The sequence below is a fragment of the Salvelinus fontinalis genome, chromosome 2 (genome assembly GCF_029448725.1).
Source record: "Salvelinus fontinalis isolate EN_2023a chromosome 2, ASM2944872v1, whole genome shotgun sequence".
In the NCBI taxonomy this organism is placed as follows: domain Eukaryota; kingdom Metazoa; phylum Chordata; class Actinopteri; order Salmoniformes; family Salmonidae; genus Salvelinus; species Salvelinus fontinalis.
The window spans coordinates 32758683-32899899 of NC_074666.1; the positions used below are offsets into that span (position 1 = coordinate 32758683).

The 141217-nt window shown below is 43.1% G+C and overlaps 8 protein-coding genes, 1 long non-coding RNA gene and 3 pseudogenes across 21 annotated transcripts; 4 read left to right on the top strand and 8 right to left on the bottom strand.

Moving 5' to 3' along the window:
- The first annotated feature begins 1095 nt into the window (after window positions 1–1095).
- LOC129817109 (arrestin red cell) lies at window positions 1096–14837 on the top strand. 4 transcript variants are annotated; one of them, XM_055872056.1, is made up of 15 exons: window positions 1096–1341; window positions 6619–6649; window positions 6756–6816; window positions 7015–7059; window positions 7156–7352; window positions 8109–8168; window positions 8355–8422; window positions 8583–8803; window positions 8935–9007; window positions 9237–9374; window positions 9715–9798; window positions 10236–10259; window positions 12633–12709; window positions 13195–13249; window positions 13373–14837. In XM_055872056.1, the coding sequence occupies exons 1-15, from the start codon at window positions 1319–1321 to the stop codon at window positions 13461–13463; spliced, it is 1248 nt and encodes a 415-aa protein (XP_055728031.1). In that variant the 5' UTR covers window positions 1096–1318; the 3' UTR covers window positions 13464–14837. The 4 variants fall into 4 exon arrangements, with proteins under 4 accessions (XP_055728031.1, XP_055728034.1, XP_055728036.1 ...); XM_055872059.1 differs by having other exon boundaries at window positions 13376–14837; XM_055872061.1 differs by lacking the exon at window positions 10236–10259 and having other exon boundaries at window positions 1097–1341.
- A 300-nt stretch (window positions 14838–15137) lies between these two features.
- si:ch1073-143l10.2 (uncharacterized protein LOC565165 homolog) lies at window positions 15138–18735 on the bottom strand. 3 transcript variants are annotated; one of them, XM_055872092.1, is made up of 8 exons: window positions 18575–18735; window positions 18099–18199; window positions 17953–18016; window positions 17768–17849; window positions 17414–17487; window positions 16972–17223; window positions 16666–16787; window positions 15138–15429 (listed from the first exon to the last, which is right to left on the bottom strand). In XM_055872092.1, the coding sequence occupies exons 2-7, from the start codon at window positions 18184–18186 to the stop codon at window positions 16685–16687; spliced, it is 663 nt and encodes a 220-aa protein (XP_055728067.1). In that variant the 5' UTR covers window positions 18187–18199; window positions 18575–18735; the 3' UTR covers window positions 15138–15429; window positions 16666–16684. The 3 variants fall into 3 exon arrangements, with proteins under 3 accessions (XP_055728067.1, XP_055728059.1, XP_055728051.1); XM_055872084.1 differs by having other exon boundaries at window positions 15138–15483; XM_055872076.1 differs by having other exon boundaries at window positions 15138–16787.
- Window positions 18736–33843: 15108 nt separating this feature from the next.
- On the bottom strand, window positions 33844–40919 carry rnasekb (ribonuclease, RNase K b). Its single transcript, XM_055872121.1, has 3 exons — window positions 40696–40919; window positions 36003–36085; window positions 33844–35847 (listed from the first exon to the last, which is right to left on the bottom strand). Exons 1-3 carry the CDS (start codon window positions 40771–40773, stop codon window positions 35703–35705), a joined length of 306 nt encoding a protein of 101 aa, XP_055728096.1. The 5' UTR covers window positions 40774–40919; the 3' UTR covers window positions 33844–35702.
- A 593-nt stretch (window positions 40920–41512) lies between these two features.
- On the top strand, window positions 41513–44499 carry LOC129817159 (chromatin complexes subunit BAP18-like; annotated as a pseudogene).
- A 682-nt stretch (window positions 44500–45181) lies between these two features.
- LOC129817153 (P2R1A-PPP2R2A-interacting phosphatase regulator 1-like) lies at window positions 45182–48982 on the bottom strand. The gene is made up of 9 exons (XM_055872106.1): window positions 48210–48982; window positions 47987–48071; window positions 47846–47902; window positions 47571–47617; window positions 47442–47493; window positions 47230–47297; window positions 47054–47109; window positions 46878–46962; window positions 45182–46772 (listed from the first exon to the last, which is right to left on the bottom strand). Exons 1-9 carry the CDS (start codon window positions 48308–48310, stop codon window positions 46649–46651), a joined length of 675 nt encoding a protein of 224 aa, XP_055728081.1. The 5' UTR covers window positions 48311–48982; the 3' UTR covers window positions 45182–46648.
- Window positions 48983–49990: 1008 nt separating this feature from the next.
- LOC129868782 (P2Y purinoceptor 3) lies at window positions 49991–52982 on the bottom strand. Its single transcript, XM_055943016.1, has 3 exons — window positions 52736–52982; window positions 52266–52355; window positions 49991–51695 (listed from the first exon to the last, which is right to left on the bottom strand). Exon 3 carries the CDS (start codon window positions 51567–51569, stop codon window positions 50157–50159), a length of 1413 nt encoding a protein of 470 aa, XP_055798991.1. The 5' UTR covers window positions 51570–51695; window positions 52266–52355; window positions 52736–52982; the 3' UTR covers window positions 49991–50156.
- Window positions 52983–55168: 2186 nt separating this feature from the next.
- On the bottom strand, window positions 55169–61004 carry LOC129817167 (schwannomin-interacting protein 1-like). Its single transcript, XM_055872144.1, has 7 exons — window positions 60309–61004; window positions 59544–59746; window positions 58689–58822; window positions 58490–58568; window positions 58240–58350; window positions 57992–58109; window positions 55169–57596 (listed from the first exon to the last, which is right to left on the bottom strand). Exons 2-7 carry the CDS (start codon window positions 59736–59738, stop codon window positions 57502–57504), a joined length of 732 nt encoding a protein of 243 aa, XP_055728119.1. The 5' UTR covers window positions 59739–59746; window positions 60309–61004; the 3' UTR covers window positions 55169–57501.
- A 2326-nt stretch (window positions 61005–63330) lies between these two features.
- On the bottom strand, window positions 63331–65558 carry LOC129866985 (uncharacterized; annotated as a pseudogene).
- Window positions 65559–65577: 19 nt separating this feature from the next.
- LOC129817172 (uncharacterized) lies at window positions 65578–69121 on the bottom strand. Its single transcript, XR_008753667.1, has 4 exons — window positions 68765–69121; window positions 66167–66314; window positions 65861–65998; window positions 65578–65697 (listed from the first exon to the last, which is right to left on the bottom strand). It is a non-coding gene; the product is annotated as an uncharacterized LOC129817172 (long non-coding RNA).
- Window positions 69122–79741: 10620 nt separating this feature from the next.
- Window positions 79742–108146, bottom strand: LOC129817176 (Na(+)/citrate cotransporter-like). 2 transcript variants are annotated; one of them, XM_055872168.1, is made up of 12 exons: window positions 107701–108145; window positions 105963–106091; window positions 104500–104636; window positions 104022–104347; window positions 103607–103760; window positions 103286–103408; window positions 102813–103025; window positions 85238–85347; window positions 85040–85155; window positions 84778–84939; window positions 83584–83721; window positions 79742–83368 (listed from the first exon to the last, which is right to left on the bottom strand). In XM_055872168.1, the coding sequence occupies exons 1-12, from the start codon at window positions 107827–107829 to the stop codon at window positions 83228–83230; spliced, it is 1878 nt and encodes a 625-aa protein (XP_055728143.1). In that variant the 5' UTR covers window positions 107830–108145; the 3' UTR covers window positions 79742–83227. The 2 variants fall into 2 exon arrangements, with proteins under 2 accessions (XP_055728143.1, XP_055728151.1); XM_055872176.1 differs by having other exon boundaries at window positions 83303–83392; window positions 107701–108146.
- A 3154-nt stretch (window positions 108147–111300) lies between these two features.
- Window positions 111301–117671, top strand: LOC129817188 (alpha-2-antiplasmin-like). Of its 7 annotated transcripts, XM_055872228.1 has the most exons (9): window positions 111544–111585; window positions 111858–111918; window positions 114556–114627; window positions 114761–114959; window positions 115076–115219; window positions 115379–115567; window positions 115673–115815; window positions 116011–116215; window positions 116796–117671. In XM_055872228.1, the coding sequence occupies exons 3-9, from the start codon at window positions 114571–114573 to the stop codon at window positions 117170–117172; spliced, it is 1314 nt and encodes a 437-aa protein (XP_055728203.1). In that variant the 5' UTR covers window positions 111544–111585; window positions 111858–111918; window positions 114556–114570; the 3' UTR covers window positions 117173–117671. The 7 variants fall into 7 exon arrangements, with proteins under 7 accessions (XP_055728166.1, XP_055728184.1, XP_055728212.1 ...); XM_055872191.1 differs by lacking the exon at window positions 111858–111918 and having other exon boundaries at window positions 111301–111585; window positions 114538–114627; XM_055872209.1 differs by lacking the exon at window positions 111858–111918 and having other exon boundaries at window positions 111301–111585.
- Window positions 117672–129092: 11421 nt separating this feature from the next.
- On the top strand, window positions 129093–132545 carry LOC129817217 (pigment epithelium-derived factor-like; annotated as a pseudogene).
- The last annotated feature ends 8672 nt before the right edge of the window (window positions 132546–141217 follow it).

The following is a 141217-nucleotide window of genomic DNA, read 5'->3' on the forward strand; positions in this document are numbered from 1 at the left end:
AGAGAGGGTCCAGATTGTCTAGCCTGGCTGATTTGTAGGGATCCAGATTTTGCAGCTCTTTCAGAACATCAACTATCTGGATTTGGGTGAAGGAAAAATGGGGAGGTTTGGGCAAGTTGCTGTGGGGGGTGCAGGGCTGTTGACCGGGATACGGGTAGCCAGGTGGAAAACATGGCCAGCGGTAGAAAAATTCTTATTGAAATTCTCAATTATTGTGGGTTTATCGGTGGTGACAGTGTTTCCTAGCCTGAGTGCAGTGGGCAGCTGGGAGTAGGTGCTCTTATTCTCCATGGACTTTACTGTGTCCCAGAACCTTTTGGAGTGTGTGCTATAGGATGCAAATTTCTGTTTGAAAAAGCTAGCCTTTGCTTTCCTAACTGCCTGTGTATATTAGTTCCTAACTTAACTGAAAAGTTGCATATCGCGGGGGCTATTCGATGCTAATGCAGTACACCACAGGATGTTTTTGTACTGGTCAAAGGCAGTCAGGTCTGGAGTGAACCAAGGGCTATATCTATTCCTAGTTCTACATTTTTTGAATGGGGCATGCTTATTTAAGATGGTGAGGAAAGGACTTTTAAAGAATAACCAGGCATCCTCTACTGATGGAATGAGGTCAATATCCTTCCAGGATACCCGGGCCAGGTCGATTAGAAAGGCCTGCTCGCTGAAGTGTTTTAGGGAGCGTTTGACAGTGATGAGGGGTGGTCGTTTGACCGCAGACCTATTACGACGCAGGCAATGAGGCAATGATCACTGAGATCCTGGTTGAAGACAGCAGAGGTGTGTTTGGAGGGCAGCTTGGTTAGGATGATATCTATGAGGGTGCCCGTGTTTACGGATTTGGGGTTGTACCTGGTAGGTTCATTGATAATTTGTGTGAGATTGAGGGCATCAAGCTTAGATTGTAGGATGGCCGTAATAGTTGTTATCTACATTTCACTTATTTCCAGAATGTTCATATATAACAGTAGTGTAGAACAGACATGTTTCACTATATTGTAATAAAAAATAAAAAAACGTAGTTCTGTTCTACACATTGTAATTCTGTCTGCAATGCTCTGAACGTTGCATCCCAAAAAGAAATACCATTTGGGCGTAGCGCCTTCTGATAGTGCGTAGGTATTGCGCAATGCTACAGTACTCTTCCCCAAAAGCGCATCTTTATTGCTGCACGGATCGGATGAGTTCCTGCTTTTGCGGAAGCGAAATTGCTAGCGCTAGAGAGCAAATCAGCTTGCAAGGTTTGAGGAAAAGACACCATAAAATTAAAGGGAAAAAATAAGAAAAATACATCTACCGATAGCCCGTCGAGGAGATGGGGGATAAGGCCGGCACCAGGTACGGATTAATTCCCCCGCAATCTCGTATTTGCTGTTGCCTTGTGTGGAGGCGAGGGCACAGCGAGCTAGTTACACTAGCATTTGAGCTAACTAGCGAGATATGAGACTACTCAGCCTTTTCCACATGCATCAACATCAGATTGGTATTTACTAAAGCAAGAAGAGGACCTAGCTATTTAATGAAACATTGGGGAGTAGCTACATTATTAAGACAAAACTCCTATACTCGTAACATTTCGTTGACCGTGTTTTTATTACACTATACAAAACAGAAACAGGTAGACCCGTGTGTTCCCTAGCTAGTTAGCAGCGGTAATTAGCTAGAATTGTTCGCGCGGGAGACTTCGCTTTCCTCTTGAATGTCTTATATACAGCTTAATGGCGATATCATCTCTGTATTTTTAACAAACATGTTCTAACAGCTAACTGCAGGGTGGGGTTAGCCTTGATGGCCAGCGAGGTGTGTGGATTAGGTTCTCTCACACCAACAACAAGCTAGCTCAAAATGAACAAATGAGCTGACCGCATGATTGATAGTTATGCTGTTTTGAGTAAACGAGCGTATAATTAGCCATCGTTTCTCTTGACACAAGTGTTGAATGTTGATGATTATTTGGCCCTCATCAGTGACGTATATTTGACGTAGGTTTTACGCATAATCGCCCACATTGTTATTTTATAAATATCCTGCATGGAAATGTAAACAAACAAGCACACACGTCTGTCCAGCTATTGATATCATGTGCCATACACGTGATGGTTACTGTATATAGCATGATGTTGTAAAGCCACTGCTGTGCACTGTCCATGTCAGGCCAGGGAAATTGACCATGCAACTATTCATACACTTGCCTGCCTGACACATTTGATCACTTCCAAGTATTTTGCTCTTGGTAATCAGCTGCTCGCATCTGCCTCAGTATGTACAGTCTGACCCTGAGCAGCTGTACTTCCCCACTAGGTTATTTTGGATCAGTGTCTTCTGCAAGTGACTAAATAATGTGGAATAGAGTTGGTGGTTGTGCAGCATGATTCACTACTGACATTAATTGATTTGATGTTGAAATTCCTTGATTATTCTGCTGTGGGCAGTCCCTTTATTCACAATAGTTTGAAATAAATGGTCAGGTTGTGTTCAGGGTCAAGGTCCTGTGGTTGAGTAAGTCCAGGTTAATAGATGATTTTTGTCTTGTGGTCTCTGAAGCGTCCGCAGCACTGGCATAAGGTAGTGGGCCTGTGGCGTGTTTGAGGGATCGGGTTTGGCTGATATCTGGTGGTGAGGTATGAAATATAGCACTGGCTCGTAAATGAAGAGACGGCAGAGCGCTAGGCCAAGGAGATCCAAACTGAGTGTTTGCAGAGAAGACACATTCACCCTGGACCTGTGCTAAGGGGATATGCACCATGTAGTCTCGGAAACCCAGACCCTAGCTTGCTAGCTACTATTTGTATCCGGGGGATGTGGGCAATGAGCGGATAAGGCAGTGACGTACACTGAATGAACCTATAAACGCAACATTTAAAGTCTTTGTCCCATGTTTCATGAGCTGAAATTAGAGGTCGACCGATTATGATTTTTCAACGCCGATACCGATTACTGGAGGACCAAAAAAAGCCGATACCGATTAATTGGCGATTTAAAAAAATAAAAAAAAAGAAGAAAAAAGAAATAATAATAATAATAAAATAAAAAATGTGTTTGTGATAATGACAATTACAACAATACTGAATGAACACTTATTTTAACTTAAGATAATACATCAATAAAATCAATTTAGCCTCAAATAAATAATGAAACGTGTTCAATTTGGTTTAAATAATGCAAAAACAAAGTGTTGGAGAAGAAAGTAAAAGTGCAATATGTGCCATGTAAGAAAGCTAAAGTTTAAGTTCCTTGTTCAGAACATGAGAACATATGAAAGCTGGTGGTTCCTTTTAACATGAGTCTTCAATATTCTCAGTTAAGAAGTTTTAGGTTGTAGTTATTATAGGAATTATAGGACTATTTCTCTCTATACGATTTGTATTTCATATACCTTTGACTATTGGATGTTCTTATAGGCACTTTAGTATTGCCGGTGTAACAGAATAGCTTCCATCCCTCTCCTCGCCGCTACCTGGGCTCGAACCAGGAACACATCGACAACAGCCACCCTCGAAGCAGCGTTACCCATGCAGAGCAAGGGGAACAACTACTTTAAGTCTCAGAGCGAGTGATGTTTGAAACACTATTAGCGCGCACCCCGCTAACTAGCTAGCCATTTCACATCGGTTACACCAGCCTAATCTCGGGAGTTGATAGGCTTGAATTCATAAACAGCAGAGCTGCTGGCAAAACGCACGAAAGTGCTGTTTGGTTGAATGCTTACGAGCCTGCTGGTGCCCACCATCGCTCAGTCAGACTGCTCTATCAAATCAGACTTAATTATAACATAATAACACACAGAAATACGATCCTTAGGTCATTAATATGGTCGAATCCGGAAACTATCATCTCGAAAACAAAACATTTATTCTTTCAGTGAAATACGGAAACGTTCCGTATTTTATCTAACGGGTGGCATCCATCAGTCTAAATATTCCAGTTACATTGCACATCCTTCAATGTTATGTCATAATTACGTAACATTCTGGCAAATTAGTTCGCAATGAGCCAGGCGGCCCAAACTGTTGCATATACCCTGACTCTGCGTGCAATGAACGCAAGAGAAGTGACACAATTTCACCTGGTTAATATTGCCTGCTAACTTGGATTTATTTTAGCTAAATATGCAGGTTTAAAAAATATAAACTTCTGTGTATTGATTTTAAGAACGGCATTGATGTTTATGGTTAGGTACACGTTGGAGCAACGAGTCCTTTTTCGCGAATGCGCACTGCATCGATTATATGCAACGCAGGACACGCTAGATAAACTAGTTTTTTAAAAGATAAGTTTTATGCTAGCTAGCAACTTACCTTGGCTTCTTACTGCATTCGCGTAAGAGACGGGCTCCTCGTGAGGCAGGTGGTTAGAGCGTTGGACTAGTTAACTGTAAGGTTGCAAGATTGAATCCCTCAGCTGATAAGGTAAAAATCTGTCGTTCTGCCCCTGAACAAGGCAGTTAACCCACCGTTCCTAGGCCGTCATTGAAAATAAGAATGTGTTCTTAACTGACTTGCCTAGTTAAATAAAGGTGTAAAAAAAAAATCGGCAAAATCGGCATCCAAAATTACCGATTTCCGATTGTTATGAAAACTTGAAATCGGCCCTAATTAATTGACCATTCCGATTTAATCGGTAGACCTCTAGCTGAAATAAAAGATCCCTGAAATGTTCCAAATGCACAAAATACTTATTTCTTTCAAATTCTGTGTCCAAATTTGTTAACATAGTGAGCATTTCCCCTTTGCCAACATAATCCGTCCACTTGACAGGTGTGGCAAATCAAGGAGCTGATTAAATCGCATGATCATTAAACAGGTGTACCTTGTGCTGGGGACAATAAAAGGCCACTCTAAAATGTGCAGTTTTGTCACAGAGATGTCTCAAGTTTTGAGGGAGTGTGCAATTGGCATGCTGACTACAGGAATGTCCACCAGAGCTGTTGCCACATAATTGAATGTTTATTTCTCTACTATAAGCCGCCTCCAACGTCATTTTAGAGAATTTGGCAGTGCAGACCACGTGTATGGCGTCGTGTGGGCGAGTGATTTGCTGATGTCAACCAGTGCTTCATTTGTAAATCGGGAGGTGCCGGAAACAAAAAGTGAGCGCGAGATGGGGGTGACCTGGGGAGCTCTGAGGTACCGGAACGCATGAGGGGAGGCGGGGTTGAGGAATTAACGAAGAGGCAACTCGAATGAATTTAGATTGCGTTTATTTGAATTTTTACATTGCACAAAATGACAATTATTTTTAATTCCACGAGAAGTACCGGATCCGGCCAAATGTGTTCCGGAACGAAACAGTCCAAAACAGAGAGGTGCCGGATCCTGTTCCAGCAGGATATGGCTCAAATGAATCACTGATGTCAAAATTATGAACAGAGTGCCTCATGTTGGGATTATGGTGTGGGCAGGCATAAGCTACCGACAACAAACACAATTGCATTTTATCGTTTGCAATTTTATCGTTGGCAACAGTTAATATCCTCTTTCCTCTTACACACACACTATGTTACACCTCGCCACATTCCCAATGGTTAGAACATGATGCCTGGGACTCCTGAGTGGTGCAGCGATCTAAGTCACTGCATCGCAGTGCTTGAGGCGTCACTACAGACCTGGGTTCAATCCCAGGCTATGTCGGAACCGGCCGCTACCGGGAGACCCATGAGGCGGCACACAATTGACCCAGCGTCATCCGGGTTAGGAGAGGGTTTGGCCGGCCGGGATGTCCTTGTCCCACCGCGCAATAGTGACTCCTTGTGGCGGGCCGGGCGCATGCACGCTGACTTAGGTCGCAAGATATAAGGCGTTTCCTCTGCCACATTGGTGTGGCTGGCTTCTGGGTTAAGCGAGCAGTGTGTCAAGAGTCAGTGTGGCTTGGCAGGGTCGTGTTTCGGAGGACGTATGGCTCTCGCCCTTCACCTCTCCCGAGTCCATAAGGCAGTTACAGCGATGGGACAAGACTGTAACTACCAATTGGGGAGAAAAAGGGATAAAAAGTAAAAACTGTCTTACATCTGAAAACCAAAGGTTAATTTTGTTAAATTGGCCGCAGTGTAGGTTTGTGGTCAGTTGTTTTATTGAAGTGTCAAATGCATTTACTTACTTTTATGCAGGCTCCATTTTAATCAAGGTACCTTTATTCATGTAGTTTACTCATCTCTGTTTCCTTATGACAGAGTGAAGTAGTACCACAACCTGTCCAGTAGATGGCAAGGTGTAGGATTGTTCAAAGCATTGAAAATCAAATCTGGATTCTGTTATCTTGATGTTGTGGTATATGGATCAGAATGAAAAACCTTCTCATAAACAACCAGATCGCTCCAGATAAAGAGTTTGGAAAAATTGGGCCCAGAGGTGTAAAAATCACACCCTGTACTTTATAGGGGCCTCAAACTCAACTCTGGACCTCAAAGCCAGTTCCACTGCTTTGTTTCATTGTTCCCCTCTAATCAGGGACTGATTTAGACCTGGGACACCAGGTGGGTGCAATTAATTATCAGGTAGAACAGACCCAGCAGGGTCCGGACCTCTTAGGTTAAGAGTTGAATACCCCCTGTTATAAACTAGATCTTCCTGCTTGATAATCTCTTTCTCGCTTTCTATCTTCCTTATCCTTTCTCAGAGTCTTCAAGAAGTCAAGCCCCAACTGCAAGGTAAAGGACATGAGTATTGCATTTTTAGTTGTATCCTTTGATGCTTTACTTTGTTATTCATTGTGACATATTTGTCTAAGTACCTCTACTTCCCTCCTGTCTGCAGGTCACAGTATACCTGGGAAAGAGAGACTTTGTGGATCACCTTGACCAGGTGGACCCAGTCGGTAGGTGCAAGATGATCAATGAATTTACCGGTTAGAGCAGTGGTTCCCAAACTGTGGGGCGCGCCCCGGTCGGCAATGGGGGAACGAGGAATCAGATCTCTCCTAAAACTGCCACATTTTTGTGTTTGTAAATAGTGTTTCAAACAATTAATTTTGTCTCATCAAAACCTCATCTCTATACATTTTCTTTTCTTACAGATGGTGTGATCCTAGTGGACCCTGAGTATCTGAAAGACAGGAAAGGTATGGCATCTTCCTCGTTCTCTACACTGTTTTGCCTCCTCGGTTTTTTGGCATTTGATATCACCCTCTTCTGATGTTCAAATCCCTCCTCCCCAGTGTTTGTGACCCTGACATGTGCGTTCCGCTACGGCCGTGAGGACCTGGACGTGCTGGGCCTGTCTTTCCGGAAAGATCTGTACATCTCCACCTTCCAGGCGTTCCCCCCCATCGCAGAGGAACGCAAAGCCAACAGCCGCCTGCAGGAGAGACTACTGAAGAAACTGGGCCAGCAGGCACACCCCTTCTACTTCACTGTGAGTCAAGAAGACACCCACACGCACCAGACCTGGGTTAAAATACTTTTTAGGGCAGGGATGGGCAATGTTGATAGGGGTGGGGCCACATACACTTTGCCATAGGGTGGAGGCAAATGTTTGCCGTTTTTAAATTATAACTGATGATCAATGAGCCTCACGCTGGTCAGTAATTCGATCATGCTAACTACAAGTTTAGATAGCTGGCCGCTAGACTAACTTTCAAATCCCCCAAAAATGAGTGACTGATGATGCACAACCAAATTTCGAAAATTGCACATTGTGTATTCCATTATTCTAACTATCAATGTTTAAATTTATTTTATTTTTTAAAGTATTTTATTTTGAATTGGTCTGTGGGCCTACGAAAGGGGCATGCGGCCTGCGTGCAGCCAGTTGCCCATCCATGAGTTAGGGTATTTAAATAGTGTTGAATATTGGAATGTATTTGGAAATACACTTGGAAAGAATTTTAAAATTCACTCCCATGCATTTAATCTAGGTATTTGAAAATAGTATTTGAAAATACTTTCAAGTAGTAGGCCGTTTATAGCAAAGTATTTGAAAATACTTCGAATAGAAGTAGTTGTTTCTAGCCACATTATTTGAAAATACTCAAATACACAGAAAAAAGGTATTTAAATAATAAATGATCAAATACACGTGTATATGAACCCAGGTCTGACTGACACACACACGTATACTTTGAGCCTGTAAAATAATACCAACAATATGGCAACTGTGTGTCTGTCTCAGATTCCCCAGAACCTGCCGTGCTCAGTCACCTTACAGCCAGGACCAGAGGACACAGGGAAGGTACAGAAGCTTCAGCATCACTTTATGCAAACGTACACATTATAATATATGACTCCTATCTAAACGTAGCAATTTCCATACCTATAGAGTCAACTATTCAGACCCACATGACACTAATAATGCCTATTCTATAATTGATGTCCCTGTCTCCTCCTCTTTTCCTTTCCTCCACCTTTCCCTCTTTAGGCATGTGGGGTTGACTTTGAGATCAGAGCATTCTGTGCCAAATCGATAGAGGAGAAGATTCACAAACGGTACGAAAACCATTTTACTTTGTTGTGTGTGTGTCTTCTGCAGGAGCTGTTTAGGGTCTGCGGTCCTTGAAAGCGTGTGATATGCATGTCTATTCTCTGTGTGTTTTTAGTTAGTCAGCAAAGGTGGTGATCTGTAAAGAATAACGTGTGTGTTGTGTAGGAACTCTGTGCGGCTGGTGATCCGTAAGGTGCAGTATGCCCCAGAGAAGCCTGGGCCTCAGCCCATGGTGGAGACCACACGGAGCTTCCTCATGTCGGACCGCTCACTACACCTGGAGGCCTCTCTGGATAAAGAGCTCTACTACCATGGAGAACCCATCAGCGTGAACGTTCATGTCACCAACAACTCCACCAAGACTGTCAAAAGACTCAAAATCTCAGGTACCTGTCTACCTGTCTTTAATCAAAGTTTCATCAATTTTGTTTCTTATGACTCTAGGCTCTATCCACTCTTCTCTGTTGAGTTTTTTGTATGTGTGTGTGGTTAACTCTTTCTATCACTCGCTCTCTAGTGCGACAGTATGCTGATATCTGTCTGTTCAGTACGGCTCAGTACAAGTGTCCAGTGGCTCAGGTGGAGGCAGAGTGAGTGTTTTCCCTGACTATTATGCCAACATCTCTTCAGTTACTTTATTTCTCCTTTGCCTTTCCTTTAATACATGATTCCATTTATCCTTTTTCAGGCTTCCAAGACATCTCTCTTCATAACGTCTAGCTTGTGATCTTATGTTTTCCCATACCTTATTGTCCAGATCTATGGAAATTACAGTTATGGCCCAGGTGTGCTGATAAGTGTGTGTGTTCCTCTCCTCAGTGACCAGGTGTCGTCTAGCTCTACGTTCTGTAAGGTGTACACCCTCACACCCACGCTAGACAAGAACCGAGAGAAGAGAGGCCTTGCCCTGGATGGAAAGCTCAAACACGAGGACACCAACCTGGCCTCCAGCACCATGTATGTTGACTCGCACGTACACATGTACACACACACCTGCCCTCCAGCACCGTGTTGACGATGACCGACGCACACTCACACAAACGCTGTAATCTGGCATCCAGGACCGTGTTAGATAACAAGAACACTCACTAGCCCTCACTATGCGAGATATCACACACCACACACACACTTTAACTTGGCCACCCTGCGAGTTTACATACACATGCTAGGGAAGAAGTTGAGCTCGTAAATGCATTGTGATTTATGTTTGAGCACAGCACCCTAGAAGATGCAAGAACCCATCCCTTACTGAGAACCCTTTTCATCATTCTTTCTTTCGCTCGTGTGTGTGTTTCAGTGTTAAGGATGTGACTAACAAGGAGGTTCTTGGAATCCTGGTGTCCTACAGGGTCAAAGTAAAACTGGTAATATCTCGTGGAGGGTGAGTTCTACAGGAGTCAGTGGTCAATATTAATATGCATGGTGTATGGGGGGGGGGGGGAGATTATGTGCATGTCCTCACACACCCACACTCACAAAACTTTTACTGACCAAAGACATGCTGTATTCTACAAACACACAGACAAGCACATACTCAAAAACACATTTACACTCCCTCCTGTGTCTCATACACACGAACACTCCTGATACTCTGCCACTCCAACTCATGTATTAACTCTGTAATGACATCACGTCTGCCAGACCCTCACTAGTCGCCATGCTTTGTCGTCTCCCCTCGGTTGCGGTTGCCTTGGTTTTGAGTTCTCGCCTCATTTCATCTCTCCCCTCCTGTGGCTTGTCTCTCCACTCCTGTGTTTGTCCGTCCGTCTGTGCATCTCTCTCCATCCGTGCGTCTGCTCCTGCGTTGGGTCGTGTCAGGCTGCTGAGTGGCGTGTTAGAAAGGTAATATGATATCCCAGCCGCCACCTGCATGTATGCAGTGATCTTACGCCCTATCGCCATCTGTGTGTGGTGATCTTACGCCCCACCGCCATCTGTGTGTGGTGATCTTACGCCCCACCGCCATCTGTGTGTGTGGTGATCTTACGCCCTATCGCCATCTGTGTGTGTGGTGATTTTACGCCCCACCGCCATCTGTGTGTGTGGTGATCTTACGCCCCACCTCCATCTGTGTGTGTGGTGATCTTACGCCCCACCGCCATCTGTGTGTGTGGTGATCTTATGCCCTACCGCCATCTGTGCCTCTTAAGTGTGTGTGGGTGTGTGATGATTTTACATACCAGCTATTGTGTGTGTCAAATCTCACCTGCAGCTGCTAAGATCCTTTATAACTGTAGCCGTCCCAGTCTTCTACCTTTCTGAGTCACAAGGTCCTAACCCTAAGGATGGTGTGAGGTTTCATAAGGCTGTTGCACAAAGCCACACTCATAATTCCATTTTGATTTATCAATGCAGTGTTGAGGGTAATGAAGCTTGAATATAATAACACTGCACATCTTGGTGTTTAGGCTTTGATTTACTAAAAAATAACTGTTCTGTAAAATAAAGTGCAACCCAGCGCGGAAGAGTTCCAATTGGGTGAAATCAACAATTGACAGCAAAGTAGGGTTGATGTGCTTTATTCCCCCTTCACTGATCAAACATGTCACGAATCACTATTTCCTAGGTTGTTTCCTGTCAGATATTGGATTATTCATGGTGCAATAGTATATCATCATATGTACAGTACAAGTCAAAAGTTTGTACACACCTACTCATTCCAGGGTTTTTCTTTATTTTTGCGATTTTCTACATTGTAGAATAATAGTGAAGACATCAAAACTATGAAATAACACATATGGAATCATGTAGTAACCAAAAAAGTGTTAAACAAATCAAAATATATTTGAGATTCTTCAAAGTAGCCACACTTTGCCTTGATGACAGCTTTGCACACTCTTGGCATTCTCTCAAAGAGCTTCATGGGGTAGTCACCTGGAATGCATTTCAATTAACAGGTGTGCCTTGTTAATTTGTGGAATTTCTTTCCTTAATGCATTTGAGCCAATCAGTTGTGCTGTGACAATGTAGGGGTGGTATACAGAAGATGGCCTTATTTGATAAAAGACCAAATCCATATTATGGCAAGAACAGCTCAAATAAGCAAAGCGAAACAACAGTCAACAACAGAAACAACAATTATTTTAAGACATGAAGGTCAGTCATTCTAGAAAATTAAGAACTTTGAACGTTTCTTCAAGTGCAAACCATCAAGCGCTAGGATAAAACTGGCTCTCATGAGGACCGCCACAGGAAAGAAAGGATAAGTTCATTAGTTACCAGCCTCAGAAATTGCAGCCCAAATAAATGCTTCACAGAGTTCAAGTAACAGACATCTCAACATCAATTCAGAGGAGTCTGCTTAATTGAGGCTTTCATGGTCGAATTGCTGCAAAGAAACCACTACTAAAGGACACCAATAAGAAGAAGAGATGTGCTTGGGCCAAGAAACATGAGCAATGGACATTAGACTGGTGGAAATCTATTCTTTGGTCTGATGAGTCCAAATGTGAGATTTTTGGTTCCATGTGTGGTTCCCACCGTGAAGCATGGAGGAAGAGGTGTGATGTGTGGGGGTGCTTTGCTGGTGACACTGTCAGTGATTTATTTAGAATTCAAGGCACACTTAACCAGCAAGGCTACCACAGCATTCTGCAGCGATACGCCATCCCATCTGGTTTGCACTTAGTGGGACTATCATTTGTTTTTCAACAGGACAATGACCCAACACACCTCCAGGCTGTGTAAGGGTTATTTGACCAAGGAGAGTGATAGAGTGTTGCATCAGATGACCTTGCCTCCACAATCACCTGACCTCAACCCAATATAGATGGTTTGGGATGAGTCGGACCTCAGAAAGGAAAAGCAGCCAACAATTGCTCAGCATATGTGGGAACTCCTTCAAGACTGTTGGAAAAGCATTCCAGGTGAAGCTGGTTGAGAGAATGCCAATAGTGTGCAAAGCTGTCAAAGGAAAAGGGTGGCCACTTTGAAGAATCTCATATCAAATATATTTTGATTTAACACTTTTTTTTGGTTACTACATGATTCCATATGGGTAATTTAATCGTTTCGATGTCTTCACTATTATTCTACAATCTAGAAAACTATAAAAATATTGAAAAGCTCTTGAATGAGTAGGTGTGTCCAAACTTTTGACTGGTACTGTACATATGGATTTTTACATAGAATAACAATCAAATTGTTGTTGATTGACATGCATATTATTGATCCTATGTAATCAATGGATCTTGTTTATATTCTGTGCGTTTCCAGAGATGTGTCGGTGGAGCTGCCGTTCGTCTTAATGCACCCCAAACCCACAGAACTGCCCATATCCCGCCCACAGTCAGGTACCTACAGACTCCTACCACCTCTCCAGAAGCCCACTATCAAGGCTTTATCTTATTACTTTGGATGCATCTCAGTTCCTCTCTTCTCCTTCCCTTGCACTGAATTGAGTTGAACAAATCCTCTGACAAGCTTCCGCCATATCCTTCCACCATATTACATTCACATAGCCAAACATTTAGATCAGTTCAAATTAAGAGCGGAAGACGAGGACTTTCGAAGCTTGCTGTTTTAGACTGATTGGGAAGCAGTGAATTGTGTAGTGGAAACTTCTACTAGGCCTATACAGTGTCTGAAAAGGGTTTGAAAATGTACACAGTCTTGTGAAATATTTGTCAGTAGTTTAGTTCAGCCTCAGCCCTGAACAACAGCCCCTCAAATACATCATCTCACTCTGGTATTTCCTGCCTGTAAGTTGCCATGGAGACACAAAGCCGTTCCCATGGTGACGTCGCACTGACATTTCATTATCTGTGTGTTCTAACAGCTGTGCCGGATTCGGACCCTCCCATCGACACCAACCTGATAGAATTTGAAACAAAGTGAGTATTCATCTGGTCTGTCTGGCCATTGTAAGCACTGCTGCTTTACTATGATCAAAGAGACCCTAACACTATTCCCTCAGATCTAAAACACTCCATGTTTTCTTGTTGCTTCTCGTCCAGTAGTTTCTCCCAAGACGACGACTTTGTGTTCGAGGACTTCGCCCGCCTGCGGCTCAAAGGAATGGCTGACGACAAGGACGACGACTGCTAGAGCTCACATGTGTATATACACACGGTGGAATGAAGGCATGTGGACGGAGAGATGTGGTGGCCTCGTGGTCTGCTGAAAAGATCCTGATGTCACTCAGTGTTCATTTTGGGGGTGGCAAACACAGCACCATGTAAATGGTGACTTAATGTTGTGCATTTGCGATGCTGACAATGATTGAAATGTCTTGGCTGTTCACACCGAGGAAGAAAGTGCCATTTAAAAGGGGGCTTTATATCATTATTTTTCCACCAATAATGATTTCAATAAATATTTGTACAAATATTGATATAAAACAAAGTTGAGTACCTGCTTAAGAGGGGAGAGAAGGGAAAACAGACTGACACCTTTCATCATCTGCCCCATTTTTTCATTCCTCTGAAATTCTACCATGTCATCCATTCTGTAAAAAAAAACATGTTTTAGGGGAAGGATAGAGGAAGTTTGATTCACCCTCTTCTGCAATACGAGGACAGACTATACACTACCACTTAAGTAAACGTGCACATTCTGGACCCTCACTGTAAAGCCTAGGGCACTGGTATTCAACTCTTACCCTACGAGGTCTGTAGGCTGCTGGTTTTCTGATCTACCTGATAATTAATTGCACCCGCCAGGTGTGCCAGGTCTAAATCAGTCCCTGATTAAAAGGGAACAATGAAAACAAGCAGTGGCACAGGCTTCGGGGTCCATAGTTGAGTTTGAAGGGCCTAGAGATACTCCTTATAGTCCGCCTCAATGCAGCACTATGACATTCACTTCCCCATTTCGCTCAGACAGACACTTGCACATGGTCTAAGAGCATGAGTATTTTAGAATCATTTCTCGATCAGATTTCACTCCTGTGCTAAATCCCAAATCATCAACCCCTATCATCTCCTCCATTGGCACTCCAGTAGAACTGAAAGGACTGGATAGGTATATGTAATGTAGGAAAATTCAAACTAACCAATCAGAAGGCAGGATGAAGCAATTACCATAATAGCCATACCTATCCGATCCGAGAAGTGCCTAGTGACAGGGCAAGCTATGGGTCAGTTTGAGATTCAGCTTCGGTGTCAGAGCAACAGTACCAATGGAGCATATTTTTCAGCAGTGCTGTGAACTATGGTCTGTTATTGTTGTTTTGCTTCTATGGGTACCTGTTCACAGCTCTAAGTGTGAATATTTGAAAGTGCTACCACTGAGCTGAGTTCCATAATATCTACAGGAAGGATGCAGATATGATTTTGGTGGAACATGACAGGAAACAATGAATATTATTACTACTGTGTCATTACCATGATTATTCTCAATCATTTAAGGAAAAAATTGTTTGCCATTTGTTTATTTCAGAATTTTAATTTTTTTATTAAAGGCAAAATGAATTCTGTTGTAGATTGTGTACATTCTACTAAGTCTCACATCCACAAGTGAAGTTATTCTAGCAATTGACAAGATACAGTATCCAAAAATGGTCTGATGACTTCCTTGTCAGAAGCTCAAAGTGCAATTTCTTTATCAACAATGTTAAATTAAATTTGATTTGCACAGTAGGCAGTCAGATGTTTTAATCAAGATCACATGATTCACCATTTGGGTCTTAGTGCCACTGACACATATACCTACTTTGCTCCTCTGAGACAGTGAGTGACGTTTGAAAAAGACAGTCACACACAAACCAAGGAAGCATTGCAGTCACAGGACAGAGGTGTTTTAGTGACAAATATGACTGAACAGTTACTTTATTCTCATGGTATTTGAAAACATTGTCTTGGGTACTAATTTACCAGCCTATACATACAGTATCTGAAATTCACAACAGTATTGATTAAAAGCCCACATTCAAATATCCTTCAATGTATACAAAAAAAAGTCACATTCAAGGTCTAGTTTTTTCAGTGTGTCTAACAGGAAGGAGTGTTTCAGTACAGGAGGCTTTTGGGGAAAAAGGTCAAGGTCCATCCTGGGCAGTGTGCACCACCCTCCTCTGATCAAAGCAGACATTGACATTAGTTGGGACACAAGAGTGTGCCTGCCACTGCTGTGTGTGTTTCAGGAGAATAGACAGTGGGACAGTTAAGCACACGTCACAACATATAATGCCTTCGGGAAAGTATTCAGAGCCCTTCGACTTTTTAAAAATGTTGTTCCATTTTAGCCTTATTCTAAAATGGATCAAATAAATAAATCTCAGCCATCTACACACAATACCCTATTTTTTATTTAACTAGGCAAGTCAGTTAAGAACAAATTCTTATTTTACAATGACGGCCTAGGAACAGTTGGTTAACTGCCTTGTTCAGGGGCAGGACGACAGATTTATACCTTGTCAGTTCGGGGATTAAATCTAGCAACCTTTCAGTTACTGGCACACCGCTCTCACCACCTGCCGCCCATAAAGACAAAGCGAAAACAGGTTTAGAAATTTTACCAAATGTATAAAATACCTTCAGAAAGGAGGACCAAGGCACTCTTCATATAATTAATTAAAATGCCTTTATTAGTATGGCATGTTCAATAGAAACAAAGTTTTTTTTTAAACCGACGCGTTTTGGCTGCATGGCCTTCGTCAGGGAGGCCATGCGGCACTCTGGAGCAGGTTCTCAGACTAGGATGAAGGTTCACCTTCCAACAGGACAATGACCCTAAACACACAGCCAAGACAACGCAGGAGTGACTTCGGGACAAGTCTCTAATGTCCTTGAGTGGCCCAACCAGAGCCTGTACTTGAACCTGATCTACCATTTCTGGAGAGACCTGAAAATAGCTGTGCAGCAACACTTCCCATCCAACCTGACAAATCTTGAGAGGATCTGTAGAGAAGAATGGGAGAAACTCCCCAAATACAGGTGTGCCAAGCTTGTAGCGTCATACTGAAGAAGACTCGAGGCTGTAGAAGCTGCTAAAGGTGCTTCAACAAAGTACTGATTAAAGGGTATGAATACTTAAGTAAATGTGAGATTTCAGGGTTTTTTATTATTATAAATGAGCAAAAATGCATAAAAACCTGTTTTTGAATTGTCATTATGGGGTATTATGTGTAGATTGAAAAAATCAATTTAAATCAATTGTAAAATAAGGCTAACTTAACAAAAACATTTAAAAAGTCAAGGGGTCTGAATACTTTCAGAAGGCACTGTATATCACTGTGATTAGAGTATGCATAAAGAGCTACAATAGCTACCACCCAATGAGGATCATTTCAGGCTATTGGAAGTCTTACTCTGTATGGTGGTTGCTGGTTAAGTTGTAGGCCTACCAGTCGTCCAGGAGTTGGTCTGCTCACCTGGTCGCAGCATCTCTCTACGGTGATGCTTGTTGAGTCGCCGGGCGAAACGATGCCACCTGGTGGGAAAAGGTATTCAAATACTGTACCTCTGTCTAAGTCCAGTATTGAACACCACCACTTTTCTCTTAGCCCCAACCCTTTATACATATTAGTTTACCCCGAGGGGAAGGGGATAGGGGTTGAATTTAGATAGGAAAATACATTTTCAAAATAAAATATCCAGAACCCTTGGTCTATCACCTTTCCTGTGTGTCATTGTGCCTGTTCACCCTCTCCGCCTCCTCCTTCTTCTCATCCATCCATCGCTCCAGAAGCTCTTCTTTCTCTCTCCAGGCTGCTGCAAGCCCCTCCTTCAGCTCCCGCTGCTCCAACCGCAGGGCTGCCAACTCCTTTGATTGGCTCGCCAATGCAAACTCAAACTCTGATAGGCTGGCCTGCAGAAGGTTGGCCTCCCTGGCTTGAGTGACAGCTTCCTTCCGATAGCGGGAGACTCTAATAGAAGATGGTGACAGGAGTCTATGTAAGCTTATATCAGACAAGACATTAGACAACCTCACAACTTATGATGCCTCAGTTTCATGCCTCATCTTTGTAGAACATTTCATGGATGCATTATTAAACCATATAGACTACTGTACCATAACATTAATGTATAAACAGATCTCATTGGTTGATCACTTACTGTGAGTGGCAGTATTGAAGCTCAGCATCTTTCAGGTACATGACGGTGGTCAGGTCAGAGACTGTCTGAGAGAGCTGGGGAGGAATAAGAGGAGAAGAAGATTGGACTCGTAAGAGCAGGTCAAAAATTTGATAAACAATCACTCACCTGTGTACAAGGCTATTATGTGAGTAATCTATGTGAGGGCTGGGGTTGCCAGAAGCAGCACAAGACATCAGTGAATTCAACTGATAGGATGACGTAGAACCTTAATGTAGCAGTATCACACACACAACTCCATTTCCACAACCTGTGAAAAAGTGCACAATAATCTTGAAAATTGTGACTGGATCCAGTAAGATAATTGAAAGTCACCTTTTCTGTTATATGTTCACTCTCTCTGAGCTGGAGGTATAGTTCTCTGTGGTCAACCGTCAGCCCAACATCTCCTTCAGAACTGTGGAAAATATTGACATATCATTAGAGAATAGTCTTCAAATCATTGTTTGCAACCCCTTTGCAAAACTCAGCATTTTCCATAGGTGTTGCCATTGTCCTACCTGGGTCTCTGTACCTCATCCCAAAGTGTATCCCGTAAGTCAAGCTGATGCGCTAGTTTGGACACTGAAAAGAGACAATCACAATATGTTGTCAAAGAACTAATGATTCAAATGTCATCAATAAACAGATAACTCCGACAACTTACAGGTGTTGAAGATACCACTGAAGGGGTCCTTTTGCGTACAATCTCTCTGGAACAGTCTAGCGCGCACGTGACTCATCCACCCTTCCATTGCGGTCTTTTCTCTGAAAATGTAAACGCCTTGTTCAAGGTTGCGAAAATTGAAATTGGCAAGAAACCTTGAATGAACACTGCGTCTGCCACGACATAAAACTTTATACTGTGAGCAGTCCTGTCTATCACTTAACTTTGTGATATTTTCGTCCATGCACACTTCACATTCAATTCAGTGGCAGTCAGACCCAAGAGTGCATGTGGCAAAACATATAGCACTGACAAAACAAACAAGCTATTTGCCTGAGCGTCAGTTTATACAACAGTACAATTGATCCAGTGGATAAATTAATTAGCTAATGTTGCTGTTGTACCAGGTCATTCTGTCTTTGTCTTACCAGCAATATACTTTTATCTGAAATTCACACACGAATGTATGCGCTAACCTTAGCTGCGCTGATGAATGATTGCTTGCAGTTGCAGGGCTGTGCACAAACTTCAACAGGACTGAGGATGCGGAGAAAAAGACTGCACCATACACAGGTCGACGCAAAAGGACTGCTACTCATGGCTGGCTGGGCTCAGCTGCAACAGGATGTCTTCTTCGCACAGTATTATGGCGGTCCGCAAACAATCGTAGAGGTGCATGCCGCCACCTACTGTAGGGGTGGTAAACTATAGAAAAATATCCAGTAGGAAAGGGTAAAAAACGACATCGAAATCATACAAAATACAAAAATAGACACATAAAATTACATACAAAATGGTCACTTCCTTCAGTCACATCCCTACACAGGCACCTGTGAGGGCGGAATATAATTTGTCAGGATTTCTTCCAATGTCTCGGATGTTAACCCATTGAGATCCAAAAAGTGTTCTGCTGCACTCACAAGGACTTCAATTTTCTCCGATTTCATCTTCGTTTGTGCTGTGCAGTTTATCAGCATTGCAAAAATATACTACAAAGTCCACCCTTTTCACATGTAATATATCAGGATTCCTTGATAGCCGAGAAACATTCACTTGTGTAGGCCCAGTTATCACTGTCTTCTCATGCTCCTTCCAATCTTCTCAACGCCTCCAGATAGGAGACACGCTGGAAAGCCCTTACTCCTTCACCCTAAAAGGGCAATCCGGGAAATCAGGCATATGTTTGCCACCAATGTTGCAGTATATAATCTCAGCTGGCACAGAATATTCTTCCCGTCTGCATACACTTGATACATGACCAAATATTTTGCATTTACTGTCGTAGCCACAAATATTGGCACCCTTGCACTTTTTTCAAATAATGCAAATTTTTTCCCAGAAAGTTTTTGAAATTAAAACATATTTTGGTATCTGCATATTTATGTGATTGGTTTGCAGTTGGAAAAAAAAATCTGAATAATTTACTAAATGTTAGCTTATTCCACAAAGAAATCCTAAAATGACCTGGACAATAATCTAAATAATTAGATTTCAAGCAGGTGATTCTCCTTTGCTTTGGAATTGAACTTACCTGTGGTGAGTTGCAGGTGCCTGCAATATAAAAATCCCTCATTCAACCTGTTTTAATAAAGGAAAGGACTCATTCTCCTGTTTTGTGCCACAATGAGGATGGAGAAAAGAAAGAAAACCAGAGAATTATCTGAGGAGGTCAGACACAAGATTGTAGCCCAGCATGGAAAATCTCAAGTCTACAAGTCCATCTCCAGGGACCTTGATGTTCCTGTTTCCACCGTACGTAATGTTATCAAGAAGTTTAAAGCCCAGGCCACTGTAGCCAATCTCCCTGGACGTGGCCGCAAGAGAAAGCTTGATGGAAATTTGCAGCGAAGGATTGTTGGAATGGTGGAGAAAGCACCTTGATCAATTGCCACACAGATTCAAGCTGACCTTCAGACACAAGGTATGACAGTTTCAACTCGCACCATACGTCGCCAACTCAATGAAAGGGGGATATGGTAGGAGACCCAGGAGGACCACACTGCCGAGAGAGACATAAGAAAGCACGACTGCTATTTGCCAAAACACACCTGAACATGCCAAAATCCTTCTGGGAGAATGTCCTGTGGTCAGATGAGACCAAATTAGAGCTTTTTGGTGAAGCACACCATCTATGTTTACAGAAAACACAATGAAGCCTTCAAAGAAAATAACAGAGATTCAGTGAGGTTATGGGGTTGCAATGTCAGACCCAGTGTCAGAAAGCTGGGTCTCCGTCGAAGGTCATGGGTCTTCAAGCAGGACAATGACCCCAAACACTTCAAAAAGCACCCAGGAATGGTTCAAGACAAACCACTGGACTGTTCTGAAGTGGCCAGCAATGAGTCCAGATCTAAATCCCATTCAAAACTTGTGGAGAAATCTGAAAACAACAGTTGGGAGAAGGCACCCTTCAAATCTGGGAGAACTGGAGAAGTTTGCACAAGAGAAATGGGCCAAACTGCCAGTACAGAGGTGCAGGAAGCTCATCGATGGCTATAGGAAGTGCTGGATTGCAGTTATTTTGACCAAAGGCTGTGCTACCAAATTTTAAGTCTAGGGTGTCATTGATTTTGTCAATGTCATTTCTGTTATTACATTTTTTGTTTGTTGATATATTAAGCTCGGAATCAAAAACAGGTTCTGTAATATTAACAGTAAAATAAAGAATTGTGGAGAACAAATACTTCAATTCAATACGTCAATTTCAATGTATTTTTAGGTAAAAATTGTGAGTTACTTGAAAAAAGTGCAAGGGTGCCAAAATGTTGCCCACTGTTGTATAACACTGAAGAGGCTTGTGCACAAACTCTAAAAGGGTATCTCATAAAGAAGGGAGAGACTCATCAAAAAACAATAATATGCAAGAAGTTGGTTTCCTTACTCCATACAGGACAGTCGATGCCCATCAATCACTTCACCTACTTCCTCAGGTACACTATATATACACAAAAGTATGTGGACACCCCTTAACATTAGTGGACTCGGCTATTTCAACCAGACCAGTTGCTGACAGGTGTATAAAATTCAAGCACACAGCCATCCATTCTCCACAGACAAACATTGGTAGTAGAATGGCCTTACTGAAGAGCTCAGTGACTTTCAACGTGGCACCGTCACAGGATGCCACCTTTCCAACAAGTCAGTTCGTCAAATTTCTGCCCTGCCAATTGTAAATGCTGTTATTGTGAAATGGAAACGTCTAGGAGCAACAATGGCTCAGCCGTGAAGTGGTAGACCACACAGTCCTCGGTTGCAACACTCACTACCTAGTTCCAAACTGCCCCTGGAAGCAACATCTGCACAAGAAATGTCCGTCTGTTTGAGCAGGGCTTTGAGTAGGCAAGACTAGCTATCTACAGTGAGTGAAACTGAAAGTGAAACAAATTATCTCTCTCTCTCTCTTGCTTCATTTTGGAAGAAATTAATTTGTTCAAAACTGTTCAACTATTGTCTTTCTCTTTGAGTCAACTACTCACCACATTTTATGCACTGCAGTGCTAGCTAGCTGTAGCTTATGCTTTCAGTACTAGATTAATTGTCTGATCTTTGATTGGATGGACAATATGTCAGTTCATGCTGCAAGAGCTCTAATAGGTTGGAGGACGCCCTCCAGAAGTTGTCATAATTACTATGGAAGGGGGTGAGAACCATGAGTCTCCTAGGTATTGTATTGAAGTCAATGTACCCAAAGGAGAACGGAAGCTAGCTGTCGTCCGGCTACACCATGGTAATGTCCTACAGATTGCTGTTGAGGATACTGTAGCTCTTCATTACAAAACAGTGTGTTTTAATCAATTATTTGGTGACACACAGTACCAGTCAAAAATTTGGACACACCTACTCATTCAATGATTTTTCTTTACTTTGACTATTTTCTACATTGTAGAATAATAGTGAAGACATCAAAACTATGAAATAACACTTATGTGAATATGTAGTAACATAGTACATTTGTGGAATTTCTTTCCGTCTTAATGCATTTGAGCCAATCAGTTGTCTTGTGACAAGTGTAACAGTATAACTTTAAACCGTCCCCTCGCCCCGACACGGGCGCGAACCAGGGACCCTCTGCACACATCAACAACAGTAACCCACGAAGCGTCGTTACCCATCGCTCCACAAAATCCGCAGCCCTTGCAGAGCAAGGGGAAACCCTACTTCTAGGTTTCAGAGCAAGTGACGTAACTGATTGAAACGCTAGTAGCGCGTACCCGCTAACTAGCTAGCCATTTCACATCCGTTACACAAGGTAGGGGTGGTATACAGAAGATAGCCCTATTTGGTAAAAGACCAAATCCATATTATGGCAAGAACAGCTTAAATAAGCGAAGAGAAATTACAGTCCATCATTACTTTAAGACATGAAGGTCAGTCAATGCGGAAAATTTCTAAAACTTTGATAGTTTCTTCAAGTGCAGTCGCAAAACCAATCAAGCGCTACGATGAAACTGGCTCTCATGAGGACCGCCACAGGAAAGAAAGACCCAGAGTTACCTCTGCTGCAGAAGATACGTTCATTAGAGTTACCAACCTCAGAAATTGCAGCCCAAATAAATGCTTCACAGAGTTCAAGTAAAACATCTCAACATAAACTGTTCAGAGGAGACTGCGTGAATCAGACCTTCATGGTTGAATTTCTGCAAAGAAACCACTACTAAACCACCACCAATAATAAGAAGAGACTTGCTGGTGCCAAGAAACACGAGCAATGGACATTAGACCAGCGGAAATCTGTCCTTGGTCTGATGAGTCCAAATGTTAGATTTTTGGTTCTTTGTGAGATGCAGAGTAGGTGAACTGGGGATCTCCGCAAATGTGGTTCTCACTCACCAATAAGAAGAAGAGATGTGCTTGAGCCAAGAAACATGAGCAATGGACATCAGACTGGTGGAAATCTATTCTTTGGTCTGATGAGTTCAACTGTGAGATTTTTGGTTCAATGTATGGTTCCCACCGTGAAGCATGGAGAAGGAGTGATGGTGAGGGGGTGCTTTGCCAGTGACACTGTCTGTGATTTATTTAGAATTCAAGGCACACTTAACCAGCATGGCTACGACAGCATTTTGCAGCGATACGCCATCACATCTGGTTTGCGGTTAGAGGGACCATCATTTGTTTTCCAACAGGACAATGACCCAACACACCTCCAGGCTGTGTAAGGGCTATTTGACCAAGGAGAGTGATGGAGTGCTACATCAGATGACCTGGCCTCCACAATCACCTGACCTCAACCCAATTGAGATGTTTTGGGATGAATTGGATGGCAGAGTGAAGGGAAAGCAGCCAACAATTGCTCAGCATATGTGGGACCTCCTTCCAGACTGTTGGAAAATCATTCCAGGTGAAGCTGGTTGAGAGAATGTCAGGAGTGTGCAAGCTGTCATCAAGGAAAAGGGTGTATACTTTGAAGAATATAAAATATATTTTGATTTGTTTAACACTTTTTGGGTTACTACATGATTCCATGTGTTATTTCAAAGTTCTGATGTCTTCACTATTATTCTACAATGTAGAAAATAATACAAATGAAGAAAAACCCTTAAATGAGTAGGTGTGTCCAAACTTTTGACTGGTACTGCATATATTTTGTATAGTTTTATCAAAAAAGTATAACTTCTATTTTTATGAAATTCAATGAGAAGGATGGATCTCCCCTTCCTCTGAGGAGGAGCCTCCACTGGTGGAAAGCCTTCCCATAAGAGTGGAGGCTGTTATAGCAGCACAGGGGGGACCAACTCCATATTAATGCCCATGATTTTGGAATGTTCGACAAGTTTACGTAGAATTGCAGGAAATTAGCTTTAAAACAGTATAATTTTCCTGGGGGAGGTCCCCCATTCCCCCGTCTAGGGGTTGTGGCAGGGGGCAATGAAATTCACATCGCAAATCTCACTCCAAGCTTTCTTGAAAAGTTGTTAGCCGTGGATAACACCCTTGACAGGCACCCTGCTTCGGAAATCCATACACAAAACATCCCATTCAAAAATATTTTTGAGGTGCACGGACAAACAAAAATCAGAATAAGACCAGCTCTTGTGATTCTCACCGACGGCAAACTCACCCAATGCATACATTACACTCCTCGTGACTTCAAACGGATCCCCCAGGTAACACTGATTCAGAAGCATCAGTCCTACTATCAACACATCTAGTCATTTCTTAGTTTCCATCAAAACTTTACTTATTTTGCTTCCTTTCTTTTTCACGACTGTAGCCCACTCCCTGTACTCTCATTTTCACCCGAGCTACCATCAGTTTCGAACACACCATCTATTTCCGCCATCTTCTGTCGATCTTCATCATGTGTCCTCTTTCTAGAGGACGTATAGGTCAGATATCATGTGCACTGCTGCATAACAAATATACATATAGTGGGGCAAAAAAGTATTTAGTCAGCCACCAATTGTGCAAGTTCTCCCACTTAAAAAGATGAGAGAGGCCTGTAATTTTCATCATAGGTACACTTCAACTATGACAGACAAAATGAGAAAAAAAAATCCAGAAAATCACATTGTAGGATTTTTAATTAATTAATTTGCAAATTATGGTGGAAAATAAGTATTTGGTCAATAACAAAAGTTTATCTCAATACTTTGTTATATACCCTTTGTTGGCAATGACAGAGGTCAAACGTTTTCTGTAAGTCTTCACAAGGTTTTCACACACTGTTGCTGGTATTTTGGCCCATTCCTCCATGCAGATCTCCTCTAGAGCAGTGATGTTTTGGGGCTGTTGCTGGGCAACACGGACTTTCAACTCCCTCCAAAGATTTTCTATGGGGTTGAGTTTCATGCTCCAGTTTCCACTGTTCTGCCTGGGGCTATGGAACCTTGACCTGTTCACTGGACGTGCTACCCTTGTCCTGGACCTGCTGTTTTGGACTCTCTCTCTACCGCACCTGCTGTCTCTAATTCTGAATGATCGGCTATGAAAAGCCAACTGACATTTACTCCTGAGGTGCTGACCTGTTGCACCCTCTACAACCACTGTGATTATTATTATTTGACCCTGGTGGTCATCTATGAACGTTTGAACATCTTGGCCATGTTCTGTTATAATCTCCACTCGGCACAGCCAGAAGAGGACTGGCCACCCCTCAGTGACTGGTTCCTCTCTAGGTTTCTTTCTAGGTTCTGGCCTTTCTACAGAGTTTTTCCTAGCCACCGTGCTTCTACCTCTGCATTGCTTGCTGTCTGGGGTTTTAGGCTGGGTTTCTGTACAGCACTTTGTGACATCGGCTGATGTGAAAAGGGCTTTATAAATACATTTGATTGATTGATCTTGGCTTTAAATCTTCAGGTTGCAACAGGATAGTTGCACATGGTCCTAAATCGGGAAGAATACACCCGGGTCAAACTGGGACGAAGCTCTGAGGTCATGCTGGATCTTCATTAGCTAAATGTTCTTATTCAGCAGATTCTTCATCTCCTCCCAGCAGGGTTACTATGTCTTTAGTAACATACAGTTAGGGCAATTGCCATTTTGCTATGTAGAAATATGTCTGTCATTAGCCTACAGTAATCTACCTATTATGCAACTACCCCGTTTTTGTTACAGGAAATGCTAACGGCAATGGTGGCTTGGTTTGTTTCCTGTCACAGAATAACGCATTTTGATTTCTTTGCATTGTTTTTGACTGTCAATATCAACAAATGTTTTAAATACAAATACATGCATTTCTTTATGTAAAATGGATATTGTAATATATTGCACACTGAAGCAGGGATTGCGTCATTTCCGGCTACATGCAAGAAAGTGGCACATTTCATTTTCGCATTTGTCTGATACCACTGCCGATTATATAAAGGTTGAATTTCTGGATCTACACTCCAATTTTCGGGTTTTGGTGGTCTCTTTTGTTCCATGTTTCGTAATGTTGAGCTTTCCTTTATATTACTTTTTGACTTCTGACACCATGGAATATATTGCACACTTGAAGCGTCAGATAAACAAGCTTCATGTGTCAAGTACAAGCAGATGATCACATGTAGTAATCAGTAACAATGCCACCCTCAGACACTACAGGTAAGTACATGTACATACATGACATACAGTGCATTCGGAAAGTATTCAGATCTTTTTGTTATGTTACTTACAGCTTTATTCAAAAATTGATTCAATTGTTTTTTCCCTCAGCAATCTACACACAATATCCCATAATGACAAAGTAAAAACAGATTATTTTTTCTTCTCACATTTACACAAGTATTCAGACCCTTTACTCAATACTGTGTTGAAACACCTTTGGCAGCGATTACAGCGTCGAGTCTTCTTGGGTATGACGCTACAAGCTTGGCACACCTGTATTTGGGGAGTTTCTCCCATTATTCTCTGCATTTCCTCTCAGGCTCTGTCAGGCTGGACGGGGAGCATTGCTGCACAGCTATTTTCAGGTCTCTAGAGATGTTAGATCTGGTTTAAGTCCGAGCTCTGGCTGAGCCACTCAAGGACATTCAGAGACTTGTCCCAAAGGATCTCATCAAGGATCTCTCTGTACTTTGCTCTGTTCATCTTTGCCTCGGTCCTGACTAGTCTCCCAGTCCCTGCCGCTGAAAAAGATCCCCACAGCATGATGCTGCCACAACCATGCTTCACTGTAGGAAAGGTGCCAGGTTTCCTCCAGACGTGACGCCTGGCATTCAGGCCAAAGAGTTCAATCTTGGTTTCATCAGACCAGAGAATCTTGTTTCTCATGGTCTGAGAGTCTTTAGGTGCCTTTTCGCAAACTCCAAGCTGGCTTTCATGCAGTGGTGTAAAGTACTTAAGTAAAAATACTTTAAAGTACTACTTAAGTAGTTTTTTGGGGTATCTTTACTCTACTTTACTATTTACATTTTTGCCAACTTCTACTTTTACTTCACTACATTCCTAAACAAAATAATATACTTTTTCTCCATACATTTTCCTTGACACCCAAAAGTACTCATTACATTTTTACAGGAAAATGGTCCAATTCACACACTTATCAAGAGAACATCCCTGGTCATCCCTACTGCCTGAAATACTTACTAAACACAAATGATTTGCTTGTAAATTATGTCTGAGTGTTGGAGTCTGCCCCTGGCTATCTGTCAATAAAAATAAATAAAACAATTGTGCCGTCTGGTTTGCTTAATATAAGGAATTTTAAATGGTTTATAATTTTACTTTTACTTTTGATACTTAAGTACATTTTAGCAATTCCATTTACTTTTTATAGTACTTTTTATAGTATATTTAAAACCAAATACTTTTAGACTTCCACAAGTATTATTTTACTGGGTGACTTTCACTTTTGCTTGAGACATTTTCTATAAAGAGATCTTTACTTTTACTCAAGTATGACAATTGAGTACTTTTCCCACCACTGCTTTCATGTGCCTTTTACTGAGGAGCGGCTTTCGTCTGGCCACTGTACCATAAAGGCCTGATTGGTGGATTGCTACAGAGATGGTTGTCCTTCTGGAAGGTTCTCCCATCTCCACAGAGGAACCCTGGAGCTCTGTCAGATTGACCATCAGGTTCTTGGTCACCTCCCTGATAAGGCCCTTCTCCCCTGTTTGCTCAGTTTGGCTGAGCGGCCAGCTCTAGGAAGAGTCTTGGTGGTTCCAAACGTCATCCATTTAAGAATGATGGAGGCAATAGTGTTCTTGGGGACCTTCAATGCTGCAGAAATATTTTGGTACTCTTCCCCAGATCTGTGCCTCGACACAATCCTGTCTCGGAGTTCTACGGACAATTACTTTGACATCATGGCTTGGTTTTTGCTCTGACATGCACTGTCAACTGTGGGACCTTATAGACAGGTGTGTGCCTTTCCAAATCATGTCCAAGCAATTGAATTTACCACAGGTGGACTCAAATCAAGTTGTAGAAACATCTCAAGGATAATCAATGGAAACAGGATGTACCTGAGCTCAATTTCGAGTCTCACAGCAAAGGGTCTGAATACTTAATACTTAAGTAAATAAGGTATTTATTTCATTATTATTTTCGAAAAACCTGTTTTCACTTAGTCATTATGGGGTATTGTTTGTAGATTGATGAGGATTTTATTTTTATTTTATCCATTTTAGAATAAGGCTGTGACTTAACAAAATGTGGAAAAAGTCAAGGGGTCTGAATACTTTCCGAATGCACTGTATATTATACTATACTGTATTTCCCAGTATTACTATCCATAGAATGTAATCATAACAGAAAGGATTCCATTTTAGATTTGTTTGGTCTCAGAATTTCAATCATCCAAGCCTCATCGAATATTTGGTCAAACCAGTCTTTCAAACTTTGTGTTTGTGTCAATTATTCTACAGGACTACAGGACTTCATGAATGAAAAACTAAACTAGATTAAACATGTTTTCGCGGGTATTATTTTGAAACGCCTGTACGCTGTACACAAGGGAGGAGAGTGAATTAATCTTTTTTCTTTTTTAGCTATGTCATGAATTATTGGTCAATTTTGTTGTATATGTTTGAATTTAGTTGACCCTGTGATTATTTTAAATGTTGATTCAATAAATGAGATTTATTGTAGGCCTATAGTATGAGCGTGAAAAATGTATTGCCTATATGGGTAACGTTAGATAAAAAAGAAGAAAAAATATATATACACTGCTCAAAAAAATAAAGGGAACACTTAAATAACACAATGTAACTCCAAGTCAATCACACTTCTGTGAAATCAAACTGTCCACTTAGGAAGCAACAATGATTGACAATAACACAATTATAGGCAATTATAGGCAATTAGCAAGACACCCCCAATAAAGGAGTGGTTCTGCAGGTGGTGACCACAGACCACTTCTCAGTTCCTGTGCTTCCTGGCTGATGTTTTGGTCACTTTTGAATGCTGGCGGTGCTTTCACTCTAGTGGTAGCATGAGACGGAGTCTACAACCCACGCAAGTGGCTCAGGTAGTGCAGCTCATCCAGGATGGCACATCAATGCGAGCTGTGGCAAGAAGGTTTGCTGTGTCTGTCAGCGTAGTGTCCAGAGCATAGAGGCGCTACCAGGAGACAGGCCAGTACATCAGGAGACGTGGAGGAGGCCGTAGGAGGGCAACAACCCAGCAGCAGGACCGCTACCTCCGCCTTTGTGCAAGGAGGAGCACTGCCAGAGCCCTGCAAAATGACCTCCAGCAGGCCACAAATGTGCATGTGTCTGCTCAAACGGTCAGAAACAGACTCCATGAGGGTGGTATGAGGGCCCGACGTCCACAGGTGGGGGTTGTGCTTACAGCCCAACACCGTGCAGGACGTTTGGCATTTGCCAGAGAACACCAAGATTAGCAAATTCGCCACTGGCGTCCTGTGCTCTTCACAGATGAAAGCAGGTTCACACTGAGCACATGTGACAGATGTGACAGAGTCTGGAGACGCAGTGGAGAACGTTCTGCTGCCTGCAACATCCTCCAGCATGACCGGTTTGGCGGTGGGTCAGTCATGGTGTGGGGTGGCATTTCTTTGGGGGGCCGCACAGCCCTCCATGTGCTCGCCAGAGGTAGCCTGACTGCCATTAGGTACCGAGATGAGATCCCCAGACCCCTTGTGAGACCATATGCTGGTGCAGTTGGCCCTGGGTTCCTCCTAATGCAAGACAATGCTAGACCTCATGTGGCTGGAGTGTGTCAGCAGTTCCTGCAAGAGGAAGGCATTGATGCTATGGACTGGCCCGCCCGTTCCCCAGACCTGAATCCAATTGAGCACATCTGGGACATCATGTCTCGCTCCATCCACCAACGCCACGTTGCACCACAGATTGTCCAGGAGTTGGCGGATGCTTCCGCCACCTCATCAGGAGCATGCCCAGGCGTTGTAGGGAGGTCATACAGGCACGTGGAGGCCACACAGACTACTGAGCATCATTTTGACTTGTTTTAAGGACATTACATCAAAGTTGGATCAGCCTGTAGTGTGGTTTTCCACTTTAATTTTGAGTGTGACTCCAAATCCAGACCTCCATGGGTTGATAAATTTGATTTCCATTGATAATTTTTGTGTGATTTTGTTGTCAGCACATTCAACTACGTAAAGAAAAAAGTATTTAATAGGAATATTTCATTCATTCAGATCTAGGATGTGTTATTTTAGTGTTCCCTTTATTTTTTTGAGCAGTGTATATGCACAACATTGCAAATATAATAGAGGACTTTTATATATGGGGGATCGTCTCGTCTGACTACCCGATTGATATAATCTAGTTTATTGTAGCCTACATCTTTTCAAATGAAATAGCAAGTTAGCCAAGGGTGCCACAGTAGCTTGATCAATCTGCTTAAAATGTGCATTTGTAAGTTGTATTTTTAAGATGAATTTTCCTTTTCCCAGAGATGACTTCAAGCGATGGAAATAAGTGACATGCAGCGCTTAATAGCATTATAGAGCACCTGAATGATAGTGATTACAAAAAGATGCTCAACTGTTTAAAACAAATTCCGGAAAGTGTAGAGAAGGGCACCGCAAGAGAAGACATGGCTAGAATCATTATCAAACACTATGGATTGGTTGAGTCTATCCTTGAAGTGAAGAGAGTGATGGAGGAGATCCTAAGAAAGGACCCTACTGTTCAGAACCTACTGCTCCCCATTGTTAAGGACCAGAATAGGAAAATGCAGAAAGAAAATAAAGATATTACAATTTCACAGAAAGTGTAGCATTAATGACTTTACATTCCCATTCCCATCTCACTTTCTATCTCTGGTCAGCAGAAATTGTTGAGTGCAACAAAGTTTGTTGATAATGTAGTTGTTGATTATTTTTCACAAGAATCGCACAACATAATTGATTCGGAGTCAGAGACATCTAGCCACTGTTATACATTTTAAATATGTATAACAAGTTTTGATAGCATTGCAGACATCTTTTTCTGTATTGTTTTCCTTACAAAGGTGTCCCTTTAAATTAGTAACATTTCCTCAGGGTGTGTGATTGTTCAGTGAATGGTACATTTTTATGGAAATGATGGCATCATATGCAGTTGTACTGTTACTAGGCAAATCAGGTGCGTTTTCACTGCTCTAGTGTAATGGTAAATTGCTGCTGTGCCTCACTCAGTAGGATTTAAACATTAAGATGAATAAAATGTATTATTTTATTAGAATACAGAAGAGAAAACATGTGAGAGAATCGAAGGACGAGGAGTCAGAACCAGGTTATAAAGAATATACGTTTTCAAGCGTAAAATTAAATTGCATTTGTTTCAATCATTCAATTGAATTCATACAGTAGGTGTACAGAATGGCCATACATCTTCTGAATGGATGTTCACTTGACAAGTTCTATGAACAATGGTGATTGATTTTATTTACTCCTCATGCCTATTTTTGATTAATTCATATATTTTGTTTTAAAGGGCAAAAGAAGAAGGGGCAAGGGAAAAGCAACAAGGTAGGCCCAGAGTTAGGGATCTTTTCACAAGCTGAATAAAAGTTAGCGTGTTAGCCTGGTCTGAAATGAAGAAAAAAACAGATCAGACAGGTGGCCTCTGGTAGACAAATTGTTTGATGGAAATACACCATAGAATTATAATAAAATGTCAGCTCTACCCATGTTATATGAAAGAACCACTTATAGTTTCATTTTCTACTTGACATCAGGGTCATCCTCCTCCCTCTTCCAAGCGCACTCTCAAATCCTGGGTAAGTGTTTGTCTCCTTTATTTATTTAAAATGTGGAGGACCAACATGACCACCATTACATGATGAGTAACATTGTCTGAGCCCTGAAAACTCACGTTAGCACCCAAAGCTTGAGTCAAACAGATGTCTTGGGTTTAATACCTGGTTGGTCACATAGGCTGCATTTACACAGGCAGCCCAATTCTGATAATTTTCTTGTGTGAAAAGATCTGACGTGATAGGTCAAAAGACCAATTAGTGCAAAAAAGATCAGAATTGGTCTGCTTGTGTAAACGCAGCCATTGACTTATCCTCTTTCCCCCTCTTTTGGTCAGATGATAACTATCGCAAAGCTGAAAACCTTGGAATAACTCAGTGATAAAGTGATACTTGGGAAGATGATCACAAAGTCTGATTTGATAGCTAACAAAAAGAAAAAAGGGTTTTATTTCAAGATGAGTCTGGTTGATGACACAGATTGTATCGAAGTCATTGTATTTGGAAAGGAGAGATATGACTTCTTCCAAAAGGGAATCTACTACCTGTTAAGGAATCTAATCATGAGCGACGACACAGTGAAGGTCACAAGCAGAAGCAATGTTTCCAAAACAAGCCCTTTTGAAGTTCCTAACTGGCTAGTTGAGGAGGCCTGGATGCTCATTCATCAGACAGTCCTCTCCATAGCTGATGCCAACAAATCTGATTCCAGCACCAAGATGAGCATTCAGGGAACTGTAATTAAAGATGTGTCCTCATAACTTTTTACATGACATATGACCCTAACCCTTTTCTTGGTGATTTTTTGTGAATTGCCCCCTCTTTTCTAACTAAGGGGACTGGGAAAGTGAAAAAGCAGCGAAAGCTGACTGCACAGCGATTCCTGACCTTGCAGGACGAGACCAAACAAAACTCCATTGACCATTGAGATCTGTTTCTGGGGGGGACCAAGTGAGCTGCGCTGCAATGGTTGGCATTGGGGACACTATCAGGGTAATAACCAATGTGTACTCCAGTGAGTATGAAGACAGTATTTCTCTCAACTCAACAAAAGAAACCAGGGTTGATATGGTTATCTAAACCATTTTCAACACACTTTTATTACCCGCTGTTGTATGCAGATCCAGGCTGCTAAATCGGAGACTGTAATGTTGTCCATTCAATCAATTGCGTGCAATGACGAGGTGATCCTGGAGGCAGAGATGATGAAACACTAAACACATTAATTGTGGTATTAGAGCTCCTGGCAAAGACCTTTGGGATTAAACATGATGAAAGTGTTGAGAAGATACTTGTTGATATGTTACCACTCTCTGTGGAGGCAGAAATACAAGGGAATAAGATTACAGCTCTAAAAAAAGATGAAAGTCCAACCTGAATGATAAAATGTTTCCAGGTTGGAAAGTTTGATCATAGGCTGTGCAGATTCGGCAACCTAACCATTAACCAATGGCTTGAAAAGTCATGCTTGTGATAGAATTATATACTAACATGTATTTCGACATTAACTTCTTCATTGTGTAATGACTTGTGTAAAAAATGTATCTGGGAAAAGGTTATTACCTTTCTGGGATGTGGCGAACAGAAGTGATACACCACATTTTCTCATGAATACTTTCCATTTCTGTCTGATTTCTAGTGTATAATTTTGGATGTAAACTATTTGTATTTCACCCGTGGCAAGGGTAGAGTCACGGGGTGGGGTGTAAGGGGTTTCTATCTGTCTTTTAAGTAATAATAACACTGTGTAATTATGGAGCGTTTAGTAGATGCTGAAAGAGACATGACTGATAATTACTGTTTATAATCAATACATATTACTAAGAACTGATTTACTGTAATCTTAAAAATCATTCTTAGAATTGTCAAATTGATAAATAGAATGGACAAACACTTAAGAGACAGCATGATTGTGCTTACTTACATATACGTAAAGCTTGTTAAAGAGCAGTGATACTATCAAGAGCAGTGTACGGGTTTCTTATTTTATTCAACTGTTACCATGCACCTGCAAAAGACATAGCTCAGGTGTGCTAGTGCCTTTTGATGTTTGTTTTGAAATTAAACTGCCTTGGCAATATGTCTTGTTTTGTTTCATGTTGCCTTGGAATTTTATTTTTACATTTTTTTATTATCATATTCAATGAAGCGATTTAATTTAATTTATACTTCCAGTTTATTGCAGGGAACATCTACAAGAGACTGAAGTCCTTCACATAAAGTACCATGTATAGATCCTTTCACATCATTACACTCCGGAGAATAGCAAGGCCGGGGAAAATACAATAAACACATTAAATAAATGCATATTTAATTTGAACATTTTACACACCATCCTTTTCTGAGGAATTACTATAGCAGATTTAACTAATACAAGAACTATTACAGTTATGGCTGGAGTCAATTTGTATTGCGGAAGTTCCACGTTATAGCTCGATTGAAATCCTTGGGACGTCCCTACCCTAAACCCTAACCATTTAAAATGTTAACTTCAATGGGGTGACGTCCCAAGGATCCCAGCTAGCAAGGACTGTTTGCGGAGACTATTCACAGCTGCCTGAGATATTAGAGAAAGGAGGAGATAGGAATCCCATTGGGTAATGAATTGAGAAACGCTGCAGCCAGCGGTTGCTAAACTAATCGTCACGCAATCCCTTCTCAAAGTCAGGGTATGTTGGTGCTTTCAAGACAACTGGGAACTCGGTCAAATCAAGACATCAGTGATTTTCAGGTCGGAAATTCGGTGATCAAGAAAGATGCCTGTGTTTCCGACTTGGAATTCCAGTTGGATGACCATTCAAAACCATTTTTCCCTGTCGGAGCTTATTTTTTCCCCCTAGTTCCCAGTTGTCTTGAAGTCTGAGATTTCTGAGTTCCCAGTTGTTTTGAATGCGGCATGAGTTGAGAAACCGGCCTTTTTTCCTAGAAAGTATGTAATGGCACGATTCCAAAGCTATAAGATATTACAGAGAATGTATTTTTATTTTATTTAACTAGGCAAGTCAGTTAAGAACAAATTCTTATTTACGATGACGGCCTACCCCGGCCAAACCTGGACGACGCTGGGCCAATTGTGCAAGGCTATGGGACTACCAATCATCGCCGGATGTGATACAGCCTGGATTCGAACCAGAGACTGTTGTGACGCCTCTTGCACTGAGATACAGTGCCTTAGACCGCTGTGCCACTCGGGAGCCTAGAACAAGTTGATTATCTCACATCTCTGAAAAGATGTGTAATGTTGTACTTCTTGTTCACAACATTTATGCTAATATTGGGATGCGCTAGCACCCAATTGACTCCCATTCACATCCTGGAGAATAGGGCCTATTGTGCCAAAATTGCCCAGAATGCACTGCACGGCCCATTGACGACGCATGGGCAACGTATACAATGGCCGTTAATACGATTCAAATGGAGCTTCCCCATCTCCTCAAAAGTATCTCTGACGCTGCATGTCGGCTCAATCGGAAATTACCTTTACATTTTAACATGAATCTTCCGCGATATGGACTGAATCCAGGCCCTATATTTTTACAGCATACAATTCACAACAGCACATAAATAAACACAAACACAAAATATATTTAGCCATTTTTGACATATCTCTTGATTTGCCTGACAGACACTGACCATCTATCAATTTGCTGTCAATTCAGGCTGAAAGAGGAGATAATTACATATTTCCGTAACTGTAGTGGTCTGTTGAGTTGCATCTAGGAATCTGTGGTCAGTTATCTAGCATGAATGTAATGTTTGGTCCATGAGCGGAACAAGACTTACATTTTTATTGATCATTATCAATATTGTCAGTTAGCATTGATGGGTTACAGTTTAGGTCAATTCAATAAATAGTTGTATGCAAATACAAAGAATGATAGCATTTCAATCAATAGCATAACAGAAAGGACTTATGTTCAATGTTTTACTATACAAATAGCTTTTTATAAGGTTGCTTCCCTTGAGAACTTAAATTAGTGTGTGTATAATCTTCTGATGCTTCAGGGGAATTTATGTCACCATGTACTCCTGCCTCTTGTTGAGTCTGACCTGGCAGAGTGACACCGCCCCCACTGCAACATAGATGGCTGCTGCAATGAAGCAGTTGATGCCCACCTGGTTGTAGAGTCCATAGATGGTTCCCGGAGGGTTCTTACTGTGGGGCAGAGAGAGATGAGCCAAACAGATGATTTTGGGGAAAACAACCCAAGCGAGGCAACATGGGATGGTTTACAAAGAGTGAATTCAAAGGGCATCTACACTAGTAGTCAAACTAAGCACCTAATGGTCCCTTTTTTTCACACCACTTACTCATTGCGGATGTCCTCCTCAGTGAAGGGCACATCCTCAATCAGCACAGCAGACTTTGCACTGAAGAAGATCCCCAACATCACCTGCAATACAAAAAGATGATAGATATGTAGTGATGCACGATATATCGGTGAACATGGCGGAATCGGACAATATTAGCTAAAAATGCCAACATCAGTATTGGCCGATGTCTAGTTTTACGCCCAATGTGCAAAACCGATGTCAAAGCTGACGTGCATAGCTATATAACGAAGGTACATGACGTAATGACACCACGTAAAATTTTGCTCTGTACGTGCAACACAGCATTCCTAAACTAGCCCACAATGTCTGCTGTGTGGATCGAGCAGTCAACAAGTCAAGTAGTCATTTGAAAGAGTACCAACATTTCAGTGAGACAACTCAAAGGCAAAATCCATTAAAGCCAAAAGAATGGAATTCATTGCCCTTGACAATCAACCTTTCTCTGTCATAGGTGATGTTGGCTTTCGCCGACTGGTCGAGCACTGGTTAACACTACCAAGTGCGCTATTTTTCCGATGTTGCCCTACCGGAGTTACATAGTGATAGCGTCACTGCTATTAGCTTCATGACATACATACTATGGAACGTCGTTTGGGTCTTTGCATGTCAAAAAAGATACAGTGGCACTGTCAAAGCTGTACAAAAAAGTCAGCAAACACCGGCCAGGAACGATGTGTTTACAATACCGGGTTGATAATAAAGCATCATTTGTTCGACCGCAACTTCTGGGGTAGCTAGCTTTAGCTTGGTACCTTGCTAGCACCAATACAACCAGCCTGAAAACAATGACCAGTAGAAACTGCAGTTATTTTCATTACTCTTAGCAATGATTTAGGAATCCTTGTGAGTAAGTATTAGCTAAGTTGCCACTTGTTGTTCACCAATTGAAATTGAACTTTAGTTCATGAAAATAAATAGCTAGCCAGCTACTTAACCCTGTTGCCCAAAGCTAACGTTATAAGCAACCAGCTAGCTTCATCTGGCTTGACCGGACAGGGTTATGTGTTGTGAAGCTAGCCACAATAAGGATAAGGCACAATAGTGGAATTTTTAGTTTGCCTTCAAAATAATAATATGTCATTGACTGATGGAAATTAATACAAATAGTAGAATTATCCCATACTTTTATTTTGAAGGCTAACCGCAAAGTCCACTATTGTGGCTAATTCTTATTGTGGTTAGCTTTACATAGATGGGTCCGACCACCATTAATCAAATAAGAACTCAAATCAAATCAAATCTGTCACATACACATGGTTAGCAGATGTTAATGCGAGTGTAGCGAAATGCTTGTGGTTCTAGTTCCGACAATGCAGTAATAACCAACGAGCAATCTAACCTAACAATTTCACAACAGCTACCTTATATACACAAGTGTAAAGGGATGAAGAATATGTACATAAAGATATATGAATGAGTGATGGTACAGAACGGCATAGGCAAGATGCTGTAAATGGTATCGAGTACAGTATATACATATGAGATGAGTAATGTAGGGTATGTAAACATTACATTAAGTGGCATTGTTTAAAGTGGCTAGTGATACATGTATTACATAAAGATGGCAAGATGCAGTAGGTGGTATTGAGTACAGTATATACATATGAGATGCGTAATGTAGGGTATGTAAACATTATATTAAGTGGCATTGTTTAAAGTGGCTAGTGATACATTTTTTACATGTATGGCAGCAGCCACTCAATGTTAGTGGTGGCTGTTTCACAGTCTGATGGCCTTGAGATAGAAGCTGTTTTTCAGTCTCTCGGTCCCTGCTTTGATGCACCTGTACTGACCTCGCCTTCTGGATGATAGAGGGGTGAACAGGCAGTGGCTCGGGTGGTTGTTGTCCTTGATGATCTTTATGGCCTTCCTGTGACATCGGGTGGTGTAGGTGTCCTGGAGGGCAGGTAGTTTGCCCCCGGTGATGCGTTGTGCTCTGGAGAGCCTTACGGTTGTGGGCGGAGCAGTTGCCGTACCAGGCGGTGATACAGCCCGACAGGATGCTCTCGATTGTGCATCTGTAAAAGTTTGTCAGTGCTTTTGGTGACAAGCCGAATTTCTTCAGCCTCCTGAGGTTGAAGAGGCGCTGCTGCGCCTTCTTCACCATGCTGTCTGTGTGGGTGGACCAATTCAGTTTGTCCGTGATGTGCACGCCGAGGAACTTTCTACCCTCTCCACTACTGTCCCGTCGATGTGGATAGGGGGGTGCTCCCTCTGCTGTTTCCTGAAGTCCACGATCATCTCCTTTGTTTTGTTGACGTTGAGTGTGAGGTTATTTTCCTGACAACACACTCCGAGGGCCCTCACCTCCTCCCTGTAGGCCGGCTCATCGTTGTTGGTAATCAAGCCTATCACTGTAGTGTTGTCTGCAAACTTGATGATTGAGTTGGAGGCGTGCACGGCCACGCAGTCGTGGGTGAACAGGGAGTACAGGAGAGGGCTCAGAACGCACCCTTGTGGGGCCCCAGTGTTGAGGATCAGCGGGGTGGAGATGTTGTTACCTACCCTCACTACCTGGGGGCGGCCCGTCAGGAAGTCCAGTACCCAGATGCACAGGGCGGGGTCGAGACCCAGGGTCTCGAGCTTGATGACGAGTTTGGAGGGTACTATGGTGTTAAATGCTGAGCTGTAGTCGATGAACAGCATTCTCACATAGGTATTCCTCTTGTCCTGATGGGTTAGGGCAGTGTGGTTGCGATTGCGTCGTCTGTGGACCTATTGGGGCGGTAAGCAAATTGGAGTGGGTCTAGGGTGTCAGGTAGGGTGGAGGTGATATGGTCCTTGACTAGTCTCTCAAAGCACTTCATGATGACGGAAGTGAGTGCTACGGGGCGGTAGTCGTTTAGCTCAGTTACCTTAGCTTTCTTGGGAACAGGAACAATGGTGGCCCTCTTGAAGCATGTGGGAACAGCAGACTGGGATAAGGATTGATTGAATATGTCCGTAAATACACCAGCCAGCTGGTCTGCGCATGCTCTGAGGACGCGACTGGGGATGCCGTCTGGGCATGCAGCCTTGCGAGGGTTAACACGTTTAAACGGTTTACTCACTTCGGCTGCAGTGAAGGAGAGCCTGCAGGTTTTGGTAGCGGGCCGTGTCCGTGGCACTGTATTGTCCTCAAAGCGAGCAAAGAAGTTGTTTAGTCTGTCTGGGAGCAAGACATCCTGGTCCGCGACGGGTCTGGTTTTCTTTTTGTAATCTGTGATTGACTGTAGACCCTGCCACATACCTCTTGTGTCTGAGCCGTTGAATTGCGACTCTACTTTGTCTCTAACTGTCTTAGAAATTAGGGTTATTTTAGATGATGACACCTAGCTATATAGTTAGCTAGCTAACTATTGCTACTGAAACAGATTATGTTGTTTTGCTATGTTTTTGGGGAAGAACATTGTTTGCATCCATGAGCTAGCTAGCTTTCTTTATGACCAGCACTGTAGGTGCGCGAGACAACTTTACCAGCATCATAGCATACTATCGATGAATCGTTGTGACATATGAAATACGAGTGATAGTGTAATCAATGTGTAATAACTACATAAAACATTTATGAACGCTTTAAATTATTATGTGATGTGCTGTCAAATTCAGGTCCTGATTGGTCAAATAGTATTATTTGACACGTAAAATAGTGTTATTTGACACGTCAAATAGTGTTATGTCACATCAAATAGTGTTAAATAGTATATTTTTTAAATTCAAATACCCAAACGGCGTTCCATATAAATCGTATGTGAGAATGAAGCGACTGAACTAATGAACAACGAAACAGCACAGCTAGTAAGTGAAAGAAATAGGTTTTGATTATGATTTACTGGTAATGGGGCATATGTAAATGCCAACAAAACAACTTTTTGGTCAGTGTGGTGTGTGTAACATTTATTTAACTAGGCAAGTCAGTTAAGAACAAATTCTTATTTACAATGACGGCCTACACCGGCCAAACCTGGACGACGCTGGGCAAATTGTGCGCCGCCCTATGGGACTCCAAATCACGGCCGGATGTGATACAGCTTGGATTCGAAACAAGGACTGTAGTGACGCCTCTTGCACTGAGATGCACTGCCTTAGACCGCTGCGTCCATGTGTGTGTGTTAGCTATTTAACTGTACTAAAATGCTTAAAAGGCCGCTAAAATTTTAAATATCGGCATCGTTTTTTTTTTTGGGGGGGGGGGAATAAAGGATATCGGTATTGGACAAAAATGTCATATCGGTGCATCACTATACATATGTATTGCATTATCCACATTCAGTCTAGTCAAGAGTATTTACAGGGTCAATTAGGGCCGAGTCAGTAGAGACATCCTGTGCATACAGGGTCGATTGACAAACTCAGTCACACAATCTGTCATCAAACATCAGCCAATTCATTTCACTGCTATATCTAGCATACCCGTACAGTTAGTCAAGAAGAGAGGTTCTAGCAACACCAGACTGTTATTTTATTTGGCTAGCTATAATGACCAAATTCTGGAAAAGGCAAGTTACTTAAGCCCACAATCAGCTATAGGTGTCTTATCAAATATGCTGATTGTTGACTGATATTGAAACGTGGAACATCTTGACACCTAGCTAGCGTTAGCAGATACTTTACTTGCAAGCGTGGGGGTGGGAAATACTGACTACAGTACTACTGTCTGTAACGCTAACATTAGCCAGCTAGCTCTTACCAACATGATGACTCCCCATATGCTGATCACTATTCCACAGGCGGCCATTTTCGGACCGCAGAATAAAAGAGATGGCATTCTTCTAGTTGATATATTCTACCAAAATATATCATTTAGATACACTAATCTAAAACAGTCGTTTTCTTTTCTCAATGGACGAGCGTCAACCTAACCTCCATCAGCTGACACTCGATTCATTCCGTAGTAGCCCTCAGTTACGCCCCGCCTTCTCCTTTCTCGACTCTCGCGCGACGACATTCAGCAACTATAACTAGCAAATATTTTTGAAATAGCTAAACGTAGTTTGCGAACGAAAAAGTTACACTTTGTTAAGTCATTAGTCTATGTGACTTGTTCTGTCGTGTTAATTGTTGAAACGCTAAATGTACCGCCTTCTATGGTAGATAGCTACCTCCTTACTAACGTTAGCTTCTTAAGATATTGTTGTTGAGTAGGATAGGAAGCTAGCTAAGTTAGCTGGCTATCCAAGTGGAGCCAACTGACATTTACTCCTGAGGTGCTGACTTGCTACACCCTCGATAACTTCTGTGATTATTATTATTTGGCCATGCTGGTCATTTATGAACATCTTGGCCATGTTCTGTTATAATCTCCACCCGGCACAGCCAGAAGAGGACTGGCCACCCCTCATAGCCTGGTTCCTCTCTAGGTTTCTTCCTAGGTTTTGGCCTTTCTAGGGAGTTTTTCCTCGCCACCGTGCTTCTACACCTGCATTTCTTGCTGTTTTAGGCTGGGTTTCTGTACAGCACTCCGAGATATTAGCTGATGTACGAAGGGCTATATAAAATACATTTGATTTGATTTGAGTCAGCAGCAGCCCCAAATTACTTCCGCCTCTACTAAGGTAAGAACTGTCTAAGAGATCTTAAACAGTGCTGCTCAAATTGACTACAAATAATAATAATAATACTTTGGTGAGTGCTTATATTTGTCCTATTTCACACATGTATAAATGTGTATTTTACACATGTGTGAAATTTAAATGTTATTTTTTTCGCATATCCCAACTCTACCCGAGACACCCTCGGAGAGTGGGGTCACGGTGGCTAGGTTTAGTCACAATGGCGACCCTGGAACAATTAGGGTTAAGTGCCTTGCTCATGGGCACATCGACAGATTTACTAGTTAATAACCATGGGCACCATGATGGTGTGCATTAGTCATACGACCCTAAGCTAATGCAGTACTATTGATATAAAGTTAAAATTGTCCATGCCTCTTTCTGTGACAGGTGGGAGAGATCTTCTCAGCCGCAGGAGCTGCCTTCACCACGCTGGGTGAGCTTACCATGCAGCTGCATCCAGTAGCTGACACTAGCCCTGCAGGGTGAGTGTGTATACTCAGACACACACACATGACAATATGGGGATTAAGGTGTATCCTCTTTACTTCTCTCCCCAGAGCCAAATGAACAGAGACGGAGATCGAGATGTTGTGTTCAGCAGTGCAGCGTTTCGGTGATGATCTGAACAGCATCAGCTCTGTGATTAAGAAGTGCACTGTGTGAGGACCCTTCTGTACCCTTTCTCTTGCCATCCATTTTTTTTTTTTTCTGCCACACTTTCTCATTCTCGCTCTATCTTTTATCATACTGCACCCACTCTTACCTGTCTTTTTCCACGCTTTCATCCATTGATCTTTCATCTTTACTACCTTCTTTCTAAAGAAGATGTCTGGTGGGGTTAATAAATCTGTTGGCAAATTATCTAGTCTGTCAACCTGTATGAAAATCACATTACCAATCTATTGCCTGTTTTAATGCAGAGCCCAGATAAAGACAACAGTGAAGAGGAAACTGTATGAGAACAGCAGGATGCCCCTCTCCTCCGACTCTCCCAAAAAGACCACGGTCACCATGGCAGCTGAACCAGCACCCGTGGCCCCCACAGTCATTGCTGTGCCCACCTCACAGGTTGTCCTGACAACAGGGCTTCAGAGCACCTCCCCTATGCCCCCTGCCATCAAGAAACAGAAAACAGTAGGTGAGTGGAATGATACAGGCCTTTACCTCAAAGGGCAGGGATTGTGTGATGAGTATGGCTTGTATACGGAATTTAGTAGACTAGATTTTCATCCATAGTCAAAAGACCAAGACATTTTTTGTAGAAATTACTTGAACCCTTTATCGAATCGATACTTCTGATGCATTGGCTACTTTGAATGTGCACGTTTATTAACACATTACACGTTTTCCCTGTCTGTCTGTGTGTAGATGTGACGCTCAGTGCTCTGAATGACTTGGATGTGAACAGCGACCTGGTGGACATTGAGGGACTGGGAGATGGATCCAACACCAAGCTCAATTTCGATCAAGGTGAATAATATCAGCTCCATCACTGGCTCTCAATCAATATGGTTCACATTGTGTCATTATGCTCAAGTCAAAGGTATTTAGCTGAAAATGTAGTTGTCCTCATCTGTTCTGTTTTTAAATCTGTTTGTCTCATCTTGTTTTCTCAGAGAGCCTCAACCTGGACTCCAGCCTCATCATGAACTCCAGTGACATGCCCCTCCTGTCTCACTGACCTCTAACCCCGCTGTACCCGTTGGTTGAAAAACCTGGGTCCCTCTATCACCAGAAAGCATGTTAGTTGGTATCCTTGTTACAGAGCTATTTTGGACAGGTTTTAGCAGATGCCTTTTTGTATTTTTATGAACAGAACCCCCCCCCCCTCCCAATCAAGTGCTTCTCTATTCAGTCTGTGCCATTTCTACAGAGAAACCCTTCCATTTCACTCTGAGAAAAAAAAATTGTTTTTGTGTTTTGTATTGTAAAATATTATAATTTATTTGCACTGCTTATTTTACAAGTACTGTATTGTGGCTGAACATGAATGTCCATGATCTCCAGAGAGGTGTTGCAGTGCAGGTGTGCGTTCAGTTTGATTATACATTTGTTACGTTGCAGAATGGTTTGTACTGAACGACATGTTTCCCCAACACGTTCTTGAACAGACTTTGAGGTACGTTTTCTCTGTTTAGTGGGTGTGGCTTGAAGCAATGAGTGACTATTTAAAGGGCAGCAGAGTGTTCCTCCACCCAGTTCCCTCCCTGTTTTTTCAACTGGTTGTTCAGAACACCACCGTTTCTGTTGTATTAAGTATTTTCTTGTTCTGAATGCAGCCGTCGGGCATATTCATTCTGCAAATTCTGTTGCAAAAAAATCTTGAAAGCAAACAAACTGAAACTGGGAGGGACGTACCAGAATCAGTCCAATAGAAACTCTTATTTTGCTCTGTTTACTTCCGCTGGGTTATTAAACCGTTTCCGTAATGAATACGCTCCATGTCCATCACGTAACATAGTGAGTGTACATGTTGTGTACCACGGGTTGATATATTTATAAAGACAAGATATAGGCTAGCCAAGTATTATTTAATTTTGTTCAAGCAATGGTTGTGCATGACATGATTCCTTTTTATGTTGTTTAGTAAAATGTTAATATCTTTTTTTTTGTCTTTCACTGTGCTTGTAGAATTATGTGACACAGGGTAGCAGTTCGGACTGCCATCTAAGGTGGTTATAAAGAAAGCTTGCAGAAATGGACAGGTAACCATATCAAATGATCTATGGAGAGAAAGGAGAGTCCACAGGTTTTCTGATATAATATAGTGACTTTTATTATCATTTTATTTATATATTTAAAATGTGTACATTATACCCCCCTAAAACTAGACACATTTTGTGTCAACTTTACAGGCATGAGAAAGGCTACTCAGAGGGAATTAATAGTTTCTCTCACTCTATTAAAAGTTCCATTAAAAAATACAATCTTTTTATGTAGACTTTTCTCAAAGCTATTTACAGTTTGAAAATACTTGAATGGTCTGGCAGATGTGCTTTAGTTCCCTTTTTTCACCTCTTCTCTATCTCTTTCATCCTATCCCTCTCTAGGCCTCATTCTAATGTCAGTTTGAAAACCAGAAAAAAAGGAGCCCTCTAACACTGACATGTCGTTTTTCGAAAACAATTTTTAAGATTGTGGCTGATAAGGCATGCCAATCCTGTGGGTCAACTGCAAAGAACATCAACAGGAGATTAAAATATTTTATATTTGACTTCAGATCATCTCCAACTCATTGTATTTCCCTCCCTATATAGTTCATCCTCTGCAGTGGTGATTGCAAGCTAACTGCAGATAAAATTGAGTTAGTTATGAGATAAGAGATCTTCTATTGATGTTCATGTCATTTAACCTAGTATGCATTTACAGGATCTTCCCATACTCAGGAAATAGTATAAAATACATGTCGAAAGCCACAATATATTTCTGGACATGGTGTAAGAAAGATAAATTTGGGTTTGGCAATGTGAGTTGATTGATGATCTACATTAGTGTCTCAATCATACAGCTTTTGAGAGAAATGAAACTGACGCTGGATGTCATTTTAAACAATGTATGCCAGCGTCATATTTTGTGCCAAAGGAACAAACTACATTATTGAGAACAACAAGTTAACATGAATAGAACTTAAAACTGGAGTTTTTATTTCCCTCCAAATTCACTGATTGTCACTGAGGAAAAACAAACGTTTCTAAATCTGGGGTTAAGATCAGAAGATGACCCTCAACTCTTGCTGACCTAAGCACTTCTTTGAGACAGGACAGAGACCCGATGAGAAATGAGCAAATTAAGCAACAAATATACAACGCAACAGCATGTCTTAATCAGGATACCATTTGTGTAACAGTAATATTGATTAATAATGTGAAACTAATACTGTGCAAAATCTTAATTGGAAGTAGAATGTTCCATCCACAAAAAGGAGACCAGATTTAGAGAAACTAATCTGTCTGTTGCTGTAAAACTCAGCTCTGGAAAGGGCATTTGAAGAGTATTACACATAGTTACTATCAATAACATTATTTGTTTTTGTATAAGACACTTCTCTAAGCAGCTTGTACTCTATTTCACAAGTCAAAAGGTCTGGAGGTCACAGACTCATGCATGGGATTAAAAAACAGAACTTTCCCATAGATTACATCAACCCAAACAACATGATATACCCATGATGTCACTTATGATATTACACAATATCTACGAGGGTCCTGAGCATGTACAACCATACCACATTACAGAAGTCAAATAATAACATTCATGTAATCAATGGGAAAATGTGATAACACTCCACAGGCTACCCTTTTTAAAGTAGTATGCATGTAGAGAAAGGGTAATATCATGCACTACCCAGAGGACTGAGATCACCAGTCGAGGTCCCTTCTATCAAACTAAAGTTCACACACACCTGTCAAGAGGTGAGTATCCATGCCGATCTCTCATTAGGTTTAGGCCATAAAGGACCAGGACTGGGTGGGTCCTCTGGGCAGAGCTTTGCCTAGGAATTCTATATCTACAGAACAAACCCCCTCAGCCAGAGAACCCACTCCCAGTCCTGCCTTAAAGGCAGCCCTGCTTATATCAGTATTCACATATTAATACACTATTCACATAGACAAACTGAGCCACCGCTGGCTCGACAGTCTGCTGTGACACCTTGTCTTCATGTCTCATTTTTGAGCTCTTACTTCTGGACTATCAAAGAATACTGGGCTATTGGGTCACGTTCAGTTGGATTACAACGTGCCCTCACCATTACCCCTGAACACAATTTCAGACAAGGCCTTTTAACACCTCTAACTTTGATATAAACAAAAGCCCAACAAGGAAAAATATAGTCTCTTCACCCCTGACTTCCTTTGGCAGGGCATTTCATGCAACCTTCTGATTAACAAAGCACAGGTGCCAGTCTTTGTGTAACATCTATATATTATCTTGATTTCAACTCAAGACATTACTTCAGGAGCCAAGGAATATGATGAGTTTCCCCAAGGCTCTGATGGTTTGAGGGAGAGGAGCGCTCTGATAGGCTGTGAGTAGAATCTAGGACTGACTGTAGTCCTGGTCTGTGATAGGCTGCTGGTGTTGTGGTTTCTAGATATTGGGCTGGTGAGAGGTGAATGAGGGGGGAGGAGACAGGTACAGGGCACTACCCTGGGGACTAGCACCACACACAGACACACCACCTGTAGGAGAGTCTGCAGATGCCTGAGACACACTGGGGGAGAGGGAGAGGGAGAGGGAAAAAAACAGGAAGTTAAAAGAGATGCAGCTAGCACCATATTCACAAGTGTGCAAGAGTTTGAATGTCTCTAGTTCTCACCTGACTGTGTAACTAGTTCGGTGAGCAGGATCTGTTACCCCTGCAACAAACAGCTTCTTCGGCGGACCATCAGACTCCACTCCTCCTACATGACAGAACGACAGGATGAAAGAGAAGACAGACACACACACCAAGGCTGAGTAAAGTAAGCACCATTCTTGAAGCACTGTTCTTACCTTTCCTTTTCAGTGGAGTCAGGGCAGGCCATCTCACAGTAGAGCTGACTGTTGGCCTGGCGGTGAAGGGACACTTTGTGTTAAATTGTTGTGGACACAGTGTAAGTCCACAATCATAGGATAGCTATAAATCTACACTCAAGTTAGTTTGTCAAGCAACGTGAAACTCAACTCACCCCCTAAACCTTCGAGTTGGACTAGGGGACGAATTGGGTGTGACACCACTGTCCGGTAAATGGAATCCCTGTGAAAGACAGGACGAATATAAGTAAATATGAGATGACTCTTTATCCATCCATTTATTCATCATCTATCCATCAATCCTTTCTCCGTGCTTTGGTATGACAAAGCACTACAGTCATGTGCAGAACACAGAGGGAGTACTCACCACTGATGAATGGTCATGCCAGTGACTGACAGGAGGGACCAGGCTGGAAGCACTACAACAAGAGAGAGAAAACACTGTTAGAGAGAGTGTGAGTGTGTGTGTGTGTGTGTGTGTGTGTCACTACCTTACCTCAGTCTCTGAAGACTCCCCCTGAGTGTCATTTCCATATTCTCTTCCTTGAATGAAAATACACACTTTCAGTCAGTGCTCATACACACATACTACAGTGTGCCACACACACTAAAACACCAATGTGAGCATTTACATAAGGTAACCTCACACTGAACTGTACTAACACACTGGCTAATGTATAAGCAAACACTCAAACCAGCATCATTACTCAAAGGCAGGCATTTGCACAAATAGAGGGAAGAGGCCCACAATATCCCTAACATTATCCTCACCTGCCTTTTGTGGTCTGGTCTCTCACCACCCAAAGAGAAAGGGGACAGGGGGATGGCCTATGGAATCAAGACTGGATATATTATTGTTGGTCTGTTGATGAACTAACTAACAGAATACTGAATGATCACACACACACTCACCAGAGAAGGACAGCTGGGGTTGACAGAGACACTGCTCCGTCGATACCGGGCTGAAATAGTTGGACTGAACACTGTCATACCATCGCTGTTACGTGGAGGGAAACAAACAAAAAAACTCAGAATCATTCCAAGGCAGACATATTACAAACATGACTGCAAAAATCTAATTTCATAAATGACAGACAATTCTATTTCAATCAAGTAGAATATCAATTTCACTAACCTGACACTCGTGATCATGGGGGCGCTGTTCGATCTACGAAGAGCCCCGCCTCCGCTCCCGGCAGCTGCGCATGCGCACTGATCCACTTCCATTCGTTCCATTTCTTGAAATCACCGGCCTCCAGCCTGGCAGCGCGAGCTGCTGGTCTAGGAGTGCTCAGAGGCGGCGTAGAGCCCTACTCTATCCGGGTGAAAGCCCGACCTGCAGGCCTTACACACAAACCTTTCGGTCCAATTCAGAGAAGCTAAATCAGCGGGAAATGTCCTTGGTGTCTTCCCTCTATCTCATTTTTGTTAGATGAAGTCAGACTTGTCTCAAGTTACAGCAAGCGACTATTCGTAACTAGCTAACCGTATAAAGTACTCAAACGCAATTCCTGTTGTCGCACAAAGGCTAAACAAACACATACTTGACCAATACTGTCAACTAGAGAGATATATCCCTTACAATAACTTTTAAGGGAAATTCGGTTAGGCGGCCAGCTGGAGACGTGACTTTTTAGGGTTAGCTAGCTACAGTAGCTAACCATTAACACTCAACTTGGCTAGCTAGCTAGTAGCTAACCAGTCAGAGAATAAAACAGTCCTGAACAGTCCTCAACAAAACATTTGCGTCGTTGAAAAGTTCCATCCTCCAGTTAAGTTGTTCATTGCGTCCTCAAAAAAATCTACAAAATAACCCAAAAATTAAACTATTTATCAAAATATAACTAATTGAAAGATTTCACAACATAGTCCTCCACCAAATAGAGGTACTTCGTAATCTGTCATAACAGCGCCTCTCCCTGGTTAGATATTATATTGCATGAAGAAGATTCATTCCAACACGGCTGGAGAGACGAATGAGCACCTTGCTTGCTGACTGCATCACTTTTTCCAAACAGATTTTAATAGCAAATATTCAAGATAAGGTTTGGATAGGGGTTGGGAATAAGTCCAGGTTTAAGGGTGAATATGAGTCTGGTTGGGCCCCTAGGGGTGGTATGCCTATTAGGTTGAAATACAATGGTTTGTTATGGGGTGCCCAGTCCCCTTGCCCAGCTGTAATTCGAACCCTGTACTGGATTACAAAAGTAGATCAAAGTTGACTTTATAACAGCTTAAATCAGTGACTCTGCGCAGTTGTCCTTCTATAACAATTACTCTGTTGAATTGGACTATTGAGACCTCCTCCATGGTTTCCTCTAGGATTGTCCTCAACATGTTTTGAGTGTTCTGACTGTGCTATTTGTGCTGGCTGCTGCTACTGGTCCTATGCCTACAGCTTTTTCACACACACGCTTTTCCATTAACAGAGGCAGGGGAGGGAACAGCAGTCAGCAATAATATTTGTGGTCCAGGCTTCGTGGGTCACTGGCTGCTGATAAGCAGGGGCAGAGCTGCTTACTGTCCCAGCCTGCGTTGTTGCAACATCACATTTTATACACCAGCTGTCCTCTGGCCTGGAGAGAGGGGTGGAGGGACGGTTATGACTGGGAAATGTATGAATGGAGGTTGTGTGTGTGTGCGCCTTCCCAATAATGTATGAGTGATTGAGAGGGACAGACATGTTTTGTAAATTAATACGGAGTTTAAAGATGTGTGAGGGTGTCAGATTATGTGCAGTGTTAGAGGACCAGATAAAAGGGAGGATCATTAACCTTCTACCCCTCTTATAGATTGGCTAATTATCATAGGACACTCTCCATAATAACCAGTCTTTGTTGGCAGGTGATCACACAAATAAAGTTAAACACGAACAAGAAATAGACCACACTGTTCACGATGATAACTTGACCTGCATTTAATGTCAACATGCCGACTGAGAAAGTAACAAATGTAACAAGTCCAAATTAAATAAAGTGCAAAATTACTAGGTGTCCCAAATAGAAAGGTCCCAAAAAATACACACACACACACACAAATGTACACTTAAACGATTCCGTATATGTTCTGAACGTAAAATCTCCTAAAAGACAATCCCAGAAGACTTTGACTCATTGTCCCGACGAATCTCCTTCTCCTTTTCCGTCTTCTTTTCTCTCTTCACCTCCTCGTTCTCTCCCATTCTGTCTTTCCTCAGGATCCTCAGTGGCCAGAGAGAGGGGTTGCGGTGGTGGTCATGCCGACTGGCCGTGTCGCAGCAGGGAACACTCTTGTCTCCAGTGAGGAAGTACAGGAGAGCGTTCAGCCAGGCATTACAGGAGGCCAGTGGCCTAGTGACCTTGTAGCAGATAGAGATTGTCTTCATGGCATTGCATCCTCCCATCTGACCCCTCCTGAGGAGCAGGAATAGTGTCCGGGTAACGTGGAAGGGGAGGAAGCAGAGTGCGAACAGGAGAGTGATTGTGATGATGGTTTTGATGGACTTGCGGCGCCTGCAGATGTAATGGGAGTGCTGTGAGCTGGAGATGGAGATGGACGTCCTCTCCCTGCGCCCTTCTGACCCCCCACCACCTCCCTCCTCGTCTCCCCCCACCTGGGAGCTGGATGGGGAATGCAGGGTCCTAAAGATGGTCCTGACTACCTGGGAGTAGCACCATGCGATGATGGTGAATGGGATGAAGAACCCCAGTAGGTGCAGGACGAGGCCGTACGGGACGTATTCTGCAAACTCATTATCAATAGCATCATCCCAACAGTTCACAAACACCTTCGGCCCACCACCGACTACATCTCCACCCCACTCCTCCTCAGATCCATTCCCCTGCTCTCCTGCCCTCCCTCCACCACCTCCTCCTCTCACCACATACCCCGTCTGGGCAAACCTAAAGATGGGACAAGTAAGCACGAACACCACCACCCACACCATGGCGCAGATCCCCCTCACAGCCCCCTTGCTCTCCAGGGTGATGGTCCTCATGGGGTGGCAAATGCCTAGGTAGCGGTGGACGGAGATACAGGTGAGGAAGAAGATGGAGCAGTAGAGATTGAAGTAGAACAGGAAACGCACCAGGCGACACATGAAGTCCCCAAACACCCAGCGGTCTCGCAGCATATAGCTGGCCACCAGGAAGGGCAGGGACAGGCCGTACATCAAGTCCGTGGTTGCCAGGTTCACCATGTAGATCAGAGACGTGGTCCAGCGGCGGGGGGCATTGCCGTGGCGACAGCCACCATAGCGACGGCAGGAGCGCACCAGGACAATGGAGTTAAGCGTCAGGCTGAAGAAGAAGGTGAGGGAGTAGCAGAGAGGGAGGAAGATATACTTGTAGGACTCGTCAATACTGCAGGGGGAGGGGGAGAGAGGGGGGGGTGGGGTGAAGGAAGAGAGGGTCTCTGTCATAGGTGTGCTCTCTGTGGTGTTGGAGGCTTGGCTTATACTCATGGTTGACTGTGGTTGTTTTTCTCTCTTCTGCAGCGTCTCATGTTCCTTTTTCATCAAGCCTTCCTTGGGGCAAATTCTTCTGCTTGTCTAGTGTTCCTGTCATTTGCTCTCTTTCAGGTGTGGTTGTCTTCTAAACTGTACTCTCCAGGTTTGCAGATAGTTTGAGGGAAGGAATGTTCTCTGCATAAGGGAGAAAACAAGTGCTTTAGTTTGGAAATACTCACTAGGAATGTTTTTAGCTGATTATGGACAATTCTCGGTCTATTGGCTCTTCAATCAGTAACACACTCTTCCGGAAACTCTCCATTCATCCATACTGCATTTCTGATCCGCTTTGACCATGAGTACACTCAAGCCCATGTTTTGGAGTAGATTGATACACTGTCCAAGAATGTGACATATTTTGAAAGTTTATGCTTAGTATCAAGAATGGAAATGGGACCAATGACAGTGGGTTCTTCTTGTGTGTTGTTGTGCACAGTGTGTGTGTGTTTGTGTATTTGTATGTTTGTTTTCTTTAGAGGATGCACGTAAATGAATGCTAAATTAGTTGGAAAATGTTGTTTATGTGCTCAATGTTTACCTTCCTCATGTTTATCTTCCATGTTGGGAGTGTTTATCACACAGAACTCTCTCATGGCCTTCCAGTGGAAGATAATTGGTTGAAACTTGGTTTAGTTATTCCAGAAGCCTTCACATGTATCTCTTTCTAATAACAAGTGGATTGGAACATTTAAAGGAGCACATTACCTCTTGGTGCAGGGGGGGGTGTGTATTTCATGGGAAGGTGCAGCTAAAACTGTCTTGGTCCCGATGGACCTCCTATGACCTTCGCTGGTGCTGTAAATAATTAATATCCATTCATTCAGACAGATATGCAGAACGGAAACCCAATACAAGCAACTGCAGGCGCTACTACTGCAATTCTTTTGCAACATTTTATTATCATCGCTTCAAATTATGTGTATTGAACATATTAACCCTTTTGTTAAATCAAGAATGTGTGGGAATTGGGTATTTACCATTTTAAACGTTTTATTACAGCAGTAAGGAAAATATTTATTCATCATCCTCTGAATGTTTGTGGGGATGGTGTTGAGATTTTCACTTTGTTTTAATAATTCACGTTATGTATATATAATGTGTGAACAAAGCAATGTCTACAGCAGAGTATGTACAGTATTATGTGTTAGGTTTAAAGTATAAATATAATATCTTACCTGGTTTTCTGGTGATATAGATGTATTGTCCTTTGTTTGTCACTTTAAAATATACCAGCCTGTTTCTTCTCCTACTTTTGTCCCCGTACCCATTGAGCTCTTCAGTAAAACACTGCTAATATGTAACATTAACTTCCGCTTACCTTTAACACACTCATATAGCTCTATTATTTTATTCCTCTCCCCCTCCTGCTCTCTCTATCTCTCCTCTGGTGCGGGTTAGTCATCCCTGACTCTGTTGCTCAATTATCCCTCCTCCCTCTGTTTTACTTTATCCTCGTCAATACCCTCCCTCTCCTTCTATTTTTGTCCTCTAAATCATTAGTGCTGAGCTAGTCAACTGAAGGTACGCAATGGTACACACACACACACACACACACACACACACACACACACACACACACACACACACACACACACACACACACACACACACACACACACACACACACACACACACACACACACACACACACACACACACATACACACAAACACACACACACACACACACATACACACAAACACACACACACACACACACACACACACACACACACACACACACACACACACACACACACACTCATTTGCTTGCTCGTACGCATGTACACACACTATAGATTCGAACAAATAAATTAAAATCTTGTAATGACCAACTGGCAGGTGCCTTCACTGACATTTTCAACATGTCCCTGATTGAGTCTGTAATACTAACATGTTTCAAGCAGACCACCATAGTCCCTGTGCCCAAGAACACAATGGCAACCTGCCTAAATGACTACAGACCCGTAGCACTCACGTCCGTAGCCATGAAGTGCTTTGACAGGTTGGTAATGGCTCACATCAACACCATTATCCCAGAAACCCTAGACCCACTCCAATTAGCATACCACCCAAACAGATCCACAGATGATGCAATCTCTACTGCACTCCACACACTCCACACTGCCCTTTCCTACCTGGACAAAAGGAATACTTATGTGAGAATGCTGTTCATTGACTACAGCTCAGCGTTCTACACCATAGTACCCTCAAAGCTCATCACTAAGCTAAGGTTCCTGGGACCAAACACCTCCCTCTGCAACTGGATCCTGGACTTCCTGATGGGCTGTCCCCAGGTGGTGAGGGTAGGTAGCAACACATCTGCCACGCTGATCCTCAACACTGGAGCCCCAGAGGGGTGCGTGCTCAGTCCCCTCCTGTACTCCCTGTTCATCCACGGCTGCATGGCCAGGCACAACTCCAACAGCATCATTAAGTTTGCAGACGACACAACAGTGGTAGGCCTGATCACCGACAACGACGAGACAGCCTATAGGGAGGAGGTCAGAGACCTGGCCGGGTGGTGCCAGAATAACAACCTATCCCTCAACGTAACCAAGACTAAGGAGATGATTGTGGACTACAGGAAAAGGAGGACCGAGCACGCCCCCATTCTCATCGACGGTGCTGTAGTGGAGCAGGTTGAGAGCTTCAACTTCCTTGGTGTCCACATCAACAACAAACTAGAATGGTCCAAACACACCAAGACAGTTGTGAAGATGGCACAACAAAGCCTATTCCCCCTCAGAAAACTAAAAAGATTTGGCATAGGTCCTGAGATCCTCAAAAGGTTCTACAGCTGCAACATCGAGAGCATCCTGACTGGTTGCATCACTGCCTGGTACGGCAATTGCTCGGCCTCTGACCGCAAGGCACTACAGAGGGTAGTGCGTACTGCCCAGTACATCACTGGGGCTAAGCTGCCTGCCATCCAGGACCTCTACAGAAGGCAGTGTCAGAGGAAGGCCCAGCCACCCATCATAGACTGTTTTCTCTACTACCGCATGGCAAGCGGTACCGGAGTGCCAAGTCTAGGACAAAAAGGCTTCTCAACAGTTTTTACCCCCAAGCCATAAGACTCCTGAACAGGTAATCAAATGGCTACCTGGACTATTTGCATTGTGTTCCCCCCCCAACCCCTCTTTTTACGCTGCTGCTACTCTGTTTATCATATATGCATAGTCACTTTAACTATACATTCATGTACATACTAACTCAATTGGGCCGACCAACCAGTGCTCCCGCACATTGGCTAACCGGGCTATCTGCATTGTGTCCCGCCACCCACCACCCCCTCTTTTACGCTACTGCTACTCTCTGTTCATCATATATGCATAGTCACTTTAACCATATCTACATGTACATACTACCTCAATCAGCCTGACTAACCGATGTCTGTATGTAGCCTCGCTACTGTATATAGCCTGTCTTTTTACTGTTGTTTTATTTCTTTACTTACCTATTGTTCACTTAACACATTTTTTGCACTATTGGTTAGAGCCTGTAAGCATTTCACTGTAAGGTCTACACCTGTTGAATTCGGCTCATGTGACAAATAAACTTTGATTTGAGCTAGCAGCATCACAGACACAGCGACAGCACACAACCTGAAATAACTAAGGTTTATTGAATGTAAAAAAATTATTTTTAAAGTACATACTGAAAAATACTTCAGAGACAAAAAAGTTAAATGTTACTTCAGAGCATTCATCCCTTTCCCATAGCTATGAATCTGCTATCACAGTTAATTCTTCCATCAACCTACAAATACACACAATTGTGAAAGTATGACATATAATAATTGCATGACAAGGCACAATAGGTCATATGGCCAGGAGTTTTTCCTGACATGAACAGGAAAGAGGGGTTCAGTAACTAGAGCCTGGTGTTTGCTACTGGTGAGGTCACATGGTCAGGAAAATCTCTTTTACCTAGACATAATGAATGGAATAAGGCAATTCCACACCAGCATGGCCCAATTTTTTTTAGGGTATCTCAGATTGTTCTGGCAATTCTCACATAAAAACTTAATTGAGAAGAAGGATGTTTAACATGCTTTATACATTTGTATCACAAACCATTTAAAAAAATAATAATGATGAATGTGGCCATTTTAGGCTCTTTTAGACCCTATAATCCGTGAACCATACACAGTACAGACATCTTGGTGTCATTATACTCCTTATAGTGTGCTTTAAAATATGGAGTACGGCTGTATTCTGAAAAAAAAAAATCACATTAATTTATTCAACATTAAAAATATTATGAACATCTCAAAAGTACCCTTTTTGATTTTGCTTATTTTTTTAGACATCTTGTTTAGAACAATATACTCTTCAAGCACATATTTCGAAGGTGGACTCTGCTAATTTGAAGAAATTATCAATTTAATACATAGAAATTGACATGGGTTAAGGAAGGACCTATCACAGTTCCTTTTGAATCCATTCACTGTGTTGATGGTGCTCATAAAATTGTTTATAACTTTAAAAGTAGCAGAGAGCCCACTCTGGAACGTTGATGTACTTGTAGAGTATATTGTTTAAAACAATATTTCTAAAAAAGGGCCTAAAATGGCCACTTTAATAATTTTGTTACAAATGTAAAAGCCTATCAAACATCCATCTTCCCAATGACGTTTCTATGTGATAATTGCCAGAACAATCTGAGATACAAAATTATTTTCGGGCTTTGCTCACATGGAATCACCCAATAGCAGCTTTGTGGTTTCCTATGCTGGTGGTAGTTATAGTTATGGCCGCAAACCACCTAGGTATATCACAAGAGTCAACATACATGTCAATACCCACAGGCGTATAGGCAATATAAGTGGACAATTCCCTTACATCAGCAACTATACAAGAGGATAATTATCCTAAATTAGAAACAAAGAAGCTTCTCCACCAAATTGTTACAGGACAGTTCCCTTTAGCCTGAATATGTAACCCCTTAGCTTGTTTTACACAGGCTGTAAGTGTACAATTCCATTACATTAATAAGTCAAGGATATTGCAATGTTTACACAATAAAACTTGTGGAAAAGCTGGTATCCCTCAGATATGTAAATGGCTTAAACTATGACTGTGAAGATTCTCCGTCTGAAGGTTCTCCCAAGATAAATACGATTTTCTTACCACCGGCAATGGACTAGGAGTCAGATATTAGAGATGTTTCAAACATCACAAATGGCTTAAACTCCTCTTTCTGATATTAACTCTTTTTTGTTAATTAAGTACATGCGTACATCAAAATAGGTCCTAATACAGTACTCTCTCCACTAATGATGATAATGAAGATTATGCTGTTCAAGATCAGGTGGGGATGATGAGGAGAAAGTTATCCATCAAATGTATTTATAAAGCCCATTTTACATCAGTAGATGTCATAAAGTGCTATACAGAAACCCAGCCTAAAACCCCAAACAGCAAGCAATGCAGATGTATAAGCACTGTGGCCAGGAAAAACTCCATAGAAAAGGCAGAAACCTAGGAAGAAACATACAGAGGAACCAGGCTCTGAGGGGTGGCCAGTCCTCTTCTGGCTGTGCCGGGAGGAGATTAGAAGAGTACATGGCCATTTAAGGCCACATTGATCTTCAAGATGTTCAAACATTCATTGATGACCAGCAGGGTAAAATAATAATCACAGTGGTTGTAGAGGGTGCAACAGGTCAGCACCTCAGGAGTAAATGTCAGTTGGCTTTTCATAGCTGAGCATCCGTACCCTGCCTGTGTAATGTGGATTGCATTATGACGCCGGTCCAAGATGGCGCTCATTAGTGTTCATCATCAACATTTCTCCTTTTTAATCGATGAATCATATGTTAAGTAGGGTATTATGGCAACACTTCTGACAGTCTCATAGTGGCATATCTTGGACAGCATCACTTTATCCACTGTTGAGCACAACAACTTCCTGTCCTGTGCACCTGTGGGTGAGGGTTATGTCAGATCCTGTACGTCCAGGAGCATGGCGTCCTGTTTGGTTCTCAGCTGGTCCCTTATCAACAGGTGACCCACCAACTCTGAGCTCAGGTCTGCAAGAATAGAATAGAATATTACTTTGCACAAAAACATATAGATCCTAAAACACAAAAACCATACAGCAAGCACTCACCTGCAAGTTAATTTATTGACACATTATTACCATGTAATAACCACCTTTTTTCCATGTTATGACCATGATTTTCATGTTTTTATCTAACCTTTATTTAACTAGGCAAGTCAGTTAAGAAGAAATTCTTATTTACAATGACGGCGTAGGAACAGTTGGTTCACTGCCTTGTTCAGGGGCAGAATGACAGATTTGTTCCTTTTCAGCTCGGGGATTCGATCTAGCAACCTTTCGGTTACTGGCCCAACGCTCTAACCACTAGGCTACCTGCCGCCCCATGTAAAGACCATGATTACCATGCAATGACTGCCTACTGACCGTGTATATCGTGGTTGAGTGAGGTCCTGAGGGAGTTGAGCTGCTGTATTGAGCAGGTCTGCAGGTCACAGCGTTCCAGATGCTTCCTCTTAGTGATCACACTACTGCAAGCAAGGTGCTGTGACACACAGGAATTATTTACACATACTAATCCTTACCTCTCTCCCACCACATGCCCACTGTTTCCCTCTATTTCTTCCAACCCTATTTCTTTCGCTCCACAGTCCACACTTCTCCATTCTTCTCACCTCCTCTTTCTGTTCAGCTAACAGCTTGTTTTTGAGCGCACACAGTGCGGCCCTCACTTCCAACTTCAGGCCAGAGGGGTGGTAACCATAGCTACCTGATCCTATAGAACCCTGACAAACAGGAAACACAACAAAAGCATGGCATGGGTACATATGCATATCTTAATAAACTGGCCCTAGAGTGCCGCAATGTGTGTAGGTTTTTGTCCCAGTTTTGCGCTATACTATAAAACAGGAGGGACTCGCTCACCTCTTTGACAGCCCCCTCCTCATCCTCACTCTCACTGTTGTTGATGTAGCATAACTGTAGATTTTTTTGGTTGTGGAATCTAAAATAAGAAAATAAAAGGCAAAAACAGCATGAACACTTAAGAGAACATAAATTATATGGTTTCAAAGAATACAGAATGAAGTTGAGAATGAGATTGACTGTTTTTGACTTTTGTTACCTAGACGAGACGACCGTGACTCGACACCTTCCGTAGTCCTCCTCATCCTCCCATTCATCTTTCCTCCACAGCCCACCCTGCCTCTCTTCCGACCAGCCCCCTGACACACTCCCCTGTTCTGACCCACTCGTACTCTGAAAGAGAGGAACAGAGGGAGGGATCAGGGATGAAGGGATGACATGGGAGGAGGGAAGAGGTGAGATGTGTGGTAGCGGGGGAGTTGAGAGTGTAAGCAATGGGTGTCATTAAACCCATCATTGCAGTCTTTTTCAATGCCGGTGGATATTATTAACATGTATAAAGCAAAGAGAGTAGGATTACGTTGCCCCTAAATGCCGATGGGCACTGACTATTTGCATTGACCCCACTTTTTAATTTTCCAATTACATTCTTGCACTGGCTCTATGCACTCACTAGACTCTCACACATACTACACTGACACTCCAACACACACACTGCTGCTACTCTGTTTGTTATCCATCCTGATTTCCTAGTCCCTTTTACCCCTACCTACATGTAATATTACCTCACATCCCTGCACATTGACTCGATACCGGTACTCCTTGCATACAGTATAGCCTCTTTATTGTGTTACTATTTCCTTTTTTTGTTTCTTATTTGACCATTGTACTTACTTTTTAACTCTGCATTGTTGGAGAATGGCTCATAAATAAGCATTTCACGGTAAAGTCTCACCTGTTGTATTCGGCCGCATGTGACAAATACAATTTTATTTTATTTGATCTATGGTCAGTGTTGTGTTGTTCCTAATAATTATTAACGTCAGGGTTTGGGGTGGGTAAGCTGATCTCAGGACTGTCACAACATCTTCACCCTCCCTTCATGCCCTCTGACCTTTGCCCTTTCTCTCCTCTCCTCCTCCTGTTTCTCCAGTTCAGCGATCCTCAGGCTCAGGTCTTCCCAGTGCATGATGGGTAGGTCCTGGTCGTCCTCGGAGGACTCTCCATTCTGATGAAGTTGCCCCGCCCCTTCCCCAGCAAACGGCTGTGTCTCATCACTCTCCTTCTCCTCCGCTGTCTCTCTCTCCATCCTTCACCCTGTTGTAGTGGGCAGATGGCAGAGAAAGGGAGGCCAAGGAAGAGGATTTGATTCATTTTAATTTGGTATAAAGTGATTCATGGTGGGTTGTCTCTGGTAAATAAATACAGTTTGTTTATCAATTAGCAGCTGCCAACATCATTATACACTGTGCACAATCTTACAATAGGATACTCAGGTGAAAAAAACAAGTATTGCTTAGAGAAGTTGGGAAACACTTGGCCTGAACTGTAGGAGAGACTATTCTATTTCCTAATAGTGAATTGTCTACCTTTCCCATCAACTGAACTAGGATTACATGCACTAGACTACACCCAAAATTCCCACTCTGTTTTAAAAGCTGGAAGTAAATACTTTTCAGACTCGCTATGTCTGACTGTAGAACGATTGCGCTCAGATTTCTTGCCGCGAATGTGCTGGAAGGCGTGCACGACACGAATACAAAGTAACTCTTCTCCATTGATATTTAACTCACACACATGCCACACACATCGTTGAAGACTTGTTGTTTACAAGTTGAACATTGAAAGGGGCGGGTGGCAAGCGGATACTTTGACTTACCTATTCCAGACCGTGGTGCAGTTTTCCTATTCCCAACATCGCGGTCTCCTTCTCTTGTTTGTGTCTTTTAAAATTTGATAACGTACGGTTTCCCAGTGGTGTATCGTTTTAATAGCCCACAATAAGCTATTAACTTGTTTAAACTCTTCCTTGAAGTTAAGGAAACACCCTGCCTGCCTGCCTTTCTCCCGTACCCCTTCCCTTTCCTCCGCCCCCTCTTTCCTCTGACACGTTCCCACAGATTTGTAACCTCTACCTTCTGCAGCAGGGGGGGGAATACGACCGCTTCCTACATCCAATGCGCCACCAGTTGAGCCCTCCGTGCATATCCCGTTTAATTAGCGTTGTTTCGGGTTCCTGTAAAGTTTGACATTACATGCAATATCCATTTAAGATTAAAACGAGCGGGTGTGATCTGACTCTGGTCCTACATTTCGATCGGGAAACAATGTAAAGGGGAGTTCTAAGAAAGGGTTAGAATGTACTCTTTGGTGTCCAATTTCTTTCAAGCAGGGGCGCAACTTTGGTTTTAGAAGTGGGAGGGATATTACTATTATTATATATTTTTAAATCTAGTCAAATGAACACTCCAAACGGCCAACCCGACCGCTTGGAGGTGTCCGCATGGACCTAGTTCGAAGAAAGGGTTAGAACGTACTCTTTGGTGTCCAATTTCACAATTTTTGGAGATGACGATTCAAACCAGATGGGAAAACCCGGTGGGAAACAGAAAGTCACGAGGATTGCTTTTAGTGACGGTCAAAGGCATTACAGCATTTGGCGAAAAAACGTAAACATCTCAATTGTTTTTCAAATAATATCATTCTTATGAGGGAAATTCAAAAAATATTAAAATAGTAATTTAATAAAAAGTGGACAATTTGGTTCTATTATTTCCTTGTCATTTATTTTGAATTTAAAAAAATTATATTTTATTTTTGCATTTTCCAATTAAGAACATTCAAAACAAAAGTGAGAAGATATTTTTATATCCGTGAAGCTGGGCACTTTTGACATTGGAAACACATTTTGTAAAGTTAATTAAGGATTCTATTGAAATACAATATTTAAAAAATATTTAATATTGATTAATGTGACAATAAGATATTACATGTTTTCTATTTACAATAAGTGAAAGAAACAAAGTCGGTGCATTTGTTATAGTCTACTAACATGATTTTATCTAGGATTGTGGATGAAAATGTATATATTACTTACATTTACAATACAATAAATAAAATAATGTCAAAGTAACATTTCAGGAGAGAAGACCTGTCATTCTGTCCGTTTATCCAAAGCTTTCAAGCAGGGGCGCAACTTTGGTTTTAGAAGTGGGAGCGATATTACTATTACTATATATTTTTTAATCTATTCAGATAAACACTCCAAACGGCCAACACGACCGCTTGGAGGCGTCCGCATGGACCTAGGTGTCCGCATGGACCTAATCCAATTATAAAACTGGGGGGTGTAAAAAATGCAATTTCAGTAATTTCCTCTTCTCTGCTCCCCTCTCCCAACCTGGTCTACGAGCATTTCATATTATTCTGTATTCTGTACGTAAATCCGTCCCACTCCATTTCTATGATATGTTGCGTTTCGTATGGTATGTATTAATTTGTGAATGTCCATCACCCATTTCGTATGATATGTTACAAATTACAATGTTATATATTACGAATTTGCTTAAAGTACAATATATTACAAATTTACAAAACGTACAATGTTACGAATTTGCTAAACTATAAATGTGTTACGAATTTGCAAACTGAACAATATTTTACGAATTCTAGCTAGGTGGCTAACGTTTAGGTGTTAGTTTAAAGGGGAAGGCTTAGCTAAAAGGGTTAAGGTTATGGTTAACTAACATGCTAAGTAGTTGTAAAGTAGTTAAAAAGTAGTAAGTATACTGTACAAAAATATAACCACAACATGTAAATTGTTGGTCCATGCTTCATGAGCTGAATAAAATATCCCATACATTTTTCATATGCACAAAAAGAGTATTTCACTCAAATTTTTGTGAACAAATTAGTTTACAATTCAGAAGGGAAGGGAATCAGTCAATTTAAATAAATTCATTAGGCCCTAATCTATGGATTTCACATGACTGGGAATACAGATATGCATCTGTTGGTAACCGATAGATAACTTATAAAACAGGTAGGGCCGTGGATCAGAAAACCAGTCAGTATCTGGTGTGACCACCATTTGCTTCATGCAGCATGACACATCTCCTTCGCATAGAGTTGACCATGCTGTAGATTGTGGCCTGTGGAATGTTGTCCCACTCCTCTTCAATGGCTGTGTGAAGTTGCTGGACATTGGCGGGAACTGGAACATACTGTCGTACATGTTGATCCAGAGCATTCCAAACATGCTCAATGGGTGACATTTCTCATTTGCCAAGATATTCCATCTACCTGGCAGGTGTGGCATATTAAGCAAGCGAGCATATTAAGTGAGCATGATCATTACACATGTGCACCTTGTGTTAGGGACAATAAAAGGCCACTCTAAAATCTGCAGTTTTGTTGTTACACAACACAATGTCACAGATGTCTAAAGTTGTTACACAAGGCCATTTTAGAGAATTTGGCAGTACGTCCAATTGGCCTCACAACTGCAGACCGCGTTACTACACCAGCTCAGGACCTCCGCATTTCGGATTCTTCACCTGCATGATCATCTGAGACCAGCCACCTGGACAGCTGATGAAACTGGGTTTGCTCAACCAAAGAATTTCTGCACAATCTGTCAGGAACCGTCTCAGGGATGCTCATCTGCGTGTTCGTCGTACTCACCAGGGTCTTAACCTGACTGCAGTTCGGCATGGTAACCAACTTCAGTGGGCAAATGCTAATCTTCGATAACCACTGGCACGCCGGAGAAGTGTAATCGTCACGGATGAATCCCGATTTCAACTGTACAGGCCAGATACCATGTATGGCGTCCGTCGTGTGGGCGAGCAGTTTGCTGATGTCATATGGTGGTCACACCAGATACTGACTGGTTTTCTAATCCACGCCCCTACCTTTTTTTTAAGGCTTCTGTGACCAACAGATGCATATCTGTATTCCTTAAGTAACCATCTGTCTTACGTAACCATACCAAACGTTACATAGCATACTAATGTCACTGTTCTGAATTTACCCATTTACTATGCTACATTAGTCTATGAGACCAGGCCGCCTCTCCTCCTCATTCACCAGCATGCAGTTCATGTTGCTCCCACTGGGTGTCGCTGATGAGTCGATAGTTTAGCTGCCTGTAGTTCTGTGGGTGAACATGTCTCTGCCTCCATACCTCATACAGGCTCTGTGTGACTGGGGGCAGAGGGGAGAACCAGGCCCAGCTGGGCTGGCTCCAGGAAGGGGTAGCTGAAGTTGTAGCCAGAGCAGCAGGACCTGGGCCTGGGTAATGGACCCATCCTGGAACTGCAGAGACCCACCCTCCTGGACCTCCACCACAGGGGTAGCCTGGCAGACCCAATAGGGCAGAGGGAAGGGCAGGGGCTCAGTGTCACCTGGGCATTGGATCAACCCAGTTCTAGTGAGATGTCCAGTCCTGAGGTGCCAGCACCCAGCACCACCACCGACTGACCTGAGATAGGCTCTGGGTGGCGGTATAAGTGACTGTAGATCACTTTGCCTAGAAATAGAGACAGAGGGATGAGAGAGAGGGAGATAAAGAGAGATGGCATGAGGCAAAGGCCATGAGTTTTTCCTGACCACCTAACCTGGCCCAGACGTTTTCCAGATCAGGTCACATAGTCAGGAAAACCCAGGCATGAGATATACACTACATTACCAAAACTATGTGGACACCTGCTTGTCGAACATCTCATTCCAAAATCATGGGCATTAATATGGAGTTGGTCCCCCCTTTGCTGCTATAACAGCCGCCAATCTTCTGTGAAGGCTTTCCACTAGATGTTGGGACTTGCTGCAGGGACTTGCATCCATTCAGCCACAAGCGCATTAGTGAGGACGGGGACTGATGTTGGGCAATTAGGCCTTGCTCACAGTCTGGGTTCCAATTTATCCCAAAGGCGTTCGATGGGGTTGAGGTCAGGGCTCTGTGCATGCCAGTCAAGTTCTTCCACACCGATCTTAACAAACCATTTCTGGATGGACCTTACTTTGTGCACGGGGGTATTGTCATGCTGAAACAGGAAAGGGCCTTCCCCAAACTGTTGCCACAAAGTTGAAAGCACAGAATCGTCTACAATTTCATTGTATGCTGTAGCGTTAGGATTTCCCTTCACTGGAACTAAGGGGTCTAGTCTGAACCATGAAAAACAGCCTCATACCGTTATTCATTCTCCACCAAACTTTACAGTTGGCACTATGCATTCGGGCATGTATCCTTCTCCTGGCATCCGCCAAACCCAGATTTGTCCGTCGGACTGCCAGATGGTGAAGTGCGTGATTCATCACTCCAGAAAACACGTTAACATTGCTCCAGAGTCCAGTGGCGGCAAGCTTTACACCACTCCAGCCGGAGCTTGGCATTGCGCATGGTGATCTTAGGCTGTGTGTGGCTGCTCGGCCATGGAAAACAATTTCATGAAGCTCCTGACGTTGCTTCCAAAGGCAGTTTGGAACGTGGTAGTGAGTTTCTTTATAGCACTTTGTGACATCTGCTTATGTAAAAAGGGCTTTACAAATACATTTGATTGATTGTTGCAACCGAGGACAGACGATGTTTACGCGCTACATGCTTCAGTGGTCCCGTTCTGTGAGCTCGTGTGGCCTACCACTTTGCGCTGAGCCGTTGTTGCTCCTAAACATTTCCACTTCACAATAACAGCACTTACAGTTGACCGGGGCAGCTCTAGCAGGGCAGAAATTTGACCAACTGTCTTGTTGGAAAGTTGGCATCCTATGATGGTGCCATGTTGAAAGTCACTGAGCTCTTCAGTAAGTCCATTCTACTGCCAATGTTTGTCTATGGAGATTGCACGGATATGTGCTTGATTTCATACGCCTGTCAGCAACAGGTGTAGCTGAAATAGCCGAATCCACTAATTTGAAGGGGTGTGGCCACTCCTTTGTATATATAGTGTAGGAAGAGAGAGAGAGGGCTAGATGGTGATGCTGGTATGCACCTTTAAATCGCTCAAGCCCAGGGATGGATAGGATGTGGGGGTCAGAGTAGTGCCTACGGGGAGAAAGGGAGAAAGGGGTCAAGGGTTAGGGTGGAAACGACGGGTCTGTTGTCAAGTGAATATCTAAAGCACATCCACATCTCTTACCCGCTGCAGAGAATCAAACGTTTCAGTGTTACGTGATCCCGACTTGTCACGTGAAGTCACCTCCCATGTCGACATTAGTCCCTTCTCTGTTGCCATGGTGACAGGGATCACCTCCTCCACCACGGTGCTGAACTAACAAATAGTGGGGGAGAGATGGGTTGAGAGGCTTTAGTCTTGTCCTATGAAAACTAATACACGTTTTCCTTTTTTCACCTGAAATCGATGCGTGTGAACATTCCTTCTCTACCCCTGACAAAGGACCATGAGGCATTGTGTGTGAGTGGACGGTACCTACCCTGATGTTTGGTGTGATGCGGTGGCTCTGGCAGTATCTCTCCAGATATCTCTGCACTTCCTGGTGTGTTTGGAAGGAGGAAGCTGGGGGTCAAAGGGGAAGTCAGGGAACATCATCACCTCCTTTGGCAAGTTGGTCCTGCATAGAGGGAGGGACAGTAAAACATGAGACGCACAATAAGACCTGGGTCATGTCAGAGAGAGAGAGAGAGTGAAAAACAGAGAAAGAGGGGTGAGATTAGAGTGTTACAGTACATGAGGTCTCTCTACATGTTGCTGTGAATGGGCAGCCCGTTGTCATAGCTACCGGTAAGTTCCTTGTAGAACCAGGTGCCACCCACGTGTTCCGTGAGCTCGTAGGCGACGGGTGGTGCAAAGGTGTCTGGGCGGGACAGGATGTGACGTGCAGCACACAGACCTGCATCTCCCTCACCCACCACTGCAACGTCACGGTCCTGTCAGAGGACACAGACAGACAGGGGGACATGCCAATCACAAAGCCTTGAATACAATTACATCAGGGACCTATTCAGGAGGGTGTTTATAGCATTAGAGCTAGAGAACTGAGTAATAACATAAGAAAACTGACAGGAGCACTGTGAAACAACACTGACACCCAATAGACAATTTGAACTGCCAGCTGCCTGAATTCGTTTTTTTGTTGACAGATTCCGTATGAAAAGCGACACACACACACACACACACACACACACACACACACACACACACACAAAGACTTTCCAAATGTGGGTCTGTCAAAATAAAAGTCCTGCACGTGCGCCATATGTGGACAAAAAAAAGGAATAACTTGTGGGGAACTTTTATTTTGACATGAGAAAGGAGAATGGTTAGAGGAAGTGGGTCTACAACAGACGCACATTTGAAAAGTCTGTTTAATAATACGATCCTTTCTATATTTTGTTCCAAATTCCCCCGTCATAATGACCAACCGTCCTGCCCACTGGCACAGTAGTTTGAAATGGAATTGTATTTAACTTCTGGCTTCCCATGGACTGTTTCTGTGCAACCCAGTACAATTGAAAGCAACACTAGAGCATTTAAATACACTTGCGTTGCTAAAAGCACCTACTCAGGCAGCACACCATACAATCAATTGCCCTTTGGGCCACCATAATCATTGCTCTTGAAAACCCTACACTCTCGAAAACCGTTCTCCGTAGGTAGGGTTTTAAGCCGATAAATTCACCCACTTTTTCGTCCATGTGAACTACAATTATGACACTGTGTTTTAACATTTAGAAAGTCAATATTCATCTCTTCCAAACCGGTTTCCGAAAACATATGCTGATATACCCCTTATCTTTCACATCATAGAGAAATAATATTTAAAATAAAAATATATACTTACTGTAGCATTTTTACACATTCAATAGCTGTGTGTGCCTCCAGTTAACAAACTACACTTCCTCCCCAGTTAAGATCACACATATTTATTTGGAGAACGCTAGATGGCTAATTAGCACAGGTGGCCAAGCCTAGTCTCATAGGCTAGACGTAACATAGTAAACATGAAACCGGACAACTCAAATTGGTATGATATGTTACGTTTGGTATGGTTACATAAGACAGATGATTACTTCAGGCAAAAACAAAAGGAAGGTGTTTGGTCAGGGTGGACGTATAACACGAATGTCTAGCAACCTAAGGGTCGCAAGTTCAAATCTCATCATGGACAACTTTAGCATTTTAGCTAATTAGCCACTACTTTGCATGTTAGCTAACCCCCTAAGCCTTTAACATATTTCCTAAACTTAAAAATTAAATTTGACAGATCCATTGGATTTACTGATACTTTCATCATGGACCACATGCAAAGTGTAGCTACAGCTTTCAATAAAAGTGTTGTACTGTATACAACTGCTGGTATTGACACAGCTCTGTCTTCTGTGGCTAAAGCAGTCTGGACTGGTTGAAGCAAAGTGGAAAGGATTATTTTTTAAAGTGTTTCAGTCTGCCGTGAATCATCATAATTCATACACCAGTAAGCATCTATAGATAACATGCCATACATGTACATACGTTGTCTCAACTGTATCAAAGTCATTTTCATTTTCATTCCTAGCTATATAGCTAGCTAGCTAGACAGTTGCATACAGGTACTGTTATAACTTGCTTCGTCCTGCAATGAGCCATTGTTTACAGATGACTCGTTGCGGGATGAAGCAACGTTAAGACAAATATATATATATTTTATTTATTTAACTAGGTAAGTCAGTTAAGCACAAATTACCTGAAAAATGATGAGTGTGTCTAAGGGCTTTAGAGGGTGCGAATGATGCTAAATGGGCATAAACAAAGAAGAGCACTGCAGCTGTTCAATGTGAAAGGTTATCTTTATTATATAACAATAGACAATTTAATACTGTAAATGGTTTGCCTGATGTGGTAACTTGGTGAGATAATGTTCAGAGAATCCAGTTAGGCAATTTGGTTAAAGTAGTCCTTTTCTAAATATATGTTTCCCAAGGATTAATGTAGAGCAAGTGTGAAGGTTTATTTGTCACATGCACAGGATACAGAAAGTATAAATGGTACAGTGACATGGTTACTTGCATAGTGGAGTCTTCTGTTTAGACATGTAGCTAGCTAGCTAGCTAAACAATTACCCATAATCTCAACTCATAACATTACTGCCCTGCATGAGTCTACAAGTAGCTAAAGATAACCAACTAGGTTCAATGTTAGCTAGCTAACATTAGGCTATAACTAGCAATGCAAATGGCTTTGAGATACGAATATTACTACACAGATCATACTCGTAACGTTAGCTAGCAAGCCAGCCAGCTAACGTTAGCTAACAGTACGCTTTAACTTGCAATGAAAACGACATTCTGACAAACTTAGAAATGTATATCTGAAAATGTAGCTAACTAGACTCTCTTACCCGTATACATGGATGAATGCTTCTCCATCTCTGTCACGGATGCCCTTAGTTTGAAGATGTAATCTGGAGATAGGTGTTTTATACAACAGCCTTATGCATGTTGTCTTTTCGACTCCCTCAGCATATTTGAAATCAAAACGCCTGAATTTTCTCCATCTCTTTAGCTATCATACTCTGCTTCCACTGGGCATTCCACTGATTTCCAAACTCCGTCCTCCAGAAAGTGGAGAGCATTAACAACACTTTTGCAGTTCTTTGTGATATCTTTCAAAAAAGCTGAGTTAGAAAGGATTACTTACACATACTGAGCCGCTCATGTTATAGAAGTGAGCTACATGGCAGACCAATCCGAACTCATCTAAGTGTAACAGGGTTGGTTCTCTTTCGTTATGGTTCGCCAAACGACCTATGGAAACTCCCCCTTCACGTGATGTGATTGAGATGCTTAATATCAAAGATGTTTACAGTCACGCCACACACTAACTGTACCTGCGTGACCTGTCACTATAAAAGGCAGTGTGACGTGACATACTGTCTCTACTTCACTCTCATGTTTATGTGTTTTACATTACGAGATTACTATTAATCCCCTTCGGATTATTTTCTTACGGAATTATGATTCTTTAACGATTTGAGGAGGTGCCGTGAGTAGTTGATTTTTATAAAATCTACTCCCCCCTCTTGTTATTGTGCCTTCCCATACTAGCTAGCTTTTATTGCTTCTTGTTGGGCATTTCCATCCTTGTATGTTCGCTAGCTAGCTAGTTAGCTTCAGGTCTATTCTGTTACCTCAGAAGTTAGCTAGTAGCTAGCCACACATAGCTACCATAGCTAGTTAGCTTGCTGTACATGTTGTTGGAGCTTGTTGACCCGTGGTGTCGTGCCAGTCCTGCTTGACTGCCACACCAGTCTGTACACGGAGCTGTAGGCTACCAGTCCTCAATTGACCGAGTCCACCAACGCCGAGACTGACAGTCCACGTTTGACTGTGTCAGTCAGATAGCTTCATATAGAGGGAAGTTTCAAGCCCAGACCTTGATACATGTTTAAGTGGGACCGCAAAGCACGACACGTCAGAGCCAAATGGTAGATTAAGTCACTGGACAGTCGTATGGCAAACATTGAGTCTGCCCTCAAGAACATGGAGGGCAGACTCAATGTTCTTGAAGGTTATCCTGGCCAGAACCTCTACCTTTGAATGGAGCATGGTTGTTGAACCACTATTGTTTTCACTATATATTTTACCTCTTGGGGATGTCATTCGAAAACATAATGTTAACTTTCACTGCTATGCTAATGACACACAGCTGTACAGCCCCAAAATTTCACTCGCTAGAAGCCTGTGTTTCAGACATAAGGAAGTGGATGGCTGCAAACGTTCTACTTTTAAACTCGGACAAAACAGAGATGCTTGTTCTAGGTCCCAAGAAACAAAGAGATCTTCTGTTGAATCTGACAATTAATCTTGATGGTTGTACAGTTTTCTCAAATTAAACTGTGAAGGACCTCAGCGTTACTCTGGACCCTGATCTCTCTTTTGACGAACATATCAATACTGTTTCAAGGGCAGCTTTTTTCCATCTACGCAAAACTCAGAAACTTTCTGTCCAAAAATGATACAGAAAAATGTATCCATGCTTTTGTTACTTCTAGGTTAGACTACTGCAATGCTCTACTTTCCGGCTACCCGGATAAAGCACTAAATAAACTTCAGTTAGTGCTAAATACGGCTGCTAGAATCCTGACTAGAACCCCAAAATTTGATCATATTACTCCAGTGCTAGCCTCCCTACACTGGCTTCCTGTAAAGGCAAGGAATGATTTCAAGGTTTTACTGCTAACCCACAAAGCATTACATGGGCTTGCTCCTACCTATCTTTTTCCGATTTGGTCCTGCAGTACATACCTACACGTACGCTACGGTCACAAGACGCAGGCCTCCTAATTGTCCCTAAAATTTCTAAGCAAACAGCTGGAGGCAGGGCTTTCTCCTATAGAGCTTCATTTTTATGGAATGGTCTGCCTACCCATGTGAGAGACGCAGACTCGGTCTCAACCTTTAAGTCTTTACTGAAGACTCATCTCTTCAGTAGGTCATATGATTGAGTGTAGTCTGGCCCAGGAGTGTGAAGGTGAACGGAAAGGCTCTGGAGCAACGAAAAGCCCTTGCTGTCTCTGCCTGGCCGGTTCCCCTCTCTCCACTGGGATTCTCTGCCTCTAACCCTATTACAGGGGCTGAGTCACTGGCTTACTGGTGCTCTTCCATGGATCCCTAGGAGGGGTGCCTCACTTGAGTGGGTTGAGTCACTGACGTGGTCTTTCTGTCTGGGTTGGCGCCCCACCTTGGGTTGTGCCGTGGCGGAGATCTTTGTGGGCTATACTCGGCCTTGTCTTTCGATGGTAAGTTGGTGGTTGAAGATATCCCCCTAATGGTGTGGGGGCTGTGCTTTGGCAAAGTGGGTGGGGCTATATTCTGTCTGTTTGGCCCTGTCCGGGGGTATCATCGGATGGGGCCACAGTGTCTCCTGACCCCTCCAGTATTTATGCTGCAATAGTTTATGTGTCGGGGGCTAGGGTCAGTCTGTTATATCTGGAGTATTTCTCCTGTCTTATCCGGTGTCCTGTGTGAATTTAAGTATGCTCTCCCTAATTCTCTCTTTCTTTCCTTCTTTCCTTCTTTCTTTCTTTCTTTCTTTCTTTCTTTCTTTCTTTCTTTCTTTCTCTCTCTCTCTCGGAAGACCTGAGCCCTAGGACCATGCCTCAGGACTACCTGGCATGATGACTCCTTGCTGTCCCCAGTCCACCTGGCCGTGCTGCTGCTCCAGTTTCAACTGTTCTGCTGCGGCTATGGAACCTTGACCTGTTCACCGGATGTCCCAGACCTGCTGTTTTCAACTCTCGAGAGACAGCAGGAGCGGTAGAGATACTCTCAATGATCGGCTATGAAAACCCAACTGACACTTACTCCTGAAGTGCTGACTTGTTGCACCCTCGACAACTACTGTGATTATTATTATTTGACCATGCTGGTCATTTATGAACATTTGAACATCTTGGCCATGTTCTGTTATAATCTCCAACTGGCACAGCCAGAAGAGGACTGGCCACCCCTCATAGCCTGGTTCCTCTCTAGGTTTCTTCCTAGGTCTTGGCCTTTCTAGGGAGTTTTTCCTAGCCACCGTGCTTCTATACCTGCATTGCTTGCTGTTTGGGGTTTTAGGCTGGGTTTCTGTACAGCACTTTGAGATATCAGCTGATGTAAGAAGGGCTATATAAATAAATGTGATTTGATTTGTTGAATCGGATGACACTGACATATTGTCCACAAGAGCCTCCCACTCTTATGACAACAGACTAAGACAACAGACTATGAAAACAGACAACAGACTACTGGCCCAATAGATCCACAGACGATACAATCGCCATCGCACTTGTGGTGGCATTTTTCTGTATTACCAAATGAAGAGAGAGAGAGACAAACTTCACACACAGTCAGAGTTATACTTAAACTACATCTTTAATGAGTTTTATGCTTTAGCCTTTGACTTTCAACAATTCACTATCTATAATGAATTTTGAGAGTCACTACAGAAAAATACAAAGATCTTTTATAGCCAAGAAACACCCCTCTCAACTTACATGACGAACCACAGATCTTAGGAACTCTTCACAAAGAGACTTTTACTTGAGAAAGGAGTATCCCTTAGCCAGATAGCATTCGCTATAAATTGTCGCTCAGTTTGGTCTCTAAAACGAGGTTCTAATCTCGTTCCTGGTACTTCATAGTACAAAAACATTACCTAATCCAAGGCATAACTCAATTGTCAACTCTAGAACCTCCCATCTCAAGTAATCCCCCTCTTGACCCCACTCCTGGACAAGCTCACTGAGGGGAGTGAGCCTTTAGGTCATACACTATCCCAGGATAAGTGTAAGATGAGAGAGGACCTACAATGTTTCCAGACACTGCCATACACCTCCCCCCAATGGGAAAAGGAGGGAGTGACTGGCACACAGACATTGTGGAGACAAGTAATTCGTTCCCCATTAATCACACCATCCCTTCACATGGTTTAAGAATAGGTAAAGACACATTCACATATGAAGACAATGTTCCATTCTGTCCTCTTCCCTTTCTGATATTCTGCATAGCACCAGGGACATGTGAAAGACAAGCCTGACCTCTCCCCTCTCTGGGCCCCAAGTGACTGAGCCCTAGCTGAGGGAAAAGTGCAACTGCCAACACTATAGTCCAAAGGATACATTCTAATGACAAGTATCTCACATAAGCATATTATATAAATAAAACATCTTATTTATCTATGTTACCCAACTAATTCTGATTCATCCTCCACACACTACCCTATCCTATCTGGACAAGAGGAATACCTATGTAAGAATGCTGTTCATTGACTATAGCTCAGCATTCAACACTATAGTACCCTCCAAGCTCATAATTAAGCTTGAGGCCCTGGGTCTGAACCCAGCCCTTGCAACTGGGTCCTGGACTTCCTGACGGGCTGCCCCCAGGTGGTGAAGGTAGGAAACAACACCTCCACTTCGCTGATCCTCAACACAGGGGCCCCACAAGGGTGCGTGCTCAGCACCCTCCTGTACACCCTGTTCACTCAACTCAATGATCAAGTTTGCAGACGACACAACAGTAGTAGGCCTGATTAGCAACAACGACGAGACAGCCTACAGAGAGGAGGTGAGGCCCCTGGGAGTGTGGTGCCAGGAAGGTATCCATTAGGTATCCTACGCACACACTGTCCCACTACCCAGCCGACAAAGATTAGGGACCGTGAGAAGCACTCCCTGTCCTTTCCCAAATCTCTCAGTGGCCCCTAGCCAAGGTCGGCACCGAATCTGTACAGATATATTGTTTTACCCTAATTCTGACTAAAACTATAAACATAATTTATTATAATTTTACTGACTAAGACTACACACATCATTAATAATAATTTGATGATTCTAATGTATTTCACTGATGATTCTAATCAATTACATACAATTATATAGTTTCGGGGTGGAATATTCTAATCATTCATTTAAACATATCAATTCCATCCACACCTATTCACATCGATGGGACCGCAGTGGAGCAGGTGGAAAGCTTTAAGTTCCTTGGTGTACACATCACTGACAATCTGAAATGGTCCACCCACACAGACAGTGTGGTAAAGAGCCTCAGGAGGCTGAAGAAATTTGTCTTGGCACCTAAAACCCTCACAAACTTAAACTTTTACAACTTATTGGGCCTGGTTTGGGGGCATTTCATGTAAATAGAGGGGGGCAATACAGAGGCTCTCTGGATGTTTACTTTTTGCAAAAAACAAGAGAAAGAAATCGTTAGTTTTATTAGTACATTGTAAATATAACATTATATTAATGATGATAGGCTAATAATTTAATATTGATTTTTTTTTAACCTAATGTTCTAATAATCGTTTTGGGCCCTTGTCAGTCATAGGCCCTTAGAATCCTCCTAACTGTGAGATACGGAATAAAATGCAAATTAATTACTTAAAAATCATACAATGTGATTTTCTGGATTTTTGTTTTAGATTCCGTCTCTCACAGTTGAAGTGTACCTATGATAAAAATTACAGACCTCTACATGCTTTGTAAGTAGGAAAACCTGCAAAATCGGCAGTGTATCAAATACTTGTTCTCCCCACTGTATGTTAGTCACATGTCTGTGGAACTTGTTCAGTTTATGTCTCAGTTGTTGAATCTTGTTATGTTCATACAAATATATACACATGTTAAGTTTGCTGAAAATAAACACAGTTGACAGTGAGGGGACGTTTCTTTTTTTGCTGAGTTTATCTACCTTTATCACTCCAGTATGCCTGCACATTATAAATATGGTATGTTATTTATATTTCTTCTTATTTCTTGTTTTTTTCTAGTATTACATTGTTATTGATTATTGCATTGTTTGGTTTAGAGTTTGCAAGAAAGGCATTTCATTGTACTTGTGCATGTGCCATTAAAACGTGTAACTTGAAACCCCTGCCATGCCAAGCATGGCTACAGTTCATTGTGGAGATGAGAATGGTTTTGGCCATTTCCCCCGTATGGACTAATCATTTGCTTCGCTTGTTCTGCCTGCTTCTCTCTGTCACAGTTCAGACCAAGAGCTGCCTAAAAAAGAATGCAGGCCATCTGATTGCTTCCTACGCTAGACAACTGCTAGGCTTAGCAATTCAGCAGTGATTCTGCTCTTCTATCAGAAGCAACTGCAGGAATGCCTCTCCGCAAACTATGATGCCATTTATGGTTAGCGCAGTCCAAGCTCCCATTACTCCCGTCCCAGGGCCCCAACTGGGATGCCAAGAAACCAGGCTCAGACTCATGCTGCACCTGCTCAGGAGTGGAGGAATAGACACACTCAGCCCTACCGAAGAGGTGCAGCAGAGCATCGCACATGAAGCAGAGACACACAAGAAGCAGTGGGGCACCATATGCAGGCCGCATAAGATTGGCTAATATGTGCAGGGTCACAAAGGCTAGGCACATCCATGGTCTCACATCACCTCTCCTAGTTGGGAGTAAAAAAAAACTGTAAAAGTGTTATCTGGTTCCCACTCAGTGTGTGCATTTCCTGGGCCTGACACTGGACACTCAAATCATGTGAACAACCCTCTCTCCAGAAAGAGTGGTATCTTTGACAAATTGTCTTTCAACATTCATACTGAGAAAACAGGTGACAGTGCTAGAGAGTCAGTGGCTTCTAGGCCTCCTGGCTGCTGCAGTCCATGTTGTACCAATTGGGCTTGCTCCATATGTGGCCAATAGAGTGCTGGTACAACAGACACAATCTATGTCCCAGAAGGTACAAACACAAAGAGCTAACCATTTCAATGAGTTGCTGGAGAGCAATACAAAGGTGGCACCTAGCACCTAGCACTTTCCCAGTGGAGTTCTCCTAGGCGCATTTCACAACCAGGTGATTTTGACCACAGACTCCTCCCCACAGGGATAGGGAACAGTCTTGAACTAGTCAGGGTTCCATTGTGAATGGTCATCACCATGCACAGCGGTTCACCTTGCACGCCGACACGTTCTCCCAGTACTGAGAGGACAGCATGTACTGATATGACAGACAACACAGCCGTGGTTGCACACATCAACTGCCAGAGTAGACTGAGGTCAATGGCACTGCACCAGGTAGCAAGGGACTAACTTCTTTGGGCAAACAGACACGTATGTCCCTCAGAGCAATAGACCTGCCGGGGCTGGAGAATCAGGTAGCAGACCTTCTCTTCAGAGGGGAGGCCCTCTTCCTTCAGACTGGAGGATACATCCTACAGTAGTGGAGATGATCTGGGCGTGATTCGGAAGGTCCATTGCCAATCTGTTTGCATTGCAAGGCTCAACCCATTGTCCTATGTGGTTTTCCATACAGGTCCAGCAGGCCCACTCGGGGTCAATTCCCTATCACACAGATGGCCAAGGGGGCTGCTGTATGCATTTCCACCAATTCCCTTGCTCCCTCAGGTCTTCAAGGTAGGTCAGTCTCGAGAGTGTGTCAGTTCTACTTGTTGCTCCACATTGGCCACAGCTTCACTGGTTTTCAGACCTTGTACAGCTGACAACCTCCCAACCATGGGAATTCCCTCTTCGAGCAGAACTCCTGTCACAAGCGAACGGAAAGCTTTGGCACCCCAAACCCAGAATACTGAAGTTGTGGGTGTAGCCCTTGAATGTGACCGCATTGTAGCTGCAGGGTTGCCCTCCTTGGTAATTGACATCCTCTGTGTGAAGTGGAATGTGTTCAGGAAGCGATGTGTCGACCATGCAGAATCGACATCTTCCTGCCCAATTTCTGTCATTTTGACATTGCTCCAATAGCTTATGGCTGCAGGAAGTCCCCATCAATATTGAACGTGTATATGGCAGCCATGTCTCTTTCTATGGGTCATGACCAGATTGCGGATGCATCACCAGAGACACAACCTCTAGTATTGCAATTCATGAAAAGTGCCCGCAGGCTACGGCCTCCCAAGGCTCCTACAGTACCTTCACGGGAGTTAGATGTTGTCCTACGATCACTTATGAGCCCACCATTTGAGCCCGTCTTCACTTGAGCTATGTGAGCTCTCAGTCAAGACTGCCTTTTTTATTGGTTATTGTTTCAGTAAAGCGTGTTGGAGAATTAGGCTGAACAAAAATATAAACGCAACATGCAACAATATCAACAATTATACTGAGTTACAGTTTATAGAAATACATTAATTAGGCCCTATTCCATGGCTTTCACATGACTGGGCAGGGGCGTAGCCCGGGGAGGCATTGGCCCACCCACTGGAGAGCCAGGCCCAGCCAATCAGAATGAGTTGTTCCCCACAAAAGGGCGTTATAACAGATATAAATACTCCTCAGTTTCATTATCTGTCTGGGTGGAGGGTGTCAGACGATCCCACAGGTGAAGAATCTCTAAAACGACGTTGGAGGTGGCTTATCGTAGAGAACATTGAATTCTCTGGCAACCGCTCTGGTGGTCATTCCTGCAGTCAGCATGCCAATTGCACACTCCCTCAAAACTTGAGACATCTGTGGCATTGTGTTGTGTGACAAAATTGCACATTTTAGAGTGGCCTTTTATTGTCCCCAGTTCAAGGTGCACCTGTGTAATGATCATGCTGTTTAATCAGCTTCTTGATATGCCACACCTGTCAGGTGGATGGGTTATCTTGGCTAAGGAGAAATGCTCACTAACAGGGATGTAAACAAATTTGTGCACAACATTTAAGAGAAATAAGCTTTTTGTGCATATGGAACATTTTGGTGATCTTTTATTCCAGCTAATGAAACATGGGACCAACACTTTATATGTTGAGTTTATATTTTTGTTCAGTATACATGTGCTTTCTACCCCATCCTTCATGCCTCACTTTAGCAGAAGATGGATGTAAGGCAGTGTTTCGGCCAAATCCAGCATTCTTTCCAAAGGTGCTTTCATCATCACATGCTAACCAACCCTTAATCATAGTGACATTTCTTCCGCCTTCTCACTCCTCACAAGAGTGCCATGAGTTGAATAAACTTTGCCAGATTAGGACATTGAGTGCATATCTTGCTGCAACAAGAGCTGTTTGTCAAACAGAACAGCTTTTTGTGTGTTATGGGGAGAAAACCATAGGGCGGCTGTCACGCTGCATATTGGTCCTCCGATCCTTCAAACTTTTCCTCCTCAGACGAGGAGGAGGAAGATAGCCGTGGCGCACAACTGGCCCAGCATTGTCTGGGTTAGGGGAGGGTTTGTAAATTGTAAATTAAGAATTTGTTCTTAACTGACTTGACTAGTTAAATAAAGGTTAAATATATATATATTTTAAATAAACACCAACGGTCGTGATGTCTCGAAGCAGAGACTGGCACATTGTATTACCAATGCAGTGTCAAAATCGTATGCTGCAGCAGGTAGACCAACTCCAGACAGCATAGTAGCACACTCCACCAGGGTTATGGACACTTCATGGGCCATGTTATGAAGGGCCTCCCTGGACTCTATCTGTTCTGTTGCAAGTTGGGCTACAGACTAAATTTTATGTCAACAAGTCAGTGGGCTCTGTGGTTCTGGACAAGGCAAGCTCTCTCAACCCGTGAACCTTGTACATACTTACTTATCAACCATCAGTGAGATGGATGTTCTATACAGAGGCCTTCCACTCTTGGTGGTGCTGCACCCAATTGAAGCCTCATGTTGTAAATTCTAGCTTTCAGTTCGCTTGTGTATATGGTTGTGTACCACAGTTGAGATTCTGTGTTACCCTGTTGGGTAATTGTAATCTATTGCATCCTGTGGTGGATACAAGGACGTCCCAGGGTCTCATCTGGACTAAGTTAAAAGGTGAGTTATCCCACTCTGTTGTCCAAATTACCTCTCTGGTACAGCCTCTCCCGTAGGTTGTTTGGCGACCCGTTATGAAAACGATAGAAAACGTTGAGTTACGGGTGTAACCATGGTTCTCTGAGTAGAGTAACGGGGTCGCCACGCTTTCATGTCGTTCCTCCACCTCCGTGGGGTTTGAGTGAAGTAACAGACAGTATGTCATGCCACAGTGCTTTTTATAGCGACAGGTCACGTGGGTAAAATAAGGGTGTGGCGTGACTGTAAACATCTTTGATATTAAACATCTCAATTACATTGTATGGAGGGGATCCAGTTACCGAGGACATTTGGTGACCCGTTACTCTACACCCGTAACCTAATGTTATGTTTCCAATTGCCACTGCAGAGATATGTATTTGATATTTATGTATTCCTATTGGTTGGTTGAATTTACATATCAGTAAGGTGTTATGCCATAGGTCATGCTTACAGATGGGGGGAGATTGCGAACTTCAGTTCTTCCCAGTCTGATATTGACATGCAAGTGGGATGTCACGTCCTGAAATACTGTATTCTATTTTCATATTTACAATGTGTACGAGTTCTCTATGTACATGTCCTGGTGTGTATAAATATGTGTACGGTTCTTGTTAGATATTGGGGGCATCCCGGGATGCGCTTTTGTTATTGCTGTAAGTGTCACGGATCTCCCCGGTACTGCTGCTCATTCTGTCCACCAGTTCTGGAGATCGACGTCACCGGCTTTCTAGGCTTCACTGAACTGGATTCATTATCATCAACCCCGATTACACACACCTGGTTCCCATTTCCCCTGATTAGTATGTTTTATATGTGCCTTCTGTTCCCCATTGTCCTTGTCGGTTATTGTTCCCATGTCCGTTGGTTGTGTGAGTACCTATGCTTTGGTTCAGCTTCTGTGCCGTGTATTTTTTTGCATTACGGGTCTTGTCCTGTGTCATTCTATGATGTTTACCCTCGCTCTTTTGTTTGGGTATGTCCCAGTGTTTTGTATACGTGTTTGTTTTTGGTGTATTAAAAAAAAACAATTATGTATTCCTGCGCCTGTCTCCAAATCCTTTATACCAGCGTGATAGTAAGAATGAGTTAGCTAGAATGTTATAATTTTAATGGCCACATTAGCTACCTGCTAATTCAGTTATTTCCATGCTAACAGATGAAATGCAAATCTACAAACATCAACACACTGTTTATACTGCACATCTAATGTGCTTCCTTGTGTCTTATCGTCAGGTACTTACATGTGTTGTATTTTGGTCATGGTTATGTTTACAAAATACCCAGTCTGATATTGACATGCAAATGACAAATCGAGAATCTACAGCCATCAACATACTGTTGTCCTGCACATCTAATGTGATTCCCTGTCTTATTGTCAAACACCAATCAACTGGGATCACTGGCTGGACAGTCCTTTCTTTAAAAACACACTTTGAAAGGAGTCTTTTATTTAGTTATTGCTTAATTTTCTAATGTCTACCAACCTTGCCAGCAGGCATGCTAGCTAAGTCAGTTAGACTAGCTAGCTACTCTCTTGATTAATAGCGTAAAATGTTTAATTGGTAGCTAGTTGGGAGATTGCAAACCTATCTGGGCTAACGAAAGCCAACTTCATAAAATTGCTAGGTGGCTAGTAGTATTATAGAGAAACAAATCTTTTGCATGTGTTTTTTGAACAGATGAAATCTGAGGGGGCATGGTGGGCACTATGGGCATGATGCCTCCGCGTGTAGACATGGGTATCATGGAAATAAGGCAGCATTTATCATCCTGGGGTCCAGGTTATATGTTGATTTAGCTTGATTGATACTATAAGGGCCATAATGCTCATGCCTCTGGCCCCCTGCTGAGCAGAAATGTCACTGTTTTCCCACAACTCAACCTGCCCCAAACAGAGGGCCATAGTTCAATGCACCCTCCTGTTCTCACAATCCTCTGAATTACAAAACATATTTTAAATCATTCAACCAAAGCATCCAATAACTTAACTGGGAGGGGAAAGATGAAATACACTTGATATTCGTTGAATGAAGACTGTCAGTATGAGATTGATACAGTTTTTTTTGTGTAGTCAGTCATGTTCTCAGAACTGTTATCTTTTGGTGTTGGTGGACTTCATCCTGTCCAGCAGGATTTTGCGTGTGGAGGAATACGCTCCCTGTCACTACCCACCATATGTGTGTTTGAAGACCTGCTGTAATGCATGGCATATACTGTACAGCGGGGTCCACAATTATTTTCTACCTTGATAAAGATTAGCAAAATAGACTATACAATATATTATACAAATACTGAGCTATATTGTATGCTCACATTTTGACTTATTTTATACTAATACAATTGCTCAGATTTATTTTAACAAGTAATAAATATATTATTGGCTCTGTTTTCAGTACTGCAGCACCCTACCCTTGCAAGGATAATGACACAACCTTTTTCTAAAATGTTTTATGAGATTAGAGAACACATTGGGAGGGATCTTAGACCATTACTCCATACAGAATCTTTTCAGATCCTTGATGTCCTCCGTCTGCGCTTATGGACTGCCCTCTTCAAAGTCTGGAGACTGAAATGGCCATTGCAAATTGTAGATTTTGTTGTCAATTAACAATTTCCTTGTTGATTTTGATGTGTGCTTGGGGTTATTGTCTTGCTGGAAGATTGTCAGCTTCCTGGCAGAGACAACCAGGTTTTTAGCTAAATTGGTTATTACACTTACTGAAAAGCATTTATCATAGTGCCTAAGGAAAGTACTCAGACCCCTTGACTTCTTCCACATTTTGTTAAGTTACAGCCTTATTCCAAAATGGATAAAACAAATGTAATCCTCAGCAATCCACACACAAAACCCCATAATGACAAAGCAAAAACAGGTTTTAAGTAATGTTTGCAAATGTAATAAATTTACAAAAACAGAAAAACCTTATTAACATAAGTATTCAGACCCTTTGCTTTGAGACTCGATATTGAGCTCAGGTGCATCCTGTTTCCATTGATCATCCTTGAGATGTTTCTACAACATGACTGGAGTCCATCTTTGGTAAATTCAATTGATTGGACATGATTTGGAAAGGCACACACCTGACTATATAAATTCCCACAGTTGACAGCGCATGTCAGAGCAAAAACCAAGACATAAGGTCGAAGGAATTGTCCGTAGAGCTCCGAGACAGGTTTGTGTCGAGGCACAGATCTGGGGAAGGGTACCAAATAAATGTCTGCAGCATTGAAGGTCCTCAAGAACACAGTGGCCTCCATCATTCTTAAATGGAAGAAGTTTGGAACCACCAAGACTCTTCCTAGAGCTGGCCGCCAGGCCAAACTGGGCAATCGGGGGAGAAGGGCCTTGGTCAGGGAGATAACCAAGAACCTGATGGTCACTTTGACAGAGCTTTAGAGTTCCCCTATGGAGATGGGAGAACCTTCCAGGACAACAATCTCTGAACACTCCACCAATCAGGCCTTTATGGCCAGACGGAAGCCACTAATCAGTAAATGGCACATGACAGCCCACATTGAGTTTGCCAAAAGGCACCTAAAGACTCTCAGACCATGAGAAATAAGAATCTCTGGTCTGATGAAACCAAGATGGAACTCTTTTGCCTGAATGCCAAGCTCCACATCTGGAGGAGACCTGGCACCATCCCTACGGTGAAACATTGTGGCGGCAGCATCATACTGTGGGGATGTTTTTCAGCGGTAGGGACTGGGAGACTAGTCAGGATCGAGGCAAATATGAATGGAGCAAAGTACAGAGAGATCCTTGATGAGATCCTTCGGGACAAGTCTCTGAATGTCCTTGAGTGGCCCAGCCAGAGATCGACCTTAAACCCGATCGAACATCTCTGGAGAGACCTGAAAATAGCTGTGCAGCGACGCTCCCCATCCAACCTGACAGAGCTTGAGAGGATCTGCAGAGAAGAATGGGAGAAACTCCCCAAATACAGATGTGCCAAGCTTTTAGCATCATACCCAAGAAGACTCGAGGCTGTAATCGCTGCCAAATGTGCTTCAACAAAGTACTGAGTAAAGGGTCTGAATACTTATGTAAATGTGATATTTCCGTTTTTTATTTTAATATATTAGCAACATTTTCTGAGCCTGTTTTTGCTTTGTCATTATGGGTTATTGTGGGTAGATTGATGAGGAATAAGGCTGTAATAACAAAATGTGGGAAAGGTCAAGGGTTCTGAATACTTTCCAAAGGCACTGTAATTTTATGTAATATAATATATTTATTTAATATCAATTGATATCACAATATTGCCATTAATACAAATATAAGTTACAGTATTACAGCGTGTCTTGGCTTTTACAAGTTATTTATCATCCGAGTTCTCTAAGGCTCCCTCATTACTATATAGTATAATAATATTATCTGTACAAAATAAGTATATGGTACACTGATAATAAACCAGTAAACCAGTGTTCCCATGTTGCCCCAGTGAGGGTTGTCAGTGGTCTCTTGATAATACTCCCCGTTCCTCCTCCTCCCTCATCCCCTTTTTGGCATCGGTAGCAGTGGTAATGCAGTACAGGGGCATATGATGCTGTTTTTGGGGGTCATGTCCCCCACCTCATCCTCCTGTAGTGATGTTAGCGGTGGTGTTGGCCCAGGAGGGGAAGGTGTCCAGGTTGAAAATGGCTCTACCCCAGCTGTTAATGGCCAGAGTGATACACAGGATCCCAAGGATGTTCATCACTATACCTGTCTTAGCCTAGAGGAGAGAGAGGGGTTAAAGCTGAGGTGGTGGTAGGTTGAGGGGATGGTGGTGAAGGTGGATGAAGAATACGGTGCAAGGAGGAGGTTTAGATTTGCGTTGGGGTGGTAGGGTGAAATATATGCCAACATACAGTACATTCACTTATTATTCATACTTCCTACTGTATAATAGGTACCTATAGAAGCAGAGGTCAAAAGTTGGGCTCTCACCATATCCGACACCTTCAGGTATCCATAAGAGAACACGATGGCGTTAGGAGGCGTGGCGACAGGCAGCATGAAGGCAAAGGAGGCACTGAGGGTACAGGGTACCATCACATACAGTGGGTTCACTCCTATGGACTGGGACTGCAATAGAACACACACATATTAGCAAGCACATGCATGCACACATATGAGTACATGCACAATTAGTAGCCTATTATCCTGTGATGTGGATGTGAATAGGATGAATGAACGTGTGTGTGGCTCTGTGTTGGCTCAGTTATCAAAGATTCTTGTCACTGAATGAACAGAGCTGAGAGCTCTACACACTGTGCTGCTACAGTCTCAATGTCTGGCCTCTAATGTGACCTATTAGTGTAAATACCCTGTCTTGTTTTCTCTCTCGCGCTCTCTTTCTCTGAGTTGACTTTCTTTTCTTTTTTTTGAATTTTCTCCCCTTTTCTCCCCAATTTTCGTGGTATCCAATCGCTAGTAATTACAATCTTGTCTCATCGCTACAACTTCCGTACGGGCTCGGGAGAGACGAAGGTCGAAATCCGTGCGTCCTCCGAAGCACAACCCAACCAAGCCGCACTGCTTCTTAACACAGCACGCCTCCAACCCGGAAGCCAGCCGCACCAATGTGTCGGAGGAAACACCGTGCACCTGGCCCCCTTGGTTAGCGCACACTGCGCCTGGGCCGCCACAGGAGTTGCTGGAGCGCGATGAGACAAGGATATCCCTACCGGCCAAACCCTCCCTAACCCGGGCGACGCTAGGCCAATTGTGCGTCGCCCCACGGTTGCGGCCGGCTGCGACAGAGCCTGGGCGCGAACCCAGAGACTCTGGTGGCGCAGCTAGCACTGCGATGCAGTGCCCTAGATCACTGCGCCACCCGGGAGGCCCTCTGAGTTGACTTTTTCACTCATTCAGCTCTTTCCCTCCGTCTTCTCTCGCTATTTGCTTATCTCTTTCATTCGTACATTCTCTCTTTCGCTCTCTGAGAGACTCTTCAGTAGTAGGCCTGGCTCAGATCCCCTATTGACCAGCTCTATTAAGTACAATCCAATTTTATCAAAAGGAAACTTGATCCCAGAATGAGAGAGCAATCGAGTGTGTTTGTGTGTGTGAGCGAGCGAGCGAGCGAGAGGAGGAGAGAGAGAAGTGTGTGTGTGGTTGGTTGAGTGTGGGTGGGTGTACCATGGAGGCTAGGATGGGCAGGAAGAGTGTAGCGGTAGCCACGTTGCTGGCACACTCAGTGAAGATGGCGGTGAGGAGACAGAGGATGACTGCAATGGCCCAGGGAGGGATGGAGCAGAGCGGTATCATCTGATCACCCAGCCACCGCGACAGACCAGACACCTGGATGGGTACACACACATTCAAGCTTTTACACATGCACAGACCCATGCACGCAAGCAAGCATGCACATACACACTCAAGGTTACACACACAAACACACCTCGCTGCCCTTAGCCAGAGCAAAGCCTCCTCCTAGCAGCAGTACAATGCTCCAGGGCATCTTCCTCTGGGTCACCTGCCAGGTCAGCAGGGCAGGGGTGGGGCCGCGGGGGGGCTCTGATGGGAGAGGGGCACACACATGTCAAGCAATGTCTACAGTGTGTGTGTGTGTGTGTGTGTGTATGTGTGTGTGTTTCACCTGTGTCAAAGCTCTGTGTTCTCCAGAAGCAGAGGTAGCGGGGGGGCTCAGAGGGCAAGACGAACAACAGCACGGCAACAAACACTGCCACTGTTGCATCAGTCACAAACCTGGAAAGGTTGGATGGTTGGAAGGTAAGGCCCTAGTAAATCAATCCTATAGGATTTGTGATTTTTCGTTTTTTGTTTCACCTCTATCAGAATCCTATTGGAATCCCGTTGGACTACTTTTTTCCTATTGGAAATCAAAAGTAATCCTATTAGATCCTATAGGATTTTGTGTCACCTCTATCAGAATCCTATTGGAATGCTATTGGACTACTTTTTTCCTATTGGCAACCCTATTGTATTAGTATCCTATTATAACTGTTTTCTTAATTAACTTCTCTGCGCTACGGATCCCTTTAGCGGGATCATTTTCCTAAACAACTGCTGAATTGCAGGGCGCAAAATATTACAAAAAATATTTTTAATCATGCAATCACAAGTGAAATATACCAAAACACAGCTCAGCTTGTTGTTAATCCACCTATCGTGTCAGATTTTGAAAATATGCTTTTGAGCGAAAGCAATCCAAGCTTTTGTGAGTGTATCAATCAATGCTAGAACAGCTAGCCCCAAGTTAGCATGGTCACGAAAGTCAGAAAAGCAATAAAATGAATCGCTTACCTTTGATAATCTTTGGATGTTTGCACTCACGAGACTCCCAGTTACACAATAAATGTTCTTTTTGTTCGATAAATATTACTTTTATAACAAAAAAACGCCATTTGGGTTGCGCGTTATGTTCAGAAAACTAAAGCCTCGTTACGTTCGACGAAAATTCCAAAAAGTATCCGTAATGTTCGTAGAAACATGTCAGAGGTTTTTTATAATCAATCCTCAGGTTGTTTTTAACAATCATAATCGATAATATTTCAACCGGACCGTAACCTATTCAATAAAAGAGAGAAAGAAAATGGAGAGCTACCACTCTCGCGCGCAGGAACTAATCAAAGGAAACCTGACTAGTTTTGAAAAATCTCGCTAATTTTCAAAATAAAAGCCTGAAAATATGTCTAAAGACTGGTCACAGCCTGAGGAAGAAATTGGAAAAGGAATCTGGTTGATACCCCTTTAAATGGAAGAAAGATGGGCAAGGAAACACAGATTTAAAAAAAATCACTTCTGGGTTAGATTTCCTCAGGTTTTCGCCTGCAGAATCAGTTTTGTTATACTCCCAGACAATATTTTGACAGTTTTGGAAACTTTGGAGTTTTTTCTATCCTAATCTTTAAATTATATGCATATTCTACGATCTGGACCTGAGAAATAGTCAGTTTACCTTGGGAACGTTATTTAAATAAAATAAAAATCTGAACCCTAGCGTCATTAAATTATAGTTTGTGGCTCTGCAGAGAATCTCCGGTTTTCTAACATTAGCTATTCTAACAGTTGTATCCTTTACTGTGTGTGAATGCAAGAACTGTGAGTACAGTATTTGTTTCCTTATGAAGTTTTCAATGTTTTAGTCATATTTTCGTCATTGTACAGAATTTCAAATCAAATCAAATGTTATTTGTCACATACACGTGTTTAGTAGATGTTATTGCGTGTGTGGCAAAATGTTTGTGTTTCTAGCTCCAACAGTGCAGTGATATCTAACAAGTAATTTCTAACAATACACACAATCGAAAGTAAAGGAAGGGAATTTAGAATATATAAATATTTGGATGAGCAATGTCAGAGCGGCATAGACTAAGATACAGTAAAATAGGATAGAGTACAGTAAATACGGGGTTTTGGTTTAGCATGTGTATAGAGAAGAAGCTCGTGGAAGAGGTTCCTACGCATTAGTTACGTTTTCCAAATTTGCACTTTGCATTCCACTTTCTTGCATATCATATTTCATTGGTGAGTTCGTAAGTTACCTTTTTGATTCAAATGTCACACGACTGAGGAGCAGAAGACCTGTAACTAACGTTTCAACCGCGATGGCAAACGTGAATGGTAATGGCGGCAACTCCAATACAACTGTTACAGAGCCTCATGCGGTCACACTCCCCACAGATCTTCAGAACCTCTGTACGGTTCTGGTCTGGAAATTACAGCTACCCTGTCCACTCAGCTCAAAACTGCCATCGATGCTGCTCTGGCCCCCTTCTCCGCCGTCCTGGATGGTGTCCGAGCCACTGCGGATAAACAAGGCCACCAAATTGACGGCTTTGAATATGACCTGTGTGACTACAGTGACCGCATAGTAGCACTCGAGAAAACGGTCTCCCGTCTGAGCTCCGAAAACCGAAAGCTGATTGACAAAACCGGATGACCTGTAATCCCGTTCTCGCAGTTGCAATCTTCGTGTTGTTGGTATACCAGAGAAACGTGAAGGAGGGAACTTATTTAAGGTCATGCCAGAATTCTTCACGGATGTGCTGGTGTCCGGCCATCGATCCATCACCCCCGAAGCTGGATAGAGCCCACCGCATTGGCCCCTCCCCTGTGGGTGGAGACGACAACTCCAGAGTGTTAATTGTCTGTTTTCATTACTACTGTGACAAGGAGCGCATCCTCCAGAGGCAGGGCAAAGACCAGCTACACTTCTGCGGACGCAAGGTGTTCTTTCTTGACCTCAGCTCAAATGTCGCCAAGAAAAGAGCTAAATTCCTTGATGTGAAACATAAAATTCATCAGAAGAAAGTGAAATTCTCCCTCCGCTTCCCTGCTCGTCTGCACATTGAACACTAACGTTATTGAACTCTGATAAAAATGACTAATACTGTCTTGTGTGGTTGTCATTTAAGCTACACATTTGGGAGGTCCTTTTTATTTGGCTAGATGGCTAGCATAGTAATGCATGGCTACAATTCCAAGCCTTTACAGAGCTTTCTTTCATTTGTTGTTTTTTTCATCTAGACACTTACTGAAGGACTTTTCACCACTTTATTTCGCCCTATTGATCATTCGTACATGTAAACACACTCTGCCCCTTTTCTTTTTTGTAACAGGGTAACATACTGTGGGACACTTATTTGGCCATCCTTCAGATACATTGTACGTGTTGCACTGATTGAAGACTCCTTGAGTCAGGACAGTTCCGTTTCACTGTTATGGGGTGTTTGTTTTGGTTATCTGTTGACCTGCTTTACCGTTTTGTGAATGCCTTTTCGAATGTATTTCACTACTGGTGCTATGGAGTCTCGGCGTTAGGATAGTACGTTTTTTTTGTTTATATGCACCGAATGTCACACTCTGACCATAGTTTGCTTTGTATGTTTCTATGTTTTGTTTGGTCAGGGTGTGATCTGAGTGGGCATTCTATGTTGTTTGTCTAGTTTGTCTATTTCTATGTGTTTGGCCTGATATGGTTCTCAATCAGAGGCAGGTGTTTTTCGTTGTCTCTGATTGGGAGCCATATTTAGGTAGCCTGTTTTGTATTGTGGGTTGTGGGTGATTGTTCCTATTACTGTGTTCCTGTGTTTGTGTTGTCACTTTACGGGACTGTTTCGTCTTTGTTCGTTTATTCGTTATTTTGTTTGTTTCAAGTATTCATATTAAAATGGATACTCACCACACTGTATCTTGGTCCGACGTTTCTTACTCCTCGTCAGAGGAGGACGAAGAATTCCGTTACACCGAAGTTGTGCCTTTTTCGTTCCTTTTTTTTTGCTTTGATTTTTTCATCAGTTTTCTCTGTTATCTTTGCCAATGCTTGATATGTTTTCACACCTTTTTCATTTCAATATGTTAGATGGCTAACAACACTAATAATATTATTATGGGAATAGGTAGGCCTAATCCTATAAAGTTTGTATCTTGGAATACTAAGGCAATGAACAATCCTGTCAAGAGGTCTAGGGTCTTCTCTCATTTGAAAAAGCTAAAAGCAGATGTGGTATGTTTTACAAGAGACCCATTTACACATTAAATATCACTCAAGGCTACAAAACTCCAGGTTTAGTCAGGTTTTCCATTCAGACTTTAACACCAAAGCCAGAGGGGTTGCAATATAGGTTAGTAAAATAATACATTTCTCTACTACTAATGTTATTTCAGACAGTCATGGGAGATATTTAATCATAACTGGCACCATTTGGCACACACCGGTAGTATTGGTCAATGTATATGCTCTCAATTTTGATGATGTTGAATTTGCCAATGGGTTGCTGGGGAAAATCCCTTTTCTGAACACCTATCTTTTGATATTTGGCGGGGATCTGAATTGTGTTATTAGCCCGGCTTTAGATCGCTCCAACCCCAGAGCTATGTCTCCTTCTGCTATGTCAAAGTCCTTCTGAGGTTTTATAGTTCAGAATGGGTGTACAGATCCCTGGAGATTTCAGAAACCCCAGGCAAGAGAGTATTCTTTCTTTTCACATGTACACCATTCTTTTTCTCATATTGACTATTTCTTTATTGATCATAAGTTACTTCCAAATGTCAACTCTTCTGAATATTTAACCATTGTAATTTCTGACCATGGACCTTTAGCCCTCGACATAGTCCTATCAGGACAAACTCCTACTCCTCTCTTCTCCTGTCTGATGCAGACTTCTGTAACGTTATCTCCACTTCTATTGATCTTGGGGAATCACTTAAGGCTTATCTTAGAGGATACATTATTTCTTATACTTCTCATTTAAACAAAACTCGGAAAGCTAAACTAGAAGAACTCTAAAGCCATCCTTGACTTAGAAAATCAATATGCCCTGACGCCATCTCCAGAGCTATATAAGCAACGCTTGAACTTACAATCTGAATTCAATCTCTTGTCCACTACAGATGCAGAACGGTTACTATTGCATTCACATGGTACCTACTATGAACATCGCGACAGGGCAAGTCGTCTGCTCGCACACCAATTAAAACGCAGTGTTGCTACCCGTCTGATTCCCCAAATTAAAGATTCCTCTCATAGCTTGATGTCTGACCCTATGGGGATCAATGACACCTTCAAATCCTTCTATTCCTCCGTGTATACGTCTGAACTTCCATCAGATACTGTCAATATGACAACATTTTTGGGTGAACTGGAGAATCCCACAGTTGAGGCTCAAACTGCAGATGACCTTGATTCCCCTCTCAACCTTGAAGAAGTTATTCAGTCTAACAAGTCAGTGCAGAGCAGCAAGGCTCCAGGGCCTGATGGGTTTCCAACTGAGTTCTTTTCTATACCAAGTTAGCCCCTTTACTTTTATCTATGTATAACGCATCACTTGAACAAGGCTCGTTCAACACAGGCTTCAATAGCACTTCTCCTTCACTTCCTGTTCTTAATTTAGGCCCCTAAGACTCCTTAATGTGGATGTAAAGGTGCTGGCGAAGGTGATAACGAGGCGTCTGAAAGTAGTCTTACCAGGACTCACATTGCAGGAACAAACCGGCTTTATAAAGGACAGATATTAATTTATTTACAATCGGACGCTGTTTAATATTATTTATTCTAAACAGTTCCCCAACTCCCCTGAGGTGGTAATCTCCCTAGACGCAGAGAAGGCATTCAACAGAATTGAGTGGGAGTACCTATTTGCTGTTCTTAAAAAAATTGGATTTGGGGACAAATTTAGCTCATGGCTCCATTACTTGCATACATCTCTCCAGTATTTGTACCAATGACACTCATTCTGATTATTTTGCCCTGGAACGTGGGACACGCCAAGGCTGCTCACTGTCCCCTTTATTATTTTCCGGCGCCATTGAGCCCCTTTCAGTAGCTTTACGGGCATACTTCTCTTTCCAAGGTGTAACACGGGAAGGAGTTGAACATAGGTTATCATTATATGCAGATGATTTGCTACTCTATGTAAATAACCCTGTAACCTGTTTAAATTCTATCCTTTCCAATATGGTGAACTTTGGCTCCTTCTCCAGTTACAAGCTGAATCTCCAGAAAAGTGAGTGCTTCCCAATCAATCCAGCAGCGCTACAGCTCCAGCAGACAGACTTTCCATTTCAGCTTAGCCGCTCTGGTTTCAAATACCTTGGCGTGAACGTAACTTGTTCATTACATGCTCTTTTTTCTGCAAACTTTGCTCCCCTTCTTGCGCAAATGAAAACTGATTTTCAGAGATGGGGTAGCTTATCACTATCACATAGTAAGGATTCTGTAAAAATGAACAGTTTACACAAATTCCTTTATCTATTTCAATCTGTCCCATTGTTTTTACCAAAGTGTTTTTAAAAAGTCAATCAATCAGGCTGTTGCAACATTTATCTGGGGAGAAAAGGTACCCAGAGTCAGTAGATCTTTACTTCAGAGCTGCAAGTTTAGTGGAGGGTTGGCCCTACCCAACTATTTATACTATTACTGGGCAGCCAACTTTCAGAAATTGCCATTCTGGTTACATGCTCCAGATACCCCATGGTGCCACTCAGAGGCACATTCTTGTATTTCTGCTTCTCTTCCTGCTTTACTCTGCTCTTCTCTCCCAACATCCCCCTCTCGCTATACTCGCAATCCTGTAGTGCTTTCCCCACTTAAGATTTGGTACCAGTTTCGACAACATTTTCAATTCTCTGCTGCATCTACTATGGTTCCTATTGATAAGAATCACTTATTCCCCGCTTCTCTAACAGATAATGCTTTCTCTTACTGGACAAGGAAAGGTATTAAGTCCTTCTAATTTTTTTATAGCTTTCCCAACCTGGCCTCTAAATACTCTCTCTTCCTCTAACTTTTTTCCATTACCTTCAAATTAGGCATTGTGTCTCCTCCCAATTTTCTGGCTTCCCTGCTCCACCTTGCCAACCCTGGGATGGCATATTGACTCTTTTACCTCGACAGAAAGCAGTAATTTCTCAGATCTATTTGTGTATTTTGTCATTGGACAAACACTCCACCAACAAAATGAAATCTGCTTGGGAACGGGAAATGGGTGTTGAATTTACACAGGAGTGGTGGGATGAGGCGATTGATAGAGTACGATCCACTACATATTGTGCGTGTCTTGGTCTCATACAATTTAAGGTTTTACATAGGGTGCATTTTTCCAAATCCAGATTGTCTGACATATATCCAAATGTAAATGATGAGTGTGATAGATGTCATGTCTCACCATGTGACCTTAGTCACATGTTCATTCAATGCTCTAAATTACAAAATTACTGTGATTCTATTTTTAAAACTTTATCTGAGGTGCTTGAAATTAACCTGCAGCCTTGTCCCTTGAAAGCTGTTTTTGGTATTCCAGAAGACTTGTTCTCCTTGGACCCCAAAAATGCCGATGTTGTTGCTTTTACATCCTTATTAGCTTGACATAGAATTCATCTCCAGTGGAAGTCTGCTCAGCCCACCTCTACTTCTCAATGGCTCAACTGTAACGCTCGTCTAATGCCTCCTCCTTGGACGAGGAGGAGGAGTAAGGGTCGGACCAAAATGCAGCGTAGGTTGAATCCATAATGATTTATTATAACAAGACGAAACACGATGAACACTTGAATAAACTCAAAACAACAAAACGACGTAGACAGACCTGAACATGTGAACTTACATAAACACGAAGAACGCACGAACAGGAACAGACTACATACACGAACGAAAACGAAACAGTCCCGTGTGGTGCAACATACACAGACACGGAAGACAATCACCCACAAACAAACAGTGAGAACAGCCTACCTAAATATGGTTCTCAATCAGAAGAAACGTCAAACACCTGCCTCTAATTGAGAACCATATCAGGAAACACATTAAACCCAACATAGAAACACATAACATAGAATGCCCACCCCATCTCACGCCCTGACCAACTAAACAAATACAAAAACAATGGAAAACAGGTCAGGAACGTGACATCAACGATGTAATGTTCTTCCTAAACCTTGAGAAAATGAAGTATTCTCTTAGGGGTTCCAATGATACATTTGTTAGAAAATGGCAACCATTTATATAATATTTTAATGGCCCGGCAGAGGCTCCCCTCTGATGAGATGCTTTAAGTTTCCCAGTAGTGTTAGGATTTATGTTTATGCACTATAGGCTGTTAGCATATTGGTTGAAGATTAATATTGTTTTGTTACACACACACACAAACAATACAGGGGGAGGTGTGTGTGTAGGGGTAAGGACTGACCAACACAGGCCATAAATGTTGTGGACAGTCTGGAGAGGGGAGGGGTTTATCTCTCTAGACCAACAAGGAGTTTAGAATACTGGACAATACCATATTAGGAACTGTTTCAGTGTAGAATTGACAGACACAAGACGGATCTAATCTACCCAGCAACCAGATGTGGACAAAAGGAACGCGCCAAGGGGCTTGGACAAATCCGAGGGCCAGCAAAGGCGGGGCAAAGTCTAAACCACGCCCCGCCTCTACTGTGATAGGCCAACAGACGCGTTGAAACTACGTCATCACGGTATAAGAACAGCTGTTTACGTACTTCTTGCCAGTTCCCTGTTAACCCTGCGTGGTGATACAGCGAACCCGTATATACGAAAATTGCATTTGCCATTCATTGTTTGCGGTAATCAAACATAATTAAAGAAAGTTAGCAGACCTGGCTTTTTATTTATCCTGACACCGGATGTGTTACACGCAGCGTTCACAGTAGGCATTACCAGAATTCAATACATAATAGGTACAATCATCAATATAATGCTATAATGCTGTTTTTAAAAATCTCTTATTCATATCAATATTTTTTTTCAACCGCATTGCTGGTTAGGGGCTCGTAAGTAAACATTTCACAGTAAGGTCTACACCTGTTGTATTCGACGCGTGTGACTAATACAATTTGATTTGATTTGATCCAGTCCAAGCAAGTTTGTCTAAGGTTTACTGATCATTTATTTATTTATGTTTTTGTATATTGAATCTGTATTGAGTTGTTTGTATATTCCCACCCCCTGTATTGTTGAATGTTTATTTGTTGCGATATTGCTGTAGAATTTTTGTTTTCGAGAACAGAATTGAGGGAGGGTATGGGATGTGAGGGCGGGAGGGAATCAAGGTGGGTGGACTGAGGTAGGGTGTGTCACGACTTCGACCGAGGCAGGCTCTCCTTCCCGTTCGGGTGGCGTTCGGCGGTCGTCGTCACCGGCCTATTAGCTGCCACTGATCCTTTTCTCCCCCTCCCTATGTGTTTATTGGGCGCACCTGTTTTGTATGAGGGTTAATTAGTTGGGCTTATTAGTCAGCCGGCCCGCACGTTTCTTTGTGCGGGATTGTTTGGTAGTAAGAGTGGTGTTTGTTTCGTTCCACGTGTTTACTGGACTGTGTTCGTTTCCCCCGTGTCTGGGGTTGTTTGAGGAGTACACCCAGTGTGTTAGTAGGGTGGCCTGGTTTCTCCGTGTTCATTAAAGAACAGTTGTTATTGCACCTGCTGTTTCCCTGCGCTTGACTTCGCACTCCGACACCCAGGCCTTACAGGGTGGAGAGGTAGGGAAGGGACTGGGGGTTGGGTGGATGTATTGTATGGAGGGAGGGAAGGAGGGTGGTTGGGATACGGTAAAATCTTAGTACTTACATTGATGTACATTCTATAAAGCTTGAACAAAAAAATACAAATAATAAAGAATACAGTAAATACATATAAGTAATGCAAAATATGTAAACATTATTGAAGTGACTAGTGTTTCAATTATTAAAGTGGCCAGTGATTTCAAGTCTATGTATATTATGCAGCAGCCTTTAATGTGCTAGTGATGGCTATTTAACAGTCTTGAGATGGCCTTGAGATACCTATTTTTCAGTCTCTCTGCCCCAGTTTTGATGCGCCTGTACTGACCTCGCCTTCTGAATGATAGCGGGGTGAACAGGCAGTGGCTCCGGTGGTTGTTGTCCCTGATTATCTTTTTGGCCTTCCTATGACATCGGGTGTTGTAGGTGTCCTGGAGGGCAGGTAGTTTGCCCCCGGTGATGCGTTGGGCAGACCGCACCACCCTCTGGAGAGCCCTGCGGTTGCGGGTGGTGCAGTTGCCGTACCAGTAGGCGATACAGCCCGACAAGATGCTCTCAATTGTGCATCTGTAAAAGTTGGTGAGGGTTTTAGGTGCCAAACCAAATTTTGACAGCCTCCTGAGGTTGAAGAGGCACTTTTGCACCTTCTTCACCACACTGTCTGTGTGGGTGGATCATTTCAATGATCTGTACGCCAAGGAACTTGAAGCTTTCCATCTTCTCCACTGCGGTCCCGTCGATGTGGATAGGGAGGTGCTCCCTCTGCTGTTTCCTGAAGTCGACGAACAGCTCCTTTGTTTTGTTGACGTTGGGTGAGAAGTTACTTTCCTGGCACCACATTCACAGGGCCCTCACCTCCTCCCTGTGGGCTGTCTTGTCATTGTTGGTAATCAGGCCTACTACTATTGTGTCATCTGCAAACTTGATGATTTAGTTGGAGGCGTGCGGGGCCACGCAGTCATGGGTGAACAGGGAGTATAGGAGGGGGCTGAGCACGCACCCTTGTGGGGCCCCAGTGTTGAGGATCAGCGAAGTGGAGGTGTTGTTGCCTACCTTCACCACCTAGGGGCGGCCCGTCAAGAAGTCCAGGATCCAGTTGCACAGGGCGGGGTTCAGACCCAGGGCCTCAAGCTTAAGATCTTGGAGGGTACTATGGTGTTGAATTCTGAGCTGTGAACAGCATTCTTACATAGGTATTCCTCTTTTCCAGATGGGATAAGGCAGTGTGCAGTGCGATGGTGATAGCATTGTCTGTGGATCTATTGGGGCGGTGATCAAATTGAAGTGGGTCTAGGGTGTCAGGTAAGGTAGAGGTGATATGATCCTTAACTAGTCTCTTAAAGCACTTCATGATGACAGATGTGAGTGTGTGCCCAGTGGTGAAGCTTTCATTCCCCCTGTAACAAGGGGATTTATGGCTGATTTTAGAAGAAATCATAAACCTTGTTATGGTCAACCCTTTTACTTTATTTGGCACTTAATAAGCACTTACTATAGTAATTTACCAAAAACAAATCCTCTTGAGATGGGAAAACTTGTTTTTTATAAAGTTGAACATGTGCTCTTTATGACAGAATGTTAAAATTAGGTGAATGTTTTTGACCACGTTACACTTCTCAAAAGGCACCAAATTGGTAGAATGACCCAGGTTCTCAACCTCTTCAACACACCACCACAATATCAAATCAAAGTTTATTTGTCACGTGCGCCGAATACAACAGGTAGACCTTACAGTGAAATGCTTACTAAGCAATAGTGCAAAAAAGGTATTAGGTCAACAATAGGTAAGTAAAGAAATAAAAAATAACAGTAAAAAGATAGTGAAAAACAGTAGCGAGGCTATATACAGTAGTGAGGCTATAAAAGTAGCGAGGCTACATACAGACATCGGTTAGTCAGGCTGATTGAGGTAGTATGTACATGTAGATATGGTTAAAGTGACTATGCATATATGATGAACAGAGAGTTACAGTAGAGTAAAGAGGGGTTGGCGGGTGGTGGGTGGCGGATCACAATGCAGATAGCCCGGTTAGCCAATGTGGGGGAGCACTGGTTGGTCGGGCCAATTGAGGTAGTATGTACATATGTACACAAATGTATAGTTAAAGTGACTGTGCATATATGATAAACAGAGAGTCGCAGCAGCGTAAAAAAGGGGTTGGGGGGGCACACAATGCAAGCAATTGCTGTTCCAGCTAGTGATGCAACCAGTCAGGACGCTCTCGATGTTGCAGCTGTAGAACCTTTTGAGGATCTCAGGACCAATGCCAAATCTTTTTAGTTTCCTGAGGGGGAATAGGCTTTGTCGTGCCCTCTTCACGACTGGCTTGGTGTGTTTGAACCATTCTAGTTTGTTGTTGATGTGGACACAAAGGAAGCTCTCAACCTGCTCCACTACAGCCCGTCGATGAGAATGGGGGCGTACTCGGTCCTCCTTTTCCTGTAGTCCACAATCATCTCCTTAGTCTTGGTTACGTTACGTAATATGTTGTTATTCTGGCACCACCCGGCCAGGTCTCTGACCTCCTCCCTATAGGCAGTCTCGTCATTGTCGGTGATCAGGCCTACTGTTGTGTCATCTGCAAACTTAATGATGGTGTTGGAGTTGTGCCTGGCCATGCAGTCGTGTGTGAACAGGGAGTACAGGAGGGGACTGAGCACGCACCCCTGGGGGGCTCCAGTGTTGAGGAACAGCGTGGCAGATGTGTTGCTACCTACCCTCCCCACCTGGGGGCGGCACGTCAGGAAGTCCAGGATCCAGTTGCAGAGGGAGGTGTTTAGTCCCAGGATCCTTAGGTTAGTGATGAGCTTTGAGGGTACTATGGTGTTGAACACTGAGCTGTAGTCAATGAATAGCATTCTCACATAAGTGTTCCATTTGTCCAGGTGGGAAAGGGCAGTGTGGAGTGCAGTAGAGATTGCATCATCTGTGGATCTGTTTGAGCGGTATGCAAATTGGAGTGGGTCTAGGGTTTCTGGGATAATGGTGTTGATGTGAGCCATTACCAGGGATTCAAGGCTGCAAGTTAATCCTGTTGAGGACAGAGGGCGCTGTTTTCACTTTGGGGGGAAATCGTGCCCAATTTAAACGGCCTCGTACTCAATTCTTGCTCGTACAATATGCATATTATTATTACTATTGGATAGAAAACACTCTCTAGTTTCTAAAACCGTTTGAATTATATCTGTGAGTAAAACAGAACTCCTTTTGCAGCAAACTTCCTGACAGGAAGTGGAACATCTGAAATTGATGCACTGTTCTAGGGGCTGCCTATTAAAGTCCTTGATATTTATTAGTTTAGATGCACTTCATACGTCTTCCACTAGATGTCGACAAGCAGTGAGAGAAGAAATTGAGTGTGTAACTTGATCTGGGCACGAACCATAGCTCTTGGCATGACGTGTCACCAGTTTCCTGTTTTCTGGAGAGCGCGAGGAGGGACCTGGATTTGCCTTCTGATAAGCTGTCGTTATGGACGACTAATATCTCCGGCTTTGATTTTATTTGATACATGTGACAATATCATCGTAAAGTATGTTTTTTCAATATAGTTTAACCAGATTATTGATCAGATTATTGAAAATTTTTCGGGAGTTTTGCCGTGTTCCGTTCTCTTCCGTTTGTTGACGATGGAGAGATTCGCGCCACTTGGCAAGTGTGCTTGCTAAATCGAGAGGGGAAAAGGCCGTTCTAAATCCAAACAACGATTGTTCCCGACAAAGGACCCCTTGTACAACATTCTGATGAAAGATCATTCTGATGAAAGATCAGACCCATTTTATGATGCTATTTCATATATCTGTCGAACATGTTGTGCTAGTCGTTTGCGCCCAGCTTTTGGGTACTCTCTCGCTATACCTAAGCTGGATGTCGTAATGAAGTTATTTTTAGAATTCTAACACGACGATTGCATTAAGAACTAGTGTATCTATCATTTCCTATACAACATGTATTTTTTAGTTATGTTTATGAATAGTTATTTGGTCAGAATATGTGTGTCAGAAAAAGTGTCAGAAAAATATCCGGACGTTGTGGGAAAAAGATGCTACGTTAGCACAACGTTAGCACAATGTATAACCACTGATTTCAGCTCTAAATATGCACATTTTCGAACAAAACATAAGTGTATGTATAACCTGATGTTATAGGACTGTCATCTGATGAAGCTTATCAAGGTTAATCAAAAATGATATATCTTGCTGGTTTATTCGCTATCGCTAACGTGCCTATTGCTATCTTAACGTGCCTTGATGAATGAATGTGGTAGTGTGGTAGGCTATTGTAGTAAGCTAATATAATGCTATATTGTGTTTTCGCTGTAAAACACTTAAAAAATCGGAAATATTGGCTGGATTCACAAGATGTTTGTCTTTAATTTGCTGTACACCATCGATTTTTCAGAAATGTTTTATGATGAGTATTTAGGTATTTGACGTTGGTGTCTGTAATTATTCTGGCTGCTTTCGGTGCAATTTCTGATTGTAGCTGCAATGTAAACTATGATTTATACCTGAAATATGCAAATTTTTCAAACAAAACATAGAGTTATTGAATAACATGTTATAAGACTGTCATCTGATGGAGTTGTTTGTTGGTTAGTTTGGTTGGTTCTTGGTTAGTTAGGTTGGCTTTGTGCATGCTACCTGTGCTGTGAAAAATGTCTGTCCTTTTTTGTATTTGGTGGTGAGCTAAAATAAATATATGTGGTGTTTTCACTGTAAAACATTTTAAAAATCGGACATGTTGACTGGATTCACAAGATGTGTATCTTTCGTTTGCTGTATTGGACTTGTTAATGTGTGAAAGTTAAATATTTCTAAAAAATATCTTTTGAATTTCGCGCTCTGCCTTTTCAGTGGAATGTGGGAGAAGTTCCGCTGGCGGAACGCCAGAGCCAGACAGGATAACTTATAGAAAAATCAGATTTTGGAACAAGTCCTATTGGTCTCCTATAGGATTTTAATAGTCACTTTTATAATCCCTAGGCTAGGTGACAAGTGGCTGTAATTCAAGTGTCAGGGATATTTAGGTTGATAGAATTTTATTTTATAGGATCCTATAGGATTTCAGTATAAGAATCCAATTGAACAATCCTATCAGATTTTGGAACCAGTCCTATTGGACTCATATAAGATTCTATCCTACAGGAAAGGTTCCAGAATCTGATAAGATTTGCTATTGGATTGTAATTGGATTTTTTCTATTTGAATCCTATAGGATATTTTGACTACGGGGGTTAGACTGTGTGGGGTTAGGAGGCAGCAGGGATTAGGGTAGGGGTATACAGGGATTAGGAGAGGGAGAGGCCTTCCAATCCTTTTCTGAACACTAACTAATTATAACCCAATGACAATGTGATGAGCGACTTTACAATTGGCTCCAAACAGGACCTTAAATGTACAGTTGACGTCGGAAGTTTACGTACACTTAAGTTGGAGTCATTAAAACTAGTTTTTCAACCACTCCACAAATTTCTTGTTAACAAACTATAGTTTTGGCAAGTTGGTTAGGACACCTACTTTGTGCATGACACAAGTCATTTTTCCAACAATTGTTTACAGACAGATTATTTCACCTAAAATTCACTGTATCACAATTCCAGTGGGTCAGAAGTTTACATACACTAAGTTGAATGTACCTTTAAACAGCTTGGAAAATTGCAGAAAATGATGTCATGGCTAATTTACATAATTTGAGTCAATTGGAGGTGTACCTTTGGATGTATTTCAAGGCTTACCTTCAAACTCAGTGCCTCTTTGCTTGACATCATGGAAAAATCAAAAGAAATCAGCCAAGACCTCACAACGTGAAGGTACCACGTTCATCTATACAAACAATAGTACGCAAGTATAAACACCATGGGATCACGCAGCCATCATACCGCTCAGGAAGGAGACGCGTTCTGTTTCCTAGAAATGAACGTACTTTGGTGCGAAAAGTGTAAATCAATGCCAGAACAACAGCGATGGACCTTGTGAAGATGCTGGAGGAAACAGGTACAACAGCATCTATATCCACAGTAAAACAAGTCCTATATCGACATAACCTGAAAGGCCGCTCAGCAAGGAAGAAGTCACTGCTCCAAAACCACCATAAAAAAGCCAGACTACGGTTTGCAACTGCACATGGGGACAAAGATCGTACTTTTTGGAGAAATTTCCTCTGGTCTGATGAAACAAAAATTGAACTGTTTGGCCATAATGACCATCGTTATGTTTGGAGGAAAAAGGGGCATGCTTGCAAGCTGAAGAACACCATCCCAACCGTGAAGCACGGGGGTGGCAGCATCATGTTGTGGGGGTGCGTTGCTGCAGAAGGTACTGGTGCACTTCACAAAATAGATGGCATCATGAGGGATGAAAATTATGTGGATGTATTGAAGCAACATCTCAAGACTTCAGTCAGGAAGTTAAAGCTTGGTCGCAATGGGACTTCCAAATGGACAATGAACCCAAGCATACTTCCAAAGTTGTGGCAAAATGGCTTAAGGACAGCAAAGTCAAGGTATTGGAGTGGCCATGACAAAGCCCTGACCTCAATCCTATAGAAAATTTGTGGGCAGAACTGAAAAAGCGTGTGCGAGCAACGAGGCCTACAAACTTGACTCAGTTACACCAGCTCTGTCAGTGGGAATGTGCCAAAATGCACCCAACTTATTGTGGGAAGCTTGTGGAAGGCTACCCGAAATGTTTGACCCAAGTTAAACAACTTAAAGGCAATGCTACCATTGTATGTAAACTTCCGACACACTGGGTATGTGATGAAAGAAATAAAAGCTGAAACACATCATTTTCTCCACTCTTATTTTGACATTTTACATTGTTAAAATAAAGTGGTGATCTTTACTGACCTAAGACAGGGAACTTTTACTGTAATTTAATGTCAGGAATTGTGAAAAACTTAGTTTAAATGTATTTGGCTAAGATGTATGGAAATGTACAATTTCAACTGTACACGGAGAGCTAACATTAATAATATGCATGTCAATCTCGCATCGCTCAAAGTACAGAAGAGATTGACTTCATCACTATTTGTTTTTGTAAGAAGTATTGACATGCTGAATGCACCGAGCTGTCTGTTTAAAGTACTAGCATACCAGACATCCATGCATACCCCACAAGACATGCCATCAGAGGTCTCCTCACAATCCCCTAAACAGACTATGGGAGGTGCACAGTACTTTATAGAGCCATGGCTACATGGAGCTCTATTCCACATCAGGTAACTGATGCAAGCACTACAATCAGATTTTTAAAAAGGTACAAATACACCTTATGGAACAGCGGGGACTGTGAAGAGACACACAGGCACAGACACACTCATACATATCCACACGTACATATAGACACACGTACATATAGATTTTGTATTGTAGATATGTGGTAGTAGAGTACAGTAGTGGCCTGAGGGCACACACGTAATGTGTTATGAAAAGTGCTATGAAATGTAATGTCATGTAATATTTGTAATTGTATATAACTGCCTTAATGTTGCTGGTCCCCAGGAAGAGTAACTGCTACCTTGACATCAGGTAATTAGGATCCTTAATAACTACAAATACAAATAAAGAGTGGATTGACGTAATGGACAGAGTATGTTTGATGACCTTAGCCCCAGTTTGATCCAGGATTCTGTTATAATCAACACCTGTTTCCATGGTGATGTGCCCATTCATAGATTGACAGACACATATGCCCTCTGTGATAGGGAGGTCACATGACCAGATAAGAGAGAACGCAGTGTGTGCCTCTCCTGCCCATCGATCTGTTTGTCATAAAGAAGTATGTTTTCTCTCTCATTCACTCTAGTGAGATCATGTTTCCCAGACTCTGTGTGTGCATGTGCCTATACAAGTCTTTGTGTGTGCTGGTCAGAGCGTGTATACGTGCACAAGTTTGTGTTTCTGTGTGTCAAAGTTCAGAACATGTTTATTGATGCAACACAGATGGTTTACTCTGTGAACGACACATTTTGCCCATTTGTGTTTGTTTTCTCCTGTTCCCCGTGTCCTGACACTTGTTCTAACAGAAGGTTCTGGGTCTAAAGACAACTCAGGTAACCTATCCTTCAGATCAAGCTTGTGCTACTGTGCATGTGTCTGTATATTTCCACCTGCTAGTGTTTTGTGTGTGAGTCTGTGTGGTTGAGTATATATGGTGTGTAAAGTATTTCACTGTGTGGTGTGTGTTACATACTCTGCCTTTGTGTTGAAGATGTGGGTTGCCCATCCTTTGATGAAGCCTGGGCTTCGTGTGAACCACAGCACCACCAGCAGAATGAAGAGCCCCAGGACACTCCACTCTCCATAGGACACTGGCCCCAGAAGACGATTCTCCTCACGGATCAAATCATACGCTGCATGTTCTTTCTCTGACTGCACAGCACCACAGCCCCACGTACGCTTCAGACTAGAGAGGAAGAGGGGGAGAAAGGGACAAGAGAAATGAGTGGGGGAGCAAAAGAGAAGGGGGTGAGAGAAAGACAGACTGAGTGAGAGAGAGAGATTATTTAAACTAATAGGTCAGATAAGAAGCAGAGTGAGTGAGAGAGACATTGCCCCTATTTGGCATATGCAAACCTTTACAAATATCATGTCATGGTTGAACTGAGAGAGAGGAGAGAGTAGAGTTAAAATTATGCACTGTGATGCTCTGGCCAGGTCACTCACTCGAAGCCGATGAAGACGAGCTGGAGCCAAAGCCAGGCCAGCGTCAGCATTAGCAGCATTGTGGGGAAGGCAAAGGCGAACCACGAGGCAAAGTTAACCACGTCACCGTTCTGAGGGAAGAGTCTGACAGTGGGTTTCTGTTAAGAACTTCACTTCTCAAAAATGTTAAATGTCAGTTGGTCAATACGATATGTTCGGACTCCCATATCTATATTCATATATGGTATATACACTAACATTTGCGAGGTGTGTGTCTGTGAGAGGTACATACGCTATGTGTGTGTGCGTGCGTGCCTCCGTGTGTGTGTGTGTGTTACATACTGGCTCATCTGCCCAGTGAGGACGAGGTTGGGTCCGGTACCAGTGAGAGTGGCAGTGCCTCCGATGCTGGCAGCGTAACACACACACAATGTCAAGCCTTTACACATTTTCATCCTCTCCTTCTCCTCCTTTTCCTCCCCAACCTGCCCCTCTGCTTCAGTCCCCAGAGAGGAAAGGGGAGACAATACCACTATATATTAGAGAAGTTTGGGAATCAGGACTACCAAGAGGTCACAGCCAAAGTTGTTAGCTAGGCAGGCTATAGTGTGCCTGTTGCCTGTAGACATACAGCCTAAGTCTATATTTGTCTGAAATCGCCATGTACATGTAACTGTATTATGGTGTGTTGGTGACAGTACTCCAGTCTCACCTAGCCCCCTGCTCTGACCTCTGCCCCCAGCCCAGTGCCCCTCACCTGGCTTCCCATCAGTCAGAGAGTTGTCCTGGTTAACTGGTTTGTCTGGGGAGTCCAGTTTATCCTCTGTGGCTGGTTTCTCCAGTGGAATGTGATTGTCCTGGATGATAAGTTTGTCTTGTGGGTTTGAACTGTTCTCCAGTTTTTCCTCAGGAGTCATACCATTCTCCTGGCTCTGGGGGATGGGCAAGGGGTTCTTCCCATTCTGTGGGCTGTTGAGCTGCTCCAGGACAGCCTGGACAATGGGGACCATCATAGCTGTGGTGGCTGTGTTACTGATCCACATGGACAGGAACGCTGTCACACCCATGAACCCTAGCATCAGACTGGCGTGGACAGCAAAAGGGGGACAGTGTATCAGAAAGAGAAAAGAGGAAGTGGAGAAGGAGGGAAGAATGCTAGGCTTTAGCTCAGTGGGTTAACATGGTCTTGAATTTTGCAGACAATCCTGATTTTACACCTGTGATTAGCTACTCACAGGGCAGGACGCACCCCCACAACAAGTAGAACCCTGAGGGCGATGCGCTTGTGAAGGTTCCATGTCTCCACGGCAACAGCCATCATCAGACCGCCTACAAACAGCATGTTGGTGTCCTTCAGGTACTGCATACACACCTGATACAGATGTAGGATCTTACTTTGAGCCAGTTTGCTAGAGCAGGAAAATAATCTCTCAACAGGAAATGTCTATTATTATGTGGATTATAATTAATGGACATTTTTGTAGGGGTTGATACAATATATACACAAGTATGTGGACACCCCTTCAAATTAGTGGATTTGGCTATTTCAGCCACACCCTTTGCTGACAGGTGTATAAAATTGAGCAGACAGCCATGCAATCTCCATAGACAAATATTGGCAAGAGAATAGATTTATGGCAGAGCTCAGTGACTTTCAACGTGGTGCCGTCATAGGGTAACATCTTTCTAACAAGTCATTTCGTAAAATTTCTCTCCTGCTAGAGCTACCCCGGTCAACTGTAAGTGCTGTTATTGTGAAGTGGAAATGTCTAGGAGCAACAACGGCTCAACTGGGACTGCCGAGTGCTGAAGCGCGTAAAAATTGTCTCTCCTCAGTTGCAACACTCACTACCGAGTTCCAAACTGCCTCTGGAAGCAACATCAGCACAATAACTGTTTGTCGGGAGCTTCATGAAATGGGTTTCCATGGCCAAGCAGCTGCAGAGAAGCCTAAGATCACCATGCGCAATGCCAAGCGTTGGCTGGAGTGGTGTAAAGCTCGCTGCCATTGGACATTGGAGCAGTGGACACGCGTTCTCTGGAGTGATGAATCACGCCTCACCATCTGGCAGTCCGACGGACAAATCTGGGTTTGGCGGATGCCAGGAGAACGCTACCTGCCTCAATGCATAGTGCCAACTGTAAAGTTTGGTGGAGGAGGAATAATAGTCTGAGGCTGTTTTTCATGTTTCGGCCCCTTTGTTCCAGTGAAGAGAAGTCTTAAGGCTACAGCATACATTGACATTCTAGACGATACTGTCCTTCCAACTTTGTGGCAACAGTTTTGGGAAGGCCCATTCCTGTTTCCACATGACAATGCCCCGCAGTAATGTTTCAACATCTAGTGGAAAGCCTTCCCAGAAGAGTGGAGGCTGTTATAGCAGCAAAGCTGGGACCAACTCCATATTAATGCCCACGATTTTGGAATGAGATGTTCGACGAGCAGCTGTCCACATACTTTTGGTCATGTAGTGTACATTTTCAGTAAGGGAAAATCAAGTCAAAGTGGAAATTACAAACTTCAAAAGCCTTTTTAAATCTCAAATACTCTACAAGTTTTACATTTCCTGCATTGCAGGAAAGTTCTCCTGCAGCAGGGTGCTCAAATTAAGATCCTGCATCTTTTCGCACGTACGTGAGAGATTGTCTTTGTGTGTGTGCGCGCGTGTGTGTGTGTGTGTGTGTGAGGGAAGCGTACCTGCTTGGACTCCATGATGCCAAACAGAGGGAAAAGGACAGTGGGCAGGAGAGCAGTCACCGCTAGTGGCAATACCTCAGTACACCAGTACACTGCCATCAGAGCAATCACATAGGCACATCTTGCCTCCTGCAACACACACAGTTACAATACTTTATTTAGAGCCATATAGAAGTACAGAGAACCCAAATATTATTGGGATCAAAAGGACACAAACACACACACACAAAATAACTGAAGCACATGAACACATAATGTTCTCTGTGTCTGGTGGTGCCATTGTATAAACATTGATCTGCGATGTAAATTCGTCGAGCTCAAGTAATGTAAACTTGAACTTCAACACCCTATGGTGTGACGAGGAAATGTTTCCTCCCTCTTCTACGCCAAGAGTGGGAGGCCCCGGTGCACAACTGAGCAAGAGGACAAGTACATTAGAGTGTCTTGTTTGAGAAACAGACGCCTCACAACTGGACGCCTCATAGACGCCTCAACTGGCAGCTTCAGTAAATAGTACCCGCAAACGCCAGTGTCAAAGTCAACAGTGAAGAGGCGACTCCCACTCCTCTTTCTATTCTGGTTAGCGCCAGTTTGCGCTGTTCTGTGAAGGGAGTGGTACACAGCATTGCACGAGATCTTCCGTTTCTTGGCAATTTCTCACATGGAATAACCTTCATTTCTCAGAACAAGAATAGACTGACGAGTTTCAAAAGAAAGGTCTTTGTTTCTGGCCATTTTGAGCCTGTAATCGAACCCACAACTGCTGATGCTCCAGATACTCAACTAGTCTAAAGAAGGCCGGTTTTATTGCTTAGTTAACACAACGTGCCATTGGAACACAGGAGTGATGGTTGCTGATAATGGGCCTCTGTACGCCTATGTAGATATTCCATAAAAAATCTGCCGTTTCCAGCTACAATAGTCATTTACAACATTAACAATGTCTACACTGTGTTTCTGATCAATTTGATGTTATTTTAATGGACAATTATTTATTTTTTTCTTTCAAAAACAAGGAAAAATGTAAATGACCCAAAACTTTTTAATGATAGTGTATAAGCTACGCAAATTCAATCAGTGTTCAGACAAGAGTAATTATACAGTTTTGGAATCCTTATTACTTCAGCACCCCTACTTCCCATGGCTAAAACCTTCTGTCTTATGTAACCATACCAAATTTAACATATCATACTAATTTGAGTTGTCACGGATTTCCGTTTACTATATTACGTGTAGTCTTTGAGACCAGGCTGCTTAGTGGGGCAGTTCTAGGACAACAAAGGGTTAAAGACAACACGAGAGCTCTGCGACAAGTTCACCCCTGGCGCAAGCTGAAGGAATGTGTCACCCCCTTGTCACACCAGGTCCTGACCCTGTTACCCTCTGTACATTTGTAGGAATTTCCATTTTCTGAATTGGCAGAATAAGTGCGCTTTTCTGAAAAATAAATGAACATAATAGATCTGTGTGTGTGCATGCGTGCGTGTTTGTGTGTCTGTGCATGCGTGCGTGTGTGGGAGAGGTCTAAGGCAAAATCAGCATGCGTCAGGTGTACAAATGAATAATTCATGAAAAATCTAACAAAACGATAGAATACTAGCAGGCTCTTATTGAAATATTTTAAATCATTATACAGATAACATACTCTGGTGCAGAAAGCAGAAAGACTAGGCCTAGATGGGGTGAAGAGGAGATAGGGACCCCTGGAATAAGTCCGTTCTAGAAATTTGGTGCATACCGTGGTTCCGATCAGTAGAGGCAGCGGGAGGAGCAGGAACGGTGTACAGAACAGAATCACCCCATCCTTGAACATCCACATAATCTGGAGCGAAGACACCATCTTCGCTCGATCAGAGAATACTGACATTAATTAGAGTTGCACGCGTCCCGTCCCAGGGAAGAAAGCTAAAATTATGAGGGAGAGCGTGAGAGAACTCAGATACCTCCGGCTTTACAGTTGGGACACGACTGCACATGACATCTCGCTGTCTCTCTCTCTACTCTCTCTCTGTTTTTTTAGTCTCTCTCTCTGTGTGTATGTGTGTGTGTGTACAAAGGGGTGGCAACACTTTTGAGTGGCATTCTTGTGCGTGTGTGAGTGAGTGTGTGAGAGCTAGAGAGAGAAAAAATGTTGAGTAGCATTTATACTTAAATACTAACTTAGAAAAAAATCTTAGATAGGAAAATAAACACGACTCTCTGAAACTAGAATGTACTGTATTCTGAGAGAGACATAAGGGGGAGGAGACGAATAGATAGGGTTTCCTTGGAACAGCAGTGGGTGCTGGGAAACTCCAAACTTTCTTTGTAAAGTTACACTCCCCAAAACACCACAGACACACACACACACACACACACACACACACACACACACACACACACACACACACACACACACACACACACACACACACACACACACACACACACACAGACACACAGACACACAGACACACAGACAGACAGACAGACAGACGACCTGGGTTCAAATACATGTATATTTGATGATTTGTTGTTTAAATACTTATTTTCTGTATATTTGAGTATTTTCAAATAATGTGGCCCGAATAAACTACCTATCGGAAGTATTTTAAAGTATTTAAAAATAATTTCCTATAAAAATAACTTATTTCAAATAATATTTTCAAATACCTAGATTCAATGCATGGGAGTGTATTTGAGTCAATGCATTTGTGTATTTTCAAATATATGCCAATACTTTCCAAGTGTATTTCCAAATAATTTCCAATATTCAACTACTTGTCTTTCCAAATAAAACATATTTGAATACTTACTTCGATGTGTACAGAACCAGTCAAAAAGTTTGACACAACTACTCATTAATTTTTTACTATTTTCTACATTGTAGAATAATAGTAAAGACATCAAATCTATGAAATAACACATATGGAATCATGTAGTAACCAAAAAAGTGTTAAACAAATCAAATTATAGTTTATTTTTGAGATTCTTCAAATAGCCACTCTTTGCCTTGATGAAAGCTTTGCACACTCTTGGCATTCTCTCAACCAGCTTCATGAGGTAATCACCTGGAATGCATTTCAATTAACAGGTGTGCCTTGTTAAAAGTTAATTTGTGGAATTTCTTTCCTTCTTAATGCGTTTGAGCCAATCAGTTGTGTTGTGACAAGTTAGGGGTGGTATACAGAAGATAGCCCTATTTGGTAAAAGGCTAAGTCCATACTATGGCAAGAACAGCTCAAATAAGCAAAGAGAAATGACAGTACATCGTTTATTTAAGACATGAAGGTCAGTCAATGCGGAAAATGTCAAGAACTTTGAACGTTTCTTCAAGTGCAGTCGCAAAAACCATCAAGCACTATGATGGAACTGGCTCTCATGAGGACCGCCACAGGAAAGGAATGCTTCACAGAGTTCAAGTAACAGACACATCTCAACATCAACTGCTCAGAGGATACTGTGTGAATCAGGCCTTCATGGTCAAATTGCTGCAAAGAAACCACTACTAAGAATTGGAGACGTGCTTTGGCCAAGAAACATGAGCAATGGACATTAGACCGGTGGAAATGTGAAATTTTTGGTTCCAACCGCCGTGTCTTTGTGAGATGCAGAGTAGGTGAACGGATGATCGACGCATGTAAAGCATGAAGGAGGAGGTGTGATGGTGTGGGGGTGACAGTGTCTGTGATTTATTTAGAATTCAAGACACACTTAACCAGCATGGCTACCACAGCATTTTGCAATGATACGCCACCCCATCTGGTTTGCTCTCAGTGGGACTATCATTTGTTTTTCAACAGGACAATGACCCAACACACCTCCAGGCAGTGTAAGGGCTACTTGACCAAGAAGGAGAGTGATGGAGTGCTGCATCAGATGACCTGGCCTCCACGATGACCCGACCTCAACCCAATTGAGATGGTTTGGGATGAGTTGGACCGCAGAGTGAAGGAAGAGTAGCCAACAAGTGCTCAGCATTTGTGGGAACTCCTTCAAGACAGTTGGAAAAGCATTCCTCATGAAGCCGGTTGAGAGAATGCCAAGAGTGTGCAAAGCTGTCATCAAGGCAAAGGGTGGCTACTTTGAAGAATCTCAAATAGAAAATACATTTTGATTTGTTAAACACTTTTTTGGTTACTACATGATTCCATATGTTATTTCATAGTTTTGATGTCTTCACTATTATTCTACAATGTAGAAAATAGTCAAAATAAAGAAAAACCCTTGAATGAGTAGGTTTGTCCAAACTTTTGACTGGTACTATATGTGAAAGTAATTGAGATATTTGAAATAGTATTTGAACCCAGGTTTGACACACACGCATGCACACACGCACGCACACACACACACACAGTTAGAATTGCTATCCTTGTGGGGACCAAATAAAAATAACCCTAACCTTAACACTTAGTCTAACCTTAACTCCAAACACCTTACCCTAACTGCAAAACAATACCTAACCCTAACTCATAACCGTAACCATAACCTTAATTCTAACCCTAACCCTAACTGTAACCCTAAATGTAAACCTAAGTCTAAAATTGAATTTTTCCTCGTGGGGACCAGCACAACTTTTCTTGTTTTACTATCCTTGTGAGGACTTCTTGTCCCCACAAGGATAGTTAAACAAAAACACAAAAACACACACACACACACACACACACACACACACACACACACACACACACACACACACACACACACACACACACACACACACACACACACACACACATATTATTTGACTTCAGATCCTACACTGCCACCTTATGGCCATTTTTGTACATACACTCAGTCTTTATCACGATATGTCACTTGAAATAGCCAAGATGGTCTGAGAAATTAGAGTTGAAACAGAGATAATTTTCTTCAATTTTATTTGAACATGGAGAACCCCTTGCAGGTCATCCTTCATACAATTTGGCCAATCATCTACTTCATTGTCATTGTAATCCAATCAGTGAAAACCTCCTTTCCCGCATTTCAGGGCCAGGATTTCCATGTGCAGAAGGCTACTTGTTCTCTGCAGTCAGCTATTTGTAGCAGGTAAAGGTCAATCAGTTTTGCTGACAGAGTCCTGCCTGTATACATAACACAATCAATTGGCTTGTGAGTTAACATGTGGAGGCTGTGAGTTGGTGTCCTTTATGCTACCCTAATGGAAGGCAGTAAACAGACAGTCACCCCAAACCACCCCAAGGGGGCTGAGCAGGTGATGGCCTGATTCACAGGTGCATTGTGGGGTGTTAACGGTTGTGCCAAGGTCTTGTGTGGTCATAGGGCTGGAATGGGGCGGTCTGTGCAAGAAAAACAATATCCCCCACCCCCTCACCAAACTACACCCTCTGTGTTTACTCTATTTTACCTGAAGGGCTCGCTAGAGACAGAGGATCTTATTTGGACATTTCAAAATGCATCTGTCCTCCTCCCTCAGGGATACCACTGATCTGATGAGAGCAGAAAGGTGAAAAATATTGTGCTACTGGGAACTTTTACATGAATTACACCTGCTAAATGTTTCAGATCAGTGATATGTCTGTGAAATGAGGGAAGGAAGGAAAGAGAGAAGGAATAAGAGAGGAAAGGAATGATGCTGCTCAGTGCTCTCTGTCTGGGTTGTGGAGCCAAAGCTCTTATAAAGGTAGGTTTGACCTGTGGGTCACAAATGTTACTATTTACATTTTCTGGTAGGGTAGTCGCTCTGCTGAATTAATGCAGGTTTGAACATTAACTGGCCAATGGGATGGCTGACAATGTAGAGTACTGTGCACTACAGGATCCAGCTAAGGGAGCACTCACCGTGCCTGTCTGTCTGTCTGTCTGTCTGTCTGTCTGTCTGTCTGTCTGTCTGTCTATATCCTAATCCTATTTTCCTATATTACCTATCCCCTGACCAAACATCGGCTGGGTAAGTTTTTACCATCTCGAATCACTTTGATAGAGGCTTGGAAGGGATTGTGGTGTTGGGGAGTTGGTAGGTTTTTTGGCACAGTGCATGAAACCATATTATTCTACTATAGAAAGTGCTTTTTATTTAAAGCTATTTGGACCATGATTTAAATGTACGGCTGTAGCTATTAGTTTACTAGTGATATAATAATAGCACAAACAGTTTTTTTGTAAATAAGACTACAGAGCCCGTTGTAAATGTACACTAAAATCACCACTCAATAAATATCCCCACTACCACTATTTCCACTACGTCTATGAATGCTAATGATTCTATGCAGAGTCATATATATATATATATATACATATATATATATATATATATACACTGCTCAAAAAAATAAAGGGAACACTTAAACAACACAATGTAACTCCAAGTCAATCACACTTCTGTGAAATCAAACTGTCCACTTAGGAAGCAACACTGATTGACAAGAAATTTCACATGCTGTTGTGCAAATGGAATAGACAAAAGGTGGAGATTATAGGCAATTAGCAAGACACCCCCCAAAACAGGAGTGATTCTGCAGGTGGGGACCACAGACCACTTCTCAGTTCCTATGCTTCCTGGCTGATGTTTTGGTCACTTTTGAATGCTGGCGGTGCTCTCACTCTAGCGGTAGCATGAGACGGAGTCTACAACCCACCCAAGTGGCTCAGGTAGTGCAGTTCATCCAGAATGGCACATCAATGCGAACTGTGGCAAAAAGGTTTGCTGTGTCTGTCAGCGTAGTGTCCAGAGCATGCAGGCGCTACCAGGAGACAGGCCAGTACATCAGGAGACGTGGAGGAGGCCGTAGGAGGGCAACAACCCAGCAGCAGGACCGCTACCTCCGCCTTAGTGCAAGGAGGTGCATTGCCAGCGCCCTGCAAAATGACCTCCAGCAGGCCACAAATGTGCATGTGTCAGCATATGGTCTCACAAGGGGTCTGAGGATCTCATCTCGGTACCTAATGGCAGTCAGGCTACCTCTGGCGAGCACATGGAGGGCTGTGCGGCTCCACAAAGAAATGCCACCCCACACCATGACTGACCCATCGCCAACCCGGTCATGCTGGAGGATGTTGCAGGCAGCAGAACGTTCTCCACGGCGTCTCCAGACTCTGTCACGTCTGTCACATGTGCTCATGTGCTCAGTGTGAACCTGCTTTCATCTGTGAAGAGCACAGGGCGCCAGTGGCGAATTTGCCAATCTTGGTGTTCTCTGGCAAATGCCAAACGTCCTGCACGGTGTTGGGCTGTAAGCACAACCCCCACCTGTGGACGTCGGGCCCTCATACCACCCTCATGGAGTCTGTTTCTGACCGTTTGAGCAGACACATGCACATTTGTGGCCTGCTGGAGGTCATTTTGCAGGGCGCTGGCAGTGCACCTCCTTGCACAAAGGCGGAGGTAGCGGTCCTGCTGCTGGGTTGTTGCCCTCCTACGGCCTCCTCCACGTCTCCTGATGTACTGGCCTGTCTCCTGGTAGCGCCTGCATGCTCTGGACACTACGCTGACAGACACAGCAAACCTTTTTGCCACAGTTCGCATTGATGTGCCACCCTGGATGAACTGCACTACCTGAGCCACTTTGGTGGGTTGTAGACTCCGTCTCATGCTACCACTAGAGTGAGAGCACCGTGTTGCTTCCTAAGTGGACAGTTTGATTTCACAGAAGTGTGATTGACTTGGAGTTACATTGTGTTGTTTAAGTGTTCCCTTTATTTTTTTGAGCAGTGTATATAAACACTAGTACTACCATGCATCCGTAGAGATACCGTTGCAGTAGTGAGACCACTGTTTGCTGTTTGTGGACTTCAGAAGTAAAACAGAAACCTTTGGCCCTCTGACAAACACTTGCGGTCCCAGAGCAAAACACCACCCATCTCTGCACTGTAGAACCAGGCTTATGCTGCGCCACACTGACCACTAGCCAAGCAGTCCTGATTTTGATTGTCTCTCTTTTCCTCTCAGCCAATCAGTGGTCCCATGTCCAGCAGCAATAGGTACTTTGTTATTGCTCTGTAAAAGTGAGTGGTTCAATAATTGCTATGCATTGATAATCACTGTTATTGAATCTTAAATATCAAAGTTACTGTGACAGGGTAGGAACCATCGTTTCGGTCCATGTTTCTAAGGGGACTATAATTGGTGTTGAACATGTAAATGTATAAAAGCACCGTAGAGTCATTTTCATGTTAGAGCTTCGTACGGGAACAGCCATTGTTTGTGAAGGTGGTGTGAAGTCAAGTGGGAATTCTGTGAGTAACCATATTTGTGAACATGCTCATGCTGTCTGGGAAGAAATGTTTGGGGTTTGGCCATTGTTCTGAAAAGTTGTTTCCAGTTGATTTGTGTTGGGAGAGGCTTTGTTGGTTTTGGGTCCAAGCAGTGTTGATTGTGTCCTCCCTTAAGGGAAGTATTGGTTGTCACTGTTTTTGGTCACTGTATCTTAACTTGGTAAATCTAGTCATGTGAAAGCACTGTTGCACTTTAGAAAGGAACTAAGGCCCAAAACCTTTTGGTATCCATGCTGTTTAGTATGTGTACTTATCTATTTCTATACAAGCAAACATAAAAAAAATAAAATCAAAAGTTTAGGTTTGCCTCAGACTTTCCCCTAAATGGGCCTTGAACCTGTAACCTTACGTTATTGTACAGGTTTGTTCTGTTTTGCAGGCTATCTGTTGGGATATGGTGCTGTATCTGGCTGTGTTCTTGCTGCTCTGCCTCTGTCGGCAGGGACTAACTGTAAGAGGGCAAACCATAACCCTACCCTGAAACACATCAACCTTTCTTAAATATCTAACCTTTTAGCACCCTAACCCTACCCTGGTCTTTATAGTCTAACCTATAGAGTCTAGACCCTCTCTTGCTCTCTCAGGATGAAACTTGTATGGTAGCTCCTGAGGACCACTTCTGTGGAGAGCAGGTGTTCAGACAGGAGGCCTGGCGGTCTGTAGGAGGTACTATTGAGAGACTGGGCCGGCAGCTACTGGACTGCCTGCAGGCAGGGCCGGAGCAGCCCAACGTCATCATATCACCCTTAAGTGTGGCCCTCGCACTGGCACAGCTCTCATTGGGTGAGGCATGTGAGAGTTCATGTATAATGTTAAGAGTACTTGAGATTGTATGTGTGTGTTTGTTAGCTTTTATCTCCAAGACTTAATGTGCTCAACATGGTTGTTGCCCCTATCAGGAGCTCACAACGAGACCCAGAAGTTGCTGCTCAGTTCTCTACATGCCCACACCGTACCCTGCTACCATCACACCCTGGGCAGCCTGCTCCAACACCTCACCAACACTTCCCTACAGGTGGCCACACGCATGTACCTGCGCCCAGGTGTGTGTGCTTCCAGGATGAGTAGATGTCCGCGCTGCAGCTCTGTGCCAGAAAATGGCAATCTACTAACCTAAATATAAAGCACATCCATTGTAACTGCTGTTAAGGTCTTACCATTTTTTTGACACTTGGTATATGTTGTGTTCACCTCTCTCTCAGAGTTTGAGGTGTACCAGTCCTTTATTGCAGAATCCCTGCGTAGGTACAGATCAGAGCCTGCCCCCCTGATCTCAGTGGAGGAGGTCAACCAATGGGTGGAGGAGGCCACCAAAGGTCACATGACCAATTTCCTGCCCAGTATTCCGCACGACATGGTGCTAATGCTTATCAATGCTGTGCATTTCAAAGGTACACCCTTTCACTCCCTGTCTTAAGAAAAGTTTGGAAACTGTATACCATACAGAAGTGTCTACCCATTACAACTGTGGCTTGTTCTCCTGTTGTCTCTGGTAGGTGAGTGGGAGGCTCGCTTCGACCCTCAGCTCACACAGAAGGGGGAATTCTACCTGGACAACAAGAACTTTGTCCATGTGGACATGATGCGCTCAGCCAAGTACCCACTTAGCCTGTTAGAAGATGGGGAGCTTGGAGCTCAGGTAAGCTGGGCTGGCTGTTCTGCACTGTTGCTGTCTTAATCATCTCTATATTTTGACATCCTACTGGAGTTTTGCTCCTGAAATGTTGATAATAAATAACGTCCTTGTCCACCTTTCTCTTAATATCTACAGTGCGGTTTGTGCATTCTCCCATTCTAAATCTATCTCCCACCCCCCTTTCTCCTGTGTTTGCAGGTTGCACGTTTTCTGTTTAAGGGAAACACCAGCTTCCTAGTAGTGATGCCGTTGCCAGGAAGAGGAAATGTGTCATCGCTGGTGGCAAAGCTGAACATCTCGGACCTGTACAGGCGTCTACCTCAGGAGAGCACCATGCAGGTCCAACTGCCAAAGTTCACCCTGCAGTACCGTCAAGAGCTACAGGAGGCGTTGTCCAGCATGGGTGAGCACAGAAGTGATCTAGGAAATTCCAGACCTAGGACCATCGCACTAGGTCTGGGAGTCATGTTGGATTTTTTTGGCCAATTCGGGTGCTATTCAGACAGATGACACTCCCAACAAATCACAAGTTTGGGTAGGCGGGGCAAAAAATAAATGAATAATCCCCTCAACATGAGGTGTACACACAATGCGGTCATTTTTGCCACAGCCGGTCAGTGGTTGTAAGCTTGTAACGCTAATGTCATGGCGCATGCAAACTACTCAGTTGATTCTCCGCAAGTTCCTAGCTAACTGCCGAAATGTTTGCGGTGGGGCTTGATGTATTTTCCGGTGCCCAACTCTGCTCTTTCCTCTCTGCCAAACTGACATTGGTCTTAGTACAGACGTGCAATCTGGAACATTGGTAATTTGTGGGAGGCATCCAGTCTCTAGAGACTAGCAGAGAAAGGTCAATAGTTTTGGCCAGGAGTTTCTTCTCAGGTCTGAAACTATTCCGTGAGCTAGAAACAGACAGGTGTTTTACAGCAGTCAATAACAGTATAGGATGGAAGAATGCTCAATCAAACTCTCTTCTCTCTCAGGTTTGGGATCTCTGTTCTCTGGTCCTGATCTGTCCGGTATCTCGGCGGTTCCTCTGCAGGTGTCCAGTGTGCGTCACGCTTGCGGTGTGGAGCTCAGTGAGGAAGGGGCCGACGCATCTGCAGCCACCTCTGTTACCATAATGCGCTCCGTTCCCATCTTCTTCGTAAACTCCCCCTTTCTGTTCGCCCTGGTAGACCATGCCTCCCTTGCTCCCCTTTTCCTGGGCACTGTCACTAACCCTGCCCCTGACACCAGCCCAATGCACATTGACGGTCTTCTCGGTGATGATCCCCATGGCAACAATACCCAAAGTGACAGCACTAATAGTAACAACATACAGAGCGACGGCCCCCATAGCAGCAACAATGTACTTTGACCAGCCATAGTGAGAATGCATTGTGGTGCCCCTGAGGGAGGGAGGTGCATCAGCACCCCCTGAATGAAGTGGAGGGGAAACTCCAACACCCAAATGGCATGGCAAAGATCCAGTACTTGTGCCACCCACTCTCATACAGTTCCTTCCTAAACCAACTTTGATGCCCAGCCTGCCCCAACCCATCTCTCACTTTTCTGCCCTGAACAATACAACCTAACCAGCTGGTCACATATAGCAAATCCATTGGCACAGTTCCCAGACCAAAATCAACCCCAGCCCCTATGCCTAGACACCTGACTTCTCAGTCCCTCCCAAGTGTATGCCCCCTGATTTAGGAGAGACCATGGACCTGTCCCGTACTACTGTGGATGAACACTCAATTTTGTATTTTTTTTTACACTTGGTTGTGCACTGTCTTACACTATTTGTGCTTTGTCATACTTTCTCATTCTGATTATTCGTACTTCTGGTATTGATTAAAGAAAAGGGATGAAATCAATGTCTTAGTAGTGGATGTGATCATGTTACTGGAGTTTTGGTATAATAACTGATTATTTTATTTTAAAGTGGTTTATGCTTGGCCTTATACCTCAAATTATCAGTTAAATATTCAGGAATTGCAATTTCCTGGTTGCTAAAAATCTAATAGTTCGCTTGATTTCAGTTTAACAAAACAAGCAAGTATAGTGCAGATAATCATTGTACCATCTAAACCAGTGAAATCAATATTTTTGGTTCTAGAAAATATATCAGCTGTTTGGCGCTGGTGTACAAAAGACACAAGAACTAATAGCTTAGACATAAAATGCTTCTACTGCTTAGACTTGCATTCAATGAGTGAGATCTATAATTGATTTTGGTTGGGTTGCCCAAAAAGTTACATATTGCAGCATTAACTCTCTTCTCCAGCACATTATTGCAATTCAAAAAATAATTTACTTTTTAGGTCAATTGATTGCGCGTCAAATGTGTCATGTTAGGGCGGTGGAGAGAAGGGACCATTAACGTGCCTTGGGCTCAAAACAGCCATCCCACTTCTTGGCAAACCCAACCGGCTATATCCTCTGCTACGTCAGAGCAGGGCGGGGGAAAGTTGGCTCCACGGCTGCTATACACAGCTGTGTGCATCGCCCGGAAATATTCAGCACTCCACCCGAGAGACGGCTGCTGGGCGGGCGGGCGACGTGGCTCATCGCGCTAAAAGGTTAGTCACCTTTACGCATCATATGGGATGTTTTATCAAGGTCGATTGCACGGTATGAAGGACTCGGGCACTAAATCTTAACGTTATTTTTCTTTTCTCCAGTCAGAACCTCCTGTGCAACAACCTTTACAGAACATGGTAGACCTAAACACCTCTTAGTAATAAGGATTTTCTGTAAAGCTTTTTATTCAGGCTTTGTAGTGTTTTGAAGCCTTCAATTTATGGGATAACTTAATTTCCATATCAAGAGTGAATAATCCATGCTTTTGACTTAAACAAGTGCACAATGTTATGGTGAATTTGGTCCACTGGCCCCATTTCCAGTAGGCTACTTTTCACTGGTTCAGAATTTCCATTCAAGCTGATGAGCAGGGCGCCAAGGGAAACACGCCAAGACCAACCTTTCCCAGAGCCCAAACAACTTGTTTAATTGTCCCTGTTTTTAGTCAGTTCTATATCACAGTAACCACTCAAGATTGTTTCAATCAACTGCAAACCTGTCTAATAGAGAAAAGACACATGTCTAGACTCCATATGCAAGGTGATGTGAAGAATGCTGTGTCCATAGTGGTCCGTACCTCAGGACCTGCAGGATATAGACACTCATGGCAGGAGATTCATTGTTCATGGCCTGAAAGTATGGGAGTCAATAGATGTGTGGGCGTGTAGGAGAGCAGTGGTTTGGTACCCAAACAAAAAAAATTGTGCACTGCCCCGAAAAAACAAGATGACCTATAGTACCATTAGCCAAACATTGTGGTAATTTACCGTGATTGTGTATGGTTGTGTGGTAGAGGGCAGCCTCGGTACAGAGGTCTCTCTGTGGGTTTGGCTGGCCACTTCGTGTTGGAAAGAGATGAAGTGCCTGGGTTAACCATCAGGCCTGCAGAGAGAGGTGGAGAAGAAGAAAGGAATTGAGAGAAGTGTGTGGTCTGAGGTTCAGTGATGGATGTTTTTTTAAATCAGGGAAACCAGGAGATGCTCAATGACAACCAGATGTGCTGAGGGAACAACAGAGTATGTGTGTGTGTGGGTAAAAGATTGTGAGGGAGAAGGAAAGAATGAGTGGGGGTGTTGAATGAGAACTGGCAGAGTTATACTACTATTATGTGTTTGTGTGTGGTCTGAAAAAGCATCCTCAAACTCTCCATAATCTCTGATCTCCACCTCCTGTGACCTTTCACTTTGTCACTTCTCTGTCTGTGTCAATGAGTCTGCTCACCTCTCTGGACTCTGTATGACACTATTCACTCCACAAAGCTCATTAACATTACTAGCTGTGTTAGTGTTACTAGCTAGTAAACAGGTGTGAACAGTCTGCCTCTGCTTGTGTTGTGCGTTAGCTACACTGTGTGTGTGGAGAGTGTTGATGATAATTCGTTTTACTTGAGACAGGAGACCAAGTGGAGACATAGGACGAGGTGGATAATTTTATAATAAGGCAGGTTTATTCAAGTGTAAAAATATTATGCAAAGCGTGCAGCACGGCTCTTTTCTATCCGATCCGTATGGGGTCATTTGGAAAAGAGGGCGTTTTCAGAATTGTTCAGTACTATACAGACAACAAGCAAAGTAGGTAGATCTGCGAGTCCGGCCTTCCGATTGGTCGATCTGGGTCTTGGGTAGTCCTGCTTCCGGCCTGGTGTCCACGTTCCATTGGTTCCTGAGAGTTCTTTGTCCTGAGGTCCAACCATGGGTTGGGTGTGTCTGTGGTTATTATGGGGGAGGGGAATCATGTGTGTCTATAGTTGGTGTCTTAAGTCCAGCATATGTCCAAGAGAAATGAGGAGTATGTGTGTTTTTGTATAATATATGGCTTATGTTGAAGTGTAGTTATTGCTAGTTTCCAGTCTCTATTTCAATTTCCTACAAATCCCTCTCTTCGCGTCTCACAAGAGACGTGACATAAAAGTATATAAAAGACAAAACTAAAGGATAAAATTTGTCAGAAGACAAATTTTTGATTCCCTCTCTTCACGTCTCACAAGAGACGTGACATAAAAGTATATAAAAAGACAAAGCTAAGGGATAAAATTTGTCAGAAGACAAATTTTTTGATTCCCTCTCTTCACGTCTCACAAGAGACGTGACATAAAAGTATCTTAGTCCTCAAATAGATATACAGGTCCAGCTTCCCCATCCTCAAGCAGTGGGAACATTTGGGCCCTTTCCTGATTAGGGTCTATGGCTGCAGTTATAACCCGGCTAGCAAGCGTGCGCGCACATGGAATGCAACAGCATCCACAAAGTACAAGAATGGCCGCAAAAACAGAAATTGATACTAGGACGGAGGAAGCCAGCGTCTTATATTTCCCAAAAGCATCCATCCATGAGTCCCACATAGTAGTGTCCACTCCAGAATGCTGTTTCATCTTACCATTAAGGGTACGAAGTCCCTCCAATGCTACAGTCAGACTCCCATCCGTAGCTGTGTTATTGGGAATGAAAGTACAACACTGTTCACCAAACATTGCACAGACCCCCCCCCCGTTCAGCCAATAACATATCAACCGCGATTCTATTTTGAAATGCCATCAGGGACGTAGCTGCCAATTGTCCATGGACCGCCTCGAAGCCTTGTTGAGTCCAATTGCCCAGTTTCTGGACATTAAAATGAATGTAGTTAATTCTGTCCACATTTTTATTAACTGTACACCACCAACAAAATGATGATTCAAAACCTGCGGCCGCTTGGTCAACCAGTTTATACTTATCTGGTACCCCCCTGGGGACACCAATTCCATCAATGTAAGTTGAGTCGTAAATGAGCAAGGACCAAAAAGGAGACCACTCCAATAACTACCCCTGGAGTGGCCAACCACACATTAGTAAACCAAAAAACGAGAATATGTTAAACCCTCCGGTCCATCCCTCTATACAACCTGTACCAGGTGGGCTCGTCGCCACCCGGGAACTTCAAACCTTCACAACAGGGAGGACAAACATCACTTTTTATTCATTCAACAACATCATCTACAGCAAACCAAGGGTCCTCCTCTGTCAGCCCATTCTCCTGCGGAAGCTCGTTTTCGTATCAGCCTCTCCAACTGGAGCATCAACCAGAGGCCCCTTACACATCTGTAACAAACTTCTTCAACCAAGGTATGATACAGGCAACACAGAAATGAAAAACCACAACTAGTGTCAGAAATCCAGTAATCGTCCTTGCAGTGTACTTACCAAAACAACCACCCAGCCAGGGGAACAGTCCACTCTCCTCCACACCTGCAAGACCCTTCATCTCCACTGATAACCTTGCCAACCCACTCAGAGCTTTTGAAATGCTCCCATCCGGACTAGTATTGTTAGGAACAAACGTGAAACACTGTTACACCTCCCTTGTTGGCCAGACTTATGTCCAGTGTTAGTCTATTGTGTCTACTGGTTTGTGAGGCAGCATCCAATTGTTCAGCCATCCCTGTAAGTCCTGTGTGGGTGTGTTTATAATTGATCCAGACCTTTTGTTTTAACATCAACAATAGCTGGGCCAATGATGGGCATCAGATGCCACAGGCCATCATTCCTGGTTAATGTCTGGAATTCGTGGGGGACCCCTATTGGGACCCCCATCAGGTTGGTGTGCATGTTATCTGTACCCTCGGACTAAGGAGCGTCACGTTTCTGCCGTCTCCTGGGTTGGTCCCAAGCCTCTGTGTCCTGTGTAGCTTCCCAGAAGTTGATTAGCTATCATAATAGGCAACGGTGGTATCAGACTGGCCAAAACACATGAGCAACGACAATTTCCTTTCAAAAAATGGGGTCAACCGCCTGGCAGGTCCACACATCCACCATACATCAGCAACACCTCTAGTTAATAGTGGTATTAGTGATGCAGGTAGTAGCAGGGAGCCCTCCATAGTCTATACCTCTACCTGTACCAGTGTTACAGCTGTTATGTCCCCCATATGCCTTAACCCCCCATGGTCCTTCTGGGGAGGGACTTCTGGGAACACAAGACTCAGAGTTTTACACAGGGTTAAATTTGGATGCACATCCAACCTTCCCCATTACTTAGGACAAATGGGTGAGCAGCCAGAATAGGTCTGGCATGTCCACATACGACACAGTCCTTTCTATTAAGTGTTTTGTAGGCCAAACACATATTCTCCCTTTCCTCATAAACAGTTTCAGTCCCCAAATGTTCACTATCTGAGATGTCTTTTATATTTATTATCTGTACCAGATTGGAGAGCTTAGGTGATGGCGTGGGACTTGGTCTTGAAGTGGTGGAGGAGGCCGGCTGAACCCTGGTCCGTTGGAACTGGTGGTGGTTCTGGCAGCACTGCGATGGTAACCTCCCCATCGTATCCTGATCAGACAGCTCAGGACTACAAGCAGTCCTGTAAAACCCCACCCTCTCCCAGAGAACACATCATCAGCCAGAGATCAAGCAACACTTTCACTTCTATGAACGAACACAGTGAGGAAAGGTCGGGGTCAGGGAATTCTTCATTAAGGAGTTGACCCCTGAGCTTTATTAGCAACAGTTCTTCTCCTTAACTCTGTGATCATTCGGCAGTGTCAGTGTGTCTCACCCTCCAAGTGCGATATGCCCCCAGGTCGAGTGATTCACCTTCTCCCTTAATTCACCTGCAATGTATAAACTCTTGGACATACAGGTCTGGTTAGCAAACAGTTCCTCATTTGTTCTTTCTGATTATATATTTAACTTCTATGCCTAATTTTTTAGCTATAAATGTTTAATTTTAAATAAGTTTATTATCCAATAGGCCCCATCCTTTCCTAGTCCACAATGTACCCTCCTTCGTTTGATACCTGGCTCTGGCCAGGTATCAACCTTACCTACTCTAAATAATAACTTAGTACATCATATTCTAGGAACGTCCCTTTTATTCCCCGCATATCCAATTCTCCCTTCGGCGTACATTCATATCTATTCTTTTCTAATTCTCTGTCAAGTGACTTATCTACTTTGAAATGTATCTGTCCTGCTTAAATATGTTAACCCCTTTCTCTCCTATCTTATTTCACAGCCTACCTTGCTCATTTCCTGGTCCACCCTCCCCACTCTACTCTCAAACCTTCAAGGTCTGAACAGTGCGGGGTAGACCCATCTGTCTGCCTTTTTGTAATAATAGTCAATAACAACTGTGTGTACCTTTACAATATTAACTAAGTGTCTCACTGTTTTGACTTTATCTGCATGGATTTAAAAATAACCACAGGTCTTATAGTGTCAACCTTTAAAGTCCTAACATAACCTTAATTAACCTATCTCTATCTTCTAATGGCCAATACAAATGCTTACCTTATGGTCAAGAGTTATAAACTCTATTATAATCAATTTACCTCAAAACTAGTATCCCAAATGACACAATCTCATTATTCTCACCACATTTCCCCGCGAGTGATCAAGTCGCCGGAAAATGCAATGGAAACAGAAAACAGGTCAAAATGTTACACCTACATTCGTGTTCCATATCTAGACATACCAAAAGAACCCTTTATCTTCTCTAAGTCCCTTGCCTAAATACAACTCAGAAAGTAAAACTCCTATTCCCATATGAGTGTATTCTTTTAAGATATCTTATCTCTTGGTACACGGAAACCCTTAACCTTAATGTTTACTCCAAAAAACAAAATTATGTCACCAGCATTCAACCAGTCGGCTGGGAGACCATTTGGGTGCTGCAATACTGCCATCTTCTGTCCATTCTCTGCACAGCTCTCCACCCATTCTTATTCAACCTTCTCAATTTGAGCCATTTTAGTTTCTTATTTTAACTATTGTTTTCTAAATTTTTGATTTTTTTTTTTTTTGAATTTTTTAATCTATTATTACCTAGTTAGACTAGAGTGTCCGTGACATACATCCATGGGAATCCGGTTATAGTTATTCTATTAACCATGTGAAAGTGCCCAGGGACAGCCCAAATATCAGTAGGAATATCACAAATAAGGGGCCAGATATCCCTAGCCTTGCCCAGGGAGGGAGAAATATCCCTCCAACTGGGCGAGGTTTCTTTATCAGGGGAGGCGGAGTTTGATTCCGCATCACCTGAGTCAGAAATGTCTTCATTTGGAATCGAATTTAAGCTGTTTAAATCAGCTCTGACTTCTGTCAGTGTTCTAGAAGGGATTGGGGCTGGAGTGCAATGTGTGAAGTGGTGCCAAGGTGCGCCTGATTTACCTTTGACCTGGACTGAGTGTGAAGTAACCTCCCCCACTTCGTACAGTCCAGTCCACCTGGGTTCTAGCCACTTTCTCTTGTGGACATTAACCCCACCCAGTCACCAATTTTTTACCTTCCGTGTGCCAGATCTCCCTTCTGCTTCCCCGTTGGACTTTGTGAATCTGTGTGGAGAGAGCTGCAGAAAGTTCCGTCAATTATCAAACATTACAATTTGTTGTACATCAAGGGCGGGCATATGACCTCCCTTCCTTGGTGAACCCAGCATGACTCCTCCAGCCATTGTCTCATGAGGAGAGAGATGGGTGCCTGCACCTGGAGAGGCTATCATGGCCAGCAACGCCAGGGGCAGGACTTTAACCCAAATCAACTTCAAACCTGCACATACATTTGATTGGCGCGTTCCACGAGACTTATGAGATTGTGGCCTGTACACTAACCCCATCATTAAACAACATCTATTAATCAGTTGACATTTACACATCCGACCCTATTGGTACATGGAGCGTTTGTCATTAAACAATACACATGAGTTCGGTTTGCAGCCACCTAATGACCTATTTTGCATCCTCCCCTGCTGTTGGTATTGCCTCAACCCATTTAGAGAACCTGTCTACCATAACTAACAGGTACCTTTTTCCATTTGTCACATTGTCTTTCCCCATATGTGTGTGTGTTGGTGAGTGGTTCGTTCCCCAGGTCAGGTCTCCGTTTCAGTTCCTGTGCAGCTCTTTCTACACAGGAGTGGGGTAGACCTTCAGCATTGAGTGCGTCTGCCATGTTTTTGTCAGTGTTGACAAATGTGATGTGTGATTGTGTGCATTTATTCTGGATTTCCGTTTTCCTTTCAGCGCTGAACGTGAATTCTTTGCTCATCAGATATGCTGCAACCCCATGGTGGGTGTGGATTTCCAATGGATGGCACATTATCATGTGGGCTGTTTTTCCAATAGCTTTTGCCACTGCAGCCACATACCTGGAGCATGTGGTTTGTCCTGCTTCAATGTGGTCCAGTTTGGAGGAGTGATACCTCAACACTCTTCTCTCCCCCTCTTGGTTCTGGAAAAGGATGGATGATGTAAATCCTTCTTTTTCAGAAACATCCAGATGGAACTTGTTTTTTTTTTATTTATTTTTTAGTCAGGTGCTGTTAGGGCTACTGCCACTTAGAGATCTGTTTTCAAGAGTGCAAAAGCCTTTGATGCTTCAGTAGTCCAGGTCAATGATGAGTGTAGGTTAGTGGTGAGCAGCTTCAGGGCCATGGGGCATATTCGTCAGCCATGCCCTGAAAAGGGGGAGGTGATTGCTGATTCGGGTCTGGATTGGGGTGATTGTATGCGGGTGGAAGGGCCGCACGTGGTCGATACATAATTGGCCTGACTTCCCCTTGGTCTAGGGGCGTATCCTCGTCCCCTTTTGGCCAGAAACTGGCTTTGGGCCGGGGTTATTGGGTGCGGACACTGTCGCACCATATGCCCAGCTTGTTTACAATTATAACAGCTTCCATAAGATCCAGAGTACCTCTGGGGCTGTCCCCATGTGGGTGAATAGTTTGATTGTGGTAGTGGGTAGTAGGGTTGTAGTGGTGGTTCCGACGAAGGGTATGGCTGAAGCGGGTAGGCATACGGCAGTTGGAATGGCTGCTCCTGGGGTGGGTGTATAGGTGGTCCCTGCTGGGTGAAGATGGGTAGTTGTTGTTGCTGTATCATTCGGGAAACAGTTTTTTTTTTTAATGATTTGTGAGATTTCTTGTTGGTCTTCAGCCACCATCTGTTTCTTGGGTTTCTCTCCTTTCTGGGCCTCTTTCAATTGTAGTTTCAAAAGTTGTACCTGTAGGGACTGGATTTGTGTTTCAGCCCCTCCCTTACCCTTATTGTATTGGGTAATGTGGTGATGCACATGGGAGTTGAACTGAGCCTGGGGAATTGCCATTAACCCCACAGTGCCCCTGAGATGGGTTGGGGCCGATGGGGCTGCTGTGGTGGTAGGTGGGCCATCATTATTGTTGGGCCTGCCCTCTTTGGTGTCAGTTGGTGCTCCAGTGACCACTCCCATCGTATCAGGTTTCCGGTAAGGGAGAGCTTTCCTAATTTCCTCAATTGCCCATAAACCTATTCTCATCTCAGCCTGTGCCTTTTCCCTTTGCTTTGTCCCTTCTTTTTTAAATAAGTGACTCTTATTCTTATCAACTTCACATTCTATCCCTTGCTTCACTGCTTCCTCCAATTCTTTCTCCATAATGAGGAGTTGCCCTTTTGATGGGGCGACTCCACTAAGAAAACCTGTTTGAGTCCATCTTAGCCTCACTTCCTCCCAAATCTTTTTAACGGGTTTGTAGTGTAATTTCCCGCCTGCTCTATCTTTCATTCTCTGATCTAAATATTCGTTGAATTTGTGTTTGGGGACGATAGTCGTGGTCATTTTGTCGTTAAGCTATGTCTGGGTCTATTATTATCTTTGTATACTTTAGCCCGTTACTGATCGAAACCAGCGATGTATTTTTCTTCCCCTCTCTACCCCCAGTCTCGTGTCCGACTCGCGTGGACAAAGGATTTTATTGCCGTGTATTTGATGAATTATTTTCGTTTTCCAACAATATTTCAGCTATCTCTTTTGAAACAATATACGAATGTATTCATGCGCTCCTGTTATAATTGGAATGACAGTTTTGGGTATTTATAATAAAAAAAATATTATTGCTTTTCGCTAAATTAATTAATTAAATACTTTGGCAAAATATTTCAGAAGTTTCCTTTGGGGACAATATACTAATGAATTCAGGCGCTCCTGATATAATTGGAATGGCAATTATAAGACCTTTAACTCGAGAGATATTATTTCTTTTAACTTTCCCGGTTAATTTAAACTTTTTCCGATTAATTAAATACTTTGCCAAAACATTTCAGAAATTTTCCTTTGGGGACAATATACTAGTAATTCACGCGCTTCTCTAATAATTTTCAAATGAATTCTATCCCTTAAGGATTTGCCAACAGTATAAGAGGGGAAAACCAGGTCAACTCATCAACCGTAAATGGCTGCTTCACCGTGGCACACAGATTCTGACTCGGCGGTCACCACTAACGGAGCCTGAACTTAGCTTATAGCTAATTAGTAGCAATAGATCTCGTGGAACGCTCAATCACACACATTAATTTGGAGAGTTTCAGGTTTAATACCCTTGCTCCTATTTCAAGCTTAGTTTTATCACCGATGCTCCTAGTTGAAAAATGTTTCAACTAGTCCCAGATTACTAATGCGACTTGAACAGCATTAATTTGGAGAGTTTCAGGTTTAATACCCTTGCTCCTATTTCAAGCTTAGATTTATCACTGGTGCTCCTAGTTGAAAATGTTTCAACTAGTCCCAGATTACTAATGCGACTTGAATCCCAATACGCCAAGCTTAGGTTTCTCACTGATGCTCCTAGAGGGATGCCATTTCCACTAGTCCCAGATTACTAATACGACTTGAACAGATACATTTGAGTTTCAAGTTTAATACCATTACTCCTATTTCAAGCTTAGGTTTATCACTGATGCTCCTAGTTGAAAAATGTTTCAACTAGTCCCAGATTACTAATACGACTTGAACAGATCACATTACATTTCAAATACATTTGAGTTTCAAGTTTAATACCATTACTCCTATTTCAAGCTTAGGTTTATCACTGATGCTCCTAGTTGAAAAATGTTTCAACTAGTCCCAGATTACTAATGCGACTTGATTTTATACTTCGCAAATATCTTTACACATTGCCTTAGATTCTAAACAATTCCACATAAATTTAGCAACAATTCACTCACCTCAGTACTTCTGATCATTGAATTTAGATATTGGCTATAATACAATATGCAGATTTTGATTAAACCGGCTCTGCTTACCTTAATATTTTCGAGCTCTTTGATCAGTTTCCTGGGTGAGTTGAATCGCCGACGTCTCCCTCGAGCGGGTCACCTCTCCTTCTTGAATCTTTCTCCCTCTCGTCTCCTGTCCGATGAATTTTCTATTGGGCCTAATTCAAATATGTTTTAACCATCCTCTGCTACCATGTTGATGATAATTCGTTTTACTTGAGACAGGAGACCAAGTGGAGACATAGGACGAGGTGGATAATTTTATAATAAGGCAGGTTTATTCAAGTGTAAAAATATTATGCAAAGCGTGCAGCACGGCTCTTTTCTATCCGATCCGTATGGGGTCATTTGGAAAAGAGGGCGTTTTCAGAATTGTTCAGTACTATACAGACAACAAGCAAAGTAGGTAGATCTGCGAGTCCGGCCTTCCGATTGGTCGATCTGGGTCTTGGGTAGTCCTGCTTCCGGCCTGGTGTCCACGTTCCATTGGTTCCTGAGAGTTCTTTGTCCTGAGGTCCAACCATGGGTTGGGTGTGTCTGTGGTTATTATGGGGGAGGGGAATCATGTGTGTCTATAGTTGGTGTCTTAAGTCCAGCATATGTCCAAGAGAAATGAGGAGTATGTGTGTTTTTGTATAATATATGGCTTATGTTGAAGTGTAGTTATTGCTAGTTTCCAGTCTCTATTTCAATTTCCTACAAGAGCCAGAAGTTTGGGATATATTACATGGTTTACGCGCTACCCAAACCGGACCCGTCGCGTGCGCGAGCGTTCCAAATAAATTTACACATACATGTTATTCAATCAATGCACCCCACAATGCTCGCATGCACCAACGAGCGTCTGCGTTGGCAAGCGCTAAACTAAAACTTCTATTTGTGACGTCGAACGCGATGCAAGTCCTGCCTCTCCCATTTACTCATTGTCTTTTAAAAGCATATACCCACATGCCATCTCCTCATTGGTTATACCCACGTGGGTGATTGAAAGATGAACTGAGGTCGGTTGTGGTAATACACCTTATTATGAAAGTTAGATGCCATATGAAGTCCAAAAGAAAAAGCCTGGAAGGAGGAGAGTTGACTAGAAACGATTCGGTTGACCTTTGTATGTGTGGATTAATTGTCTGAGTAGTGAACCTTGTGCATTTCAGGTAAAATAACAACCCAGAACAAATTAGCTAGCAACAGCAAGCTAGCTAATAGTTAAATAGGACAAATTAGCTAGCAACTGCAAGCTAGCTAAATAGGACAAATTAGCTAGCAACTGCAAGCTAGCTAGCTAAATTGCCATAATTTTTTTATGCTTTTCGACCTGTCCCCAAATTAATATAATTGGTTCAGAGTTTATTTTGATATTTCAACCTTCGTGTCGTGATCACGTTTGGTGTAGGGTGACAAAATCAATTTGCGCATGATGGCACGCACAGACGGTTTGGGCATGGTTTTAGTCTCTGCTCAGTAAGAGGAAGAAATGGAGCTCAAACATCTAAACATCACCGCCTAGTGAGAACAAGAAAAGAAGAGGGGAAAAGAAGAGATGCTGACAGGGTTTATCATAAATTAAAACTACGTTCTCCCACAGGAGCCCTGCAGCCAATCACACTCACAGTCAAAAAATCTGACTCACACACAATGGGCCAGTTTTCCTGACACAGATTAAGCCTAGGCCCTGGACTAAAACGCATTCTCAATGGAGAGAGTGTATGTTTGAATAATAATGTTTGTTTTGCAGGATGATGCGGACGACCCTGTTGCTGTGTTTGGGGTTCCTCCTCTCTCTCTTATGCTCAGTTGGTGATACACCAACATCGCTGTTTTCACTCTCAATTCTTTCTTATGCTCTCATGTCTTTTATTCACTCCATCCCTTTGGCTTTCCTATTCTACACTTCATCTCTCATCTTCCTCTAGTAGGTTCACCACAGTCTCTCCATCTCTACGTCCCTCCATTTGCATTCTGGCTTGCCAATCCCGAACAGCATCACTCTTTGTCACATCACTTCTCTATCTCCTTATTTTTCTCATTCTCCATGAACAAGCCATTCCAATAACCCTCCTCTCTCTCTTCCTGTGTCTTTCGATTGACCAATCCCATGCAGTTGGAGGCGGGAGGGGAAGAGGAAGCTGTGGAGCTCTTTACCACGCCCAGAGCAAAGATGACCGCTGCCACCTCTGACTTATGCTACAACCTGTTCCGGACCTTGGCGGGTCGCGACCCCAAGACTAACGTGTTCCTGGCCCCCATCAGCATCTCTGCAGTGCTCACTCAGCTATCCATGGGTTAGTAAGCCTCAACACTGTTATACTTTATATCACTGTCTGCTATTTATCTGGTATTTAATTGGCAAAATTGTAATTACATATTGATCTCTCTCTCTCTGCGTCTCCGGATCGTTCAGAGAGGTGGTTATACAGATCTCTGAGGTATCACACACTGCAGGACCCTCAGCTCCATGATACTCTCAGAGACCTACTTGCCTCACTCAGAGCACCTGGCTAAGGCCTCAGTATTGCTGCACGTGTCTACCTGGCCCGCAGTGAGTGAATATGTGTGTGTGTGTGTGTGTGTGTGTGTGTGTGTGTCTCAGATAATTTTGATCAGTCTGTGTGTGTTTTGACTGTGTGTATGTTTGTTGAGCTGTGTGTATCTCTCTAGGACTGCGTCTGAAGCAGTAATACTTTGGCGTGGTGGAGAAGCAGTATGGTGTGTGGCCCAAGACTCTGATGGGCGGGGCTAAAGGTGTGAATGAGATCAATGATTGGGTCAAACAGCAGACGGGCGGCAAGGTCAACCGCTTCATGTCCAAGCCCCTGGGACGGAACTCTGGTGTGGTTCCTAGGGCCCGCCTACTTCAAAGGTAAGGACAGTCTGTCTGCAGTCCAATTCTCTACCCTTCTCCCCAAAGTGTGCAGTTGTTTATGGGGTGCTGTTTGTAACATGCTGTTTGTGTGTGTGTGTAGTGAAGCGGATGTCTCGGTTCAGTCAGAGTGGAGGGATGGAGGACTTCCAGCTTGTTGGAGAGGCTCCCACCCGCATTTCCATGATGCAGCAGAACAATTACCCGGTGAAGATGGGTGTAGACCCAGACCTGGGCTGTACAGTGAGTACAGATGCAGTATATTCAGCAGTTATGCTTTTTCCAGTGGTCATTACCTTCTTAACTAGCCAGTTATCAAGTTTGTCTCAGGGAAAACATTTATTGTTGACCCCCCCCCCCCCCCCCTCCCTTTCTCTCCAGATTGCTCAGATGCAGGATGACGTCAGCATGTTTGTGTTCCTTCCTGATGATGTCACTCAGAACATGACCTTGGTGGAGGAGAAACTGACAGCTGAGTTTGTTCAGGACCTCTCCATGACCCTTCACCCCGTTCAGACGGCCCTCACACTGCCTGTCCTACAATTCAGCTACTCCACTGACCTCCTGTCACTCCTCACTGACCTGGGTGAGTTTCTTCACCTCCCTCCTTCTCTCTTCCTCTCGGGCCTTCATTTTGTTCTTCTGCCTTCACATCTCTCATATCCTCTTTCTACATCTCTCCAGGTCTCAACGAATTTCTGGCAGACACGGACCTGACTAAGATCACGTGTCAGGCGGCGAAGCTCGGCAGCTTCAATCATAAGGTTGTCATGGAGAGGGCCCCAGAGGGCACCCAGTATGCCAGCTCCCACCCCGCCTCCACACCCCTTTCGTACTGCGTGGACCATCCCTTCCTGTTCCTGGTGAGGGATGAGGCCTCGGGGACACTGCTCTTTATTGGCAAGGTGGTCAACCCATGCAATCTGAGGATATTAACACAGACACACACTTGATCCTAAGCAGGTCCTAGGAGGGTATCAGCCATCGTTAAGCTTAAGCTTCTTTGTGTCATAAATGCACAATATGAGAGGGTGGATAAGCAGCTAGATTTACCTATTGATCATATAATACAGTTTCTTAATCATGTATGAAAACCATTCATACCATTCAGACTAAAAGTTCAGACCAAAAGTCTGAACACTCACAACTGATAGTCTCAAGTTGTTTTCAGGGATAATAATTTGTGATTGAAAATTCCACCTCTCATAATTTTTAAATCGAGGCACATACTTTAACACAAAACATATTCTTCATAATGTTGTCAATTGCGATGCAAGAAATAAACATTGAAGTTAAGTCTTTCTGTTTGTCTGTCTGACTCCATAGAGGGAGTTGTATAACTTTATCCAGTTGACATACTATAGCTGCTTCCAGTAAAGGGTTGGGTTATGTTGGAAAGAAATTGGACTCTTGGATGCTCTTTCCTTAGCTATTGTGCTGGTAAACAAAATTTAAAGGACTAACACAAACATATGTGACCGACCGCCTTGATTCGGTCTTATGTAGCAAAATTTGAAATTGTGTTTTTTACATTGAATAAAAGCAGAGACACAGAGCGACAAAATTGTATATCATGCACTGCATTTGAGGAACAATGGGAAACTAATTCTGCTTTGAAAGTTGATTAACTTAACCTCACTTTTGAGAAAATGGCCTTTGAATATTTTGGTACCTACTGGAGAACTGCTCATTGTCTACACCCATTCAGCATCGTTCACACACTCTTAAGCTTTAGCCAAGCGTTCTGTCCTAACAACAACAACAGTCAGGCACCCAAGCTAACGTTGGCTAGCTACTTCCAGACACAAATGAGAGAACAGCTCACTGACCATTTTCTCACCCTTGCAGAGCTGGTTAGGCTGTTTTCATGTTATCCAGAGCGTTGGTTACTGCAACTGTGCTGTTGGCAACAATTGGCAACAATACACTTTTTTTGTTAACTTTTACTGACAACGGCTATGTTCAACGGGTGTTGAGCAGTTATTCTGAACTCTGGCACACTCGGAGTAGATAGCCAGAGCGAATTTACCACCTATGTCTATCAACGGTTGTCGCAGTGAATTTCTATTGAAATGGATACTTGCATAGTGGAGTCTTTTGTTAAGACATCTAGTTAGCTAGCTAAACAATGAACCATAATCCCAACTCATGATGTTATTACCCAGCATTAATCTGCAGGTAGCTAACTAACCAGGTTCAATGTTAGCCAGCTAACATTGGGCTATAACTAGCAACGCAAATGGCTCTGAGATACAAATAATAAGATCATACACATAACATTAGCGAGTGAGCCAGCCAGCTAACTTTAGCTAGCTAGCTAACAGTATGAAGCTAGCTAGATGGATGGACGCCTCTCCCTGTCATGGAGGCCAAGGTTGCCCTTCTACTGTGCCAGTGGTTCCCAAACTTTTTATAGTACCGTACCTCTTCAAACATTCAACCTCCAGCTGCGTACCTCCTCTAGCACCAGGGTCAGCGAACTCTCAAATGTTGTTTTTGCCATCATTGTAAGCCTGCCACACACAAACACACACACACTCTACGATACATTTCTTAAACATAAGAATGAGTGAGTTTTTGTCACAACCCGGCTCGTGGGACGTGACAAAGAGCTCTTATAAGACCAGGGCACAAATAATAATAATCAATAATTTTGCTCTTTATTTAACCATCTTACATATAAAGCTTTTTTGTTAATCGAAAATTGTGAATAACTCACCACAGGTTAATGAGAAGGGTGTGCTTGAAGGATGCACATAACTCTGCAATGTTGGGTTGTATTGGAGAGAGTCTCAGTCTTAAATAATTTTCCACACACAGTCTGTGCCTGTATTTAGTTTTCATGCTAGTGAGGCACAAGAATCCACACTCACATACAGTACCGTTCAAAAGTTTGGAGTCACTTAGAAATGTCCTTGTTTATGAAAAAAATGAAAAACAATTGTCCATTAAAATAACATATTGATCAGAAATAGTGTAGACATTGTTAATGTTGTAAATGGCTATTGTAGCTGGAAACAGCAGATTTTTTTTAAATGGAATAACTACGTAGGTGTACAGAAGCCCATTATTAGCAACCATCACTCCTGTGTTCCAATGGCACGTTGTGTTAGCTAATCCAAGTTTATCATTTTAAAAGGCTAATTGATCATTAGAAAACCCTTTTGCAATTATGTTAGCATAGCTGAAAACTGTTGTGCTCATTAAAGAAGCAACAAAAATTGGCCTTCTTTAGACTAGTTGAGTATCTGGAGCGTTAGCATTTGTGGGTTCGATTACAGGCTCAAAATGTCCAGAAACAAAGACCTTTCTTCTGCAACTCATCAGTCTATTCTTGTTCTGAGAAATTAAGGCTATTCCATGCAAGAAATTGCCAAGAAACGGAAGATCTTACATTTACATTTAAGTCATTTAGCAGACGCTCTTATCCAGAGCGACTTACAAATTGGTGCATTCACCTTATGACATCCAGTGGAACAGCCACTTTACAATAGTGCATCTAAATCTTTTAAGGGGGGGGTCAGAAGGATTGCTTTATCCTATCCTAGGTATTCCTTGAAGAGGTGGGGTTTCAGGTGTCTCCGGAAGGTGGTGATTGACTCCGCTGTCCTGGCGTCGTGAGGGAGTTTGTTCCACCATTGGGGTGCCAGAGCAGCGAACAGTTTTGACTGGGCTGAGCGGGAACTGTACTTCCTCAGTGGTAGGGAGGCGAGCAGGCCAGAGGTGGATGAACGCAGTGCCCTTGTTTGGGTGTAGGGCCTGATCAGAGCCTGAAGGTACTGAGGTGCCGTTCCCCTCACAGCTCCGTAGGCAAGCACCATGGTCTTGTAGCGGATGCGAGCTTCAACTGGAAGCCAGTGGAGAGAGCGGAGGAGCGGGGTGACGTGAGAGAACTTGGGAAGGTTGAACACCAGACGGGCTGCGGCGTTCTGGATGAGTTGTAGGGGTTTAATGGCACAGGCAGGGAGCCCAGCCAACAGCGAGTTGCAGTAATCCAGACGGGAGATGACAAGTGCCTGGATTAGGACCTGCGCCGCTTCCTGTGTGAGGCAGGGTCGTACTCTTCGGATGTTGTAGAGCATGAACCTACAGGAACGGGCCACCGCCTTGATGTTAGTTGAGAACGACAGGGTGTTGTCCAGGATCACGCCAAGGTTCTTAGCGCTCTGGGAGGAGGACACAATGGAGTTGTCAACCGTGATGGCGAGATCATGGAACGGGCAGTCCTTCCCCGGGAGGAAGAGCAGCTCCGTCTTGCCGAGGTTCAGCTTGAGGTGGTGATCCGTCATCCACACTGATATGTCTGCCAGACATGCAGAGATGCGATTCGCCACCTGGTCATCAGAAGGGGGAAAGGAGAAGATTAATTGTGTGTCGTCTGCATAGCAATGATAGGAGAGACCATGTGAGGTTATGACAGAGCCAAGTGACTTGGTGTATAGCGAGAATAGGAGAGGGCCTAGAACAGAGCCCTGGGGGACACCAGTAGTGAGAGCGCGTGGTGAGGAGACAGATTCTCGCCACGCCACCTGGTAGGAGCGACCTGTCAGGTAGGACGCAATCCAAGCGTGGGCCGCGCCGGAGATGCCCAACTCGGAGAGGGTGGAGAGGAGGATCTGATGGTTCACAGTATCGAAGGCAGCCGATAGGTCTAGAAGGATGAGAGCAGAGGAGAGAGAGTTAGCTTTAGCAGTGCGGAGCGCCTCCGTGATACAGAGAAGAGCAGTCTCAGTTGAGTGACTAGTCTTGAAACCTGTGATTTGGATCAAGAAGGTCATTCTGAGAGAGATAGCAGGAGAGCTGGCCAAGGACGGCACGTTCAAGAGTTTTGGAGAGAAAAGAAAGAAGGGATACTGGTCTGTAGTTGTTGACATCGGACGGATCGAGTGTAGGTTTTTTCAGAAGGGGTGCAACTCTCGCTCTCTTGAAGACGGAAGGGACGTAGCCAGCGGTCAAGGATGAGTTGATGAGCGAGGTGAGGTAAGGGAGAAGGTCTCCGGAAATGGTCTGGAGAAGAGAGGAGGGGATAGGGTCAAGCGGGCAGGTTGTTGGGCGGCCGGCCGTCACAAGACGCGAGATTTCATCTGGAGAGAGAGGGGAGAAAGAGGTCAGAGCACAGGGTAGGGCAGTGTGAGCAGAACCAGCGGTGTCGTTTGACTTAGCAAACGAGGATCGGATGTCGTCGACCTTCTTTTCGAAATGGTTGACGAAGTCGTCTGCAGAGAGAGAGGGGGGGGGAGGAGGATTCAGGAGGGAGGAGAAGGTGGCAAAGAGCTTCCTAGGGTTAGAGGCAGATGCTTGGAATTTAGAGTGGTAGAAAGTGGCTTTAGCAGCAGAGACAGAAGAGGAAAATGTAGAGAGGAGGGAGTGAAAGGATGCCAGGTCCGCAGGGAGGCGAGTTTTCCTCCATTTCCGCTCGGCTGCCCGGAGCCCTGTTCTGTGAGCTCGCAATGAGTCGTCGAGCCACGGAGCGGGAGGGGAGGACCTAGCCGGCCTGGAGGATAGGGGACATAGAGAGTCAAAGGATGCAGAAAGGGAGGAGAGGAGGGTTGAGGAGGCAGAATCAGGAGATAGGTTGCAGAAGGTTTGAGCAGAGGGAAGAGATGATAGGATGGAAGAGGAGAGAGTAGCGGGGGAGAGAGAGCGAAGGTTGGGACGGCGCGATACCATCCGAGTAGGGGCAGTGTGGGAAGTGTTGGATGAGAGCGAGAGGGAAAAGGATACAAGGTAGTGGTCGGAGACTTGGAGGGGAGTTGCAATGAGGTTAGTGGAAGAACAGCATCTAGTAAAGATGAGGTCAAGCGTATTGCCTGCCTTGTGAGTAGGGGGGGAAGGTGAGAGGGTGAGGTCAAAAGAGGAGAGGAGTGGAAAGAAGGAGGCAGAGAGGAATGAGTCAAAGGTAGACGTGGGAAGGTTAAAGTCACCCAGAACTGTGAGAGGTGAGCCGTCCTCAGGAAAGGAGCTTATCAAGGCATCAAGCTCATTGATGAACTCTCCGAGGGAACCTGGAGGGCGATAAATGATAAGGATGTTAAGCTTGAAAGGGCTGGTAACTGTGACAGCATGGAATTCAAAGGAGGCGATAGACAGATGGGTAAGGGGAGAAAGAGAGAATGACCACTTGGGAGAGATGAGGATCCCGGTGCCACCACCCCGCTGACCAGAAGCTCTCGGGGTGTGCGAGAACACGTGGGCAGACGAAGAGAGAGCAGTAGGAGTAGCAGTGTTATCTGTTGTGAGCCATGTTTCCGTCAGTGCCAAGAAGTCGAGGGACTGGAGGGAAGCATAGGCTGAGATGAGCTCTGCCTTGTTGGCCGCAGATCGGCAGTTCCAGAGGCTACCGGAGACCTGGAACTCCACGTGGGTCGTGCGGGCTGGGACCACCAGGTTAGGGTGGCCGCGGCCACGCGGTGTGAAGCGTTTGTATGGTCTGTGCAGAGAGGAGAGAACAGGGATAGACAGACACATAGTTGACAGGCTACAGAAGAGGCTACGCTAATGCAAAGGAGATTAGAATGACAAGTGGACTACACGTCTCGAATGTTCAGAAAGTTAAGCTTACGTTGCAAAAAATAAAAAATAAAAGATCTTATTGACTAAAATGATATAGTACTGCTGGCTGGTGAAGTAGGCTGGCTAGCAGTGGCTGCGTTGTTGAAAGTGTAGCTGGCTAGGTGACCTCGACAATTTCTCTAAATTTCTCTAAACTACACAATTATCTTGGATACAAGGACAGCAAAGACAACTATGTAGCTAGCTAACACTACGCTAATCAAGTCGTTCCGTTGTAATGTAAGTTTCTACAGTGCTGCTATTCGGTAGAAGTTGGCTAGCTAGCAGTGTTAGCTAGCAGTGTTGACTAGGTAGGAGAACGGCAGCGCGGCGGACGAAAATAGCTGGCTAGCTAACCGATAATTACTCAAAACTACACAATTATCTTAGATACAAAGATAGCAAAGACAACTATGTAGCTAGCTAACACTACACTAATCAAGTTGTTCCGTTGTAATGTAATTGTTTCTACAGTGCTGCTATTCGGTGGCTAGCTGGCTAGCTAGCAGGGTTGACTACGTTATGTTACGTTAGGACGAAAATAGCTGGCTAGCGAACCTCAATAACTACACAATTATCTTTGATACAAAGACGGCTATGTAGCTAGCTAAGTAGCTAGCTAAGATCAAACAAATCAAAGATAGCAAAGACAACTGTGTAGCTAGCTAACACTACACTAATCAAGTCGTTCCGTTGTAATGTAATCTTGTACAACTCGGTGTACTACTCCCTTCACAGAACAGCGCAAACTGGCGCTAACCAGAATAGAAAGAGGAGTGGGAGGCTCCGGTGCACAACTGAGCAAGAGGACAAGTAGATTGGAGTGTTTAGTTTGAGAAACAGATGCCTCACAAGTCCTCAACTGGCAGCTTCATTAAATAGTACCCACAAAACACTCCGGGATGCTGGCCTTCTAGGCAGAGATGTTTGTTTCTTTGCAACTCTCAGACTGGCCAATAAAAAGAAAAGATTAAGATGTTCAAAAGAACACAGACACTGGACAGGAAGATTGGAAAAAAGTGGACAGACGAATCTAAGTTTGAGGTGTTCAGATCACAAAGAAGAACATTTGTGAGATGCAGAAAAATGAAAAGATGCTGGAGGAGTGCTTGATGCCATCAGTCAAGCTTGGTGGAGTTAATGTGTTGATCTGGGGGTGCTTTGGTGGTGATAAAATGGGAGATTTGTATAAGGGATCTTGAAGAAGAAAGGCTATCACTCTTTTTTGCAACGCCATGCCATACACTGTGGACGGAGCTTAATTGGAGCCAATTTCCTCCACTGTGTCTCACAGCTCCACAATATGTAATAACTATTTAGGGAAGAAGCAGTCAATCGGTGTTCTGTCTATAATGGAGTGGCCAGCACAGTCACCGGATCTCAACCCTATTGAGCTGTTGTGGCAGCAGCTTGATCATATGGTACGTAAGAAGAGCCCATCAAGCCAATCCAACATGTGGGAGGTGCTTCAGGAAGCATGGGGTGAAATCTCTTCAGATTACTTCAACAAATTGACAATTTGAATGCCAAAGGTCTGCAAGGCTGTAATTTCTGCAAATGGAGGATTCTTTGACAAAAGTAAAGTTTGAAGGACACAATTAAAAATCATTATTTATAACCTTGTCAACATCTTGACTATATTTCCTATTCATTTTGCAACTCATTTCATGTATGTTTTCATGGAAAACAAGGACATTTCTAAGTGACCCCAAACTTTTGAACGGTAGTGTAGGTACATGGTTGCAAAAGGCATCAGTGTCTTAACAGCGCGATTTGCCAAGGCAGGATACTCTGAGCGCAGCCCAATCCAGAAATCTGGCAGTGGCTTCTGATTAAATATAATTTTCACAGAACCCATTGTTGCAATTTTGATGAAGCTCTCTTGTTAAGATATCGGTAAGTGGACTGGAGGCAGTGCATGAAATGGATAATAAATCCAGTTGTTTGTGTCATCCGTTTCGGGAAAATACCTGCATAATTGTGCAACTCACTCAGGTGCTTTGCTATATCACATTTGACATTGTCCGCAAGCTTGAGTACTTTTGCGCACAAATCATACAATGATGGAAAGACCTGTGTGTTGTCCTTGTTAATGCAGACAGAGAAGAGCTCCAACTTTTTAATCATAGCCTCAATTTTATCCCGCACATTGAATATTGTTGCGGAGTGTCCCTGTAATCCTAGATTCAGATCATTCAGTTGAGAAAAAACAGCTGTCAGGCATTCCCTTGGCAGCAAGAGCCTCTCGGTGGATACTGCAGTGTACCCAAGTGGGATCGGGAGCAACTGCTTGCACGTCACTATGTCTCCCTGTCATGGCTTTTGCACCATCAGTACAGATACCAACAATGGCAGCAGCTACGTTTGGCTACATACGGACCGTTAGTGGAATTCCTGCGATCGGTTAATGTGATTGGATGTTAATTATTTGACTAGGCTACCTGTATTTGACATGGTGTTATTTCGCTGAACACCTAGATGGCTTAATTTTTTCTTTTTGGCAGTGAAACGAGGCAACTTAGATGCGGGAAAAAAAACGAGGCAACTTAGGTGCGGAACCCATTTGACATTATAAATGTACTGTTTGAAAATGTGAAGATTATTTTATTTTATTTTACATAAACAAAATATGTGAATCACACAGGCATACCCCTGACGGCATTGCGCATACCCCAGTTTGGGAATACCTGTACTACGTGATACATTAAAAAAAGCCACGTTGGACAGGATTACCTACACATACTGACCAGCTCAAATAGACAGAAGCGAGCTATATGGCAAACCAATCCGAACGCCTCTCTCGGCATGTCCAGCCCACTCATTATCTCAACCAATCATGGATAGCGGGAGGTTGCTATCTTTTTCTGTGGCTAAACCAACTAGGCTCGTAATTTAACAATTGTATTCATATTCACAGATGGCATACAAGTCTGTTATTAAGGCACATGGAAGTTCACATGTTCCAGAAGGCATTTCTACCAAAAAATGCATTTTGATAAAAGGAAATGTACGTTCAAATGCCTCTCCTGTGAAGTAGTGACGTGGAACATACGCCTAACTTCCTGGAACGGGTCACATATACTCTTCTCATTCTTCTCTGTACGTCAGAGTATCTTTCAAATTAAACATAGATGAATAGTATGTGTAGTGTGTGTGTGTGTGTGTGGTGTGTTTGCATGAAGTCATGTTTCTTGTAAGAGCTAATTCAAAATACATTTTCCATGTTTGGGAAGAGATTCCTGTGGCCACGGTAACCCTTCCCAGAACAAACACAACCAAAGCCATGCCTGGAAGAAATCAGTCGCTGATTAGAGGGGAACAATTGAAAAATGCAGTGGACCTGGCTTTGAGATCCAGAGTTGAGTTTGAAGGCGTGAATCATGACTCACTCTCTCTCTCCATGCCATCCCTCTCAGGCCCC

Excerpts from the sequence above, each read along its gene's own strand:
- si:ch1073-143l10.2 (XM_055872092.1), bottom strand. The coding sequence starts at position 18,186 with ATGGAAGGGTGGATGAGTCACGTGCGCGCTAGACTGTTCCAGAGAGAT. Across the intron at positions 18,017-18,098 it reads CAGTGGTATCTTCAACACCT|TGTCCAAACTAGCGCATCAG; the intron begins GTAAGTTGTCGG and ends GTCTCTTTTCAG. Across the intron at positions 17,224-17,413 it reads CTTCAATACTGCCACTCACA|AGTCTCCCGCTATCGGAAGG; the intron begins GTAAGTGATCAA and ends ATCTTCTATTAG.
- LOC129817153 (XM_055872106.1), bottom strand. The coding sequence starts at position 48,310 with ATGGAACGAATGGAAGTGGATCAGTGCGCATGCGCAGCTGCCGGGAGC. Across the intron at positions 48,072-48,209 it reads CCCATGATCACGAGTGTCAG|CGATGGTATGACAGTGTTCA; the intron begins GTTAGTGAAATT and ends TCCACGTAACAG. Across the intron at positions 46,963-47,053 it reads GACTCCACTGAAAAGGAAAG|GAGGAGTGGAGTCTGATGGT; the intron begins GTAAGAACAGTG and ends TCTGTCATGTAG.
- LOC129817109 (XM_055872056.1), top strand. The coding sequence starts at position 1,319 with ATGGGGGATAAGGCCGGCACCAG. Across the intron at positions 8,423-8,582 it reads GAGGAGAAGATTCACAAACG|GAACTCTGTGCGGCTGGTGA; the intron begins GTACGAAAACCA and ends TGTGTTGTGTAG. Across the intron at positions 12,710-13,194 it reads CATATCCCGCCCACAGTCAG|CTGTGCCGGATTCGGACCCT; the intron begins GTACCTACAGAC and ends GTGTTCTAACAG.
- rnasekb (XM_055872121.1), bottom strand. The coding sequence starts at position 40,773 with ATGCCATCTCTTTTATTCTGCGGTCCGAAAATGGCCGCCTGTGGAATA. Across the intron at positions 36,086-40,695 it reads TATGGGGAGTCATCATGTTG|GTGATGTTGGGGATCTTCTT; the intron begins GTAAGAGCTAGC and ends TTTGTATTGCAG. Across the intron at positions 35,848-36,002 it reads GAGGAGGACATCCGCAATGA|TAAGAACCCTCCGGGAACCA; the intron begins GTAAGTGGTGTG and ends TCTGCCCCACAG.
- LOC129817188 (XM_055872183.1), top strand. The coding sequence starts at position 114,072 with ATGTTAGAGCTTCGTACGGGAACAGCCATTGTTTGTGAAGGTGGTGTG. Across the intron at positions 114,138-114,537 it reads TGAAGTCAAGTGGGAATTCT|GTTTGTTCTGTTTTGCAGGC; the intron begins GTGAGTAACCAT and ends GTTATTGTACAG. Across the intron at positions 114,960-115,075 it reads ACTGGCACAGCTCTCATTGG|GAGCTCACAACGAGACCCAG; the intron begins GTGAGGCATGTG and ends TGCCCCTATCAG.
- LOC129868782 (XM_055943016.1), bottom strand. The coding sequence starts at position 51,569 with ATGAAAAAGGAACATGAGACGCTGCAGAAGAGAGAAAAACAACCACAG.
- LOC129817167 (XM_055872144.1), bottom strand. The coding sequence starts at position 59,738 with ATGGAGAGAGAGACAGCGGAGGAGAAGGAGAGTGATGAGACACAGCCG. Across the intron at positions 58,569-58,688 it reads GTCACGGTCGTCTCGTCTAG|ATTCCACAACCAAAAAAATC; the intron begins GTAACAAAAGTC and ends TTCTTATTTTAG. Across the intron at positions 58,110-58,239 it reads TAGCTGAACAGAAAGAGGAG|CACCTTGCTTGCAGTAGTGT; the intron begins GTGAGAAGAATG and ends TGTGTGTCACAG.
- LOC129817176 (XM_055872168.1), bottom strand. The coding sequence starts at position 107,829 with ATGTCAGTATTCTCTGATCGAGCGAAGATGGTGTCTTCGCTCCAGATT. Across the intron at positions 103,761-104,021 it reads TCTGACTGATGGGAAGCCAG|CAGAGGGGCAGGTTGGGGAG; the intron begins GTGAGGGGCACT and ends TGGGGACTGAAG. Across the intron at positions 83,722-84,777 it reads TGCCCATCCTAGCCTCCATG|TCCCAGTCCATAGGAGTGAA; the intron begins GTACACCCACCC and ends GTTCTATTGCAG.